Source organism: Chelonia mydas, chromosome 1 (assembly GCF_015237465.2).
Source record: "Chelonia mydas isolate rCheMyd1 chromosome 1, rCheMyd1.pri.v2, whole genome shotgun sequence".
Lineage (NCBI taxonomy): Eukaryota > Metazoa > Chordata > Testudines > Cheloniidae > Chelonia > Chelonia mydas.
The window spans coordinates 210,554,050-210,698,228 of NC_057849.1; the positions used below are offsets into that span (position 1 = coordinate 210,554,050).

General features: G+C 45.7%; 3 protein-coding genes across 5 annotated transcripts; 2 read left to right on the forward strand and 1 right to left on the reverse strand.

Moving 5' to 3' along the window:
• Nucleotides 1-12,170: 12,170 nt before the first annotated feature.
• LOC102939477 (late histone H2A.2.2) lies at nt 12,171-12,887 on the forward strand. The gene has a single exon (XM_007071803.4). It carries the CDS (start codon nt 12,435-12,437, stop codon nt 12,885-12,887), a length of 453 nt encoding a protein of 150 aa, XP_007071865.2. The 5' UTR covers nt 12,171-12,434.
• Nucleotides 12,888-17,324: 4,437 nt separating this feature from the next.
• LOC114022387 (late histone H2A.2.2-like) lies at nt 17,325-18,564 on the forward strand. Its single transcript, XM_037912302.2, has one exon. The coding sequence runs from the start codon at nt 18,124-18,126 to the stop codon at nt 18,562-18,564; it is 441 nt and encodes a 146-aa protein (XP_037768230.1). The 5' UTR covers nt 17,325-18,123.
• An 8,164-nt stretch (nt 18,565-26,728) lies between these two features.
• Nucleotides 26,729-82,702, reverse strand: LOC102939253 (ovostatin). 3 transcript variants are annotated; one of them, XM_043551163.1, is made up of 37 exons: nt 82,533-82,702; nt 81,306-81,388; nt 79,962-80,145; nt 79,430-79,586; nt 78,341-78,393; nt 77,359-77,379; nt 74,546-74,714; nt 69,303-69,387; nt 66,224-66,335; nt 64,872-64,986; nt 64,512-64,621; nt 62,604-62,762; nt 61,620-61,847; nt 61,171-61,228; nt 60,404-60,552; nt 58,161-58,310; nt 54,628-54,798; nt 52,867-53,008; nt 49,332-49,428; nt 48,651-48,879; nt 47,037-47,163; nt 46,129-46,250; nt 44,961-45,012; nt 43,597-43,680; nt 41,935-42,111; nt 41,356-41,437; nt 40,788-40,944; nt 40,093-40,167; nt 38,603-38,768; nt 35,451-35,671; nt 33,861-34,076; nt 31,127-31,251; nt 30,652-30,742; nt 30,010-30,078; nt 28,890-28,992; nt 28,458-28,532; nt 26,729-26,960 (listed from the first exon to the last, which is right to left on the reverse strand). In XM_043551163.1, exons 3-36 carry the CDS (start codon nt 80,130-80,132, stop codon nt 28,471-28,473), a joined length of 4,305 nt encoding a protein of 1,434 aa, XP_043407098.1. In that variant the 5' UTR covers nt 80,133-80,145; nt 81,306-81,388; nt 82,533-82,702; the 3' UTR covers nt 26,729-26,960; nt 28,458-28,470. The 3 variants fall into 3 exon arrangements, with proteins under 3 accessions (XP_043407098.1, XP_043407145.1, XP_037750340.1); XM_043551210.1 differs by lacking the exon at nt 82,533-82,702 and having other exon boundaries at nt 81,306-81,393; XM_037894412.2 differs by lacking the exons at nt 81,306-81,388; nt 82,533-82,702 and adding an exon at nt 80,790-81,233.
• Between the last annotated feature and the right edge of the window lie 61,477 nt (nt 82,703-144,179).

Consider the following 144,179-nt stretch of genomic DNA (forward strand, 5'->3'; position numbering starts at 1 on the left):
TGGTCCTCTTCACATTGAGGGAGGAGCAGATGGGATGCTAAACCCATATACTGGTCAGATTTGACCAGGGCAGGACAGTACTGCTCTGGGGTCCTAGGCTGGGAGGCTGGTGGTTAGAGAGCCTGCCTGTGACCGCAGTTGTATCTGTCCCTATGTGTGTGAATGCTGGTGAAAGTGCAAGCCTGGAGGGCTTTGCAACTTGTCACAGCAGCACAGGTGAGAGGGAGCCCAGGCTGGTGGGTCAGAAGGCTCATTGGTACCCCATGTAGTAGGAAGAGGACCTGAAACACAAGACCTTGTATCAGAGGCCTGGTATGAGGCCTGAGGCCTGGGTTAAAGTAATGGTCAAAACTTACTAATACAAAGCAAAGTTAAGTTGTGAGCAAGAGGCAGGCCCGGCTCACAGAATCTGGCAAGAACAGGGCTGATTTTGCAGAAACACACATTCCTAAGTAGTGCTAGGAATAAGAATATATAAGCAAACACATTCCAGAAAGGTGGTACCAGAACACCCTGATACCAAACACATTCTCCAGAGATAACAGGAACACAATGACCCATCCTAAAGATAAGGTCAGGATGACAGCATGATGGATAGAGCTGTTTAGATTGAACCAACATGTACAAGGTGTTGGGTGGCACCTGACTATGGCAGCGGGTACCACCGAGATACGTCAGGGGCAATACCTAACTTGTTTGTATCTGTGTATAAAGATGTATCTCAGCAGAAGTGTCTTTGGCTGGCTGAGGGAAGAAAGGAAAGTCCCGCCATTAACTGAGCTAGTCCATTGCAATGGGCATACATGTGTTAGTGGTCCCATAACCGTGGAGCCAGGACATTAGGACCATGCTTAGTTGATAGTAAACCTGACCAAGTTCCTTTGCTACGAACTGAGTCTGTGGAATTATTGGGCTGTTCAATCAGAGCCTGCTTTACAGGCTATCTGGCCAGAGTGAATACAGCATGCAGAAAGAATACACACACACACACACACACACACACACAGCCAAACATCTGACCACACCCCAGTTCCAGATGGCACCCCAGGGGGAACCCATCACTGATGGACCCAACTGTTCCCCAAATGTACAGGAAACTCCACACAAGCCTGGGACTCAGCAGCAGGCTGTTTATTCTTCTGGATCTCTGTGGGGAGGGGGCTGGTGTGTGGGCTGGGGGGCCCATGGCTGGGCTCTGGGGAGGGGGGAGATGGTGTCTGGGCTGGAGGGGGCACAGCTAGGCTCTGGGGGGAGTGGGTGTGTATTTAGGCTCCCCCCCACAGCTAGGCTCTGGGTGGAGGGGGTTCGGGTGTATTGGCGTGGGAGGCCCAATGGCTGGACTGGGGTCGGGGGGAGGAAGGAGTTGTGAGTGTTTGGCCCCTTGACTGGGCTCTGGAGGGGCAGAAGGGGCATAGAAAGAGGAACTGGGTTGTCATAGGGATTTCTTTAACTCTTTACTCCTAGGGGAATTTTTGTGTGTGTCTGTATTGTTAGACCTACTTGCTGACAGGTATTTTTGAAATAAATTACCAAAATAATTGAAACTGGCAAGATTATATAGTCTTATTTTGACAAATAAAAATGTGCAGAATTTTAAATATAGTGTGCTGAATTTTTGGCACAGAATTTCCCCACAGGTACTAAAACCCCATAGCCAGCCTCTAGCATTACCACAACACACATCATCTAAAGTAAGCAGACAGATCACAAGGATTAAACTGAATTCTTCATTCAAGCAAGCTGTTGTATCTCATGCCAATTACATGTAGCACAAGTGACTAAATGCAATACCCAATAGACCTCACTAGGGTAAGCATAAAAAGGTGCCAGGATGAAAATGGTAGATCCCTGTCTGTACAGTGTGTAGTAGCATGCTGCTGGTCCTGTATAAGCAATACATAACAATAAGAACAAAGCAGGAGGTCTTGGATTTACAACCTGAAATATAACTTATTTCATACACCATAGGGGACAAAATTGGTGACACATAGTCAATCTGTGGAACTCATTGCATGCGACGTTCTGAAGGCCAAAATTATAAATGGATTTTTAAAAGAATTAGATAAGTTCATGGAGGATAGCTTCATCGATGGCTATTAGCCAAGACAACCCCATGATCCAGGTGTCCCTAAATCTCTGACTTCTAGAAGCCTGGACTGGACAACAAGGGATGAATCACTTGAAACATTGCCCTGTTCTGTTCATTCCCTCTGAAGTATCTGGCACTGGCCACTGTTAGAAGACAGGATACTGGGCAAGAAGGACCATTGGTCTGAGCCATTATGAACATTCTTATGTTCTTATATTAACTTTTGAAGTTAAACAAGGCATATGCCCTATCTTTCTTGACTCTTCCTAGGCTCTTTGCTTTCATTATAATTATCCTTTGCATTGGGTTTTTGTTTTCTTTCTATCTTAACAGAAGACACTGTGATCTCCCCTCCCACCCCCATACCCCTCACGTGACTGAGTTACCAAGCATTCTGATGGGAACAATATATTTGGGGCTGCTACCATTACCCCCATCTGCTCCCTGGTTCCCTTCCATAAGAATCCATGAGGCATTCCACAGCACACTGGGGAGGTGGGATGGAAAGGGCTGCAGCAGCTAGAGCTTCCCACAGGAATACTAGCTGACCTGGCCAGAATTCCTCCGAGGACAGGATGTAACCTGGTGGCTAAAGGTTTCCATTTTGTTCTAAATGAAAGCTTAGTACCCGGAGCACAAGAGGCCTTTACTAGAAAAAAAAGACAGCAGCTGAACAACCATGGAGCAGCCCAGTTCTCCCACTGGAGAATATGGAGAACTCCAACCATGCAGGGCTCCTCCCATCAAACTCCTCTACATTTACAGTATTCTGCCCTACTGACCAAAGGGTGATTCCACTGTCCCTCATTGCGACCATCTAACTTACCAGCCATTGAAAATCACACGTGATAGCAATAAATTCTGAGCAGTTTTACTGTGTGAGATATGTCTACAGGGTTTTGTCTGCTGTCTAGCTCTCAGAATGACTTCTACTGTAGGTTTGGGTAACAATGCTGAATTGCCAGACAGCACAGTCTCCAGTTGTGTGTTGAGATAATGTCCCACTCTGAAGCAGTGGGAGAGAATTATAGGTTTGGCCTGGTCTGAAGGGATGTCCCTGTCACATTTCAGGGTGCATTTCAGGTCAGTCAGAGCTTGTGTCACTGCTTGTATTATAACCCTGAGTGCCCCAAAATGCTTCTGATATTTGTGCTCCCTGCCTGGGACACCAACACAGCCCTAGCAGCTAGCATGCACACTGTGTTTTGTATTCTGTACAGTTCTGATTCAACCCCTTTGAATCCAACATCCTGCCAGCAGATATCACATACAGAATCTGGTCTTTACCAGATTGGTTAATGCTAGCAGGTGATCCAAACACATCCCCAGTCCTGAACTTCCCCAAACACATGTGCTCTGCAATGTAGAGCCTTTTCCTGCAACGTTCAGAGGAATAATAAGATCTGTTTATTCCTTTAAAGAGACAAAACCCAACAGTTTATTAACTTAACTGAGCTAAATATGCTCTTCCCTGCAAATATAGCACTGACTTGCTTTGTTGTAAAAATTAAAAAACAACAATAGGACATAAGTAAATGATGCTAAGTAAAAGAAATAAAAGTAGAGATGGTTATAAGCAAATAAAAGTGAAAACACACATCTAAAAGTCTAAAACTTAATCTAGCAAGGTACAGATGTTATTTTCCCCTTATCAACCTTTCTTCTTCCCAGCTATGGCTGACTTTACTTCAGTTAGGACCTTCCGCAGAAGTACAAGATGCTGACTTCCCTTTTCTTCCTAGGTGAAAGATCTTTGCCTAAGCAGGTTTCTCATCTACACTCAGTTCCTAGAGATTTCAACTCCTTCTTGGTTAAAGGACCCATTTTTCCTAACTTGCAAGAGCTGTAAAACATAATATCATATGTACTGTGCATATTAGGCATTCATAAAACACCTCACTCATTATACTTGTTAAAATACAGTAACACTTGATCAATCAGTTGAGTCAGTTGCTTGTCACTTGAGTTTCAGACTGCCTGCCTTTATAGCTCATATATCATTTTTTCTTTCTCTCTCACCTGCCAACTTGATAGCTTTGTTTATCTAATATGTAAATAGACCTTCATTGTCTCTGCCTGAGAGATCAGGCTGGTCAGAGAAGCAAACACATTCCTTTGTCTAGGGCAGACCTGCTTACCAATTCCCCATGACATACCTGGTTTAGACTGATGAATAGCTGTGTCACCCCAGCCCTCTTACCTGGGTGCCCTTTTAAACTTATTTGCTGCTACAGTCTCAGTGCAAACAGCTCACAAGCAGCCTCTAGCATGAAAACAGTGGTGTGGGACTGGGGGCCCAGGGGACCATAGCCCTCCCACCTTTTGAAAGTGGATGGGCCTGTCCCATCCACTTTTCGCTGAAGTAGACCCCACCTCTTCCCCTCCTCTTCCCCCGAGGCCCCACCCCTCAACCAGGCCAGCATGGGCCTACCCGGGGATCCCGGGCACTTGTGGGAGCCGTGCAGACCCTCCACGTGCAAGTCACTCCCATGGTACCAGGAGGAAGAATCTAATGGTGTGCCTGACTGGGGGCTAGCAGACAACCACCTGTGGAAAAGATGAGTCCCATCATTCTGCCTGTAGCCTGAGGTATTATGGATACTAAAGGGTATTCTGGGACTCTGTGGGAATGTGGGAGTGTTCTTTTTTGATGTGTTGTCTTCTGTAATGATGTAACAGGGTTGAGCCTGAGGGCTCAGGTACAAGTCTGCCATACACAGATTCAATCAACCTCACCAGGAAAATTAAGTGCATGTTGAGGGTGACCCTGACACATCTTCCTGCTGGTACCATGGGAGTGACTTGCAGATCCTCTTCTGCTCACGCTGCCTGCGTTTGTCGTGGTTAGCAAGCTTCTGTTGCTGCAGCTCTGCCTCCTTGCTCAGACAACTGGCCTCCAGTTCTATCCAACTTCATACATGAATTGCACCCAGTTTGCTATTTTAACTGAGGCCAAGCACTGCTAAAATAGTTTTAGGTGGTTCTCAAGTGGAAAAGCTGGGATCAGTCAGTCAAAGAAAGGTTACAGTTTTAGTATTTTCTGTTTGTTTATTTCAGGCCAGAGAAATAGAACAAAGGGAAGAGTAAAGATGAGTAAGCAGCAGAAGAAGCAGATGCTGAGCTCACCAAGAAGCACTTAGAAGAGCTGTGTGCACAGTGAGGTCTCTCAGCAGCAGTTCAGAAGAAGTTGTAGCTAGTGACCATGCTGTACTCAAATGCCATGAGGCAGGATGGGGCACCTGTTCCAAACCAGGGGCCAGAGGGTGTCTCTTTTTATTCCACAGGGCATGCAGGAGCCCAAGCAGATGGTTACCCAGATGATCCATCAGAGGCAGCAGCAATGGCAAGAAGTCCAGCGCTGTGGGGGCTGCAGTGGAAAAGGCCGCTGGGGTCAGAGTTGCTGGACCAGAGCTGCAGTTATACAAAGGCACTCAGAGGATGCTTGTTGCTGACTGTGAACGTCCCAGGCAGGGACTTACTCTAGCAAAGCTTTAAAGGAACATAATAGTTACACTGTAAGAAGTGACACAATCCTGCACTGATCTAGATAGCACCCCAAAACACTGGCAGTCTCCAAATGCTGTTTTGAAATTCTACTTGGTGTAGTAGAAACAGCGAACAGAGGAGAGGCAAACAGAGGGAGTTTGTCTGGGAACCGTCCGAGAGGAGGTACGGTGAGTGCTGCATTAGGGGGACTGTGTTGTGAGCTGCTGGGTGAATATCCGAGTGTCTGTCTGCTGTGACCATTTCTTTGACTGGTGCTAGTTGCAGGGACTGTTTGACCGTGTGGTTATTTGTTTGAAAAGTCTGAATTGGGAGTGCTTTGTTCCAGGTGGGCCTTGAGTGGCTGATTGGAGGGAAGGCTTTGAGCAGGAGCAACTGGTTCGAGCCAGCAGCCTTATAAAAAAGCAGCCAGTTTGGAACAGAGGAGAGGCAAACAGAGGGAGTTTGCCTGGGAGTTCGCCTGAGGGGAGTTCCCACAGAGTTTTTTGCCTTTCAGGCTTCTGTGAGCAGTAAATACAACATCTGAAGAGGCTCTTAGAAGGAAGACAATATGGATAGTAGTGAGAGATCAGCTGTTGTGACCTGCACAGGATGTTCCATGTTTCTCTTTCTCCCAGATGATAGAAGTGACTTTGTCTGTACGAAGTGCAAGCTGGTCTCCATATTGGAAGAGAAGGTTCAAGGACTAGAGACCCAATCAACCCTGAATCACATCAGAGAAGATGATGAGTTTCTGGACAGAAGTCAGTGTTTGATACTGCAGGCACAGCATGCTGAAGAATCAGAGAGGGCAGTACAGAATGGGGAAGAAAAGTGGCAGCATGTGACCTCCAGAAGAAGAAAGAGGAGAATCCATGTACCCTCAATGCAAATAGAGGTAAGAAACCGTTTTCAGGCTTTCTCCACAGGTACTACGGCGGCGAATGGTTAGGAAGAGTCATCTGAGGGAAGGGATCAGAAGGAGACCTCATCAGCCGGAAGGCATGGGATGCATTGTCCTAGGGATGGGAGTTCCACAACCACCACTCGCAAGAGGAGGACACGGGTGGTGGTGGTCGGGGACTCCCTTCTAAGGGGGATGGAGCCATCCATCTGCAGTCCAGAGCGGGAAACTCGAGAAGTGTGCTGCTGCCTGGAGCTAGAACTCAGGATGTGACAGAGTGTCTGCTGAGATCAATCAAGCCCTTGGACCACTATCCCTTCCTTCTTCTCCACGTGGGAACCAATGATACTTGCAAGAATGACCTTGAGTGCGTCACTGCAGACTACGTGGCTCTGGGAAGAAAGATAAAGGAGTTTGAGGTGCAAGTCATGTTCTTGTCCATCCTCCTTGTTGAAGGAAAAGGCACAGGTAGGGACCATTGAGTTGTGGACGTAAATGCGTGGTTGCACCAGTGGTGTCAGAGAGGTCTTTGGATTCTTCGACCATGGGATGTAGTTGCAGGAAGAAGGATTGCTAGGAAGAGATGGGATCCACCTAATAAAGAGAGGAAAGAGCATCTTCTCAGGCAGGCTTGCTAACCTAGTGAGGAGGGCTTTAAACTAGGTTTGCTGGGGGGATGGAGACCTAAGCCCTGAGGTAAATGAGGAAGTGGGAAGAAACAAAAGGAGGAGGGTGCAACAGGGGAGGCCTCCTGATTCATACTGAGAAAGTAGGGCAATCGGCTAGTTATCTTAGGTGCCTGTACACAAAAGCAAGAAGCCTGGGAAACAAGCAGGAAGAATTAGAAGTCCTGGCAGAGTCAAGGAATTATGATGTGACTGGAATAACAGAGACTTGGTGGGCTAGCTCACATGACTGGAGCACTGTCATGGATCAGTATAAACTGTTCAGGAAGGACAGGCGGGGGAGAAAAGGTGGAGGAGTTGTACCTTATGTAAGGGAGCAGTATGATTGCTCAGAGTTCCAGTATGAAACTGGAGAAAAGCCTGTTAAGAGTCTTTGGGTTAAGTTTAGAGGCAAGAGCAACAAGGGTGATGTCATGGTGGACGTCTGCTATAGACCACCAGACCAGGGGGATGAGGTGGATGAGGCTTTCTTCGGGAGAACTAACAGAAGTTTCCAGATCACAGGCCCTGGTTCTCATGCGGGACTTCAATCTCCCTGACGTCTTCTGGGAAAGAAGTACAGCAATGCACAGACAATCCAGGAAGTTTTTGGAGAGTGTTGAGGACAACTTCCTTGTGCAAGCGATGGAGGAGCCAATCAGGGGACGTGCTCTTGACCTGCTACTCACAAACAGGGAAGAATTGGTAGGGGAAGTAGAAGTGACTGGTAACTTGGGCAGCAGTGACCATGAGGTGGTCGAGTTCAGGATCCTGACAAAGGGAAGAAAGGAGAGCAGCTGAATACAGACCCTGGACTTCAGAAAAGCAGATTTTGACTCCTCCAAAGAACTGATGGGCAGGATCTCCTGGGAAGCTAATATGAGGGAGAAAGGAGACCACGAGAGTTAGCTGTATTTTAAAGAAGCCTTATTGAGGGTGCAGGAACAAAGCATCCCGATGTGCAGAAAGAATAGCAAATATGGCAGGTGTCCAGCTTGACTTAAAAGAGCAATCTTCAGTGAGCTTAAACACAAAAAGGAAGCTTACAATAAGTGGAAACTTGGACAGATGATAAGGGAGGAGTATAAAAATATTGCTCGAGCATGCAGGGGTGTAATTAGTAAGGCCAAAGCACAATTGGAGTTGCAGCTATCAAGGGATGTAAAGGGTAACAAGAAGGGTTTCTACAGGTATGTTAGCAACAAGAAGAAGGTCAGGGAAAGTGTGGGACCCTTAAAAAATGGGGGTGGCAACATAGTGACAGAAGATGGGAAAAAGCTGAAGTACTCAATCCTTTTTTTGCCTCAGTCTTCCCAGATAAGGTCAGCTCCCAGACTGAGGCACTGGGCAACACAATATGGGGAGGAGGTGAGCAGCCCTCAGTGGTGAAAGAACAGGTTAAGAACTATTTAGAAAAGCTAGACATGCATAAGTCCATGGGTCCAGATCTAATGCATCTGAGGGAGTTGGTTGCTGTGCTTGCAGAGCCATTGGCCATTATCTCTGAAAAATTGTGGTGATTGGGGGAGGTCCCGGATGATTGGAAAAAGGCAAATATAGTGCCCATCTTTAAAAAAGGGAAGAAGGAGAATCTGGGGAACTACAGACTGGTCAGCCTCACCTCAGTCCCTGGAAAAATCATGGAGCAAGTCCTCAAGGAATCCATTTTGAAGCACATGGAGGAGAGGAAGGTGATCAGGAACAGTCAACATGGATTCACCCAGGGCAAGTCATGGGGAACTGGTCTTATTTAGTCTGCAGAAGAGAAGAGTGAGGAGGGATTTGATAGCATCCTTCACCAACCTGAAGGGGGGTTCCAAAGAGGATGGAGCTAGGCTGTTCTCAGTGGTCGCAGATGACAGAACAAGGAGCAATGGTCTCAAGTTGCAGTGCGGGAGGTCTAGGTTGGATATTAGGAGAAACTCTTTCACTAGGAGAGTGGTGAAGCACTGAAATGGGTTACCTAGGGCGGTGGTGGAATCTCCATCCTTAGACGTTCTTAAGGCCCAGCTTGACAAAGCCCTGGCTGGGATGATTTAGTTGGGGATTGGTCCTGCTTTGAGCAGGGGGTTGGACTAGATGACCTCCTGAAGTCTCTTCCAACCCTAATCTTCTGAGATTCTATGATTCTAAGAAAGAGAGGCTGAGACATAAGCCCTTGTATCAGAGGCCTGGTATGAGAACTGAGGTAAAGTAGTGGGCATGTTTTGCTGATATAAAATAAAGTTAACAAATGTCAGGGCTGTGAACAGATATCAGGCTCTGATTACTTGCAAGTTCACAGAAGCTGGCAAGAACAGGGCTGGCATTGCAATCATCCACATTCCTGTGAAGCGCTAGGCAGAGGACACTCACGCAAATACGTTCCAGAAGGGTGGCACCAAAACACCCCAAACCAAGTACGGTACACACACACACACACACCCAAGAGAATGAGAACACACTGAACCCTCCTAAAGAAAAGTTCAGGATGACAAAGTGATTGATGGAGATGTCTTGATCGAACCAACATGTACAAGGCGATGGGTGTTAACGAGCCATGTCAGGGGGCAGCAACTAACCATATTATAGGGGCAGTACGTAATCTGTTTGTATCGGTATTTAAAATGGAGTCTCAAAGGGCGTGTCTTTGGCCAGCCTGGGAGGAATGGAAAGTCCCGCCATTCACTGAGCTGCGTCCATTGTCACAGGCATACATGTATTGAGCGTAATTGTAGCAAGTATAGGGGCACTAATACCTTGCTTCGTCGACAATAAACCTCACCAAGTTCCTTTGTTATTAAGGGGTCTGTAGCTATTGGGCGGTTCGATCTACGTCTGTTGTTCCAACTATCTGCACAGAGCTGGGACAGCACACAGAGAGAATGCATATGCAGTCAACATCTGACAAAACTTGGAAAACCATCCAGTAAGAAAGAGAGAGATGGCAACTGGATAGTAAACAATGACTGTGGCTTAAAGTGAAGGTTTGAGTAATGGCATGTCAAAGGATTCCGCCTGCCATTCTCAAGGCTTTAGACCAGTGGTTCTCAACCTATTTATCCTATGCGGCCCACAATGTATTACCTGGCCTTCAGGTGGAGAACCACAGCACCGCCCCAACTCCCCTGACCCCTATGCCCAGCGCCTTCCGCCCAGAGATTCCTCCACAGAATGGGGCCAGGAGTGGAGCCCTGGCCATGGGGTCAAGCAGCAGGGACCCTGGACCCCACTGGGCAGCAGGGCAGCCAGGCAACAGGACCGGGTGGTAGGGCAGCTGGTCAGCAGCCCCAACCCCACCGTGATGGACCAGATGGCAGGGAAGCCCCAACCCCGAACTCTGCCACACCAAGTGTCCAGGCAGCTAGGACCCTGGACTCCACCATGCAGGCTGGGTGTCCCTTAGCACACAGCTGGGCCACAGCTGTGTGCTAATTGAGCCAAATGCGGCCCCCGGGCCACGGGTTGAAAACCACTGAGTTAGACAGTACAGATCTTCTCTGAGAGAAAGACTGCATCACCAAGTCTAGGGAATAAGAGAAACTGGCCAAAATTTTCAAATATTGGTGTATGAAACTAGGCATCTAAACCCATTTGTAGGCACCTACATAAAAATTTGCCGAGGTATTTGCCGCCTAATTTGCAGAGGTATTCAGTGCCCACACCTGCTATGGGAGTCAATGGGGCCTGAGTTTGAAAGGCATAATTTGTGTAGCCACTCAAAGTGAGGGAGAATGCCCAAAATAGTCACAACATGAATACAGAGCCAGACACTGCTGTCTGTTACAGCAGTGTAAACCCAGAGGAACTCCATGGCAGCCAATGAACTAATTCTGGGTTTATACTGATATTCATTAAAGCTGAATTTGGCCTTATAGTTCTGTTATTGAGCAATATCCTGACTGGCATTCATCTTGGAAGGAACTGTTAATAATTTCTTGGGTTTACAGAATTATGAGGGATTTTAGAATATCTGACAAAAAAGAAACACCTGTACTGCAGGAGACAGCATACATGGAACCAGATCCTCAGCTGGAGTCATTTGTGTGGCTCCACTTAAGTCAAAGGAGCTAACCTATGTTCTATTATTTTTAAAGCAGGAGTATGGAGTCGAAGTTCTGAATGTTTGTGGAGGAAAGTTTTAAGAGGAGAAATCAGCACAGAATGTGCGAGGTCATTCAGAGGTCAGAAGAGCATGGGGCTGGTGTCCAGTTCTGGTGTCCACTATTCAATAACAATGTTGATAAATTGGAGAGGGCTTAGAGAAGAGCCATGAGAACTATTAAAGGATTAGAAAGCATGCCTTATGGTGATAGATTCAAAGAGTTCAATCTATTTAGCTTCACAAAGAGAAGGTTAAAGGGTGGCTTGATTACAGCTTGTAAGGATCTATATGGGGAACAAATATTTAATAGTGGGTTCTTAAATCTAGCAGAGAAAGGTTGACAATGGCTGGAAGCTGAAGATAGACAAATTCAGACTGGAAATACGGTGTAATTTTCAACAGTGAGAGTAACTGGAATAATTTACCAAGGGTAGTGGTAGAGTCTCTATCACTGACAATATTTAAATCAAGATTGGATGTTTTTTTAAAAGATCTGGTCTATTAATTATTTTGGGGAAGTTCTATGGCCTGTGTTATACAGAAGGTCAGACTAAATTATCACAATTGCCCCTTATGGCCTTAGAATCTATAAATCTACTAATCTTTGCTTTTGGGAAGTGAGTTGGTTGTTTGTGAAAATGTGTTTCTCCCACTTTATTTGTGGTTTGTTTAATAATGTCAAAGTCTTAAATGACATTGGTAGTTTGGGAAATTAAAAAATATTTACACTGAACTTGTCTAGGAGTGGGTGTGATTGGTTAAAATTACAGTACAAAGGGAGAGTCAATGACAATGCCATCATAAAGGATGACATGTCTCCACTGGCTTGGATAATAAAGAATGCAGCTTCCCATTGGTTCACACCCAACCAATCAGAAAGTACATTTTCTCCCTCTGCCAAGGTTATAAAAGGTCCCCAGCTCAGACAAGGTCAGTAGACAAGTCTGGCTGCTTTTCAAGAGGTGGCTTAGCCAAGCTACACTTCATCAAGCCAGACCAGGAAGTGAGCAAAGAAGGCGAAACAAGGACAGAAAGATCAGGTGAACACAGACAAGTGAATAAGATTACAAAGCCAAGCAAGGCTAGGCAAGGAAGAAAAGATCCAGACAAACCAATCAAGAAAGGAAAGAAAACCAGGCAAGCCAAACCAAGGAAGGAAAAATTCAGACAAGCTACGCAAGTGTTGCTGGAACAGCAGAAGTCTGCAAAATGTCTGAGACTGAGTCTGAGTCTGAGTCTGAGCACTCTGGTGAGACCTCAAATGCAAAGGAGGCTAAGGCCAAAATCACCCGCTCTTCCCGGGCTGGGCTGCTGTTCTCTGTCAGTCGCATAGACAGACTGCTTCGCAAAGGACAGTTTGCAGACCGTATTGGAGCTGGAGCCCCGGTATATATGGCCGCGGTGCTTCAATACCTGACTCACGAGATTGTGGATATTGCTGGAGAAGTTGCTGCCCGCAGCAAGAAGCGTCGGATTTCCCCACGGCACTTGCAGCTGGCCATTCACAGTGACTCAGAGCTCAAGAAACTACTGGGAGGTGTCACCATCTCTCAGGGCGGGGTCCTGCACTTAAATCAGCCTGTGGTTTTACCTTCCAAGAAGAGGAATGGCAGGAGAGCCATCAAGAGAAGGATTGCCCCTGCTCCTGTCCCTGTTAAGTGAGAACAGAGCAAAGGGGAGACTGCCATCCCAGATTTGGGAAAAATGACATTAACTTGATTGCAAGGCTCTTTTCAAATGCACCAGTATGGTCTAATAAAAGCAGTTAAAATGCCAGGTCTTCTTTTGTGAATTCATTTCCTCTTTTACTATCCTACAGTTATAAGGGATCATTCAGTTGGTCAGGTAGCTGCATTGATAATGTGGTGTAAACACCTAAAAAGATAGAACTCAATCATTTCATTAAGAAATTTACATCAGAAATTGTCTAAATGGTGTAGATTCTGGGAAGTGATTTCTCTGTTTGTTCAGGCATGTCCCCAATAGGCTGAAGATTAGAAACACTTTTTCCCATAGTGAAGCAGATGTGTATTACATGTTTTGTAAAAACACAGAAAAGAACAAACTCATGAAAATTTAATCCATTACATATGCAGGATAAAGCCTATGGGCCTGGTTTTTATTTTTGTTTTGTTCTTTTTTTGTTTTTGTTTAGTTACCCCATTATAAAACTATTGACTTGTTTAGAGTAATATCAGATTTATACAGTATAAGTGATATTAGAATGAAGCTTTCTGAAATTATTAAATGCCTGGGGGGTTCACATAAACTTTGATCACCTTTTTAAAACTGAGACTGTTTGAGTGTCCATTATATGTAATAATTATTTAAAATAATGGAAGTTTATCAGTGAAAATGTAGTTGAATTTTCAGGAAAATACATACATTATAAACGGTAATGGCATAAATGTAACAATAGACAACTGAAAGGGTAACGGAGTTTTGTGAGGAGGTGTGAAAATGATTGATGACAAATCAAGTACTCTTACATCTCCTCTTCTTCTCCTCCCTGCTCCCTCTGCGGTATACACACACCAAAATGAATATAGAATATATAATGTGTAAGGGTTTGCGCTAGCCAGAATCTGGCTCTCATGACGTCTCTGTTGTGCAGCATTAAGTGTGTCAGGCCACTTGTAAAGCCCAGTTCCTCCACCAGCTGTCTCACAAGTTTCCGGATTCTGAGAGGTACTAATCAGCCCACTGCATTTCTACGCTGCATCTGGGAACAAGTCTCTGAGCCTAGGCCAACAGATTTGTGCGAGCGGGTCTCATGTGAGCACACTAAAAACAGCTGTGTAGCTGTTGCAGCTCCCCCAGGCTTGGGAGCCTGAGCTCCCGTCCAAGCTGCAAGGTCTACATAGTGACTCTTAGCACGCTATCATGACTCCCTCTGCCACTGCAGTGTTTCTCAACTGTGGCCACAGTGACTGCATGCGAGCAACAGGGGAGTTTCCTTCAGCCACAACAACCTTCTGGAAAGAGACGGAGGGGGGGGCAAAACAGCAGCAGCCTCTCCCTGCAGAGCCCAGGAGCTCAGGGGGTGGGCTTCAGTCCCCGTCCCCCCTCCACCCCAGCTCCCACTTCAGTCATGGGACTCCTGGGGTCGGGCTTCAATCCCACTCCCCTGGTTCAGCCAGAGGCTCAGGCAGCAGGCTTCACACTCCCCCACCCCAGCGTCAGTCTGGGGCTGCAATGCCAAACTTGAGCCCCTCCCCCCGAGCTTCAGCCACAGGGCTCCGGGGACAGGCTTAACCCCCCATTCCCCTAGGCTCCAGCCATGGGGCTCCAGCTCGGGGCTTCAGCAGTGCCAGCCTTACCCAGTGCCATGGTCAAGAGGCAAGGAGCGGGGTGAGCTTGGGGAACGAGGCTACAGAATGGAGCTCAGGGCAATGGGGGGAAGCTGCAGGGCCCAGTATTGCGGGCCAGAGGCAATGGGTGGGGGGGCAGGAGGAGGCAGTGGGAGTCAGCAGTATCAAAATTCAACTGTACATTATTTTTATTATTGTCTGCAAAAAACCGCGACATAAATAAATTACAATGATTTGGACATGTATATGTGCATATTTATTTGTTTTCCCTAAAGTTAATTAAGTATTTTAGGAAAATTTTGTCACAGCAGCCACCAGCTAAAGCTGGTTGTGAGACTTTTGTTGTGAGAACCTCTGTGCTAGTCTGTGGGCCTGGACTGGAAGGCTTACTATGGGATGCAGTATAGAGATACTGTCTCCTTTTTTGGTCTTCTTTATAAATTGGTTAGTCTCTAAGGTGCCACAAGTACTCCTTTTCTTTTTGTCTCCTTTTCTGCTTAGATTTTACTTCTCAAATCTTCCCAGCAGGTGGCGCTGATAAGCTGTCAAATGATTTTGGGAAAGAATCCAAACTGCAGTGGGCTTGTTCTGGAAGTTAAGTGCCTCTCATTGGGGGAGTCGGTGCTTCAGCTTCATGCAGTGAAACATATTGCTCTCCCAGTTGTTGTCTCTTCGCTGTTTCAATACATGTTCTTCTGTACTGGGGCTGCTCGGAGATTTGGGTAATATGTTTGTTGGTAAATGGATATGTATTGGAAAAAATGTTGTTTAAGCCCCGCTATGAATCTAAAGGGAACAGAAGAGACATCACTACTTTGGTTACATTCCGATCACCTTTAGAAGGTTCTGTTAGCAACCTATCAGAATGACACAACTGCAGATTTGAGAGAAAAATGCCTGGTAACTGATCTATTATAAAGCAGCCCAATTCAAGCCCCGTGGCTGATAGGAGAACTCAACCCATTTAGACATACTCTGCCATAATGACCACCACAGGCCTGCGCATTCTTCTTCACTGATGTGACAGCCTAACTTACCAGCCACCCAAAGTCAGATTTGATAGTGCTAAATGCTACACAGTTTTGTTGTGTTCTCCTTTGTTTATATGATGTCAATATGAATACCTTAGAGTGGTACATTTGTGGCATAAAGCTAGACTGCCAGTTGGTCCAACTGTGTATTGAAATAAAGACTTTTTCTGGAGTGGAGGGAGGGCCAATGGATTTGGCCAGATGTGAGAGGTTATCTCCAGGTGCTGTTTTAAAACCGGTCTCAGAAAATAGCTGAAGAACAAGAGAAGCAGCTAATCATACCTGAGAGTGACAAATGGTGAACACTTGGGTTTCTGGAATGGCAAAGAACCCTTACCATGGGCTTGGCTGCCATGAGGGTTCTCTGAGAGACAGGAAGCATCACCAAGTTAAGGGCCCCAGAGAAACTGGCCAATATTTTCAAACTTTAGGATGCCTGAATTTCAGCACCTAAACCCATTTTTAAGCAGCTAACTAAAAGTGACCTGATTTCCATAGGTGCTGAGCACTCAAAATGCTGAGTGAAATCAACAGGAGCTGTGGGTGCTCAGCTCCTCTTCAAATCAGGCCACTTATAAGTTATTTAGGTGCTTAATTTAAGGTATCTAATTTTCAAAATGTAACCAAAGCCTATTTCATGCCGTTACAGGGTCCATTCCTAAAAGTCCTTACTCATGAATGTAGCCATTATTCTCCCATATAGTCCCATTGGAGGCACAAGTGAGCATTCCTTCCCTGAATAATAACTGTAGAGTCAGGACCCTGTTCAGTACATTCAGACTTTGTTTATGACATTCAACCATGTTGAGGAGATAAAAGCAAATTCTAATTTCACTTTTTCATGGCGCTTAAATATATCAGCTCCCCCAAAGAAGGGACAAAACTTCAGTGAAGTAAGGGTCTGAGGACTTGATTTTGCTATCCCCTAACTTGAGCAGTATCTTACTACACAGTTAGTCCCACTGATGGCAACGGAATTCCTTGCGCAGTGACTCAGTGTCAGCAAGGGTGGCAGAATGGTGCCCATTGTGAATATGGAACTAGATGCTGCTGTCACTTCCAGTTTAAAATCTGTTCCAGCCCATAGAGTTATTCCTAATTAGAGCTGAATGAATAATTGATTTTTTAGTTTGGAGGCCAAAGGGAAAAAATAAAAAGTAAAAAAGAAATTTTGTTTCTGATTAAAGGAAAAGGTTTGTTCCACCCACAATGAAATGTTGTGTTTCATTTTGGGGAGTTTTTTACCCTTTAGGGTTGTGGGTGTGGGTGTTTGTTTTCTAATGGGAAATACATTTCTAAACAAAACATCATTTTGAAAAAAAGTCAGAAATGACTTTTTCAGGATTTTTTCACTCTTCTTTCCCTGTCAAATGTTGTTCAACAAATTTGCCCTGAATTCACAAGCCGCTTTGGTTGGCCCAAAACTGCATTTTTTCAACAAATAAAACTATTTGCTGAAAAAAATTGCCTAGGCTTATTGTTGATTTACACCTGTGCAAGAATATGATCATAGTCTTGCATGGGTGTGTATATATGTATATATATATATTTATATATATATATATATTTATATATATATAAAAACAATACATATATTATAAGACAGTATCTCCACTACCACTTAACTCTGCTACCATTTATCTTGAGAAGGCATTGCTAGGAATTTCTTAGGTCAATATGATTCTGAGAGGCTTGGATATGTTTGATTTTTTTTTTTAAAAAAGCTCCTCTTGTGGATGAGAGAGGAAACATTATTTTTAGGGTAGTAAGAAGGATTTGAATTTGTGGCTGTTCGGAGGAAGGTTATGAGAGGAAAAAATTAGACCAGACTGCTATGCTTTTGGAGTTCAAAATAAATTGGACTGCTGTCCTTGGTATGTCTGCTTAGGAAACTGTGTTAATTGCTGATGGAAATGGGTAGCTGCCTCTTTGCCTGGGGGCCGCTAGATAATTTCAAAGATTAAACAAAAGTTAATAATACAGGAAATTAAAACAGTTTTACACCCTGAGTTTTGCTAATAGCAGATATCACTGACTAAAAATCCAACACAAACGGAGAATCAATGGGAATGATGTCATAAAAGGGTGACATATCCCCTCTGGCTTGGGTAACAAATGAAGTAGCTTTCCATTGGTTTTCAGACAACCAATCAGAAAATAAGTTCTCTGTCTGCACTGGGGTTTTAAAAGGTTGTAGGATCAGACAGGGTCAGTACACAACTGTGATAATTTCAAGAGGTGGCTTAGCCAAGCCACACTTTGTCAGACCAGTCATAATCAGGCCAGACCAGGAATAAATCAAAGAAGGCAAAATAAGAGAGAAAACAAAGTGAACAGAGCCAGGAACAGAAGGAAAGAGAGTCAGGCAAGCCAAGCAAAGAAAGACACAGGCAAGCGAAGCCAAGCAAGGAAACATCCACTGAAGCTAAACAAGTAAAAAAAAAAAAGCTAGGTATACCAACTCCTGCGTAAAGACTTGGGTAAACCAAGCAGAGCAAACAAAAGAAAGCCAAGAAAGTCAAGCCAAGTGTTGTTGGAACAGCAGAAGTCTGCAACATGTCTGAGACTGAGTCTGAGCACTCTGGTGAGACCTCAAATGCAAAGGAGGCTAAGGCCAAAATCACCCGCTCTTCCCGGGCTGGGCTGCTGTTCTCTGTCAGTCGCATAGACAGACTGCTTCGCAAAGGACAGTTTGCAGACCGTGTTGGAGAGGGAGCTCCAGTATATATGGCCGCGGTGCTTCAATACCTAACCCATGAGATTGTGGATATTGCTGGAGAAGTTGCTGCCCGCAGCAAGAAGCGTCGGATTTCCCCATGGCACTTGCAGCTGGCCATTCACAGTGACTCAGAGCTCAAGAAACTACTGGGAGGTGTCACCATCTCTCAGGGCGGGGTCCTGCCCTTAAATCAGCCTGTGGTTTTACCTTCCAAGAAGAGGAATGGCAGGAGAGTGATCAAGAGAAGGATTGCCCCTGCTCCTGTCCCTGTTAAGTGAGAACAGAGCAAAGGGGAGACTGCCATCCCAGATTTGGGAAAAATGACATTAACTTGATTGCAAGGCTCTTTTCAAATGCACCAGTATGGTCTAATAAAAGCAGTTAAAATGCTAGGTCTTCTTTTGTGAATTCATTTCCTTGGTTATATTGCTAACATTTTAAGGGAAAATTAAATTAGTTAGGAAGTGACACAAAGGCTGTGATATAAAAGCCAAAATGTTTAGCACTCATGCATTTCTTTACAATATATAGACACATAAGAAGTTACAAAATATGTCTCTGGGAAATGATTCTCATAGAAGTATGTTTGTGTGGACAGTTGGGAAAGTTGGGCCTGTTCTCGCAGTCAGTAAAGCTGCTTTGGATCTACTGCAGGTTTTGTTGAAGGTCTGGAAGAGAATAAATTTGTCTTGGGAGCACTAAACAGGTACCGAAATAGGGAAATGGGTTTGCCTCTGGTTCTTCTCTCTCTTATTCTGTTGTAAATTCATTGAATTCACTGGAGTTATTCCTTCAGTATGCCACTGTGAGGTCAAAATGAAGCCCAATAAAATTAGCATCTAGGACATTAAAATAAACTTTTCCAATTTTATTGGAAATTTTAGAGAAATCTTTGAGGGAGGAGAGAAACTAAGTGCAATAGTTATTTTTAAAGATGGAACATTAGAAAGACACTAGACATAATCTTAGAAGATTCTGGGAAGTGATACACAAAGATATATTTTGGGGCAAGCATTTGGGAATATTTAGGGCATTCTTCTAATTAAAGAATCTATTTTGGATCTATTGTGGTTCTTGATGAAAACCTTATAGACCCTCTCAGTGGGATGTTGATTAGACAGACCTCTACGTACTGTATGCTGGCTTTGACAGATTGTAAAACCCATGGTGCAGTGATAGGCACCCTCTGCAGCTGGAATGAGCTTCTTGGGGTGGGAGGCTGCTGCAGCAGCACAGACGATGTTGGGCTCCATTTTGGACTAGGAGCTAGAACTGAGACCAGCTGCTCCCTTTGGGGTCTGGGCCAAGGGAAAGCTGTGACGGAGCCCTGTTGTTGAGTTGGTGGGGTTGAAGACACACAATCAGGGTTAAGACTACAGTGCAGCTGACTTCTTGTTAGTGCTGAGCCCTCGCTCATGGATTCTTTCTCCTCAGCTAGGCATTGAGAGTGGAAGCTGGAGACTGTCACTGGTGCAGCAGTTTTGAATTTGGCTCACAGGCAGTTGAGGAACGAGTGATTTACCCCTGGGGCTTTGCTCTCTGATTGAAGATACTGCGTTAAGATTAAGTGTGGCTGTATTAAGTCTAAGAGAAAAAGGGGGATTCATTGTATTATCAGAATCAGGGGCTATTGCTCTTTGACACAACTGTTATTACCAGCTAGTACTGTGCAAACTAAGGTGATCACAACACAAAATCGCCTCACTCCTTTTTGTTTCATCTGGACTGCCTTTGCTGCACTGACAGAGTGCTGGTCTGAACTCCTGCTGCCAGCATGCCAACGAAAGAGAGGGCCCAGAACTATAACCTTAAGGAAGAGTGTACAGTCAGGGATGGGTTAGATCTGTGTATATTGCTAAGAGTGTTGCTTGGGTGTATGTTGCAGTTGAAAGCTGCAGCCATTAGTGGAACTATTGCAGTGCAACCTACTGACCTGGTACACTTTTAACTTAACCTGTATTAATCTGTTGCATTGTATGTTGCTAGGATAACTTTTAAGTAAAATTGTGTTGTTTCTATTTTAGGTGAATATTGCCTGTATAAGATCCATTATTTATATTTTTGTTCCTGAAAGCAACCGAGATACACCCACAGGCATATACAGTGCCAGTCCAGGTGGAGACACCTTCAAACGTAAATATTCAAATGAGCAATAGCACTGGGGTGTCTAGAGGATTCCAACCTAATTTCCCACCTTAGTTAGGACTGCCAGGATCTTCATTATCCTTAATTACTTAAGGCACCCAGACAACAGGTTGCCTCCTCTAGAGTAGCCTGGGAAGGAAAAGGGGGTTACGCCTGGAAGACAGACAGATTGTCATGGGAGCATTAAATCCCTTACTGACACAGGATAAAGCCTGACTATTGTTATATATGTAACCTGTTGTTATGCTATGCTTTGTGGGGCAGCACCTAGCACAGATATCTCTTCTTTATTCCTACACTACTAAATTCAGCCACAAGAGTACGGATTCCCTGCCCCCAAGGAGACACCAATGAGAAATCTAAGTGGTGAGACAGGAATGGAGAGGTAGCACAGAACAAAGGAAAAGAGATAAAATGAATGAAAATAAATATTTATTCTGTAATTTATTGGAATTTTCTTTTTCCTTATGACAGCTTTAGCAAGAACAACATGAAAGTTCCTTAAAATCCACATCATGTATGATAATGGCCCAACTAAAAGATCAAAACAATTGTGTTTAACTGCTGAAGGCTAGTTGAAACTTTTTACAGTGTGTGTGGCCATGTAACTGTGATGACTTTGTCTTCTCTGCACTGCACCTTTAAATTTCTAAGAATTCTAAGCAGAGGCATCAACCATTTTATTCTGAGAGTTGCTGCTGCCTGTTACAGAAAAGACACAAAAAGAAAAGGAGGACTTGTGGCACCTTAGAGACTAACCAATTTATCTGAGCATAAGCTTTCGTGAGCTACAGCTCACTTCATCGGATACATTCAGTGGAAAATACAGTGGGGAGATTTATATACACACAGAACATGAAACAATGGGTGTTACCATACACACTGTAATGAGAGCGATCAGGTAAGGTGAGCTATTACCAGCAGGAGAGCGGGGGTGGTGGTGTGGAGGAACCTTTTGTAGTGATAATCAAGGTGGGCCATTTCCAGCAGTTGACAAGAACGTCTGAGGAACAGTGCGGGGTGGGGGAGGGGGGGAATAAACATGGGGAAATAGTTTTACTTTGTGTAATGACCCATCCACTCCCAGGCTTTATTCAAGCCTAAGTTAATTGTATCCAGTTTGCAAATTAATTCCAATTCAGCAGTCTCTCTTTAGAGTCTGTTTTTGAAGTTTTTTTGTTGAAGAATTGCCACTTTTAGGACTGTAATCGAGTGACCAAAGAGATTGAAGTGTTCTCCGACTGGCTTATGAATGTTATAATTCTTGACATCTGATTTGTGTCCATTTATTCTTTTACATAGAGACTGTGCAGTTTGGCCAATGTACATGGCAGAGGGGCATTGCTGGTACATGATGGCATAGATCACATTGGTAGATGTGCAGGTGAACGAGCCTCTGATAGTATGGTTGATGTGATTAGCCCGTATGATGGTGTCCCCTGAATAGATATGTGGACACAGTTGGCAATGGGCTTTGTTGCAAGGATAGGTTCCTGGGTTAGTGGTTCTGTTGTGTGGTGTGTGGTTGCTGGTGAGTATTTGCTTCAGGTTGGGGGCTGTCTGTAAGCAAGGACTGGCCTGTCTCCCAAGATCTGTGAGAGTGATGGGTCGTCCTTCAGGATAGGTTGTAGATCCTTGATGATGCATTGGAGAGGTTTTAGTTGGGGGCTGAAGGTGATGGCTAGTGGCGTTCTGTTATTTTCTTTGTTGGGCCTGTCCAACTACCATGCTAATAAGCGATGGTCACATAAACACCACCCTATACTGGAAACCTACTGACCGCTATGCCTACCTACATGCCTCCAGCTTTCATCCAGACCACACCACACGATCCATTGTCTACAGCCAAGCTCTATGATACAACTGCATTTGCTCCAACCCCTCAGACAGAGGCAAACACCTACAAGAGCTCTATCAAGCATTCTTACAACTACAATACCCACCTTTGGTTCATTATAAAATATACTCAAGACACCAAATAACCTATGTCATTCAGGTTTATTGCTATAAGTGAATAATAATACAGTATAGGAAGAAGGTTCAATACAAGTCTCTGGGAAGCCGTCTTGTACAGTGATGTTATATTCACCTTACGCAGAAGGTGTGCTCCCAAAGTTATACCTCTACAGCCGTCTTTTTGTACTCAACCTGCTTACAAGTCCAAGGAACAGTGTACATAATCTGAAACTAGATTTCACCCATCAGCTTTCTAGCTTGTTCTTCCGGTACCATGGTTCACCTCTCATCGCTTTGTTCTGAACACATGCATTCCACGTACCCAAGAATGTGAAGGTATCTCCTAGGTTTGTATGTGGGTAGAACAATCATATGTTTTGTCCTTTTCCTTTGGGACATTTGAGTACTGGCCTGTGAGTACAACTCCCTACCTACTGTTACAGTAAAATTTAGCTAATACAAGGTATTATGGGATAGTTAGCATAAGAGAACAGGGTATAGGCCAATTTAGGCTACATAGCTGTTATATTATATCCCAAGTGAGAAACATCTTTAAACCCAGGCACTAATTCAACCCCATGATCACAGGAGAGCTGGGAGACTGGTGCTGCAGACCCTGGGTGTCCCCATCCCAGGGACAGGTCACCCCTCCTGAACCCCCATCACTCCCCCCTAGGTTTGTGATCCAGACTCTCTTAGGGACAGAGAGAATTGAAGTTTTTTATCTCTCTCTGAAGGGCCCCTTATGCTTGCCCGCCATGTCCATCTCCTCAGCAACTGGAGAGAGAGACTCCTTGCTCAGGGACTAGCAGCTGAAGGTGAAATCCTGATGGAGGCAGAGGACAGGCCAGGGATGTACCAGCTGAATGATCTGATGCTGCACCAAAGGTGTAAAGAACCCAGCCAGGCAACAGGACCCTTAGAAATAAGCCCCCTCCTCTGAGACTGACCCCAGCCATACAAGGGGACATCTATGGCAATGACTCCCCGTGGTGTGTTAGCACCTTTTGTTCCCTGTAGTGACCTGGCTCCTAACACTGTCTCCCTGGCTGACACAAAAGCAAGAGAGAGAAGCCCCTGGGTCAGGACACCGCGTAAAACACTCGACAAATCCTTGTTGGATTCCTACTAGAACTCACCTAGAGCCCCTTCCCTTCCCTGGTGCCTGAGAAGGATGAGGCTTTCTTCAGCAGAGGGCTAGCTCCATGTTTGCTCTGGAGAGCTGTGCAGTGAGAACCTTCCCTGCCCCACTAGCTCTCCTAACCCTGCATGTAGGCAGCAATCCCTCGTGGAGCCATGGGATCCAGGAGAGATAACATGGAAGATCATCTCCTGCCTCTCCTGGTGAGAGATGTTCCTAAAGCTCTGCCAGTTTGGCTGGCAATTTCTAGATTAAGTTGGTGGGTAGCTGGTGCCAAGGTAAATTGTGCCTCCTGCAGGCATCCAGACCACCCCTTGATATCTGTTTGTCCCAGTGATATCATAGAGGTGTCACATCACTGCCTTCTCCTTGTTGTGATTCTTAGTAAGGAATGAAATGACATTTTCCAGCCCATTGAATTTTTCACCTTGGTTCAATTTTTATTAGTGTCACAATTTCAAATTCACTAAACACATTTTCATTCCTTTTTCCAAATGATCTTGGTCTCCTTGGACAGAAGTTAATAACTGACAAGCGTCTAGTGAAGAGAAAGGAAGCACACTGAGAATAGCTGTGACATTACTATGGGGGTGACCATCAAAGCATGAGGCTCTGTAGCAGAGCTCCAAGCCCAGGCCCCACTGTGAAGTCAGCTGGGATCCAGGACAGGGATGTGTCTTGCAGCACTTCCTAATCAATCAATGCTACACCCCCAGCCCCACACTGGCCTGCCCCCATCCCAGCAATCAATGATACAGCCCCAGGCTCACATCAACTTTGCACCCCCAGCCCCACATCATTCCATTGACCCTCATTTCACCTAGGAGCCTCCTGCAGCCTCAGGGGTCTTCACCTCCTCTAACCTTTACCAGTGCTGCAGGGAGGAGAAGCAGGGACCAGGCTGACCCATTGTTCACAGTAGAGAGGAGTAGCATAACCCTGAGCTACTCTGTCTGCTCAATGCTGCCCTCTCCCCTTCAATAAGAATGGTGTCAATTGCTTCCTCTCCAACCTTTACCCGAAAACAGCTCTGGCCTCTGATGGGAGGGGTGATGTGATGTTGCACTCTATTTGATTTTATAAAAATATGCTAATGAGTGTAAATATGATGTAACTGGAATATGCTTCATACAAAAGGTCTCTTGTAAGTATCATTACAAAGTTTATAATCTGCTGAGTGTGGTCATCCTATTTGTATAAATGTATTACTCCTGTATCTGAAACTTGAAATATGAAATATAACTCTGAGGTCCTATTGTAGTTATGCAAAGTGTGGGCCATTAATGGTGGTTTGGAACCTTAATGGCTCCCATTAACCAGGACAATTACCTGTAGATGGCTCTGTTTTACTTGTAAGTCTTCCTGTATACCTGTGGGCTGGCAAGTGGGTAATGAAGTGTTACAGTGACATGTGATAATGTCACCTGAACTGGAATCCATCTTTAACCTGGTGCTTTTCCATTGAGAAGAGGGGTGGGAACCCAGAGGGATAAAGGATTCTCGCCTTGTGCAAAAGATATATAAGTGGGTGGAACAGAACAAAGGGGGCAGCCATCATGAGAAATCCCCTCGCTACCACCTGAGCTGGAACAAGGGCTGTACCAGGGGAAAGGATTGTGCCCAGACTAGGAAGGTGTCCAGTCTGTGAAAGAAAGTTATTGAAACATCTCTGTGAGAGTGAGATTTTATCTGTATTCAGTTTTATTACTGTACTAGACTTAGACTTGCATATTTTATTTTATTTTGCTTGGTAATTCACTTTGTTCTGTTTGTTACTACTTGGAACCACTTAAATCCTACTTTCTGTATTTAATAAAATCACTTTTTACTTATTAATTAATCCAGAGTATGTATTAATACCTGGGCGGGGGGGAGGAGACAAACAGCTGTGCATCTCTATCGGTGTTATAGAGGGCGAAAAATTTATGAGTTTACCCTGTATAAGCTTTATACAGGGTAAAACGCATTTATTCGGGGTTTGGACCCCATTGGGAGTTGAGCATCTGAGTGTTAAAAGACAGGAACACTTCTTAAGTTGCTTTCAGTTAAGTCTGCAGCTTTGGGGCATGTGGTTCAGATCCTGGGTCTGTGTTGGAGCAGACGGGCATGTCTGGCTCAACAAGACAGGGTACTGCAGTCCCAAGCTGGCAGCGAAAGCAGGGGCAGAAGTAGTCTTTGCACATCAGTTGGCAGCCCCAAGGGGGTTTCTGTGATCCAGCCCGTCACAGGGGACAACTCTGTCTGACACCTGCAGCAGCCCTGGGTGGCTGCTATTTCCCAGGAGGTGGGCAAGTGGGAAAGGCAGCCAATCAGAGGGATTGCTCCTAGGCAGGGTTTGAAATGCATGAGAGCTGGAAACTTGAGTCATTCCCAGACTAGCTCCAGCTGGGGCCGAAATTGTGTCACTGGCCATGAAATCCCAGGCATTGGGTGCTGTGCTAGGACTCTGCAGTGGTGGAGCAGCAGCCCCTGCTGCAGATCCCAGGATGGCATGACTGAGGGTGGCAGCACCTACAGGAGGAGCAGGAGACATCTCCCTCTAGGACTGGAGTGATGTGGGTCCAAGGGGGGCGGAGGGGTAGCACTATTGCATAGGCTCCAAGGGAGATGGGGCCCAAGCAGGAAAGAAGAGAGAGACAGACCAATAGCTAAACGTGCTGCATGACAATAGCTACCAACGATTATTAGATGTGGCTGCATTTCCCTTTCTGACATGCTGCCATGGGCAGGAAAAGGCTTTTGTAGTAAAATGCTACTGGAACAGAATCTCCTTGCTGTTGGGTGGAGGCTGAGCAGAGGCTCTTGCTGATGTGACCATTCCGGGTGGTCCCTGGAGGCCAGATAGAGCTTGGATGCAATGATCTCTGCTCTCTATGTCTCTGGTTTTCCTACTGGTTTCTTCACTATGTGAACAGTCATTAAAAAAATAATTAAAGTTTCTTGCCCCTTAGCAGTAAAGGAAACCTTCCAAATGTGGCACCTAGCAGTGCTGTCTGTCTGGGTCTGCACAGACAGCTTGAATCAATCACTCTGAGATGGGGTCTCTAGCCGAATAAGGCATTAAATGTGAACCTGGTGACTATAGAAATTTGTCCATAGTTAACAATGGCACCTCTGATCATTGCAGCAGAAACGTCCAGCCCATTGGAGTTGTGGGGAAAGTCCTAATTGTTACCAAATTATAAAGAAAAAGCAAAGTAAAGTAGAGACCAGGTGCACATCTCCAATAATGAGAAGATTTATTGAAGAGAACTAATACATGTTCAGGATATGGACCTGGAGAAAAGCTTCATGGAAGGAAGCATCAGGCCTAAGTTCAGGTAAAAATGATACACATTGTCATGGACGCCTGTGATTAGAAGGGTGAAGTGCAATGAAATGGTCTTTCTGTGACTGAACAGAGGAATCACTTGTTCATCGTTCACCACAGTCCTGGAGAAAAAAGCAAAGCAGAAACATCAGTGAGAACAAGGCAAACACATAATTCATAGGTTCTAGGAGAGGATGGATTCAGTCTTGAATACTGTGTACAGATGTGGTCGCCACATCTCAAAAAAGATATATTGGAATGAGAAAAGGTTCAGAAAAGGGCAACACAAATTCTTAGGGGTATGAAGCGTCTGCCATATGAGGAGAGATTAATAAGACTGGGACTTTTCAGCTTGGAAAAAAAAACAAAACTAAGGGGGGATATCAGAGGTCTATAAAATCATGACTGGTGTGCAGGAAGTAAATAAGGAAGTGTTATTTACTCCTTCTCACAACACAAGAACTAGAGGTCACCAAATGAAATTAATAGGCAGCAGGCTTAAAACACACAAAAAGAAGTATTTTTTCATACAACGCACAGTCAACCTGTGGAACTCCTTGCCAGAGGATGTTGTGAAGGCCAAGACATATAACAGGGTTCAAAAAAGGAATTAGATAAATTCATGGAGGATAGGTCCTTCAATGGCTATTCGCCAGGATGGGCAGGTATGGTGTCCCTAACCTCTGTTTCCCAAAAGCTGGGAATAGGTGACAGGGGATGGATCACTTGTTCTCTTCATTCCCTCTGGGGCACCTGGCATTGGCCACTGTCAGAAGACAGGATACTGGGCTAGATGGACCTTCGGTCTGACCCAGTAGGGCCATTCTTATGTTCTTAATCTCTTGAACTCTGGGTTAGTGGCCCAACTCACTTGTGCTGCACAACTATACTGAGGGCAGAATTGTGAAGCTGTACCAAGGAACCCAGGTGTTGGATACATCTGCAGCCCCAACAGCCCAACCCTGCAGGCAGCAGCCAACCTGGAGTAAGAATGCTCCATTTCCAGGAATTGAACCAGTCCTCACATGTGAGCCGAGATGTCTCCCACTGAACCACCAATACTCCAGCTCCAAGAATGAAGTTAGTATGAGCCAGCTTTCTCTCCAGAAAGCATTTCATTGATTCACTGGCTAGAAATGGAATTTCCAGGAGTCCCAGCTCCCTGTGAAATGGCCAGGTGGGTACCTGGAAAAGGCAGGCTTTGAAGGGCTGATCTCAGTGGAACAGCTAATACGAAAAGCACTGCATTTTGGAAGATGGTAGCGCTTATATAATACTCTTCAGCCATGTTCCATCTATCTGATTGTATGCACTTGGGCTCCAATGCTGCAGAGGGCAGAGCTCTCCCTGGGAACTGCTGAGTGCCCCCAACTCCCATCAATTTTGGGAACTTGACATCCGGCAGGATTGGGCTCTTAAATGAAAACAACCTTGTCTCCCTACTCTTTGACCAGGCTGGTGGAGACTACATACCCTAACCTACAGGAACTTCTATCCACCTGTTTACCCCACCTCCGTTCATCTACTCAATGCAGATCCCCACTTACCTCACCTTTCTTCTTGCTCTCCACTCACCACATTCTCCTTATATCTGCTCAGTGTCTCCAGCTCTCACTTACCTTTCCCAGGCTATTAGACGCTTTCAGGGGCAGGCTCATTGCAGAGTAACTTGTATTCTGCAACAGCATTCTCGTCTGGAAGAGATGGGAACATTCCCATTGCAGTAAGAAGTCACTCCATCTCTGATGCCCATCACACAAACCCTCCCCTCCCTGTGGAGTATCCCTGATCCATAGAAGCTCAAAATGGATCTCCTTGAAATCTTCCCAGTTCTAGTCCATCACCTATTCCAGAGCAGGCTTATCATGCACATTCAGCACCTATGGCCTGAGCCAAAGCTCACTGAAGTAAACAGGTGTCTCTCCACTGACTTGAGTAGGTTTGGCTCAAACCCCTATTGAGTTCCAAGGCCCCATCAGCCTCCCAATTGAAACGGCCCTCCATCAGTTTTAATAAATGCAGTGACACTCCCCCCCACAAAGCCCTCCTACCTGTTTCATAGTAATCGTAGATCAGCACTGAAGCTGGTTTGATGTTGGACACAGGAAGGTCTTGTTCAACTGAGAAAGAGAAACTGATAGTCTTCCGTGAGACCTGGGAACAGGGTGGGGGGCCGAGATGGGCATCAGCTTTTATTCATAGAACACCGACTCCTCTGTAGAGGGTCAACCCCAGGGACTGCTGAGCTGTGGTGGGTTACCAACACACACATCTCCTGTGTGTATGATGCACTCCAGCCCTGGCATCCATTATTTACCTGCCTTAATCAGTCATTTTAGAAACAGTCTTAGAAAGTTTTTAAAAAACGTTCTTGGTTCTAATTTTCCTCTCCTTCCTGTATGGCTGGGATCCTCAGTCATCATGAGTCCCACTACACAGGGCTGAGAGGAAGCAAAACCAACATCTAAAAATGACCTTTCTAAATCCCAGATGGTCATGGCATTGAAATCTAATGCTGTGCAGTCCCTCCAAGTATAGGAGGGAGGGTGTGCATCCCACGGAGAAGCTGGGAATCTCCCCTTTCCAATGGTGTAAACGCTCCCATTACTAGTCCTGCAGGACCTCAAGGGAATCAACTTTAAAGATGCAGCATGTTTTTCTGACTAGAAAAAGCTGCTTCTGGGGCAGGACTGTGTCCTGCTAGCTCCAGTCCTCAGGCAGGTGCAATCTGATTGGAGGGAAGGGGGAAATTCTCTATGTGGCAGGTATGAGGAGGAGGAGGGACATCAAAATTTCCAGACCAGATAAAACTAGTGCTCCAGCTAGTGCAGTATCCTGCCTGTGCTGGTGGCCAGAACCAGCTGCTTTAGGGGAACCCCCCTAGTGGAGCTGTGTGCCCACTGGGGAGGTTGCTCCCTGGCCCCAGCAGTCAGTGGCTGAAAGGAGGAAACATTTTTAGTGTGTTTTATTTGGAATAAAAGAACAGGAGGCTGCTGGAAGCTGCTGAGGGGTTTGGAACGTTAGAATAGTTTCAGGGTAGATGGATTAATGGGCAAAGGTGCATGATCAATGCAGTTTATCACATACGTAGCCACTCCACATATGTGGATCTTCTATGCAAAATTAAAACCTGCTAAACCCAAACCAAAGAATTGATTTTCCAGAACTCACACTCTCCAGATAGAGGAGGACGTGGTTTTGCTTGGTTTCTACCTGCATCACATTCTGATCCTCACGGAGCTTTAGACGAGGAAATGGGGGAAACATTCAAATGTTAATAATCACTGAAAGCAAGACACCCCAGAATCTGCAGTAAATGACTGAACCAAAGTGTTATCTAATGGCTAGCATGGGTCAATCAAAATAATCACTTGATAAAGCCACTGAACACATGGGTCTCTGTCGGGAAATGCACGTATCTAGACAGTTATACAAGAGACAGTCAGTCAGTTTGGAATTCCAGTTGGTTAATCTAATCCAGTGATCCTCAACCTTGTCCATATTAGGACACCTCCGTCCCCTGAATCTCACTCCCATTTAGCCAGGCTCTATCTGGGAGCTCCCTCCAATTTAGCAATATAGGAAACAGGGTAGTTGTGACACCCTGACCCCTGTTCAGGACTCCTGGAGGGTGTGACCCCCCAGACTGAGAATCCATAATCTGTTCGAGTGCTACAGACACATTAAAATCCCTAGGAGAGTAGTTTTTTCAGTGCTAACCAGGCCCCTCTTTTTATCCAGTCCATGTTGTAATATTCTGTAACCCCCCTCCTTTCCCTGAGATGGCTTATTCATGTCACTGCCATTCCTTACCTTCTGCAGGGATGAACTGACAGGTACGAAGCCGGAGAGCATCTTGACGTCAATAATGGCCATGTTGGAGATATTGCGGTTCCCGGCATAACTGAAATGAGAGTGACTGGGTCACTCTGGACCATGAATGTGGAGGAAACACGACACCTTCGGCTCCAGAGCGCACACAGCCTGCAAAGGCCTTTTTGAATTGCATGTAATTGCTAATCATTTATTAACATGGAAGAGGTGCAGAAATGACCAAAGATAGATGTCCAAGAAGGGGACAAGTATCTCCAGGGAGGGACAGTTGTCTAGAAAGAGGGGGTGTCCCTGGGGTTTGAGATAAGTGTTTAGCAAACCAAGGCGATAAATACCCGGGGGCATTTTACACAGACCGTCTAACAGCCCTTTAATATTTGTAATCTGTTCTTTCAAAAGCCATCCCTTCTTAACCAGCCAGTTCTTGTCATCCAGGCAACTGAAAGGAGGTTACCTGGTTGAGAGGACGATGTCAAACTTTGCCTGGAAACTGTCTGCGCAGGAAGCATTTGCTGTCTGCACTGAGAGAGAGAACGCAGAAGTCTTCTTGGGAAGAAGGATGTTGTATCTCAGTGTTGTCTGGAACAGATGAAAAATGGTCATGAAAATTAGAAATCAATTTGAGCTATTGACCCACCTGTTGTGGTGCCTAGCAACCCCTTTTTTGCTCCATGGACTGGAGAAATCCTGACTGAATGCACCAACTCCCCAAGCTCTCCATCAGTAACATTAAAAACCTTCCCTTCCCCACAACTGAACAATGTAAGGAATAAGTGTGCCACCAAGTGGCCAGTCAGAAGTGTGGGGAAAAAACCATGTCAATACCCATTAGCTTTTTTATCTGCCTAGGGACTTATAGGGTTCATCACCAATGTATCTGCATCTTATAAATTCTGGGAAGTAGGGAAATGCTATCACTGTGACCGAGTAGGATATGTCTGGATCAGATTATGAATTCTATTGTACACTATGTGTTGAACACTAGTCTGGACTTGTGCAAGGGTAGCCTGTTGTACTGCATTCCAGACAGCTGTCCCAGCTCCTTGCTGAAGGACCATCGCTGAGAGTCATCTGGGGCTATTGATTCTGAATGACTGAACTATTGGTTCAACCCCATGGAACAATGGTTTCTCTACGCTCGGCGTACAAGTGTAGGGGGCAAGCATGACTGGGAAATCTGGAGCATCTCAGTTCAAGCATATGGCTCAGAGTCATGGCCCTATTTAAGAGAAAGATTCTGCTCTGTGCAGGGGCCCATCCACTGCAACATGTAAGAAGGGCTTGAAAGAAAGGGCAGGAGAGACTCTGCTTAGCTTGAAACGCTGACAATCCAGGGATGAGATCTGACTAGGGACAGTGCATCTCAGGGCTTCTGTTATTTTCAAAGATCTGTAACTCTTGAATGCTTTAAAAGTAAAGCCACGATGGTTAAGTAACATCTTTGCTAAGCCTGCGTTCCTTACTTTCCTGCCAGAGACCTATCAGAAGCCCAGAGAGCCTCAGCCTAGTTGGGACTCTAACGGAGTACAAGTAAGCACCTGGGAGGCGTGAGAGGTTTCAGGATCTAGGACAGCTGGACGGCAGCACCCCTTGTCCCAAAAGATCTGAGCTTCTGAATGTGCTGTGGAGTCTCACAGCTAGAAACGGCGACTAGACTCTACCCAGATCCAATTGGCTTGGCTTGGGCCCACTCACAACAGACTGATGACTATACAGGGTACTGCACCAGGTTGTAATAATACCCATTTTACAGGTGGGAACTGAGGCACATAGAAATTAAGTGACTTGCCCAAAGTCACATAGACAGCTTTGCCAAAGTCAGGAATTCAACCCAAATCCCCCAAGTCCATTAATCACATCATCATCCTTCCTCTCATTGATTGTGTTGTCTGGAGATGGCAAAGTAGGGTTCAAAGTTTGTTCACCTTTAGTCTGACGTTTGTCTAGGAGGATCCTTTCACCATGACTAGCACACTATATGGGTTAAGATTCAAGGTGCAGCCACTCAGGAGGAACAAAAGGGGCAGTACTATTCCAAAATGCTTCTGTTGTTAACCTCTTGGCAGCAGCTATTTTAATGGATGAAATGTTTCTAGAGAGAGGTGCACAGAGTTTTGGCCCCTCAGAGTTAGCCATTATAAACTGTAGCAGCTCTTTGGGTTTTGACCTCATAATGCTTGCGCTCCCAGTTCTGGCTGCATCATATGGCATTTTTCCCACCCATTTAATGCTGCACTGCTTCATTAGAGCTTTTCCTGTGGATGATCCTTGTTGCAGTGATTTACTCAAGGTCACTCTGTGAGTCAGTGGAAGAGACAGGAAGAGGACCCAGCTCTTCTGCCTCCCATTCCTGTGTTGCATTCTGAAGACCACAGCTTAAGGACCGAAATTCTGATGTGTTTTCTGCTGGGGAGATGGGCTCCTCTGGGAGGATGCAAATCAGAAAAGCCCGGAGTGAAGCATGTGAGAGCTGGGGACAAGACATGGTCAGTCAAAGGGAACTGGCTCTGGGATAAACTGCCAGAGGAGATCAGGTGAATCTAGAGCCTGACCATCTTTAGGAAATCCTGAAAAACCTTCCTCTTTAAAAAAGAAAAAAATCTTTCCACTATAGCACCAGTGACACTCTCAACACGGATAGCCCTCATCTACCAAACAAATGCCTACAAAAAAAAAAAATCCCTGAAAACATCTAACACGTTTACCTATCCAACCACTCAAACTAAAATATTCCAGGCAGATTTTTACCCCAGATAGGAAGATTGCTATTGATTTGACATGGAAGCAGTTGGATACTACAAAGACGGGCAGCAGTATAAAGCCCTATGACTGACAGATAAAACCATACTCCTTCAACTGGAACTCAAGTTTTACAAATAAAGAGGAGGATGCTTGTGTCTGACACATCTCCAGTTACTAGTCATCACCCGAGAAAAAACTAATCACGTGTGATACAGAGAAAAAAAGCACCAAGGGCTAATTCTTTCTTTCTTTCTTTCTGAACTGGACTTTAAGAAGTTGATATATTTGTCCAAAAAGAGTCTTAAGAAAAGAAACGACAGGAGAGGTGGGGGAGGGTGGGAAGAGAGAGAGAGAGAGAGACTGGACAGCAGAGAGGGACGCAAAAGAAGAAAGGCTGTATTATGTGCTGAAGAAGCCACACGCTGAAGGGTAGGGTGAGCACTTACCTGCACAAAGACACATCCACTGCCGTTCACTTCCAGGGTATAATTCCCCGGGACATCAGGCAGGGAACTCTGCTGCAACAGTAGCCTGTTCTGGCTAGTCACCTCAAAGACCTTCTCAAAAGGCTTGCTGGAGCTGATTTTAACTGTGTTTTGGCCATTCTCAGAGTAGGTCGCTGCACCGTAATCAGCCAGTGCTTGAAGAGCAATAACTGTGTCCTGAAAAAGTGTAGAATAATTGTGAAGTACAGACACACTGTGTTGGGATACTGCATTGGGTTATTAAACACATGGTTCCAATACAGAACACAGTCATTCACGTCTCAGAAGATTTCAGTGCAGATGACCTCTAGCCAGAGGTGAAAGTAAGCTGGTATGCCCCGGTACGGTGTACCAGCAAGAGCTGGTGCGCTGTACCGGGGTGGATTGGCTTCCCCAGGTGCCATTTAAAAGGCCTGCAGCTCCCAGCAGCGGCTGGAGCCCCTGGCCCTTTAAATTGCTGCCAGAGCCGCGCTGCCAGAGCCCTGGGGTAGTGGCAGCGGGGCTGGGGCGGCGATTTAAAGGGCCTGGGGCGGTGGCTGAGCCCTGGGCCCTTTAAATCATCCCTGGAGCCCTGCCGCTGCTTCCCCAGGGCTCTGGCAGGCTCCGGGGACAATTTAAAGGGCCTGGGGCAGTAGTGGCGGCCGGAGCCCCGTCCCCGGAGCCCTGGGGAAGCGGCACTGGAGCTCTGGGGACGATTTAAAGGGCCCAGGGCTCCAGCTGCCGCTACCGCCCAGGGCCCTTTAAACCGCTGCCAGAGGCCTCGGCTGCCCCTGTTACCCCGGGGAGGGGGAAGGAGGCACTTGCCGGTATAGGGTGGGCCAGGGCTGGCTCTGACCTCCCCCAGCCCCGTCCCTTCCGCCCGAGGCCCCGCCCCTTCCAGGGGCCAGAGCCGGGCCCAGCCCAGCCCCGTACAGGTAAGTCCCAAGACTTACTTTCACCCCTGCCCATCCCAGTTTGTCTTGGAAACTGAGTCCTGTAGAGCATTAGGGCACACCTCCAGAACGCTTCAGTGCACCAGGTGTGTCCGATAGCAAATCATACACACATCAGTAATATGCTGAGAACCAGGGACGAATGGAATTCTCTGAACTCCTACCCATGTGAAGGTCTAACTGTACCTGTTGCTATTCAGTTGCTGCCATGTGACTTTCACCCTTGCACATCTAGAACCAGATCGTCTTCTGGACAGCGGAACTCAACTCTGATGTTCTGCTCCCCCCACAGGTGACATTTACTCTCACACACACACACACACACTCTGCAAAAAGCTTGAGTGCACTGGCACTATGTACGTAGAGCTTGAGGCTAGGGGAACAGATCATCAAACCCCTAACCAGCTGGCAGGGTGTGGGGAAGCCTGCCATCCCTTCATAGCTGCTACTCCAGCTTTTGGACTAGGGGCTGGACTATCTGTGGGAGAAAGTGGCCAATGGATCTCTTTAATCACAGTCCCATTGGCTCTCTCTCAATCTCTAATGCAGCTGGCTTATGTGAGCAGCTGCCTGAGATTTCCTGGGTGTGAGATTAGAGGGCAGAAAGTAGCTGCTGTACCTGAGTGGAAGAGAAGCCCCCATTGGAATTCTGCTGTCTGATGATCCACTTCACAATCTGGGAGGCAAATGTTAGGTCCTTTGGAGCTCGTTTGGGTTTGTGGAGCACTGCCAGCAGCCCATAGCTGGTCATCTCAACCTCAGCAGAGGGGGCACGGGAATAGAAAGAGGGGAACGTTTCTGCAGGAGGCTTTACCTCCCGCTCCCAGTGCACTGAGCCGCCTGAGAACAGAAAGGAGATTGTGAAGAACCAGAACAGCAGCTTAGTAATTAGTAGTCTGTGCTGCCATGCAGAAGATCCAGTCCCAGTCTCTTTGGGTATGTCTTCTTTTGGCGGCATGCAGAGTACATAGATGGCTAGCTCCCCTAGCACAGAGATAAATAGCAGTGCAGGCAGAGAGGCGCTGGTTACGTGAGCAGAGTACAGACACACTTGAAAGCTATGGGTACGTACCTGAGTACTTTCTACTTGCCCAAGCCGTGCCTCCCACAATGCAGTGTTCCACTGCCTCCCTGCTGCTGGAGTGTTTCCCCACTTCAGGGAAAGACACAGGCAGTGGGGAAAGGTTCTGGCAGGGGCGAGGCAGCAAAGAAAGGCTCTTCCAGCTACCTGTTGCTGGTGCTTTTCCTCATCATAAGTGAATGGATCTGGCCGCAGGGAGCAGCGCCCCCTTCCCCCCACTCCCCCAATCCCACCATGAGAGCCTTTCACTGACACATGTAACTACACACTACAGTGTGGATGCAGCCTTCTTTTCACTGTGATATGCAGCTGTACACACACTACACAACACCACCAGTGGTGTATAGTGTAGACCCAGCATTTCTTTCTGCAGAAAGGGCCGTGGAGAACAAACTCAGTGTCGTGCACTCCAGTAGGGGACATAAATGTTTATTTCTCAGTCCTCTGGTCAGATCTGCTTATGTACACTGGTGTAACTCCAGAGAAACTCCACTGAACATAGGAACGTAAGAAAGGCCATACTGGGTCAGACGAATGGTCCATCTAGCCCAGTATCCTGTCTTCTGACACTGTCCAGGGCCAGATGCTTCAGAAGAAATGAACAGAGCAGAACAACTATTGACTGATCCATCATCCCCTGTCATCCAGTCCCAGCTTCTAGCAGTCAGAGGTTTAGGGACACTCAGAGTATAGGGTTGGGTCCTTGCCCATCTTGGCTAATAGCCATCAATGAACCTCTCCTCCTCCTTTTTCGTACCCAGTTATACTTTTGGCCTCCACAACATCCCCTGGTAACACATTCCACAGGTTGACTGTGTTTTGTCTATAAATACTTCCTTCTGTTTTTTTAAACCTGCTGCCTATTAATTTCTTTGGGTGACCCTTGGTTCTTGTGTTATGTGAAGGAGTAAACAACAAACAACAACAACAACAACACTTCCTTATTCACTTTCTCCACACCAGTCATGATTTTATAGTTCTCTATCATAGCTCCCCTCAGTGGTCTCTTCTCCAAGCTGAACAGTCCCAATCTTTAATCTTTCCTCACATGGAAGTTATTCCATACCCCTCATCATTTTTGTTGCCTTTTTCTGTCCCTTTGCCAGTTCCAATAAATCCAGTTACTCCTGATTTACAGATGTAAAGGAGGGCAAAATTTGATTCCTGCTCCCTGGCTCTCTCTAGGACTGGGAGAACTGCAAAGGCTAGGTCTGGTGGACCAGATGCTAAATCCTGATCACAGCATCGTCCTTCCCTGAGGTGAGCAGGGAGTCAAAGGAGGCTGAATTTGGGAATCTGAGGGAGATTGCTCTGTGCAGTCAAACCTCAACTATTCATTATCTGATAGTTGGTTAAGTCTCCTGATGTTTCACTGAAGCTCTGGTCATGGAGAACAGAGGAACTGCTATGCCATACCCACCCAGTGGTCCATCTCGTCCAGTACCCTGTCCCTGACCGTGACCAAAGCCAGCCACCTTCAGAGGAAGGTACAAGAAATTGCACATTGGGCAGTTATGGAATAACCTACCCATGAAGAAGTTTTTTCCTAACCCTCCTTGGGTATGGGTAGTCTTACACCGTGAAATATAACAATTTAATCCCTTTCAAATGTTGGGGACTTTTTTAATTCTACCTAATGTAACTGTGGATATTCTCATTGTCCATATATGCTTCTGATTTTTTATGAATCCTGATAAGTCCTAGGCCTCAGTGGGCTCTAGTAGCAGTGAGTTCCATGTACTAATTATGTGTTCTATTAATAAGAATTTCCTTTTATCAGTTTTAAATTTTCTGCCTTTCAATGTCATTGAATGTTCCCTTAGTCAGGTATTATGAAAAAGTCAGAACAGAAGCACACAATCTACCTTCTCCATATCATTCTTTTATTTCTTCTCTTTCTGTCTCTGCTTTAAATACTCTGTTTTTTTCAATCTGCCTTCTAATGGAAATCATTCCATTCCTCTGATCAGTTTTGTCTTTTATCTCTGAGCCCCCTGTATTTCTGCTAGATCCTTTTTGAGACAGGGAGGACCAGAACTGAACACAATATTCCAGCAGACTACTCTGCAGGAGCAGTTACTCATCCATCTGGCCTTAGGGATATTGGGATTAGACTGCAATTATATTTGTGTGCCACAAGCTGTCACTCTTTCTACAGGATAGTCACATAAAAAGATAAGACAGATAGATTGAGAGGAAAGGCTAGAACTAAAGCAAGAGAGAGACACTGGTCCCAGTTCTCTCCTTCCAGCTACCTTTGATTTGCATCAGTGAAAGGGAGGTCCGAATCAGGCCCAGTAAATTCTCATCATTGATAACCAAAAAGTTTGGTGTCAAAGTATTACATAATATTGGACATCTCCTGTGCAAACAGGTGCATGCAGGAGGGGAGCTTGGGAAGCCTGGTTGAGGTAGGGAGGTGGACATGACAGTCAAGGGCTCCTTCAGTATGAAGAGAGGAGGGTCAATCTGGGTTGTGTGTTAAAAACAAAACCACACATCCTCACAGCAACCCCATTTCAACTGGCCTACCTATGGGCCTGCCAATCTCCCTATGTATTTCTAATGAGTCAAACTCCATGACAGATAGTTACCATTTAGATTTGAACACAATTAAAGGTGGCAGTATCATCTAGGTAGGCCCATCTGCCATCAGTGCTAATGTCCCAGAAAAACTAGGTGACACTCACCAACTTTCTTAGCTGATTTGTCCAGCTCCTTCAAGAAGAAGTCACATTTCCCCTCATTGCCGACCAGGCAGAAGATATAGGCCAGGAGTGCCTGGATGTAAACTTTGCTGATTTCCTCTCCAGATGCAGCCTCCAAGCAAAACAGGCCATTTCGGACCACGGGGTGCTATAAAGAAATAAATTAGATCTGTGTGTTTGTGTGGGACGTACATCTTCACCCAGCCAAACATTTCTGTTCCAGAACATTCTAGGCTCACTTTATCTGGCCACCATCACTGCAGCGAACATGGAACCTTCTAGGTCCAAAAGGACTGCAGGAGGGGCAGCATGAAATCTCTGAAACAGGGATTTTCAGACTAGGGAAGCATCATAAAACAGTCAAGTATCAGGGGGTAGCCGTGTTAGTCTGTATCTACAAAAACAACAAGGAGTCTGGTGGCATCTTAAAGACTAACAGATTTATGCCCAGATTTAGCTTATGCGCAAATAAATCTGTTAGTCTTTAAGGTGCCACCAGACTCCTTGTTGTTATCATAAAACAGGAGTGCCTTTGGTTTCATTATTGACATTAAAATTTGAGTATAAATGAGAGCTCATTCTGTTCCCCTTCCAGCCCACTGCTTCTTCTTAGCTCTACAATAAGTTATTAAACTTCCATTGGTAATATCACATTCTATTGCGTAATGGACAAACTCAACATTATGGGTCAGATTCTGGTCTGAGTGCCTTCAGTGTCAATCCATTGACATCTATGGTGTTGTCCTGAATTTACACTGAAGTAAATGAAGTTACCCCAACTTCATGGAGATCACAATTTGACTCCATGTATTCACTGCTGCAGAGTATAGGCCAGGAGGAAGCAAGCTCCTCAGACAGAAACAGAACACCTGCTACGGAAATGTATGGAAAATACAAGTCAGGAAGTCTGACATGTTAGGGTCTAAGGCCCACCATCTGCTCTCCCTTACGCCAACCACTGTAAAGCAAGACACAACGTGTCCCTCACTTTAATGGACTTTTACCTTTTTAACTGGTTGCAGCATGTGTATCATTCATCAGAACTGGAGCTTATTCCACCTCTGCACATATTCAGAGATACATGAGATAACAGGCCCATTTAGATGTTTCATGGGTCTGCCCTGAACTTTCTCCTGGACCTGAGTGACTCGTGCTTGTATTATATCTCAGCCTCAAACATAAGAGCCTGGCGAGTTTGTAGGCACATCTAGCATTTCATTTAATCAGAAGTTACACTGAGCCATATCCTGCCCTAGACCCTATTGAGTGCAGTGGAATTCCTGCTTGAAGACTGGGGACAGTATGCAGCCCCTTTTCCTTTATTAACAGCAGTGAATACATACACATTCCATGCAGACATGTCCCTGTGGGTCATCACTTGCAGTACCCAGGCAATTTGTAACACATTCTGGGGCCAAGCCAATTGACTGAAACAAATTACAGCAGGACAACCATAGCGAAGGAATCCTTACCGAGCTGGGGTGTCCAGCCTCAAGCAAAGCCGTGGTGATGTAGGCTGTGAGTGAAAGCTCGTCGTCAACTCCTCCCTGAATAAAACACACAACAGAACTAGTCATTCCGCGGGGAGGGACCACCTTCTCCTCCTCCTGGACTGTTTCACTGACTTACTACACCAAAGTGGTTCCCATATTGTATTATTATCCTGTTATGCCTGGACAGGGAGTTCAGGATAACAGTTCCCAAACTGATCACCAGTGTTTGCTGGTCACATCAAACTGGCTCTGCTTCTATTGCAGGCCGAGTTCTTCTTTACAATGAAGAGCCTGGCCAGCTATGGAAGCGATTCTTAAGGAAGAAGAATGAGCCTAGCAACCTCTCATAGGGGCAGCTGCTTGCCTTAGAGGATGTGGGAGAGGAGCCCCTATCTGCCAGCAAGCAAAGAACTTCTTCAACTTTGTACATCTGTAGTGGATGGGACAGAGTGTAGGAACTGGGAGATTGGGGAAAGAAAACAGATTTGTGAGACCAGAGATATGCTTTGGAAAATGAAACCCATTAAACTTTGACATTATTACTTGTGTATGTCTGAAGAGTTATCCCAGGGGAAGGGACAGAATTGGGGATTAAGGATGCTATTTGGTAGTGGTAAGAAAGTGCTTTCTCAGTGGCAGGACAGGAAGTTTGGCAGGGAGCAGAAATGTGTCACCTTCAAGGCATTGTTGAAGAGTTTCCCAACACTTTGGAAGCAACCATTTGTCTTCTGTTTGCTTGAGAGCCAGATCAGAGTTTGGGACTGGACACTGTCATCAATAAAGATATAGCGCTTGGCTTGTGCAAAGGACTTGTATACGAATGCGGTGAGCCTGGGAGGAGAACAACACAGATATGAGCAGTCACTTGGAGTCTAAAACGTCAAAACGCAATGCAGGTCCCTTCCCCTCCTACACACAGACCAGGAGGGGAATGAGCGACAGATGATGGGATAGAACATTTTCTTTAATCTGTCTGTAAAATGCTGGCTTTGTGGGCATGTGTATGATCATGTCACCTCAAGTGGGTGAATCTACAGAGAAGAAAAAGGGACTGCTGCCAGTAGCAGCTAAGAGAGTTCTCCTTTAGCATCACTGGTAGAGATGGCTGTTCTTAGAGCTGTAGAACTAAAGTTCTAGTCCATGCTCTTTACGTGTGTGATTGATTTATTTAGTGTGTGTCTTTCATCTGCAGCTCATGGATTCATTACCAGCCTAGGCCTCAGCCAGCTTCCCAGCTCTCACCATGTGTTTCCTTCCTTATCTCTGGTCCCAAAGACACTGTAGGATCCATCCGGGTGTTTGTATGACAGCTGCTTCTGGTACCCTGAAAACACACAAGGAGGAGGAAATGTCCCCTGATTAACACCAACAAAATCCCATTTTAATTTGCCATCAAATAAATCCAGAACCCCAATTAAAGGAATCAAATGGGGATGAGTCTGAGGGACTGAGGGGAGCAGAAGAACGTTGACTTGGCATCAAAGCCTGGGGGAAAGGAGCAAAGGGAGCGTACTAAGGACTGAAAACAAAAAGCAGTCAGGTGGAAGGGGCAGGAAGACAAGACATAAAAGGAGTGAACCTCAAACAAGGTGAAAAGGTGGGTGGGGAGGGGATAGAAGAGGCAGGATGATGCTAGTTACAATTTCAAGCAGAACTACCAATCGTTTTGCAGGAGCAAGCAGGGCAGCAGGGTATTACAAGGCAGCTACATGGTTCAGTGTGCTCAGTTAAACGAAAAACGTAGAGCTACCAGGGTAACTTTGTAGTGCATGTTATCAATGGAGGCGGGAGGGTGTCACAAGTTAAGGAGAGGCCCCTCACCACTGACTAAGTATCCAATGGCCTTGGATTTGGTCTCCTCACTCAGCTGCCCCGTCTTATTCAAATAATCCAGGACATAGATGTTGGGGGCAAATAGGACCATGTTCTGCTCCCCGCAGCCAAAGGGCATCTGGAGGAGCTGCTGCAGGTTCTGCATGGCTGTGCCCAGGATATCACCTGGGAATAGAGACATAGGGAGTGAGTTTCACACAGAGCCAACATCAGAATCTGCAAAGTTAATATGTACTACAGAACAGTAACATCAGTACAATAGTCAGGGCCCCTTAAGACCCTGGCAGAGATTCTACCACTGCTTTTCTCAGTAATCCTTGAGTCCCGAGCACAGGAGGACAGATTTGTTCTGTTCTAAAGTAGAAGACAGCAAAAAACCCCAAACAAGAAACCCCCACACCTCATGCCCTTTTGCCCCCCACACCTGCACTTTGCCAGCTAATCTGCACCAGAAATATCTTGAACACGGCAAATGCCTGCAAAGCTTCAAGCAGCTGGTTTTTATTTAAGAACAAAAAGAACACCCCACCAAGAAAGGTTTCTTCCTTATCCCAAGAAAGTTACAGTTGTCAGTACAGCCTGGGCAAAAGAGCCCTGGGCAGGTTTAAGAACTCCCAACCCAACAGCGCTAGAAATGGGCACTTCAGAGCGCAAGTTTCCAAACTGTGGTCTCCGCAGCCCTTGCTGATTGTCCATAAAGAGCTGGCTGGTCACATGCCACAAGCATTTTCTCTTTATTTCCAGCTGTTAAAATGCATTAAGAGAAAGCTGAAATGCATCAAGTACTTTCCCAGTGTTACCTCGCCATGTGAGAAACTGCTGTAGCTGCCACAGGGAGGGCATGAGCTGGAGAAGCGTATCTCGGCGATCAGGAATCAGGTTAGGGGGAAAAGTGTCCAGGAGGCCGTCTCTGTACTAAAATATTGCCCCCACTATGAAAAACTTTGGGAACCCTGATTCATAACACTTCAGGGGAAGGATTTCTTAGTTCCTCTATGGGACACCCATCAATTGTTTCTGAGGCTTGGTACACCCCAACGTATCAGGCCTTAACTGCAATGCAATTATTTAGTTCCAAATGGTATTTGGGTGAAATATTTAGAGGTTTCTAAAATTGTATTAATTTCAATTTGTTCTCCTTCCGAGGCCTGGATAACTGAACTCACAGAGGGATACAAAAGAATTTTAATAACGCTTTAAAAAAAAAACACCTTTGCTACAACATTGCTAAAATAGTATTTCTAGAAAGTCTGGCACATACAGAGCACATGATGGGGTGCGGTGACGTAATGGGTTTATTGGCATGATTTTGAGAGGACCAGCATAACTCAGTAATGTGTCCCTTGTGAGTCATGTAGCTTGGGATATAGGATGATGGGGCACCAAGGTTTTATTGGCATGAGTTTAGGATGGGTGCATTAGGCATGAGTGGCAAAGAATTGGGTCAACCCAAACAAGTGCCAATAAACACTTTATACCAAAAGAAAGGAGTATCACCACCATTCAGAACCTGGGTTCTGGCAAAGAGGGTGTCTTCTACCACTGCAAAGCTGGATGTTTACTTTCAAAGAGGCAGGAAGAAGCCTTGTTGTTCAGAAGTTTGCCTTTCCTGAGATGCAAGAATCTCAACACAAAACTGAATAGATTTACCAGTGACAGAGCAAAAGGCTCTGGCTGATCCTTCCACCAGGTTTTCAGGCAGTTTCAGAGTCAGCGGTTCCGTGGCTGCAGCATCTGTGGGGACAATATTAGATTAATTTTGATCATAGCAACTAAGCACTTCTGGTAAAAATGAAAATGAATGAACATCAGAAGACACCCACAATGGGGAACAGTATATGGAGACTGCTGCTGTTGCCCCCACGAGCTTAACAATAGGTAGGAGTGAAGGAGACAAAGTAAAATGAATACAGTGAAAGCTAGACAAAACAGGGCAAATCCTCAGCTGATGTAAGTTACCACAGTCCACAGAAGTCAACGTATCTAGGCAAGGCCAGTGCTCACAGGCTGCGATGGCACTTGTCGTGGCCAGGAACACAGGTTGAAGGACCCTCCTTGGCAAGACACTTGATGTGGGGGGTTGGTGTGGGTCAGTGTCCTATTTTCTGCTCCCTCCATTAGCAAGTGGTCTTCCACGGCCTCCACAACAGCTTGGCTACTGACCACGCTTCATGGCAAAATCCAGCCTAAGGCTCCCCTATCTCTCTCCCACTCCTAGCCCTACCTTACATCCTCACTGGGAGAAGGAAACTAAAACATTAAACTCTGAGGGGAAGACATCAAATATGCCTTCAGGGGGGCCAGCACATGCCTGAAATGGCCCAGTGAACTACGTATCTTAGGTAGTTATATGGCCCCCTGCACTATTAGAAAGTGCTGTTATGCCACTAAATGAACTGAGACACAGAGACACTAGGGATATGTCTACATTGAACACTAAACTCGGTTCCATGGGACTGTGCTGGAACATCCACCCTGCATTGTAAGCCTGGGATTACAATTGGCAGACCTGGGTCTCAGCACTGTGCTAACGCATCCATCCTGCACTACTCTGACCTGGGTTTGCAGCTTGACCTGTGCACTGCACATTGCAAATGGACCCAAGTCACAGCAGGACTCAGGCTCTGACCCACCCCTGAGCAGGGTTTTAGGAGCCAGGTCATGAGTGCTTGCTGTACCCAAGTCAGACTGATTTGCATGTGAACAGAAGGGGGGCTTGGGCCCAAACCTGAGTCAGAGCCTGGGCTTAGTATGCAGTGTAGACATACCCTAAGTGACCTGCCCAAGCTCACACAGGAGGTTAGTGGCACAGCAGGAAATTGAACCCTCATTACCCCACTGACAGACTAGCACTCTAACTCCTGGACTATCCTTCCTCACACATCTAGGTACCACCTGTACAGTGCCTCAGTGAAAGGGGGATAGGTCAGGGAATTACAAAATTATTAATTTGCGCTGAGGGAAAGAGCTTTGGTCCCAGTCAACAAGTACAGAATTTGGAGAGATGCCCTTACCCTTTGTGCAGATGAGGGAGCTCTGGGTCACCTCCTTTTCAATGCCTTCAGGCTGGTCGGTGGAGGGGGGAGAGGAGACACATACAGCATGTCAGAATGAACATCACAAAAGAAAATGGTCCAATGACAGTAATGAAAAGCCATCCCAGTATCCATACTGTCAAGTAATCAGGGCATTATACCCAGACTCTAGGGGCCAGACACAGCCATGATGTGGCTGCAACTTCAGGGGAGCTCTAGACAATTGGTTCTGGGTCTGTGGAGTCTTTCCCGTTCTCCCTCCCTGTATTACACAAGGGGGTGGGGGAAACTTACTGTATTTCTCTTCCATCTGCTTCAGTCCTCCCCTCTCTTTACTTCCCCCAACATAACTCAGTAAGGGCTTTGTCACTTGTGAGTAATATAGCTTGATATATAGGGTAGTGGGGTGCAAAGGTTTTATTGGCAGTCCCTGAATGTCTCAGTTTAAGATGACATACAGGATAGTAATATTCCTGCCAGCCAGGGGACAGCTGTCCTAGACGCAGGGCTAGTGATTGAACATGGTGCTGGATGCCCTATAAATACCATTGCTTGCTAGTTAGATAGAGTCAGATGTAGTTTTTGGCTAGGAAATGCTGAGCAGAGCTCTGACAGGCCGGTGAGAGATTCATTTTAACTCTTCTGGTGGATTTGCATTCTGTGGACCACACCTATGCTGGTCAGTCTCAGCTCTGCCATCTCAGCTGCAGTCTCAGCTCTGCCGAAGTGCAGGATGCAAACATAGTGAATGCATGCACAGGGTATTTTGGTAATGGAGAAGGAGTCCTGTCCTACAAAGTGGCTACATCAGCATGGCCAGTCTGACCCCAGGCTGGCTAATGCAGCAGACAGGACAAACTCTCCAGCACTGCAGTTAGAAGTAGGGAGAGGTTTCAGGGTGGGCTGGCTCACACACTCTGACCTCCATCATGTTCAGCAAACACTCACCCTCCCAACAACTTTCTTGATGGCAGTGGCATCATTCATAAACTGAACACCCAGCCCTATCCCAGCTGGCTGACACTGGACCCAAGCCTGGTGCGCTTTAGGGCACCTCAGATACTCTGACTTGCTTTCACGCATACTTGCTGTACTCTTCATGGGAGGGAGGGATGTTCAGACACAGAGCCAGAGCTTTCCACTGTACCTCAACCAACAGGGTTCTGATCAGGGTGTCCTTCCACCCTATCTCTGGCTTCCCAGATGTTCTGTTCCCACACTTCCCACCACTCTTCTTGGTCTCAGCAGTAACACTGAACATCACATCACCTGGAATAACACCCAATAAAGAGAAAAAAGGTACCTCCATTGCCCAGCGTGATGGCTGTTAGCAGATTTCTTCTGGCAATTGACCTCTACATGTGACAAAGCTGCAGTACGGGACTCTGTGGGTCTGCTGGTGTGATGACTGTTTAGTCACCAGTATTTCACCACCCTCCTAGTGAAAACGTTTTTCCTAATATCCAACCTAAACCTCCCCCACTGCAACTTGAGACCATTACTCCTTGTTCTGTCATCAGCTACCACTGAGAACAGTCTAGATCCATCCTCTTTGGAGCCCCCTTTCAGGTAGTTGAAAGCAGATATCAAATCCCCCCTCATTCTTCTCTTCCGCAGACTAAACAATCCAAGTTCCCTCAGCCTCTCCTCATAAGTCATGTGTTCCAGTCCCCTAATCATCTAGGGAGGTGGTGGAATCTCCTTCCTTAGATATTTTTAAGGTCAGGCTTGACAAAGCCCTGGCTGGGATGATTTAGTTGGTGATTGGTCCTGCTTTGAGCAGGGGGTTGGACTAGATGATCTCCTGAAGTCCCTTCCAATCCTGATATTCTGTGATTCTATGATCAGCCATGGGGTGATGGAGCTCTGAGCTCTATACATGGAAAGGGCAAGGCAATGCAGCTTTCTGTAGAGCACCTCCCAGGCAAGCGAAGTTGGGGCAATGTAGGTTCAAGCTCTATGGACTCAGGAGATGGACTGGTTAGGGATGGGCTTTTGGTGACACATGAATAGACCAGCATCAGTCACAGGACAGAAAGTTGTGCAGAAACTTACCGAGTTTTTTGGAGATAATGTTCCAGACATAGGTTTTCCTCTCACTGGCGCACACACATCCATCATCTCTCTTTGGGGACAGGAGCTGAGCCTGGTAATCCTGGGAATTGGCCAGCAAAATACCAACCTGAAAGCAGGAGAGAAATACTGATGTGGCACAGGCTATGTCTGACACAAACAGGGTGAGCATTACAGGAACTCCCTTCTACCTGTCTCCAGTGGGTATCCAATGCCAACACTATGGGGCAGAACCGGGACAGGGGATGCTGTGGTATTGGATGGGCCACTCTTCAGAGGACACCTTAACAGAGCTTCCTTCTGCCTGTCTCTCGTAGCCATCCATAGGGACATGAAATATACCATGGCAGTAAATAACCTAATATACTGACCAGCACCCATGCTCTCACTTGGTACAAAAGGGGCTAATGCCTTCCAGGTGATCTGCATAGGAAACCACTGCCTGGGCTCTTTTTTGCTGCTTTATGGGGTATATTGAAGGCCACCAAGGGTTGTTACTTTTTCTTCCAAACATTTTTCTGATTTCTAGATTTCTATGTTTTGTTGCAGGACTACTAGGAAAACTGAAAAGGGATTATGACATCACAAGAGATGGAAAGGAAAAGGGATTTAAAACTCTGGGGTCTTTTTGTTTGTTAACATCTATTTAACATAGACTCTTAACAATCAGTAAGGAGAAAAGTATTTTTCCGATTATTCAAACACACCCCTTTAATTAAAGTCTAAGAAAGTTCCCACTGTAGTTCTCCAGTTATCCTTTGAGACCTCCACCAAAAAATGAGATAAAATGAGACTTGATGATTTAATATTAAAATCAAGCAGAAAAAAAACAGGGGGGGAAAGTCTAGCTTTTTAGATACAATGCAAAAAAGCAAAAAAGAGGGTACAAATATTTTTCGCAGGTCCCCTTTAAGCTGTGCGTAAGCTATTGAGGAGTGTGGGTGCACCCCACTGTTATTGGATGGGTTCTGCCTGAGGGTGGTGAGGTAGGCAGAATTCCCCTATGGGTAACTGGAAAGAACACGTTCAAACACGGCTCTTACACCTCCTGTCCTGAAGGGCAGAAAGCTCTGCCTCACGCTGCTGACTGGGGCACAAGAAGTGCAGGCTATTTACCCCAGCCGTCAGAAGTTGTACAGAGCCTCTGCCTAGGCAAATACTCCACGGATACAAGCACTGTGATTCTGATGCTCTCTGTACCCTGCACCCCAGACAGGAGTCAGGATCTGACCAGGCTCAACTCCTCACCTGCAACTCCCTTTGTTTGCACTTTGGGAGGCCCAGGTCCTGCCTGGACTTTCAGCCTCTGGAGCCCCACTAAAGTCAGAGCTGTAAAGAACCCTGAAGCATGAATGATGCTACGTACACACCCACATTTCTGGTCTTTTCAACTCCCAGCGGAGGTTTGCTTATATCCCACTCTCAGAACACAATTCAGCAAGCTCTGTCTCTGCTCTGTAGTGGCCCAGAAGGATTGGCACAACCAGGCTGATTTGCCGTAGATAGGTCTTAACAAATTTGCCACATTGCTGCTTGTTTTAGCCACGCAGACAGGTGTCCTGGAAATTTAATCAGAGAGAGAAGAAGAGGACATACCTTGATGCACTTGTCCAGGTAGTTGAAGACGTTGGCTCTAAGGAGGAAGTCTTCCCCCCGGATGATGGAGTAGGGCAGGGTCAGGTCAACAAAGAAAGGCTGGAAGGCTGTCAGAGAGGTGGGTGCAGAGATACCAAATCCAGACTCCCTCTCCAAACAGAAGACGCTGGCTTTCCATTCGGTAATGGTGTCAGGGATGGTGAATACAATGTTGGCCTTGCCAGTGGAACTAGAGGGAATGAGGCAGAGTGTGTATGTGGCACTCAGTAGAGACAACAGAGTGAGCACTGCCCATGTTCTGCTTGGAGAATTCCCCTTGTTGTCTGAGTGCCCAAAATTCATCACTCAAATCCTCTGAAGAGAAGCCCCTAGAAAATTCTCCTGCATGCCACTTGCCTGAGGTAACAGAACAATTGGTGGCAGAGCATGGAACAAGACCCTAAGTTCTTGACTCTACCTTAGCAACAAGACACTCCGTCCTTTCGCTAGCCAAGTCTGACATGCTGGGTGCATTATTTGGGAACATGAACTGACAGCCTTGAACAATATCACCATGCAGGGATGCGGGGCATGGGAGAAGGCAGCTATCTATAGGAAGTGTTTCATGCCCTTGCTGTTGCCTTTCAAGGCAATAGTGGGGCCTTTAAAAGAAGATGAGAAGACAGAATAAGCAGTACTCACTCTACTGAAACGAGATCCCAAATCCATGTCTCAGGGAAGAATTTTCGAACAGTCTCAATCATGACTCTGCCTCGAGAATCATCTGCAGAAACAGTCTCTGTTAAGGGAGAATGGGGAACTTGGTCAAACCCAGCGCATTCAGCAAAGGTGCAATGGCAGAGTGGCCTTTGCATATACACTATGGATCAAACTGATGCCACCGTGTTTATCCCCAAAACTGGCAAAGCAGGGGCAATGGCAAGCAAATCACTGTCCCCATCCCCATACCAATGTTTCTCAAACTTGTTCAGGAGAGAAAACCTCTAGGACTAAGCAAGGGATTCAACCGGTGTTCTCTATTGAGCTACAGTTGTGGTGGGGAGTTTTTGAATGTGGCCACCTATATCCCCCAGAACTGGATTGAGACCCACCAGCTCACTTCATCAGGCCACCAAATGGCGAGCTGGGTTAGAGATGGGTGGGAAACAGTTTTCCCATCCCTCAGATATTTTCAAGAGATCAACTAACTTTTTTTTATTAAAGGTCAAAGTTAGAATCAAATGTTCACCTACTAAATCATATACTACTTATCCCTTATTCACGATCAGGTTAATGTTCAAAGGCCAGGACAAAAGATTCATCTCAAACTGGGATAAAAAGTTGAATTCTCAAAAATATTTGTGGTCCTGAACCAATTATGTTTCCAGTTCAACTGAAACGATTCATTTAAATAATTGCAAAATGTCTCATTTCGGTTTTGACCCTTTTTTCTCCTTTTTCAGTACACCTATCTTAAATTTTGCAAACAGAAAGTAATTTCAAATTGGGAAAAAACAGATTTAAAAAAAAAAACAATTAAATGAAACATTTTGACAATTTCAAAATGTTTCATTTCAACGTTGTTTTCAAGTCAGGAGATCTGTTGAATCTGAACCTGTTTCACAAATGGTTTAATTGAAAAATTACCAACCAGCTTTAGAGATGGGAGTACCTTTGGACAACGTGGTAAGCCTTTGCATTTATGTAGCCCCTTCTATCTGAGGACTACAGATCTCTGCACATACATTAACCAGTCCCTACAACACTTCCATGAAGTATGTATTGCAAACCCAATTTGACAGACACAAAGGAGGCTGTTTGACTTGTCCATGGTCACCCAGGGAATCAATGGAAAAACTGGTTTCAGAGTAACAACCGTGTTAGTCTGTATTCGCAAAAAGAAAAAGGAGTACTTGTGGCACCTTAGAGACTAACCAATTTATTTGAGCATAAGCTTTCGTGAGCTACAGCTCACTTCATCGGATGCATACTGTGGAAAGTGTAGAAGATCTTTTTATATACACACAAAGCATGAAAAAATACCTCCTCCCACCCCACTCTCCTGCTGGTAATAGCTTATCTAAAGTGATCACTCTCCTTACAATGTGTATGATGGAAATGGCCCAACTTGATTATCATACACATTGTAAGGAGAGTGATCACTTTAGATAAGCTATTACCAGCAGGAGAGTGGGGTGGGAGGAGGTATTTTTTCATGCTTTGTGTGTATATTAAAAGATCTTCTACACTTTCCACAGTATGCATCCGATGAAGTGAGCTGTAGCTCACGGAAGCTTATGCTCAAATAAATTGGTTAGTCTCTAAGGTGCCACAAGTGCTCCTTTTCTTAATGGAAAAACTGGAAGTAAAACCCAGGTGGGACCCTAAACGCCCCTGAATTCACACTCTGCAATTCACACTACTGCAATGATGTTTGTTCAAAATATATCTTATAAGGTATCACTTGAAAAGTAATGACAGGTTTCAGAGTAACAGCCGTGTTAGTCTGTATTCGCAAAAAGAAAAGGAGTACTTGTGGCACCTTAGAGACTAACCAATTTATTTGAGCATGAGCTTTCGTGAGCTACAGCTCACTTCATCGGATGCATATCTCCTGCTGGCAATAGCTCATCCCAACTGACCACTCTCCCCACAATGTGCATGACAATCCACATTGTGGGGAGAGTGGTCAGTTTGGATGAGCTATTGCCAGCAGGAGATATGCATCCGATGAAGTGAGCTGTAGCTCACGAAAGCTCATGCTCAAATAAATTGGTTAGTCTCTAAGGTGCCACAAGTCCTCCTTTTCTTTTTGAAAAGTAATAGCACACTGGTCATTTATATCATTGTAAAATGCAGGTGTTAAACTTATTTGTGAAATTATGAATTGAATCTGTATAATGTTACTAGAAGACGTGTAAGAAAACAGCCTAGCCTAGGTAAAGGTGATAAACAGATCTGCCCTAGACCAAGGAATATGTGTTTACCTCAACTTAAATATTAGCCATGAACACAACTATCAAGCAAACCAGCAGGAGCTGTCTTGAGCTTGAATTTGAGAGACGGAGAATTATCATGGCTCCTGCATCCCAGGGAGACACAGGAGACTGAATACACCTTCCTAACTTTGAGAACAGAGACAATTCTTGGAGAATATAAGGGACAGAAAGAGACTTCATATTTATCTTAGACCTAAAAAGACAGGGGAAACCAGCACCTTGTACTTCTATGGAAGGTCCTGACTGAGAGACAATCAACCGAGCTGGACTAAGAGTAGTTGGTGGGTGAAATCATCTTAAACAAAGACCGTGCCTTGTTAGATAAGATTTAGACTTTTAGGTTCATGTTTTCACTATCATTTGCTTGTAGCCATCTCTACGTTTATTTCTTTTACTTGGCATCACTTAACCCACGTCCAGTTGTTAATAAACTTGTTTTAATTTAAGCCAGCCCCATGCCGTGTCTGAACTGAAGTAATTGTTAACTCCAGCTAATGTGGCAAGCTCTTAGTACTGTCTCTTTAAAGGAAGAAACAAACCTTATTATATCTCTGAGTAGTCCAGCAGAGGGCTGGTCACTTCAGAGCACATGTTTTTGAGGAAATTCGGGACTGGGGATGTGCTGTGGTCACTTGGCTAGTAGTAACCAAGGCTGGTGGATACCAGAGTCTGGCTGTAGTATAACAAGTAGGCTGCTGAACCAGGTTTGCTCAACACACAGACACCCAGTGCATGCTTGTCTGCTAGCTGGGAGCATCCAGACAGGGAAACCACGGCAGCAGAGCACTTTTAGGCACCCAGAGGTACAGGGCAGATCAATGTCTCACTAGTGTCGTTTGCACCCCATAACGTGATGCCAGATCTCCTGACTCTCAGCTCTGTGCCCTAATCCCAGTGCCGTGCTGCCTCTCAGTACAAACTGCTCATACTAGAACCAAGAGCCAGCCGGTCCAACACGTCTGTATTACATCCCCCGAAGTGTCTGCTCTCAGGCTGGATTGGAAGCAGTGGCTTAGAGTTGACAGGCTTCCACTGGCATTACCTGAAACCCTGTACGCTTTGGTTCCACACTGGACTGGGATTTCAGGTAGAGCTGTGTGTATCTGTGACTGCTAACATGCACACAGGCTTGTACGTCCACTCCACACAGTGCCCCTTCTCCCCACAAGCGTTCCTAATCTCACAGATCCATGTAGGAAGAAAACAACCTCATCTTTTTTTCTGCCACCCGCTATTACCTGACAATTTGGCAGTAGTCATAGGTGTGGACAAACTTCCACCAAAGCCAGGACGGCCAAGGAAATCAGGGCGTGGTCTGACACTTCCACACACCACGGGCTGCCGCAGCCGAGAGTTGGTAAAAACCTTCATGCCCATCTCCTTCAAAATCAAAATGAAAAGTACATCAACCACCTCTGCTTCCTAGTACAGCTTTATTCCACTCTGCCCTCCTTCCCCATCCACAGCCTTCTAGTTACAAGAGAGTGGATAATACCACAAGTGAACAGTGCCCATCTAAACTCCAGGCTCTTCTTAGTGGCACTATTTCTCCCACTGCCCCATCCTAGGGCCAGCTTCTCTCTCTTCTCCCCTGTGGGTCTCTATGGCATTTTCTGTGCCAATGTCAATGGGAGTTCCACGCACGTTAGAGATGCAGAATATGCCAAAGGAATTCATTCAGAGTGTGCACTACAAACACACAACACTCAGGACAGAGGAATTTGGTGCTGAATCTCTAATGTACGACAGCGACACCTGCTGTACAGTCAGGAACTACATTAATGGAGCTCTGAAAGGGGCCTCACTTCAGCATCCAGAGATGCAAGAGATCTATCACGGCCCATCTAGCCCTTTACCTGAGGGCCAGTGTACGACTCTTCCTTACTGTATATTAGGAAATCCAACTGGGTTTCAATCACTTCCCTTGGGAGACCTGTCCACTGCCTCTCAGATAAAAAAAAAAATCGGAGTCTACAGCTAGAAAATAAATTGAGCCATCTCATCTCACCCCTCTGTTACTGGAGGACATGTTGTGAGGCTCAGCTGCTCCAAGGGGAGGCTGGATATATGACAGCAGGAAATAAGATTGCACCACAGTGCAGGATTGACTCTGGCCCTATCCCCCGCCCCAGACTACAGACTTCATAATAGAGCTGGGGGCAAAACCTTTCAAGGTTTCAAAATTCTTCCCATTCCACAATGGGACAAAACTAACATATTTCAAAGGTTTTTTGTGTGAAAAAAAAAAACGAGAGAAAGAACTCCATTCCAGAATCCCCAACAGCTTAGGGGTTAGCGTCCTCCCCTGGGATGTGGGAAACCTGGGCTTGAGTCAGGGCTCTGAATCAGTGTCAGTCTCTCTCTCTTTCTGGTGCAATGAATATTTAAATCACTTAGACTAAGTGAAACAGCTTCAACAGGAGAAACTCTTCCTATAAATGGCCAACAGCCTCGTGGTCGGAGCACTCAGTGGGTATATGCAGACGTAGGTTCCAGACCCTCCTCTGAATCAGGCAGAACATGGACTTCAAGGTGCATCTTCTACACTTCAGATGGGCGCTGTAACCACTGGACTATTGGCTACTCTGAGGTGGGCCTCTCTTTCTGGTTTTGACCAGAAATTCCATCCTGGACCTGATAAATCTTACTGACAACAGTTTTGTCAAAACCAACCCTTTCCGCTGAAAAGTTTCAGTTTTACAAATTGGCATTTTCTAATGAAAAAGAGTTTCATCGAAAAATTCCTGACCAGCTCTACTTCAGCACTCAAACTGCTTTGCCTACCAATAAGACTAAGTGCAGGAGGACATGTCAGCGGAAGAAGTTATATACCCGACACCAGGTGCCAGCTGCATTTCATGATTTGCAAGGGAGAAAACCAGGGAGGGCACTTACATTTCACCTTCATCACCCCCACCCCCTTCCCTGCTCTCCTCTTCCATTGCTAACCAGGTGACAGTTCATTGTGGGCTAATTTAAAGAAATTCCAGCATGCTTGCCTTGAAATATTGATAGACATCTGGGGCGAAGTCAGAGGACACAGGCATGTAATACAAGCCATTGTGAAAGATGTTGTCAGCCGGGACACATGGCTCTTTGCTGTCATCTTCCAGGTTCAGCCCGTTGAAGTAATAACCATATAACTCTTGCAAGGGAAGTAGGTTGTACACCTGTGAGAGGGGAAACAAACACAGACCCTGTATGTGGGGAGAGATCTGTAGAGGGACATGCACCAGGTAATGGCTGCTGCTAGGGGTGGGATACCAGTCTGGGTCTCTCATCCTTTGCCTCATCCTCTCCTGAACTCTTCAGTCTACCTTGCTCTGTTGTGATGTGTGGTGTCCAGGAAGGAGCACAGGCCCCCAGGCAATATTGGCCTGTATTAGGACTGTCAAACTGCTGGCTCATGATCCTCCATTGCAGCCTCCAGAAAGTTTCTTTGTTAACTCTTAGAGCACTGCCTAATCCTAACACATTACACACCTTCCTACCTGGGTGGTTCCTAAAGTTCAGAAGGGGGTGATTAATAGTTGTTGCGGCAAGAGGGTTCCTGATGGTGGGGAGGCTGAGACTCTTGCCTAGAGCAAGCCTTGATTGGCTCTTACTTTCTCCCTGCTACTGGGAGCCTCGCTCCTGCCCATAGTGCAGTGTTCTTCACTGCAAGGCCCCTGAGCCAGTGGTGGCTCCCATCGACACTAAGTGCGGCCCACTAAATTCCCTCTAAGCTGTGCGGCCACAATGCAGGCTATAAATAGCCATGCAGCAGCTCTAAAGGGCCACACAGCAGGGACATGGAGAGGAGAGAGGTAGGGGGTGGGCAGAAACTGGGGAGGGGAGCAAGTTGAGGCTTGCAGGGCTTCTGTGGGCCTCTCCCCTGGCCCTGGAGCTCATTGCTGCCAGAGGTGAGCGAGAGGCCCCTTCCCCCAGAGCTCCATGCTGCCTGCTGGCACAGGGGAGAGAGGGCCCCTTCCCCCAGAACTCCATGCTGCCTGCTGACAGGGAGAGAGAGGTCCCTTCCCCCAGAGCTAGCTGCTGCCGGCGGGGGGGAGGGCTGAGGGGAGGGGGCCTTTGGCCCCAGCACCGGGGCAACCTGCCTGCACCCCAAACTCCTCAGCCCTGGCCCCACCTGCACCTCCAGCCAAAGCCCTCACCCCCCGCCCCTACATCCCAACACTCTGCCCCAGCCCTGAGCCCCCTCCCACACCCCAAAACCCTCTGCCCCAGCCCCACCCCAGAGCCCGCACCTCCAGCCCAAGAGGTGAAAAGAAAACAGAGGAACAAATTGACCAATGAACATTTGGACTGCCTTACTAGGATTGTGATGACAGATTACAAATACTGCATGAACAAAGTCAAAGAGGAACAGGCATGCTTTCGCTCATTCCATTTTTAAAGTAAGTTTTGCATTATTTTGCTCTTAAAAAGTTTACTCATATAGGTGCCTTTTTAATTCCATATATTTTCCTGCTTATTATTTTATAAAAGGAGTATCGTTTTATTGCACAAGTAGACTTTGTTTCAGTTACACGAGTGGCTCTGTAACATTACATCATTAAGGAGTAGTAAGCAATCTGTTAATTTAGTAGTTGATGTAGCTCTCACACTGAAGGTTTTTTGCCAAAGTGGCCCCCACTTCAACAATAGTGAAGATCACTGCCATAGCGTGATCTGCCTCCACCTTCTGCTGCTCAGGCTGCAGCTTAGCAGGAGGGAGGGGACATGCACTGGGAGGGCAGGTAGAGGCAGAGACAATCTGACGTAGAATTGTAGAATCATAGAAATGTTGGGCTGGAACAGACCTCAGGAGGTCATCTAGTCCATTTCTTGTGCTGGGGCAGGGCCAAGTAAATCTAGACCATCCCTGGCAGGTGTTTGTTCAACTTGTTCTTAAAAACTTCCAGTAATGGGGATTCCACAACCTCCCTTGGAAGCCTGTTCCAGAGCTTAACTCCCCTTATTGTTAGATTTTTTTTTTCTTAATATCTAACCTAAGTCTCCCTTGCTGCATGTTGAGACCATTACTTCTTGGCTTACCTTCACTGGACATGGAGAACAATTGATCCTCATCCTCTTTATAACAGTCCCCTTAACGTATCAGAAGACTGTTGTCAGGTCCCCTCTCAGTCTTCTTTTCTCAACACTAAACATGCCCAGTTTATTTAACCTTTCCTCATCAGTCAGGTTTTCTAAACCTTGTATCATTGTTTTCCCTCTCCAGATTTGGACACAGTATTCCAGCTGAGGACTCACAATTGCTGAGTAGAGCGAGACATTTACCTCCTGTATCTTGCATACAAAACTCCTGTTAATACACCTCAGAATGATATTAGCCTTTTTCGCAGCTACATCACAGTGTTGACTGATACTCAATTTGCGATCAGCGATAACCTCCAGATCCTTTTCAGCAGTACGACCACCTAGCCAGTTGTTCCCCATTTTGTAGTTGTGCATTTGATATTTCCTTCCTAACTGAAGTGCTTTGTACTTGTCTTTATTGAATTTCAGCTTCCTGATTTCAAGCCACTTCTCTAATTTGTCAATATTGTTTTGAATTCTAATCCTGTCCTCCAAAGTGCTTGCAACCTCTCCCAGTTTGGTGTCATCCGCAAATTTTATAAGCTTAAAAACACTCCATTATCCAAGTCATTAATGAAAATATTGACTAATACTTGAGCCAGGGATAACCTCTGTGGGACCCCTCTGCATACCCCCTCCCAGTTTGACAGCAAATCATTGATAACTAATCCTTTAGATGTCTTTCAAACCAGTTGTACACTCACTTTATAGTAATTTCATTTAGATCACATTTCCCTAGTTTGCTTATAAGAATGTCATGTAGGACTTGTCAAAAGTTTTGGTAAAAGTAAGCTATATCACATCTACTGCTTCCCCCCCATCCAGTAGGCCAGGGACCTTGTCAAAGTAGTAAATTAGGTTGATTTGTTCTTAGCAAATCCATGCTGGCTATTCCTTATAAACCTATCATCCTCTAGATGGTTACAAACCGATTGTTTAATAATTTGTTCCAGTATCTTTCCAAGTATCAAAGTATAATTTCCCAGGTCCTCTTTGTTCCCCTTTGTAAAGATAAGTACTATATTTGCCTTTCTCCAGTCCTCTGGGTCCTTCTCTGTCCTCCATGAGTTCTCAAAGATAATTGCTAATGGTTCTAAGATTGTTTCAGTTAGTTTCTTCAATACCCTAGGATGAATTTCATCAGGTCCTGCCATCTTGAATATAACTTACTTAAATATTCTTTAATATGTTTCCCAGAGTGGCCGGTGGAGGAGGGAGGGAGCAGGAGGCTCTGCCCACGAGGGGATGGTGTGGTCTTTTGCCTCTTATAGAGTGTTTTTACAGGGGAGAGAAATAAGGGATCAAACCACAGAACTAGGAAAGACCAGGCATGGGGATGAAGGCAGCAGAGCTGCAGGGGATGGGAGAAGAGTGAGGAGAGATAGGAGCCAAGTGAATTTGAAAGGAAGCAGCACATTAGCCTGGACAGTGCTGGGTAGAGGACTTGAGGACTTACAGTCTCAGCAGACAGCTCTCGCTCAGGCCTCAGGAGGAGCACGCTCTCATCCACAGCCCGGAGGGCGCAGTGGGAGTTGGCTGAAGCTTCAAGGTGGAGGCTGACATTAGAGGCTGGGAGCCCCTGCTTCTTGGAGAACTGCAGCCGGACCTGGAATTGAGCAGAGGTGTCAGATGGGTTAAATTCTGCCCCTCAAGGGACTGCTGTGTGTGAGTATAGGTCCTGTGGCAAGATGGATGGGCCTCTACCCATTGCCACAACCTCATTCTTCTCCCTGCAGGATGAAGGCCTCCTCATCAGACAGAATCTCCTAGGAGTCCCTGTCCCAGGGCCAGATGTGACCATGAAGGCCCTGCAAAGGCTCCTGTGTGTTCTTCTCTACATCTCTGGCAATCCACACAGTGCCTGCCATCCAGCGTATCCCAACTCGTACCTCTTGCCACTTTCTTTTTTAAAAAAAACGTCTTCAGGACAAGAGCCCTGGAAAGCCAGAGTAGTTAGAGGAATAATGTAAACACACCTTTGCCTCCCCTAATGTAAGCACTTACTGTTCTATATTCGCAAAAAGAAAAGGAGTACTTGTGGCACCTTAGAGACTAATAAATTTATTTGAGCATAAGCTTTTGTGAGCTACAGATCACTTCATTGGATGCATTCAGTGGAAAATACAGAGGGACATATACATACAGAACATGAAACAATGGGTGTTATCATACACACTGTAACGAGAGTGATCACTTAAGGTGAGATATTACCAGCAGTTACAGTGCTGTATGGTAACACCCATTGTTTCATGTTCTCTATGTATATAAATGTCCCCACTGTATTTTCCACTGCATGCATCCGATGAAGTGAGCTGTAGCTCACGAAAGCTTATGCTCAAATAAATTGGTTAGTCTCTAAGGTGCCACAAGTCCTCCTTTTCTTTTTGCGAATACAGACTAACACGGCTGCTACTCTGAAACCTGTTCTATATTGTATTCCCATGGGATTTATTTATGTATCTGCAATAAACACCTTGTGTCTGCTGCAAACAAACCACGGCTTTATTTTTTTCCTCCAAGAATAGACATACCCAGCTTCAGTTTATGGACTTTAGGTAATGTAGTCCAGCAGGAAATTTCCTGTATTAAAAATCACACTATAATTAGAATTGCAAACAAAATCTTATTAGCCAAATTGTTCTCTCATTTATACTGGGATGAATTAAGTGTAACTCACATCAGAAGCAATGTAAGATAAAACACAATTTGGCCCTAATGTGTAAATATCACTGCACTACACTTTCCTTTAAACTGAAATTCTGAAAAAAAAAAAAAAAAAAAAAACAAACAAAAAAACCACAGATGAGCTGTGAAAGTTTATAACATCCAAACTGATCTATAATTAGAATTATCACAGCCATTTTAAAACTCTACTCCCCAATAAATTCCCAGGTGAAGTAAATCTCTCTCTCTCTCTCTCTCTCAGCTGAGGGAATCACTGATTTTTTTGGTTTGGTGGCTGAACCGAACAATGAAAAAAATTAATTAGTTTTCAACAAAAACAGATTTGTTTTTTCCCCTCACTGAAACAAACAAACAAACAAAAAAAAACAAACAATCTGAGGGAGTCAAATGAAATGTTTTGAATGTCAACTCAAAACATTTCCGAATGAATCTAATTAAAAACATACGTACCATTTTGATGCTTCCGAAATTTTTGTTTCTAGTCAAAAAACTATTCACCAAATTCAACCTGAATTCACAAATAACGTCAGTGCTCTGAAAAATGCATTTTTTTTTTGGCAAATGTACTATTTGCTGAAAAATATTCACCCAGCTATAACTACATAGAAATATATCATGGCATTAAAATATACTGAGTACCTTGGGATTTATCCAACAGAGTAACACATGTTCCCTACCTTGAAGAATTGACTATTGGATAAACAAGAGTTGAGGACAGAGAAATGCCGATCTGTTTAGGAAGGATTCCTTGAAGAAGTGGATTTTAAGAAGGAATGGCCACTTGGGGGGGGGGCAGGAAATGAGAGCCAGGTGTAAGCAGGGTGGGGCAGTATAGCAAAGGTATGAGGCTGAGAGGAAAAGGAGATGAATGGCACAGTAAGAGAAGACCAGAAACAGCATAGGGAATGAGAGGGTAAGACTGGAGCAGAGATTTGGGGGGGGGGGGGGAGAAATAAAGGTCTCCTGTAGGAGAAAAAAAATATACAGTCATAGAAACATCTTACGTTCACTCACCTTGTTCTTGAAGCACTTCTCAATCTGGAATCTGGTACTGTCGGCCACTAGCTCCCTGGCAGGGTGCACGGTGTAGACCAGCATCCGAGCAGCAGGAGCCAGCTTCTCACTGACAGTGAGTGGGATGGAGAAAGTACCTTTTAGAGATGCTGGGAGAAAGGGACAAGTCAAAAGAAAAATCACAGAGAACTGTTCTAGAAGCCGCCATCCTAGCTGGCATGTATGTAAAATGGTAAGGGGGTTAAGATGGTATAGCGAGGAAATACTGTGGAGATGGACTGATGTGGTGGTGGGTTTGGATTCAGATCCAGATTCCACCAAAGTTAAAATTAGAGTTTGAAAGCATATCCAAAATCCAGTCAGATTCCAGATCAGAATTCAGATCCAACATCCCAATGGCAGACATCTCACAAGATATGTGCTATTTCCTTATTCCCTTAGCCACACTCTGCATCTCTTTGGGAAATCCATTTGCTCCAGTTTTCTTCTGGGAGGACCTCCACAGGCCATTACCTCCCCAGGGCTGACATAGGCTGCTTTCTCCTACTGCCTCTGTGGAGAGTTTGATGGGTTGGGCAGCCATCCTTAATTCAACAGGGTTCTTCTAGGTGGTGATTACCAGCCTGACTGCACCGCACACACACACACACACACACACACACACACGTGGGGAGAGGTGCTGTGCTAGTCCTGCCTGCTGCACAGATCCCAGAAGCTCTGCTGCGTTCCCTAATTCTCATTATCTTTGCATCAAAAACCATACTTACCTCCACTGGTGTTGACTTGCTGTTTGCCACTGAGGACAATCTTGCCCTTCACCATCACCTGTGCACAGAAAGACACCATGAGATGGGAGACAGGAGGGAAGGGGGGCGGGGGGACAACCCAGTCAGATAACAGAACGTTTGCAATTAGGATTGTTTTAACTCTTTGGCTCAATATGAAGTCAGGTATAGCATGTCCAAGGGTAGATAGGTCAGATTCCCCCACACACAGACACCGTCCTGCCAAACCACCCCAGTCCTGTCCCTACTTTTGTAGTCCTGTTTGCCAGTTTGTGCAGCAATGTGAATCAAGGAAGAGTTCAGCCTAGAAAGCATCTCTGCTATCCATAACCAAGTAGATCAATCACTTGAGATATCGGTACTTGGGGTTTTGCTGGGCCAATCCCAGACTGAGTACTTTTACGGGCGCAGAGAGGCCACCTGACACTTACCACATAGTAGAATTTCACACTAGTGATCTTCCCATACCCGTTTTTGTTCAGGACATAGTACACTGTGATTGACCTCTGCTGGCCACAGCTCAGCTCCCCCGGCTCCAACTTGATTTTCACAAAGCTGTTAGTCCGGGAGTAGAAGCGCTGGACAGAGTAATAGGCCTCAGGATAGTAGGGTACCAACCAACCAACAGCGTTGCAGTTGTCGTTGGTTTTATATATTGCCTGACAAGAAAAGGGGAAGGGGAGAAAAGAACAAACGGATGTTTCACTGGGGAGGCAGTGGAAACAGCAAGTCACGGCCACAAATAAGAGACTGAAATTCACAAGCCATTGATAAGGCATTTTATCTAAAGCTAACTGCCCAGGTAGTGTGAGTGACAGCAGACCATCTCTAGCAACCTGGAGAGAGGTGACAGAAAAAGCAGAGATGTGCCAAAAGGAAAACAAACCTGTGAAAGTCACAATCATTTTGTAGACAAGATACAAAGAAAAAGAAAAAAAGAAAAGGTAAAAAAGTCTAAATCAAATCAATCAATTCCCTTTTTTCTTCCCATCCCAACAGTTTGCCTCACGGCTCCTGGTCACCATGTCCTCTCTTACCAAAGTCAGCTAATGCTTGAGATATTGCAGAGCACACAAAAGCTGCTGTATTTACTTTTAAATATCTCAGTTATTGCAATGATAATAACTCACTGCTTTAGAAGGTGCTTTGTGATCATTGGGGCATGAAAGGAGCCAGAGAAAGCACAGTCCATCACCAGAATACAATCTTCATCCCATCCCAACTGTTGGGGATTGGTCCTGCTTTTAACAGGGGGTTGGACTAGATGACCTCCTGAGGTCCCTTCCTACCTGATATTCTATGATCCTCTTTGGACACGGGTTCTAGCCAACAGGTGAAGAGTAGCACGCCCTCTCCCCAACACAGTGCCTCTCATGGGAATACAACCCTTCCCCACTAGCTCTTCAGGTACTTACCCTCAGGCTAAACTGAGGATTGAACATTTCAGAAGTGTCAATTGAAAGCTGAACAGTGCCATTCCCATCCGTGGTGTAGTTGCCCACATTCTTTTCATTGAGGAACAGCTGGACAACCTCATTTGCGATGGGTAAGTCATCCTCATTTACCAGTTTGACCTAAAGGAAAATGGAATGTCATGGTCTCAGAGAGGTAGAAGACCAATGTTCAGTTCCTAATCCATTTGAATATGGACATGTATGTTTTGCCTGTGTTTGTTTTCCATCCCATACAACCCTACCCCCAGAAACAAATATCCAAGTGCACCCTCCACCTGAATGTTCTTCTGTGCCCCCCTAAGGCAGTGCACCCCATAGTTTGGGAACCACTGTCCTAGGCTATAATAAAAACCACCCAGGGAGCCTGGGCAGCTGTGGGGAGCCCCTGACCCTCTACCTGCCCTGGGTGGGGGACCACAGGACCCAAGAACAGCCCCTGTCCCAGGCTCCCCACTGCAGTGCAGGCTCTGTGGGCAGCCCTTACCATGGCCTGGCCTATGGCAGGCCAGGGGGTGGAGCCTTGGGAGAAGGGGAGGAGCGGGGCCCCATGGCACGGGGATATGTGGGGGGTCCCCCAAATGTTCTTTTTGCCCAGGGCCCCCAATATATCTTAATCCGGCTCTGGCTATGGGGAGACTTTGGGGCTGTCTACCACTCACCACCCTCACAGTACATTCTGCCCAGTACACACAGCTCCAGGGGGGCCTAGGAGCAAGGGCCAGAGAGCAAAGTGAGGACCAAATGCTGCCCTGCAAGGATGGGGAGTGGCAGGGTTCACAGCTCAGGAAGAGATGACCCCCAACATCCCGGCAGCTGGAAGCTGCCTCCCGCCGTCAGTTCTGCTCCCTGCTTGGGGCAAGCTCTGCAAGCAGCGAGGAGGAACCGGAGCAGGAAGGGGGAGCACACTCGGACAGGTAGTAATAGCACTTCCAGCAGCCACGCTGGCTGCCTGCAGTGCTGCTCCTCTGCTGCCTGGAACTCTGGGATACATCTGGAGGACTTCCAGAATCTGAGTCAAGCAGGGGCTGCATGCCCCCAGGAAAGCAATAGGGCTCAGACCTGAGGTCCCAGCTTAACATGGGCTCGGACCGTCCAGTCCTGCAGGTTCCTGTGACCATGGGTCTGAGCCCTAGGTTGGGCAAAAGTTGCTCTGTGGTCATATACTGACCCTGTGCCAGTGAAAAAAAAATTAAAAAAAGAGCAAATAATTATTTTTCCCCAATAGTATCTTACTTTATTCCCCGCTTCCTTCTTCTAGTTGAAGAAAACAGAATTGTAAAGATGGGGCATTTTCCCCACCAGAACAAAATGAACAATTGAGATGAAAAATTGCTAAGTGAAGTTTTTTTTGTCCAAAATAAATAAATAAATGCATTTTTTGGTGAATTAAAACAAAACCTGTTGTTTTCCAACATTAAAAAAATAAAAATAAAAAAGCTTCAATTAGCTCCAGTTAACTGGCCATAGCCAAACCTGTGGGGTGGGGGTGGGGACTTAAATCACATTGATCATGCAGTTAAAATCATGGTTAGTTACCCTTTTTTTAAACACAAAACATTTCCCCTCAACATAGACAAGACGTCAGAACAAAGGCAGTAAACTCATGGGTAATCAGAGGTCCCTATTGACTAGCTGAAGAACTGAGTTGTAGCCAAGGATGGACAAATGTTGTTTAAGAAAATAATTCTTTTGTTCTAAACTGTGCAGTCTAAATAGAAAGAGTGAAGCTTTGCGGAAGAAAACCTCCTTTGGTGAAAGACTTTTGGTCACATTGCTGGACCCCAATACGCAACTCCCCTACCTCACAGACCCCTTCTATCACCCAGGATACAGTAGTTTGTCCTAGAGGGTCCCTAGCTACTGGCCTACCTGTCCAAAGTAAGGAATTCCCCTTTTGTAGGATTGGTCCATGTTCTCAAACCGCACACTGCCCAGCACCTGGGTTATGGAAATGTAGGCAGAGCCTGTAAGCTGCACACCTGCAAGACAGGGCCAGGGTGAAGATGAGACATTAATTACTCTTGAATTTAACATGGTTTAAATAGAGACAAATGAACCAATTAAATGTTTGCCTTGGAGATAGTTTGCCACTGTATTTATAAAATGGATTTTCTCTGGGAATTGAACCTTGTGCTGGGCAGCCAAAGCTTTGACTCACAGAGCAGTCTCTCTCTCCAACACCCTTTTCCATCACTGTACCCCAGTCTCTGACTGATTGGAAGGTGTTACCTGTTCCTTTCTCTGTCACGACTGCTTTCACATCAAGGTTCATCTGGTACCCCGAACGATTAAGCTCAAAGATCTTGGAGCTGAAGACCTGGGAGACGCAGCCATCCTTTCCCAACTGAGAAGGGAAGGAAACAGTCAGTGAGCAGGGAAAGAGCCCAGTTCTGTGCAGGGTCAGGAGAACTGGAGATCCTCTTGCCAAAGGGGGCAAAGAGGGTGCTGGCTTACTCCCTTGAGCAAAGATAACAGTAGAGTATTCATACAAAAGACCATTATGACATACTTGTGCCTGGCTTAGCTGGTAGGTCTCTTGGTCAGCGGAAGCTGGGAACAGATTCCTCACTAAGACTTGGTCACATATCCATTGCTGACTCTCTGGGGCTATGCCCAATGCCGGGAAACACTGCACTGTTGGAGTCTGCCCACTAGACTTTAAACAAACTCCCTGCCATTCTGCCCTGTATTGAGGAAGGCACTGCGTGTTAACACTGCAGGACAGCAATGCAGGGTGGCAGACCGTGCTGTGTTAAAGGTCCTGTCTTTTCAGGGAGAGGTTGAGAGCAGCTCTCAGTCTTCCTGAAGGGAAGGAATCTTATGGTCTTTTCCAAGAGCTGGAGAGAACCCAGTGTCTTGGTCAACATCCCTTCTCCTCATGAGACGGATTCTAATACTGCATGGAAGCTATTATTCAATGTTTAACTGGTGCACACAACCATCCCCAATATTATTTCGATGAAGGATATTTCCTCTCTGATTCTGGAAGTACTTTTATCTAGGTTATGGCTAGTTCCTATGGTGCCTGGAGCCCTATAGATATTGGCACTTTAGATTAGATAGATATTTAGCCAGGAACTTCCATGTACCAAGGACCCCCATCAGCCCCAAATATATTGGGGAAATGCTCTGTGATTCTACCCCAAAGCTATCTGCCCACCCAAAGGACCCACACCCCTCTCACAATATAGGGGAAAAGGGTCAAAACTAGTTAAAATACAATTTATGTTCAAAGATAAAGAGGGGATTGGGGAGAGGAGGCAAAGATAATAATATAAAGATCATCTCTGGCGCTTTTTTCCATAGATCTCAAAGCAGCTTACAAAGGAGACCAGTATCATTATCCCCACCTTATGGATGGGGAAACTGAGGCATAGAGATGTGAAGTGACTTGCCCAAGGTCACCCAGCCAGCCAGTGGCAGAGCAGGGATGAGAACCCAGGTCTCCTGAGTCTCAGTCCTGTGCGCCCTGCATTAGAAGGGAGGAATGAAGGGGAGAAAGGAGAGAAGAAAAGGAGAGGGAGGCATGAAGGAAGACAGAAGGATGGGAATCTTTTCTAAATAGCTGTTGTGCATCATACGTCTTTGGTAACAGACTGACAAAGTGGGTCTCTCTTGCAGTTCCCATACAAACTGAAATCCCTGCACACACTGAGTTGGACTCTCCCCTCGACAGGTTGGCCATAGGTGTACCTAGTGGAGGAGAAAACACAACAGTGAATTGGGGCTTAAGAGGCTGACCTGAGCGAACGGACAGCTACAGACCCTGGACCCACACCAGGCCTGAGAACCCGGCGATGGGAGTAATGTTGTGTGCTTTCTGTCTAGATTACTGACTACTCCAGAAAGGTTAATTACTTGTGAGCAGCAATGATATGCATTTTCATGCCAACCTCTGTACCCTGGTGACACCTCTCATTGTCTGAGGACATTGCAGCTGAGTTTCTTCCTCAGTATCTCCATTGCCCCATACTCATTTGTCCTAATGAAACACCCTGTCATTTCCTTAAACAGGGCAATCTGTGCCCCATGAAGGGGCCTCCGAGTTGCTCTTAGAGCAGCGATTCCCAACCTTTCCATGATGCAGCCCTTCCCCTCCATGTCCCCAGGCATCTGCCATCTTCATTCCTCTGTTCTGCCTGTTCTCTGTCTCATTTCTCCTTTTCATCTTGCCTTTTTTCCTTTTCACTGTATTTAACATATTCTTCGCTTTCACTGTTTATTGCCAGCTCCCCTCTTTTCTCTGCAGTCCCCCAGCAGCTCCTTCCCTTCCTCACTAGATGCCTCAACTTGATGCCACCTGAGGTTGAGCCGCGTGCCACACCAGCAAAGAAGAGATGTTAGAGCTGCTGCATTAGCCTGTTGCCACATTCATGTGAGTGGAGCTGGGTGAATAAGGGATTTTTGGGTTTGCTGGTCATTCCAAAAGAAAGGGGCGGGGGGGGCAGAAATCTGCATTTGGTAGAACGGACAATGAAAATTTTCACTTTTTTTCTGGCAATTAAAAAGTCAACAAAAAAATTGTTTCAATTTCAAGAATTTACTAACATTTTAAAAAAATAAAAGGAAATTTCTAAACAAAACATTGTTTTGAATAAAAAAATAGAAATGTTTCATTTCCAAAGTGTCAAAAAAAGTTTTAATTTTTTCATATCTTTGAGTGAAGTGGCGGGGGGGGGGGGGGGAGTTTGGGTCCATTTGAAACAATTCTGCAAAACTGACATGAATTCACAAAATGTTTTGGTGTCTTTGAATTGGCATGTTTTACTAGGAAAAAGTTCAGACGGAGATATTTTGCCAGGCTCTACCCAGCCAGGACCACAACCAGAGCAGGAAAGGAAAATGGCTGGCTGTCAAAGAGCTACTTGCCATTTGACTTGCAGACTCAGCAGCATGTTGCAGAGTGTGGGGGACATGGACTGGGGGTTCAGGATCTTTCTCTGGCCATGCTGATCCAGACCTCTGCCCTATGGGTCCCCCCTAAACTAGTTTAGCATCCCCCACATTAGTAAACATTGTTTTACAGCCGGGGGGGGGAAACTTTTTGGCCCAAGGGCCACATTGGGGTTGTGAAATGGTATGGAGGGCCAGATAGGGAAGGCTGTGCCTCCTCAAACAGCCTGGCCTCTGCCCCCTATCCGCCCCCTCCCACTTCCTGCCCCCTGAATGCCCCCCTCAGAACCTCCGACTCATCCAACCCGCCCTGTTCCTTGTCCCCTGACTGACCCCTCCCGGGACCCCACCCCCTATCGAACCCACCCTGTTCCTTGTTCCCTGACTGCCCTGACCCCATCCACACCCCCTGACAGGCCCCCCCAGGACCCCCAACCCATCCAACCTCACCCCCACTCCTTGTCCCCTGACCGCCTCCTCCCAGGACCCCCTGTCCCTAACTGCCCCCGCCAGGACCCCACCCCTTATCCAACCACACTGCTCCCTATCCCCACCCCCGCTCCCTGTCTCCTGACTGCCCCTCCCCCAAACCTCCGCCCCATCCAACTGCCCCCTGTCCCCTGACTGCCCCCTGGGATCTCCTGCCCCTTATTCAACACTCCCCCTACCCCCTTACCATGCCGCTTAGAGTGGCAGGACAGGCTTATTGGAAAGCCTTCGAGATGGCCGGGCACAAGCCGCGCTTCCGGCGTGGCTACGGGGGAGGGGCCGGGGGCTAGCCTCCCTGACCAGGAGCTCAGGGGCTGGGCAGGACAGGCTCGCAGGCCGGATGTGGCCCGCTGGCCATAGTTTGCCCATCTCTGTTTTACAGACACTTGATTCTCTTCTACAGTGCAGTGCAATTTCCCACAGACCAACTCTAAAGCTCCCCATGCTCTAATCTATTCCCTAAAACTACAGAAGATGGGTATACTGTTGTCCAGGCCTTTGGGCCATCCACTCTAAATGCTTTGGTGACAGTTACATCTGTTTTGCCATGGAGACAGGTCTGAGCCAAACCCAGGATCTGAGCAACTCCCTGAGCTTTGGGGAAGTTTAAATGTGATCTTAACCCTACCCCTACTTTTTAAGCTTCATATTTTAAAGTCATTGCTACCAACATTTGGGGCCCCAATTTCTCCCTGGGGTAAGTCCACTGATGTCTTGGGATGAAACTGACCCTCTGAGGCAGAGGAAGGCAAATCAACTCCCTTTGATGACGGTCGGGCCAGGATTTCACCTTTAGATTTGACATAATAATCTCCTTGTGTAAGAGTTACTTAGCCCCTTTAAAGGACTGAGCCCAACTGTTCTCAGCTACACTGAATAGAATCAGCTCAGGGACCCATGCCCTGCTTGGATACTGAATCCCTTGCTGGGCTTTAACTCCATGCTGCTGGCTGGCTTAGCAGAGCCTACTCCTAAAATAATCTTTGGGCAGGGATGAGCCCATCCCAGGGGGCCCATAAGGAAGCAGATAATGTGTACAACCCACCATACACCTGTGTAAACAATAAAATTCCCATCCACCCACAAGTCAGAGGAACACAAATAAATGGAGGCCGCTATCCCCAAAGTCAATGGCCTGATTGCTTTGTCCTCCTCCACCTCCATCTCTCAACACCCCCCCTCCCCCCCGCATGCTGATGAGTCTGCCTTCTTGTCAGTCTCTCTGGCAAGGTCTCACCCTGCCCCCAGTCTCTCTGCAGCACTGTATCAGATACTTACACACCACAAACTTTCACTGTCAAATCAGGATTCAGGACTGAGACACTTTTTGGTGCATTGACCACAACTTCAAACTTCGGTAGCACTAGTGTGGGAGGAAAAAGGCACATTAGCTCCTAGGCGAGAAATGGACCCTCCCAATTGTTTAGTTACTACTAACACACAGCAGGCAGGAACTAGAGTGCTCTGAATTGGGTTGGTGAAAGAGACCAAGAAAATGATCTAACACTTGGGGATCATGGTGAAAATGTTCCACTAGCTATCAGTAAACCCGACATAGAAAAGTAATGATTTGCTCTGGGGTGCTACTTAATGAAGGACAAGCCATGAAACAAGCAGCGTTTAGACTCCTCACGGTGTGCTGAGAAAGCTAGTGAATGCTGCTAGGATAGAGGTTAGTTCCTGGTGCCAACCTTTAATCTTTGTAACTTAAGTTTCATAACTTGCCTAGGAGAAGTTTTTCCACAGCCTGCACCTAGAGGAGATGTTTAACTTCTGTTCTTTGGCTTTTTACTATTTGTTTCTTCTCTCTAGTTCTCAGATGGCACATTTATTGAAGGCAACTAGTGTCAGAATGTCTCTGGGAACAAAAAGGGGGAGAAACAGAAGACAAGTGGAGTTCAGTGGCTGAAAGATACCTAGAGACATATAGCATACGCTGCAGTCACGTGATGCGATTGCAGCCCGTGTAGATCAAAGCTAGCCGGAGTAGCAATCGCAGTGAAGCCTCAGCAGCGCAGAGGTAGTGGGGGAGTTGCCTGGGTTAGCCACACCCATCCAAGACCCTGGGTCCATACTCTAGCAGCTGCAGCCCCTACTGCCATGGCTTCGCTGCTCCTGTTACACAAGCAGGCTTTGATCTAGCTAGCTCAGATATGTCTACACAGGCTGCAATCACACTTCCTGAGTGCAGAATGAACAGTCCAAAAGAGGGACTCATGCAGGGCTGCAGTCTTGGTCCAAAGAGCTGGCAAACTGGGGTCACTACCTTTGGCAGGTTGAGTATGGTGCATTAAGTGTATCTCTTGTGAGAGACATCCCCGATGCAAAAACCTTAGCTCCTAACAACACAGACTTGGGGTTGTTCAAAATGCAAACCCTGGATCTAGATGGATTTCTGGATTCTGCAAACAGACTTTGTCTTTGGAGTGGGCTGAACCAAAAGCCAGAGCAGAACACCCCGGAATTCGCAGTGTAACTGGACCACAAGTTCTTGTGCAGAAAAGAGTGCGGGCCTGTTCTGTTGAGTCATCCCAGGCTCAGGCATTCAAACCTTGTATGAAAATGCAGGATAATTTCCAGTGGCTCTAGTTTGGTTGAGAATGTCCCTCTGGGCCAGAATGAACTAAGAAGAGGTGGTCCTAGAGACAAAGGCATCTAGATAGTCTTATGTGTAGTGCTGGGGAGGAGCCGGTGGCCGTGGTACAGGTAGGTACCAATGACATAGGGAAGGGTAGGAGAGACGTCCTGGAGGCCAAATTTAGGCTGCTAGGAAAGAGACTGAAATCCAGGAGCTCTATGGGAGCATTCTCAGCAATGCTACCAGTTCCACACGCAGGGCCGGGTAGGCAGGCAGAGCTTCAGAGTCTCAATGTGTGGATGAGTGATGGTGTAGAGAGGAGGGGTTTAGATTTATTAGGAACCGGGAAAACTTTTGGGATGGGGGAGCCTGTACAGGAAGGATGGGCTCCACCTAAACCAAAATGGATCCAGACTGCTGGCACTTGACATTAAAAAGGTTGCAGAGCAGTTTTTAAACTAAGATGGGGGAAAGCCGATTGCTGCAGAGGCGCACGTGGATTGGACAGAGACTTCTCTTAGAGGAGAGTCTATTGATAGAGATTCTCTAGGTTTTAGTCAGGAGGAGGGGATGAAAGAGGATAAAGTATGGGCCAGATCAGATGAGAAACATTCACATAAAGAATCTGACACATCAGAAAAGGACTGACAAATAAACAGTGACAAGTTTTTAAAGTGCTTGTACACAAATGCTAGAAGTCTAAATAATAAGATGGGTGAACTAGAGTGCCTCGTGTTAAAGAAGGATATTGATATAATAAGCATCACAGAAACCTAGTGGAGTGAGGACAAATCAATGGGACACAATCATTCCAGGGTACAAAATATATCGGAAGGACAGAAGAGGGCATAGAGGTGGGGAGGGGGAAGAGGCACTATATGTGAAAGTAAAGGTAGAATCAATTAAATAAAAACCTTAAATGAATCCACATGTTCCACAGAATCTCTATGGATAGTAATTCCATGCTCTAATAAGAATATAACAGTTGGGATCGATTACCGATCACCTGACCAGCACAGTGATAGTGACGATGAAATGCAAAAGGGAGATTAGAGAGGCTATCAAAATAAAAAACTCAATAATAGTGGGGAATTTCAATTATCTCCATATTGACTGGGTACATGTCGCCTCAGGACAAAATTTCTCAATACTTTAAATGACCGTTTCTTGGAGCAGCTGGTACAGGAACCCACAAGGGGAGAGGCAACTCTCGATCTAGTCCTGAGTGGAGCGCAGGATCTGCTCCAAGGAGTAACTATAACAGGACCGCTTGGAAATAATGACCATAATATAAACAACATTCCTGTGGTGGGAAGAACACCTCAACATTTAATTTCAGAAGGGGACCTATGCAAAAATGAGGAGGTTAGTTAAACAGAAATTAAAAGGTACAGTGACTAGAGTGAAATCCCTGTAAGCTGCATAGACACTTTTCAAAGACACCATAATAGAGGCTCAACTTCAATGTATACCCCAAATTAAAAAACACAGTAAAAGAACTAAAAAGAGCCATGGTGGCTTAACAACCATGCAAAAGAAGCAGTGAGAGATAAAAAGGCATCTTTTAAAAAGTGGAAGTCAAATCCTAGTGAGGTAAATAGAAAGGAGCATAAACACTGCCAAATTAAATGTAAAAATGTAATAAGAAAAGCCAAAAAGGAGTTTGAAGAACATTAGCTTTTAAGGTTTTGGCTAGCTAACAACTTTTTTTTTTTTTTAAGTACATCAGAAGCCGGAAGCCTGCTAAACAACCAGTGGATCAAGATACAAGATACAAAAGGAGCACTTAAAGACAATAAAGTCATCGTGGAGAAACTAAACAAATTATTTGCTTCAGTCTTCACGGCTGAGAATGTTAGGGAGATTCCCAAACCTGAGCCGTCTTTTGTAGGTGACAAATCTGAGGAGTTGTCACAAAGTGAACTGTCACTAGAGGAGATTTTGGAATTAATTGAGAAACTTAACAGTAACAAGTCACCGGGACCAGATGGCATTCACCCAAGAGTTCTAAAAGAACTCAAATGTGAAATTGTGGAACTACTAACTATGGTTTGTAATCTGTCCTTTAAATCAGCTACTGTACCCAATGACTGGAAGATAGCTAATGTAACACCAATATTTAAGAAGGGCTCTAGAGGTGATCCTGGCAATTGCAGACCGGTAAGTCTAACGTCAGTACCAGGCAAATTAGTTGAAACAATAGTAAAGAATAAAATTGTCAGACACATAGAAGAACATAAATTGTTGCGCAAAAGTCAACATGGTTTCTGTAACGGGAGATCATGTCTTACTAATCTATTAGAGTTCTTTGAGGGGGTCAACAAACATGTGGACAAGGGGGATCCAGTGGACATAGTGTACTTAGATTTCCAGAAAGCCTTTGACAAGGTCCCTCACCAAAGGCTCTTACATAAATTAAGTTGTCATGGGATAAGAGGGAAGATTCTTTCATGGATTGAGAACTGGTTAAAAGACAGTGAACAAAGGGTAGGAATAAATGGTAAATTTTCAGAATGGAGTGGGGTAACTAGTGGTGTTCCCCAAGGGTCAGTCCTAGGACCAGTCCTATTCAACTCATTCATAAATGATCTGGAGAAAGGGGTAAACAGTGAGGTGGCAAAGTTTACAGATGATACTAAACTGCTCAAGATAGTTAAGACCAAAAGAAGACTGTGAAGAACTTCAAAAAGGTCTCACAAAACTAAAAGATTGGGCAACAAAATGGCAAATGAAATGTAATGTGGATAAATGTAAAGTCATGCACATTGGAAAAAATAACCCTAACTATACATACAAGATGATGGGGGCTAATTTAGCTACAACTAATCAGGAGAAAGATCTTGGAGTCATTGTGGATAGTTCTCTGAAGTCGTCCACACAGCGTGCAGAGGCAGTCAAAAAAGCAAACGGGATGTTAGGAATCATTAAAAAAAAAAGGATAGAGAATAAGATGGAGAATATCTTATTCACCTTATATAAATCCATGGTACGCCCACATCTTGAATACTGCATACAGATATGGTCCCCTCAACTCAAAAAAAAAGATATACTGGCATTAGAAAAGGTTCAGAAAAGGGCAATGGAAATGATTAGGGGTTTGGAATGGGTCCCATATGAGGAGAGATTAAAAAGACTGGGACTTTTCAGCTTGGAAAAGAGGCGACTAAGGGGGGATATGATAGAGGTCTATAAAATCATGAGTGGTGTGGAGAAAGTGAATAAGGAAAAAAGTTATTTACTTGTTCCCATAATAAAAGAACAAGGGGCCATGAAATGAAATTAATGAGTAGCAGGTTTAAAAGAAATAAAAGGAAGTTCTTCTTCACTCAGTGCACAGTCAACCTGTGGAACTCCTTGCCCGAGGAGGTTGTGAAGGCTAGAACTATAACAAGGTTTAAAAGAGAACTAGATAAATTCATGGAGGTTTAGTCCATTAATGGCTATTAGCCAGCATAGATAAGGAACGGTGTCCCTAGCCTCTGTTTGTCAGAGGGTGGAGATGGATGGCAGGAGAGAGATCACTTGATCATTACCTGTTAGGTTCACTCCCTCTGAGGCACCTGGCATTGGCCATTGTAGGTGGACCCAGTATGGCATTCTTATGTTCAAACCTTAGGAAGAGCCATGCTTGAGGATGAAGTTTAGTCTGAAGTTTGGGTCTGCAGGTAACTCAAGAACAAATTTGTCTTATTCTTGAGTTACTTGAAGATCCAAACTGCACAGATGAGGTGAGTCTGGACACCAGCTCAGGTCTCTAGACTCTGCTGAGGACAGGGTAGAGACTTGGTCCATTCACAATGGGGTCAGGAGACCCACACATAACAGTACACACTTTTCAGGGCCTGGGGGGGGGGGTTGCAATTTGGGTCTAACTATGACAAATTGGGCCCTGCTCCAGCTATTTTTTCCCCTAGTACAAATAACAACAACAGCAGGTGTTTACCATATTCCTCCACAGAGAATGAGTGACGAGTGCTAGATCCCGATTTCTTTTCCACAATGATTTGGTAGGTGCCCAGGATTGGCTCTTTGATTAACTGGAACGTGAGCTGGACGATCGCCATCTGAGCTGTCACGTTCAGCCACTGGAAGATCCGGTTGCCCTGAGGATCCTAGGGGACAGAGGGAGCAGGAAGATAGGCACAGACACAGCTAGTTTCTTTTTCTTAAAGAAAACCCGGTGTGTTATTGATCTTCCATCTAGCTGACATCTCCTGCTGACACAGACCTTAATGTTTTGCTACTAGCACATGCAACAGGAATCAAAGACCCAAAGTAAGCTGTTGTCATACCTATGTGGGACACTAATCAATGTTGTATGCTGTCTATAGTAAATATCAGAGGGCAAGTCTACACTACAATGCTACAGCTGCAGTGCTGCAGATGTGCTGCTGTAGCCTGCCTGATGAAGATACTCTATGTCAACAGGAGAGCGCTCTCCCGGCAGCATAATTATTCCACTTCTGCGAGAGGCAGAAGCTATGTCAATGTGAGAGCATCTCCTGCTGACACGGCACCAGTGTGGACAGCGCTTAGCTCAATGTAACCTACGTTGTTCGGGGGGAGGGGTGGGGGGAGTGTCCTTTTTCACACCCCTGAGCGACGTAAATTACATCAACTTAAGCAGTATAGAATCATAGAATATCAGGGTTGGACAGGACCTCAGGAGGTCATCTAGCAGGACCAATCCCCAACTAAATCATCCCAGCCAGGGCTTTGTCAAGCCGGGCCTTAAAAACCTCTAAGGAAGGAGATTCCACCACCTCCCTCGGTAACCCATTCCAGTGCTTCACCACCCTCCTAGTGAAAAAGTTTTTCCTAATATCCAACCTAAACCTCCCCCACTGCAACTTGAGACCATTGCGTTACTTTAGACCAGCCCTGAGTCTTCTAGTTCTTTCCACCTGAAGAATTTGGTGCATGTTGAATTTAGCCTGACTTTTCCCACACTTCCCCCCGTTTCATAGATTTATAGATTCCAAGGCCAGAAGGGACCACTGTGATAATCTAGCCTGACTTCTGTGTAACACAGGCCATAAATTGTCCCCAAAATAATTCCTAGAGCATATTTTTTAGACAAACATCCAAACTTGATTTAACAATTGTCAGTTATGGACAATCCACCACAAGACTTCGTAAATTGTTCCATTGATTAATTACTCTCACCATTATAAATTTACACCTTATTTCTAGTCTGAATTTGTCTAGCTTCAGCTTCCACCTGCTGGATCATGTTATACCTTTCTCTGCTTGACTGAAGGGCCTATTATTAAATATCTATTTCCCATGTAGATACTTATAGACTGTAATGAAGTCACCCCTTAATCTTCTCTTTTTGAAGCTAAATAGATTGAGCTATCTGAGGCTATCCTTTAATCATTCTTGTGGCTCTTCTCTGAACTCTCCCCAATTTATCAACATCCTCCTTGAATTATGAGCACCAGAACTGGACACAGTATTCCAGCAACGGTCTCACCAATGCCAAATACAGAGGTAAAATAACCTCTCTACTCCTACTCAAGATTCCCCTGTTTATACATCCAAGGATCTCATTAGCTCTTCTGGCCACAGCATTGCACTGGGAGGTCATGTTCAGTTGATTATCCAACACAAGTCCCAAATCTTTTTCAGAATCACTGCTTACCAGGATAGAATCCCCTATTGTGTATGTATGGCCTACAGTATTCGTTCCTAGAAGTATGCACTTTCATTAGGTTATATTAAAATGCATACTGTTTGTCTGCATCCTGTTAACCAAGACATCCCTGTGAATTAGGGAAGTATTGCTATCCCGTTTCACTGATAGATAAACCCTACGTTCTCCCACCCTGCCCTATATTCCAGAAGGTTCCAGTTTTCCATGCTGTTATGAAGAAGGGGTGGGAGAGGGAAGAAAGATTCCCCCTTCTTCACCCTATCTCATCACACACACAAACCCTTCCCCCCGACCCTGCCCCTCCATTGTCCTAGTTTTCCCCAACTGGAAGGAGAGGGGAGGAGGGAAGAGACAGGGTCAGGAGGGTACTCTACAACCCTATCCCCCTTATTTGGGCTCCCATAGCCTTTTGTTATATCTCATTTTACATTGGTTAAAAGAAAGACTTTCTAGCAATTGCCTTGTGCTTGTTCGTGAACAATGTCAAACTCTGTAATGTTTAAATTTCACTGTATGCAACAACTAATGGCTGCACTTCACAGTACAAGTGAAATCTTGCAGGCACGCCTGCTTGGAAGGGAACTAAAACTTTCTCACTTATTAACAAAAGCACAACATGCCATATAATTTCTAAAACACTTCATGGTCCAAAGCAGCTAGTAATTGCATCCACTATTTCCAATTGTTCCTTGCTTTTCAACAGGGGCAAGTTATGCAAACTATAAACCAAAGCAATTGGAACTCTTGATAGGAAGGAGGGGAAGTAGAAAGACCGTAGGAACAGGACAATTTTAACTATTATTGGGCTGAACTCTGCTTGTAAAGCTGGACTTGCTCCACTGGATTCCACAGAAATACTGGTATCAGAGGGGTAGCTGTGTTAGTCTGGTTCTGTAAAAGCGGCAACGAGTCCTCTGGTACCTTATAGACTAACAGACGTACTGGAGCATAAGCTTTTGTGGGTGAATACCCACTTCGTCAGATGCATGTGCATTTCTACTAGTGGATCTGAGAGCAGAATGTGGCCAGTTAAGTATATCACACACACACTCAGGATTTCACCTTTATACGTGGCACATTTTAAAAAGCAAGTCTCTTACCTGAATGGTGATCAAGGGATACTGAAAGAGAGACCAGGAAAAGAGATTGTAAGTGTTTGAGGAAACAATAATGGTTGTTTCAGCATTGAATAAATAACAATTTTAAAAACTATTTTAGATATTAAGGGCCCAAATCTACAGTGAGTATTCAAGCAAGATTTTCACTGAGTTCAGTAGGAATTTTACCTGAGTAAGAACCACAAGGTTTGACCCTAAATGCTGAAGATAACATATTTTTAAAAAGAGGAGATGAGGGCATAAGACACCCTGGGACAGATTCTGATCTCACGTGTACTGGTGCAAACCAGGAGCAGTACAGTTACTGTTACAATGCTGTAATCAGGCATCCTGTTGGTCTCATCCATCCATCCTCTCAGATTATCTAGCACCTTTCAACAGGGCAAAGTCCTGCTCTCTCCTGCACAGGTAGGGGGTGAGAATAAGGTGCAGGAAGCCTATTTTCCTCAGCTGAGAAGCCGGCCAGGACCCCTCCATGTGTTGCAGTAAGTATCATATCCCCAAGACAGATAGTCTGTTGTTGGCAGTATCTAGATTCTCTCCCCTTGCAGATGGCGAGTGAGCCTGTAGCCAATGGCGGCACATGCTAAATGGGAACAGTAGGAGTGGGCCAAGTGAAATTGCTTGTTGGAGCAGTAAAGATCACCTCGCTGTGCAAGGCACAGACTCTCCTTGAAGCCCCTTGCCCAGCATAGCAGGAGGGCTCTTGTGCCAGGCACACATCTGCCTACACGCTAGTGCTGCTCTGTGTGGCTGCTGCATGTAAGGGCCGGACTTTGTACATGCAGTGTTAAGGTTCCAGTTCAAACTAATATTTCTTCTTCGGTTTCTGCAGAAATTCAGCTCCAATTCTGTCCCAGACAAGTGCGTATTTAGAGGTTGGACTGGGGCTGATGAGGTGACACCCACCAATTTACCATCCAGGTGGTGCACCTGGATAATTCCGGTCTCTGGTCACACTCACCGTCTCCTGAACAGGCATAAAATGGGTATCGAGAGCGACAACTCGAAACAGCACTGAAAAGACATGGGCAAGAGATCAACGTTAGCTCGCCTCTGTCTTCTGAGCTCCAGTTTGGTCCATAGCCCCACTTCAGCTGGTTTTCCAGCACTCCCCCTTTGAAAAAGGAACAGGTAAATTGCAGATAGGATCTGTACCCACAGCGAAGAGGGTTCCAGCTCCATCCTCTCATGCGAGAGACTTTCCATGGTATACCCTTCCATGGGACTGAATTCCCTGAGCTGGCCTAACAGCAGGAAATGCTTTTCTCTAGAGGTTTGTCTAATCTACTGAAGGAAAGGGAGTGTGGTCCGAAGGAATAGGAACTGGGTTGGGAGCCAGATAACCTGAGTTTTGTTACTGACTCCCTGTGTGGCTTTAGGCAAATCCCCTTTTCATCTCCATTTCTCCACTGTAAAATGTGCCCACCTCCCCCATAGGGGTTTGTCAGCATTAATCTAGTTAATGTCTGCACAGGGCTTTGAGCACATAAAAGTGCAAGTGTTATTAAGAAGCAGCCATTTGGGATTAGAGCAGTTTGCCCGATTCAGAAGTGATTCCCCAGTGTCTGCACAGCAGGTAATTCTGTGTGAGGACCTTCCCTCACGGCCTCTCTTACTGGGTGCTCGCCATGTCCTTGAAGCTGGAAAGCCCAGCCATTGTCACAGATATGGAGCTATAGCTAGAAAGCCATTGGGAAGTGCTCTAACCATCTATTCATGGCTACGAGTGCCTGGGAGCCATAACGAGGCAGCAGCAGTGAGAGCAGGGGACAAAGGCAGTGACTGTGAAAAAGGAGTGAATAAAGACTGGGGAGTGAGTTGGGATTTTGACAGTCACCCACCAGATGCTGTCTTGTGTCTGAGGGTGGCTTCCTCAGCTCTGCTGCAGACATTAGCAATGATTTTACTGAAAGGTGCTGAGCAGTCAGCCCAAATCCACAACATTGTCTGTTCTGACTTGCATTTTGCAGAGCAGTTCGCTCTCTCACTCTAGCTCTGGATATTGGTTCCCAGAGGAAATGACATTAAGTAAAGCAGTATCCACATTCACCTGTCTGTCCTGGCTTGTAGATGGGTTTGTCTGTCTGGACAAAGACGACGCTCTCCACATTCTGAATCGCCACCGACCTCCTCTCTGCCAGCCTGACTGTGGCGCCTTTGGCAGAGAAAGTGATGAAAGCCAAGGGGGAAAAGGTGGCATGAGGAGCCTGGGAGGGATGCAAAATATGAGGGGGAGAATGTTCAGCTTAGACCATTCTCTCCTGGAGCGGTCTACCTGCAGCATGGAGCGTACTATAGATTCACCCCACACCTCTGTTTCACTGCCAGCTCTGTCTCTTTCTCAGATCTTTACTGCTTCTCTCTTCCCATATCCCTCTCTTCTCTCACAGTGCAGCTCTCCCTGCCTCCTTTCCCCCTCTCCATTTCGCATTCCTTCCAGCTCTTATTTCTCCCTTAGTCTCCCTCCTCTGCTTTACCCTTTCCTCTCCCATCACTAACTCTGTAAGATCACTTGTTTGATCATGCACATTTTCCATGATTACTTTTTCTTTCTTTATTAGAATGTAAATTAAAGTCTGTACCATGAATTTGACGCACTGGAAGAAGTAATTTCCTCTCACAGGCTGCTCAAAAATAGTGGTGTTGGAACCACTGTACTCCAGGACGACACTCACAGACACCGACTCTTTGAGGTTGTGGAGCTGCAGGCAGGCCTGATCCGGAGAGCTGCTCTGCAGCACTGACGGCACCATCAGGACATACTGTCTATGGAAATCAAACACCACAAATTAATTCAAGGGACAAGGGAGCAGACAGGAAGGAACGGTTGTTTGGCCGAGGTCAGACAATGGTTATTGAGAAGTAAAGGACTTTTTCATTATAGGTTCAGATATAACATAGGACCCCAGACAGCTCTGCTAATTGCCAGCAATCCCTCACAGCCACTTTGCTATTCCTGGGCTTCCCACACAACTCTGCCGATGCCCCTCAATCCTGCTCTGCAGCCCCCCCGTGTTATGAATTCTGGAAGCCCATACCTATCACACCACACCTGGCTATTACTGTTCCCTCTCCTACGCATATAAGCTCAGACATTTTAAATTTTGTGGTAGTTTAGCAAGGTGTAAAAAGTGTGTTTTGTGCTCACATGTGAAGCACTCAACCCATTTCATAGAATCATAGAATATCAGGGTTGGAAGAGACCTCGGGAGGTCATCTAGTCCCACCCCCTGCTCAAAGCAGGACCAACCCCAACTAAATCATCCCAGCTAAGTTAGAATTCACCCTAGGCTTCCAGATATAAAAGGTGGGGACAGCAGCAGTATTTCTAACTGTGCCTCCAAACCCTTCAATAAATGAAGGATTCCCAGCTAACACATATCGTTAGTAAAGAACATGGTATTTCTTACAGTTCAGGAGCATATGCAGCTGTTAGATGAACAGCGAGGGCACTCAGAAAAAACTTCAGCAGCATCTTTGTCCACAGAAACAAGGGAAATGCAAAGATATAATCACCCAAGGGACAGCACGTTCTCTGAGATTTTAATAGCCCTTGGACATTCCTTGTTCAGAGTTGCACAGTGAAAGAGCCTGTTCCTCCACTCCTCCCTGACTCCCTTTCTCTCACTTCAGTTGCTGATGGCTTTATAAGCCCAGCAAGGGGTGGGGATCCTAGTCCATCCCACACTTTCCAAGACCCTCCCCAGAACCTATCACAACCCACTCCAGCTCCCTGCCCTCCAAGTTGCATCACTTGTTGCAATTTTCTTATCATCCATGCAAAATGTCTTCAGTGACTTGGCTTGCTTCTAACAATGATGCTTGGCACAGGGAAGCAGGAAATGACCCAAAGCAGAATGAGCCTGTTAAACTAGTTTAAGGCTTGGGTTCCCCCCTGCCCCTTGATTCCGGAGGAATTCACCTACCAGGTTGACAAACTGCTTGCAGTGGATTAACTTTACATGCATATTTTGATGCTTGATCTTTGCTGAAATCAGTGTGCACATTCCTGGAGTAGAAAGTGAACAGAGTAGAGCACGTCTCCCTCGCTTCACCACCATCTTGACTTTTGAATATGATGATGATGATGATGAGACTGAAGAACAGGGAAACCAGAGCTAGAAACATATCTAGGTCACTCACACCTAGTCTCTCTCCCTGTTGTAGCCGATGCTGGATGTCTGCTGCAGTCTATTCTCCAAGGCTTTATCTATTACTCAAACAATGTGCTTCCACCAAGTCCCTAGATATCTGCTAGCACTCCTGGATCTCAGTTTTTCCCCAGTCAGGATACAAGTAATGTCAATGGAAGTTACTCAGATCCTGAAAGAGGAAAATAGGGTCCCTGCTCTTTAACTGGAATCCCCTCCTTTTGTCTTGAAAGAGGACACAAAGCCCATCTCTCCCCACCTCACCACACAAAAACAAGAGGCAACACTGGAAAATAGTTGTTTGATGTTTGTGATTCCCCCCTGTACTCCAGAGTTATCTTAACAATTGGATTAAACATCATCCTCTTGGAGCCACATTGGCATGGTTTTATCCCTGACCAGCTCTAGTGCCAATAAATAAAGCTGCAGAAGACCTGCCTGCTCCCTGCAGCCAGTGCAGGATTGTGCTGTTTCAGAAACGGATCAAGCAGCTCATCCTCAACATTTCACTTTACACAAATTTCTTGGCAAAAGGGTTATTTTCATATTAACAAATTACAAAAATACGCACTTTTGTGTTTTTAGTGCAAAGTCTCTTTTGCAGTTGAATGGCCCCATTGTTGCATAAAAGCACACCCCATTTCACTGAAAATATTTATGGAAATATTTGTGGAAATTGCCCCAGTTGGGAGTTTTTGCTGTTATGTAATACAAGGCCAAGAGGCAGCAGCTGATGTTCAGTCCTTTTCCCTGTCAAACTTTGGAAAGGGAATGGCAGCAAGCGTGGAGTTTTTACTGACCCAGAAGCTCAGAATTACTTTGTGGAGTCAGTTTGCAGCAGACACAGAATTTCAACATTCCTAGCAGCAGAGTAACAGGAAGATTCAGTCTAAAGCCTGAGCTCCTTATAGCTTCCTTTTCCATCATACAATGCTGTATTGTTTCTGATTCCTCTGTTTTCTTGACAAGCTTGGTGTTGGTTGTTAATGTTTGAGTGTTTACCTCTTTGTTAACCTTCATGTAACCCTCTGAGGGTGTGTCTTCACGGCAGCATTAACCCAGGTGTGGGTGGTCACACTGCAAATCCCTACAGCCTGCCTGTGTGCTGAGTGGTGCTGCACTCACCCACCTGCATCACTAGGACTCCTAGGGGCACATCCCAGGGCTCTTTGCACTGCAATGAGCTGAACCACTCTATGACTGTTTCCCAGTGAATTGTGGGGGAACTTGTCTGTCCTATCTCGGCACACAGAAGGAAGGCACTGGAGGACTATCAGCACTGGAGTGGTTTAACCTTTGTCCTTACTACAGAACGGGTAGGTTACCAGCCTGAGTAATATTAGCCTATAGCCCCAGATAGGTCAGATAGCCTGGGTTTAAGGCAACAGTGAACTTGGGTGAGAGGGTTTTGTGTGCAGATGGGGTGTGGGGTTAGGGGAAACACCAAATTCAGAGCTCGGGCTAACTCTGCAGTGAAGACATCCCCATAATCACAGAATCATAGGACTGAAAGGGACCTCGAGAAGTCATCTAGTCCAGTCCCCTGCACTCATGGCAGGTCTAAGTATTATCTAGACTATCCCTGACAGATGTTTGTCTAACCTGCTCTTAAAAATCTCCAAGGATGGAGATTGAACAACCTGCCTAGGCAATTTATTCCAGTGCTTAACCACCCTGATAGTTAGGAAGTTATTCCTAATGTCCAACTTAAACCTCCCTTGCTGCAATTCAAGCCCATTGCTTCTTGTCCTATCCTTAGAGGTTGAGGAGAATAATTTTTCTCCCCCCTTCTTGTAACAACTTTTTCTGTACTTGAGAACTGTTATCATGTCTCCCCTCTTCTCTTTTGCAGACTAAACAAACCCATTTTTTTCAGTCTTCCCTCAGGTCATTTTTCTAGACCTTTAATCATGTTTGTTGCTCTTCTCTGGACTTTCTCCAACTTGTCCACATAATTCCTGAAATGTGGTGCCCAGAACTGGACACAATGCTCTAGCTGAGGCCTAATCAGCGCAGAGTAGAACGGAAGAATTACTTCTTGTGTCTTGCTTACAACACTCCTGCTAATGCATCCCAGAATGATAGCTTTTTTTGCAACAGTGTTACACTGTTGACTCATATTTAGCTTGTAATACACTATGACCCCTCAGATCCCTTTCCTCAGTGCTCCTTTCTAGGCAGTCATTTCCCATTTTGTATTTGGTCAATTTTGTATTTGATTATTCCTTCCTAAGTGGAGTACTTTGCACTTGTCCTTATTGAAGTTCCTCCTATTTACTTCAGGCCATTTCTCCAGTTTATCAAGATCATTTTGAATTCTAACCCTGTCCTCCAAAGTACTTGCAACCCCTCCCAGCCTGGGTATCATCCTCAAACTTTAAAAGAGTAGTATATCTCCAAATCATTTATGAAGTCTCTGTTGTGCACCCACCTTATAGTAGATTTGTCTAGGCCAACGGTTCTCAAACTTTGTTGCACTGTGGCCCCTTCTGACAACAAAAGTTACTACATGACCCCAGGAGGGGGGACCGAAGACTGAGCCCGCCTGAGCCCCATTGCCCAAGCTCCGCTGCCCCAGGTGGGAGGGTGGGGGGGAACTGAAGCCCAAGAGCTTCTGCCCTGGGTGCGGGGCATGTAAGCTTAGCCCTGGGCGGTGGGGCTCAGGCTTCAGCTTCAGCTCCGGGAGATGGGGCTCAGGCTCCAGCCCTGGACCCCAGCAAGTGTAACACGTGATCCACTTGGGGGTCCTGACCCACAGTTTGAGAATCCCTGTTCTAGGCTATATTTCTCTAGCTTGTTTATGAGGTTATGTCAGACAGTATCAAAAGCCTTACTAACGTCAAGATATACCACATCTACTGCTTCCCCGCATCCACAAGGTTTCTTACCCTGTCAAAGAAGGATATCAGGTTGGTTTGACATGACTTGTTCTTGACAAATCCATGTTGACTGTTACTTATAACCTTATTTATTTCTAGGAGCTTACAAATTGATTATTTGCACCATTATCTTTCTGGGTACTGAAGTTAAGATGACTGGTCTATAATTCCCTGGGTTGTCCTTATTCCCCACTTTATAATTTGGTACTATATTTACCCTTTTCAGTCCTCTGGGATCTCTTTTCTATGCTTTTGGATAGTTTGCTCTTGTGACTTTAATAATGTCTCTTTAAAAAACTGCCAACTTTCCTGAACTCTTTTTTACCCTTAGACTTTCTTCCCCTGGGATCTTACATACCAATTCTCTCAGTTTGCTAATTGTCACATCTGCCACATACACCACTTACTTTCCTAATTCTCACTTGATCTAAGTCTTTCATAGGAATTCATTGACTATAGGCTAGGCTCTGGAAGCTTTCTGTATCCAGTACAGCGTTTATTACCTGGCTATTCAGTGTAATGGAGCACATTTGGATTCCTTCCCTGGGAGAGCAGATGTCTTCCTGGGATATATTATTACATAACATGTTAGTAAGCTTTGATTTCTTAAAAGGGCAATCCTGGGCTTTGTGGCCAGTCTGACTATAATAATAGCAATTGGTAACTTCCGTTTCTCTCCTGGATTTGCTGTTTGCCTTTAAATGTATTACTCCCTTTACCTTTGGTCTATCCCTGGCCCACAGTCTTGGTTCCCTTATTCAAGAGGAACCTGAACAGACTTCAGTGGTGGTGTTTCTCAGTCGATTTCCAAATAAGTTTCTGCCAACCTTACCACCAGTCTGTATGGGCCTCTGTCTGCACAGAGAATCATAGAATATTAGGGTTGAAAGAGACCTCAGAAGGTCATCTAGTCCAACCCCCTGCTCAAAGCAGGACCAACACCCACTAAATCATCGCAGCCAGGGTTTTGTCAGGTCCCTTTAGTCTGTAGCGGTGCGTGGGATTCTTCCATCCTAAGTGCAGGACTCTGCACTTGTCCTTGTTGAACCTCATCAGTTTTCTTTTGGCCCAATCCTCCAATTGTCTAGGTCACTCTGGACCCTAGCCCTACCCTCCATCATATCTACCTTTCCCCCCAGCTTAGTGTCATCTGCAAACTTGCTGAGGGTGCAATTCATCCCATCATCCAGATCATTAATAAGACCTGCCCCAGCTCATAAGTCATTGGCACAGCCATGAATAGAACCCAGGCTGCCTGATCCCACTAGTCCTGTATTTACAGAGCACAATTGCCCCAGCACCTCAGCACGTAGCCCTGTGCCCCTTCCAAAGAAGCAATAATGTTAGCTGTATATTGAAACATGCTGCTGTAGCCCCTAATTTTTATTATGCACTAAAGAAATTCCATCTCTGACCCACACTAGCCCCGGTGTTATTTTGAGACCACTCTAAGCTGTGGCTGTGCTTATTATAGTGAGCAGGATTTTTTTTTTTATCAGTTCACAATCTTCTTTGCTCACAGAACTCCTAGAGAGCTTTGTCTGGGCCTGCATGCCTTAAGAACAATTAAAGAACCCTTGTAAATTAAAGAACTGGAGACCCTATCAGCCAAACAGGACTTTCCATATTAGTGCCAAGGTTAAGCATTGTTCCGCAGACACCTGGGTCAAAGCAAGCATTTCGACCTGCCCGTTGTCTAAACAAATTGTTACACTCTCTTTATCTGCCTAAACAAGGTTTTATAGGAAGCAGTAGGAGTGAAAGTTTCAGATCACTTCAGTGCATTCCAATTAATTTCCATGCCTCTAATGATGAAGTACTAATCTTCCTTGGAATGCAGCAATGATCACATTTAGCCAAAAGGTGTTAGGCCCAGATTTCTAAAGGTATTTAGGCATTGCTGTGATGCTTAGCATTGCAACACCTAACTGATTTAAGAGTCTAAGTATAATTTTCAAATGGGATTTAGGCACTTAAGATCAAAAATCCATTAACAGCCAATATTGATATACTATACTAGCACAGCGCTTCGAGTCTGGATGCAGCTTATACTGGTAAAGCTGTATTTTTACCAGTATAGCTCGTTCTCTTTCCCCTGAGTGACCAGGAAGAAGAGGTTGATGAGACTTTTTTTAAACAACTTAACAAAATCATCCAAAGCGCAGGACTTGGTGGTGATGGGGAGACTTCTACTACTCAGACATCTGTTCGGAAAATAACACAGCAGGGCACAGATTATCCAGCAAGTTCTTGAATGTATTGAAGACAATATTTTTATTTCAGAAGGTGGAGAAACCTACTAGGGAGAGGCTGCTCTAGATTTGATTTTGACAAATAGGGAGGAACTGGTTGATAATTTGAAAGTGGAAGACAGCGTGGGTGAAAGTGATCAGGAAATGGTAGAGTTCATGATTTTAAGGAATGGTAGGAGGGAGAACAGCAAAATAAAGACAATGGATTTCGAGAAGGGATTGTAGCAAGGCACCTCTTCTGCCTCGCTGGACTTAGCGCTCCCTCGTCTGGCAGGGATACCTGGGGTAAATCCTAAATAGAATATCAGGGTGGAAGAGACCTCAGGAGGTCATCTAGTCCAACCTCCTGCTCAAAGCAGGACCAACACCCGCTAAATCATCCCAGCCAGGGCTTTGTCAAGCCTGACCTTAAAAACCTCCAGGGAAGGAGATTCTACCACCTCCCTAGTTAACCCAATTCCAGTCCTTCACCACCCTCCTAGTGAAAACGTTTTTCCTAATATCCAACTGTGACGGGGCAAGGCCAGATGGCTATGGAAAAGTAGTGGGAGATAGATAGATTAGCTCCAGGCTAAACAAATCCTTGGTACCAGGATAAGTGAAATGGCAGCTGCTCCAGGTCAATTAAGACACCTGGGGCCAATTAAGAACTTTCCAGAAGGCAGGGAGAAGGCTAGGTTGATTGGGACACCTGAAGCCAATCAGGGGCTGGCTGAAACTGGTTAAAAGCCTCCCAGTCAGTCAGGTGGGTGTGCATGTCAGGAGCTGTGGGAGGAAGTTGTGCTGTTGGAGAGGCTGAGTAGTACACACCATATCAGGCACAAGGAAGGAGGCCCTGAGGTAAGGGTGAAGTGGAGCTTGAGGAAGTGAGGGCTGCTGTGGGGGAAGTAGCCCAGGGAATTGTACATGTTATGTTTCTAAAAGGTCAGCTACCATAGCTGATACTATTAGGGTCCCTGGGCTGGAGCCTAGAGTAGAGGGTGGGCCCAGGCTCCCCCCCGCCTGCCACCTTTGCCCCCTGATTAATCACTGAGACTGGGAGACAACAGACTGTGCAAGGAAGGATAACTTCTCCTCACCTCCCTCGCTGGCTTATGAAGAAAATGGCTCAGTAGACTGTAACCCTTGTCTCTAGAGAGAGAAGGGTTATGTGCAGGGTTACAGTGAGCCTCTGAGGCTAGCGAAATCCTCCAGGAAATGCGGGACCCACAGAGGCAAGGACAGAGCTTTGTCACAATTGGTGTCAGCAGTGGGATTTCATTCACAGCGTGGTGGAAGAAAGAGGTTTAAGAAAAAAAAAGTGCACTGGGGTTTTGGATTTTTTTTTGTTTTGGTTTGTTTGTTTGCTTTGTACCACAATGGAGGAGGTGGTAAGAGCTCTGTTACAAGCCACGGCAGCCCAGCAGGAGGCCACCCGGGTTCAGGCAATGGCACAACAGGAGTCTATGTGGCTACAGCAGGAAACCAATCAATTATTGATGAGCCAGGTGACCCAAGATCGTGCCCTCTTGAGAGAGGTGGTGGACCAGCTGAAGATCCTCACCACCCAGGCCCGGGGGTCGGACAGGACGCGAACCCTGAGGGGCACTGGTTGTGTGCCAAAGATGACATCAGGAGATGATGTAGAGGCATATCTCCTCTCATTCGAAAGGACTGCTCAGCGTGAGGCGTGGCCCCAGGCGCAGTGGGCCAGCATTCTCGCCCCTTTTTTGTGTGGAGAGGCCCAGAAGGCCTACTTTGACTTGCCTGCCACAGATGCCACTGACTATACCCATCTGAAGGCAGAGATCCTAGTATGATCAGGGGTAATGGCAGCGGTAAGGGCGCAGAGGTTCCATGAGTGGAAATACCAGGAGAAGAAACCCCCGAGGTCCCAGCTATTTGACCTCATTCACCTCGCGCGGAAGTGGTTACAGTCCGATGTGTGCAGGCCAGAGGAGATTTTGGAGACCCTGGTCATAGACCATTACATGCGGGGACTGCTGCCAGATCTCCGCAAATGGGTAGGCCAGAACGATCCATCCACATACGATGAGATGATCACACTGGTAGAAAGATGGATGACAGCGAGGGAACTGACCCGACTACCCAAGGAAGGCCCCTTTCGAAGCAAGCACCCGACCACAACCCTGGAAGGTTGGGCAGCCAAACCCCCGGGGAGTCCTAGATGGAAGAAGGGGGGAGCCGAAAACCAGAGGGCACCCCAGAAAAAAGGGATTGGCCTGAGTGGGGGGATCCCCGGGACTAAACCCCCTAACCCCCGGGATAGGGGAGTGATTAAAAGCAATTATAGATGTTATGCATATGGGGAATGGGGACACATAGCAGCACAGTGTCCCAGCACCGAGGAGCCTATGCAACTTGGGGGATTGGGAGGTCCTATGCTCCCTTATCCACCTCGCGGGGGTCGCATTAGCCCCGCATAATTACACGAGCAAGTGAGGATATCATCCGACTTGACGCCGATCCAAAAGATCGAGGCAGCCAACATGATTAATCGCAACCGAGATGTGTTCTCTACAAAACCAGGGCGGACGACTGAGACCTATCACCATATCCGCATGATCCCCGGAGCCAAGGTAACATTGAGACCCTACCGAATCCCAGCAGCCAAAAGAGAAGAAATCAAGGCCGAAGTAAAGAAAATGTTAGAATTAGGGGTTATTGAAGAATCTTACAGTCAGAGGTCCAGTCCAATTGTTCTAGTCCCTAAACCTGACGGTACCATGAGATTCTGTAACGACTTTCATCGACTGAATGAAATATCCCAGTTTGATGCATACCCCATACCACGCATCGATGAACTGGTTGACCGACTGGGTAGTGACCAATTCTTGACTACACTGGATCTGACGAAAGGGTACTGGCAGATTCCTCTGACCAAAGAAGCTAAAGAAAAGACAGCGTTCTCCACCCCGGATGGGCTATTCCAGTACACCGTCCTCCCTTTTGGGCTACTGGGGCCCCAGCCACATTCCAGCACCTCATGGATAAGCTGCTGCGCCCCCGTACTAGTTATGCAGCTGCATACCTAGACAATGTCATCATCCATACGCCAGACTGGGGAACCCACCTGGAGAAAGTTGAGGCAGTACTGCCCACCTTAAGGCGGGCTGGCCTCACTGCTAATCCTGCTAAATGCGCCATAGGGCTAGCAGAGGCTAGGTACCTGGGATATATTGTGGGAAGGGGCATAGTGAAGCCCCAAACAAATAAGCTAGAGGCAATTCAAAACTGGCCCCGGCCGACCCGAAAGAAGCAGGTCCGCGCGTTCCTAGGCGTGGTAGGCTACTACCAACGTTTTATTCCCCACTTTACCACTAGGGCAAGTCCCCTAACGGACCTGGTGAAGGTCTGAGGTCCAGACATGGTAAAGTGGACTGATGTAGCAGAGGGGGCATTCACAGACCTTCGGACGGCTCTCTGTAATGACCCCGTACTCATAGTCCCGGACTTTAACAGGGAATTTATTTTACAAACAGACGCTTCCGAGGTGGGGTTGGGGGCAGTTCTGTCGCAAATGGTGGGAGAAGAGGAACACCCGATCCTCTACCTAAGCAGAAAGCTTCTCCTAAGAGAACAGACATACGCAGTAGGCGAGAGAGAATGCCTTGCCGTCAAATGGGCTGTGGAGACACTGCATTATTACCTCTTAGGCTGGCGATTTACTCTTGTGACAGACCATGCACCCCTCCAGTGGATGCAGCGGAATAAGGAAAAGAATGCAAGGGTCACCAGGTGGTTCTTATCCCTCCAACCATTCCAGTTCCGCATACGGCACAGGGCTGGAAGCCACCATGGCAATGCTGATGGTCTGTCACGAGCATACTGCCTGGCGTCACAAGATGCCCAACTCTATGGTGTTGAGCAGGGGGGAGATATGTGAGGGGGCAAGGCCAGATGGCTATGGAAAAGTAGTGGGATCCTCTGTCCCTGGCCCCGGGGTGTCAGTCCTTCCCCTAAATAGGCACTGGGTTTGCGTGTCTTCCCTATGGGGAGAAGCGCAGTCTCTCACACTGGAAAAGCCTATACCCCTGCTGCCATTAACCTTGCAGCAGTTTGTCTCTTCCTCCTCCCCTTCTCTCTCGCCAGGAAAAGCATACTCAGAGAGTAGTTATCAAAGGTTCACAATCAAGCTGGAGGGGCATGTTGAGCAGAGTCCTGCAGGGATCTGTCCTGGGTCCAGTTGTATTCAATATCTTCATAAATGATTTGGAGAGATACTACACTTTTAAAGTTTGAGGATGATACCCAGGCTGGGAGGGGGATGGAAGTACTTTGGAGGAAAGGATTAGAATTCAAAATGATCTTGACAAACTGGAGAAATGGCCTGAAGTAAATAGGAGGAACTTCAGTGAGCACAAGTACAAAGTACTCTACTTAGGAAGGAATATCAATTGACCAAATACAAAATGGGAAATGACTGCCTAGTAAGGAGAACTGCGGAAAGGGATCTTGGGGTCATAGTGAATCACAAACTAAATAAGAGTCTACAATGTAATACTGTTGCCAAAAAAGCAATCATTCTGGGATGTATTAGCAGGAGTGTTGTAAGCAAGACACAAGAAGTGATTCTTCCACTCTATTCAGCAATGATAAGGCCTCAACTGGAGTATTGTGTCCAGTTCTGGGCACTACTCTCTGCGAAAGATGAGAAACTCCAGAGAGCAACAAAAATGATTAAAGGTCTTGGATGACTTATGAGGAAAGATTTGAAAAAAAAGGGCTTTGTTTTGTCTTGAGAAGATTGAGGGAGGATGTGATAGCAATCTTCAAGTACATAAAAGATTGTCATGAAGAAGAGGGTGATAAATTGTTCTCCCTATCGACTTAGGACAGGACAAGACACGATGGGTTTAAATCACAGCAAGGGAGATTTAGGTTAGATGTTAGGAAAAACTTCCTAACAGTAAGAGTAATTAAGCACTGGAAGAAATTTCCTAGGGAGGTAGTGGAATCTGTTGTTGGAGGTTTTTAAGAACAGGTAAGGCAAACACCTGTCAGGAATGGTCTAGTTACTACTTAGTCCTGCCTTAAGTGCATGGGACTGAACTAGATGACCTACTGAGGTCCCTTCCAGCCCTACACTTCTATTATTCTATGAATCGACTAGCCAGAAGGTTTTACTGGCCTGACATGTATCAACAGGTATGTGACTACATCAGAGTGCCTGAGTGCCAGAAAGTAGTTCCCTAAAGGAAAAGTGATCAGACACCCCATATTTCATCACCAAAAATAGACCTATCTTTCTCTCAAATAGCCATGAACATAGTGGGTCTTTTGGAGCAAAGGAATTCAGCATAGAATTGAGTGACTCAATTGAGTGACTCAATATCCAGAAGCATTTCCCCTGAGACGCATAAAGAGCCACCAGCTTGTAGTGGCTTTGGTCCAGTTATTTTTTTTTCGGTTTGGACTGCCAAAGGAGATCATAACTGACCCGGGGACAAATTTTATATCTAAGGTCATGAAACAGTTATATCAGGAACTAGGTATGAAAAGTATAAAAAACATCCTGTACCATCCTCAGATACATAATTGTTTTCTATATAAATTTTGTTAACAGCAGAGGATCAGAATGGGACAAAAGGCTACAACGGCTGTTATTTGCCTTCAGGGAAGTGCCTCAGCCAGCAACAGGCTTTTCAGCGTTTGAACTTCTCTATGGCCAGCAGGTGCAGGAGGAGGAGGGCAAACCACTGTGAGGGAGTGGAAAGCTTCTTTGTCACAAGACTCACAGTAGCATACAGCTTTTAAAATAGATCTGGCTGAGTAATGGTTCACTGGTAATTCCCCCTCATAATAATGATGATGATAATAATACTATTAATAAATGTTGGGTCAAGTGAAATTTGCACTTCGATTTTGAGCAGTATTTTTAAATTTCTGATTGTTTTTTTTAAATACAACTAAAGGAAATGTCAAACTGAAAAATCAAAACAGGAAGCTATTTCCATGAGTGACCAAATATGCTTCTGTAGAAAAGGATTTTCTGGCCATAAAAAGGGAAGTGAAGAGCCTTAAGAACTATCTGGATTGAAGACCCTTTGTCCTAGAAAATGACCGTAAAAGTCTACATGACTGCAGAGTATAAAGGACCATAATTCCAGCAAAGCAAGGTGGTACCATTCAACATAAACCAGGTATAAACATTTACTGGCAGACTACTTGGCTTACCCGAAGACTAACCCTAAAGGAGATGGGGGAGAAAATGTGACAGAGTAGACTGTCACTGGATGAAAAAAAAAACAAAAGACTCACTCTCAGAAAAGCAGCTGTAGATAGTGGATTACCCCAGGAAACTAGAACTAAAGTATGTTCCAGCTAGTGCTAATTTACCACTAATCCCCACAGCGGCTGCTGGGCATGGGTAGGTTCTGGGCTCAGCGTTGCAATGCCAAACTGATTTAGGGATCTAAATCTGATTTTCAAAAGGGATTTAGGCAATTAGGAGCCTAAATTTCATCAACAGTTGATTGAATTTACACTCTTAAGGGCCTAAATCCCTTTTGAAAATCAGATTTGGGCTGCTAAATCAGTTAAGCATTACAACACTGAGGTGGGCAGTACTAAACATCTTTAAAAATCTGGGCCTAAGTTATTAAGGCTATGTTTATACTACAGACTTCTGCCATCGTAGCTGTGTTGATCAGGAGTGTGAAGTGGTGTGATTTTTGTGCTGGCAGAAATCCTTAGTGTAAATGTAATTATACCAACGAAACTGCACTCTTACTGGTGGAGATTGTTTTGCATGGGGGAGGGGGTACGTGGAGTCAGCTATACCAGCAAAAGCGAAGCTTTGCTAGCATAAGCTGTGCCCACACTAGAAAGTGCTTTTCAGGTTTACTCTACTGGTATACTGTGACATTCTATACCATAGGGCAGCGTACTATAACCCCCATATTCCTGATTTTTATATAATCGTGATTTTACATATAAAGCATGCCTTGTAAGGTATCGGGGGAAAGGTTATGATCTGCTGAAAGTAATTTCTCTATCCATATATGTGTATCATTAATGCATATGAAGTTATGAGAATTGTGTTGTATGGTGGCCACTAAAACATGCTGCAAGTTGGGGAATCAGCAAGATATTAGCTCCAGAGGCAACAGCAAGGAAAATAACCAAACCCTTCAACAGCCATTGTCCAGCAAGGGAGCTACAATGTGATGATTCACCTGCATGAGGCTACATCAGGGGAACTGCTCAACCTTGCTTGGAGAGACTCAGCAATGCCCCCCCTCCCCCGACATGCCTGGACTTGTGCTCCCCTAGCACATGGACTGAGAGTATAAAACAAACAGAGTGCTGTGCCCTTCTCCTGCCCGCACCTTCGCTGCAAGCAACTAAGACACTGAGAAGAAGACAAGACTCCATCACAAGAGATTGGCCCCGGTTTAAGGAACAAACCTGTATATTAAGGACTGCAATATCCAGTGGGGTGAGAAAAACTGCTTAATCTAGTTGCTGCCCAGTCTAATAGGGTTGAGAGTTTAGACTGCATGCTTATATTTTCTTTTATTTTGGTAACTAACTCTGACTTTTTGCTGATCACTTAATATCACTTAAAATCTATCTTTATAGTTAATAAATCTGTTTGTTTATTCTACCTGAAGCAGTGCATTTGGTTTGAAGTGTAGCAGAGACTCCCCTTGGGATAACAAGCCTGGTACATATCAATTACTTTGTTAAACTGACAAACTCACATAAGCTTGCAGTGTCCAGCGGGCATAACTGGACACTGCAAAACGGAGATTCCTAGGGTTGTGTCTGGGACTGGAGATATTGGCTAGTGTCATTCGGTTGCACAATCCAAACGAGCAGCTTACATGCCAGAGGCTGTGTATGAACAGCCCCAGAGTGGGGGTTCTCACAGTAGAGCAGGGTAAGGCTGGCTCCCAGAGTCGAGGATTGGAGTGACCTAGCAGATCACCGGTCCAGATAACACCAGTGGAACATCACATATACCTACCGGCAGAATGCTTCCTAGTGCAAATATGGCCTAAGTGTAATAATAGAGAACCAAAGCAGAGTGAATACCAGGGTAAAATGTTTTCAATTTTTCAATCGGGAAGCGTTGCATGACTACATCAGCTGCTTACAGGACAGCTGGAGATGGACCCACAGCTAGAGCTGGGCAGAAAACAGCTTTTCCATCCTGCAAAAAATTTTGAGATATCAAAAAAATATTTCCTGTCTCAACTCAGAACACAAAGTCAAAATTTTTCACAAATCAATCCCCCCAGCCCCGAGAAACTTTGGTTTGGATCAGCTGAAAGATTTTGTTTTGCTTTTGACCTCTTTTTTTCCCTTAACTTTTTTTAGTCTAAGCTTACTAAAATTACAAAATAAAAAGACATTTTGCCGCAACTCCCCCACCCCCACAAAAAATGTCATAATGGGTTATTTTGACAATTTTGAAACTTTTTTCCAGTAATTTTTTGAGTCAGGAGATTTGCTGAAACCAACCCTGTTTCATGAATAGTTTAGTTTTTGACATATTGGGCATTTTTTCAGCGCACACGCGCACACACACACACGCACACACGATTCATCAGAAAACTCCCAGTTCTACCCGTAGTAGGGATCCTAGTGTGGCCACTTCCTGATTGCTAAGTGATGACATTTCCAAACCCAGAGGTCAAAAAATCAGATGATATACTCAACCCATGAGATGTATTTCTAACTCTAATTGCACATCCAGCCACTTCCAGTGCATAGTGTCCCATCCTGGACATGTACATGATATCACCAGGGCTCATGATCAAAGGAGTGGGAAACATATGGAAAAATCTCCCAGAGTAATGAGAAGCATCGATTGCTGTTCTCCATTTGCCAGTTGAAAAGTGCCATTTCAAATGCAGCTATGTCATCCTGCCCCACCCGCCTTTTCCAGTGACTAACTCAAAAGATCTACCATAGAGCTCTCCAGCATGGGAGGTTGGCAAGGGCTGAGAGCCCACTTTAAGCCCCTGAAATCACTGTGCTCTTAGGAAAGGACTTTGCTTTTAAATCTGAAAGTGGAGACTGTGATGTTCATTTTATATTAGTTTTGGGGGAAGCTATATGTAACTGTTACCTTAGGTGTTTGGATTCTACTGGTTCTGTGCCTCCTGGCACTGCATAACTCACCTGGCACATTATTGTTAGGATACAGATATTCAGGCCTGTCTGTAAAGGCCTATACTCTAAGAATTTAGGTGTATTCTTATCACTTGGCTAGTTATAGAGGTATAAAAGAAAGAATCAAAATCACTGTCTGCTGATGTAAGGGCCTTCTCTTACTGTGACAGTCTGAGGCCTTGTGCTTAGGCTGAGGCCTTTGGCTAAGCAGCAGAGGCAGCCATAAGCTGGGAAGCGACCGGTCACATCCTCACATTCCAAACTAGTCACACTGAAAGAAGGTGCTACTGGGCTGTTAGGAATACAATCCTGTCCTGATAGTGCCGATCACCTCCAGAGAAAGGGAAGTGCCTGGAAAATGTAAAAGGAAATTACCTTGATAGCATCCTGTCTGGCAAGAACTCACTTATCAATACTGGGATGTGAAATCCTCACTTCTGAATTGTTTTGTCATTATAGTTCCCACTTTGCTATTGTTTGTCTGTATAATCTCTGTCTGGTTCTGTGATTGTTCCTGTCTGCTGTATAGTTAATTTTGTTGGGTGTAAACTAATTAAGGTGGTGGGATATAATTGGTTACATAATCATGTTACAATATGTTAGGATTGGTTAGTTAAATTTCAGGAAAATGTTTGGTTAAGGTATAGTAAGCAGAACTCAAGTTTTACTATATAGCCTGCAGTCAATCAGGAAGTGAGGGGGTGTGTGTGTGGGTGGGGGAGATGGGAACAGGGGTAAGGAAATTGGAATCATGTTTTGCTAAAGGGGGAGATGGGAACAGGGACACAGGTGTAAGGCTCTGTGGTGTCAAAGCTGGGAAGGAGGATACTAAGGAAAGAAACTGGAATCATGCTTGCTGGAAGTTCACCCCAATAAACATCGAATTGTTTGCACCTTTGGACTTCGGGTATTGTTGCTCTCTGTTCATGCGAGAAGGACCAGGGAAGTAAGTGGGTGAAGGAATAAGCCCCCTAACAATTATGTGCTTTATTGCATTGATTAGGTACTTGCCTGTGTGCCTTGGGCTTGTTTCTACCATGCAATTATGTGTAACAATCTCTCTCGGCTCATCCACCAAATATAAAGGATGTGACTGTTTGCATACCAGTACTAAATTCTGCAGCTGCTTACTCAGCTGTATTAAGCACTGTGCACAATCAACCCAAGCACACCACCTTGATGATCTATTGTTTATCTTTGATATTACAGTAGTGCCCAGAGACCTCAGTCAGGCCCCATATTGGTTGCTTTTGTACAAACACAGTCCCTGCCACAGAGATCTTACCATCTAAAAGAAGGGGAATGTCCTCAGTCTGCCACAAAAGAGACTTAGCCCTGGTCTACACTAGGAGTTTAGGTCGAATTTAGCAGCATTACATTGATGTAAACCTGCACCCGTCCACATGATGAAGCCCTTTTTTTCGACTTAAAGGGCTCTTAAAATCGATTTCCTTACTCCACCCCAACAAGTGGATTAGCGCTTAAATCGGCCTTGTCAGGTCGAATTTGGGGTACTGTGGATGCAATTAGACAGTATTGGCCTCCGGGAGCTATCCCAGGGTGCTCTATTGTGACCGCTCTGGACAGCACTCTCAACTCAGATGCACTGGCCAGGTAGACAGGAAAAGGCCCGCAAACTTTTGAATTTCAATTTCCTGTTTGCATGGTCACCTGCAGCTTGCCACGCTGGCCAGAGCTCATCAGCAGAGGTGACCATACAGAGCTCATCAGCAGAGGTGACCATGATGGAGTCCCAGAATCGCAAAAGAGCTCCAGCATGGACTGAACGGGAGGTACAGGATCTGATCGCTGTATGGGGAGAGGAATCTGTGCTATCAGAACTACGTTCCAGTTTTCGAAATGCCAAAACATTTGTCAAATTCTTCCAGGGCATGAAGGACAGAGGCCGTAACAGGGACCCGAAGCAATGCCGCGTGAAACTTAAGGAGCTGAGGCAAGCCTACCAGAAAACCAGAGAGGCAAATGGCCGCTCCGGGTCAGAGCCCCAAACATGCCGCTTCTATGATGAGCTGCATGTCATTTTAGGGAGTTCAGCCACCACTAACCCAGCCGTGTTATTTGACTCCTTCAATGGAGATGGAGGCAACACAGAAGCAGGTTTTGGGGATGAGGAAGATGATGATGATGAAGTTGTAGGTAGCTCACAGCAAGCAAGCGGAGAAACCGGTTTTCCCGACAGCCAGGAACTGTTTCTCACCCTGGACCTAGAGCCAGTACCCCCGAACCCACCCAAGGCTGCCTCCCAGACCCGCCAGGTGGAGAAGGGACCTCTGGTGAGTGTACCTTTTAAAATACTATAAATGGTTTAAAAGCAAGCATGTTTAATGATTAATTTGCCCTGGCATTTGCGGCTCTCCTGGATGTACTCCCAAAGCCTTTGCAAAAGGTTTCTGGGGAGGGCAGCCTTATTCCGTCCACCATGGTAGGACACTTTACTACACCAGGCCAGTAGCACATACTCGGGAATCATTGTAGAACAAAGCATTGCAGTGTATATTTCCTGGCATTCAAACAACATCCGTTCTGTATCTCTCTGTGTTATCCTCAGGAGAGTGATATCATTCATGGTCACCTGGTTGAAATAGGGTGCTTTTCTTAAGAGGACATTCAGAGGTGCCTGTTCCTGCTGGGCTGTTTGCCTATGGCTGAACAGAAATGTTCCCCGCTGTTAGCAACAGGGAGGGATGAGGGGCTAGCCACGTGGTGGGGGGAGGCAAAATGCGACCTTAGAACGAAAGCACATGTGCTGTGTCTGTAATGTTAACAGCAAGGTATACCATGAAAGAGTGTAGCCACTGTTCTAGAAAATGTGTCTTTTTAAATACCCTGTCTCTTTTTTTTTTTTTTTCCTCCACCAGCTGCATGTGTTTCAAGGATCACAGGATCTTCTCCTTCCCAGAGGCTAGTGAAGATTAGAAGGCGAAAAAAACGCACTCATGATGAAATGTTCTCTGAGCTCATGCTGTCCTCCCACACTGACAGAGCACAGACGAATGCGTGGAGGCAGACAATGTCAGACTGCAGGAAAGCACAAAATGACCGGGAGGAGAGGTGGCGGGCTGAAGAGAGGGCTGAAGCTGAAAGGTGGCAGCAGCGTGATGAGAGGAGGCAGGATTCAATGCTGAGGCTGCTGGAGGATCAAATCAATATGCTCCAGCATATGGTTGAGCTGCAGGAAAGGCAGCAGGAGCACAGACCACCACTACAGCCCCTGTGTAACCAACCACCCTCCTCCCCAAGTTCCACAGCCTCCTCACCCAGACGCCCAAGAACACGGTGGGGGGGCCTCCGGCCACTCCACCCCAGAGGATTGCCCAAGCAACAGAAGGCTGGCATTCAATAAGTTTTAAAGTTTTAAACTTTTAAAGTGCTGTGTGGCCTTGTCCTTCCCTCCTCCACCACCCCTCCTGGTGCTTCTCTCCTCCACCAACCCTCCTGAGCTACCTTGGTAGTTATCCCCCTATTTGTGTGATGATTGAATAAAGAATGCATGAATGTGAAGCAACAATGACTTTATTGCCTCTGCAAGCGGTAATCGAAGGGAGGAGAGGAGGGTGGTTAGCTTACAGGGAAGTAGACTGAACCAAGGGGTGGAGGGTTTCATCAAGGAGAAACAAACAGAACTTTCACACTGTAGCCTGTCCAGTCATGAAACTGGTTTTCAAAGCTTCTCTGATGCTCACGGCGCCCTCCTGTGCTCTTCTAAGCGCCCTGGTGTCTGGCTGTGCGAAACCAGCAGCCAGGCGATTTGCCTCAACCTCCCACCCCACCATAAACGTCTCCCCCTTACTCTCACAGATATCGTGGAGCGCACAGCAAGCAGTAATAACAGTGGGAATATTGGTTTGGCTGAGGTCTAACCAAGTCAGTAAACTGCGCCAGCGCACTTTTAAATGTCCAAATGCACATTCTACCACCGTTCTGCACTTGCTCAGCCTGTAGTTGAGCAGCTCCTGACTACTGTTCAGGCTGCCTGTGTATGGCTTCATGAGCCATGGCATTAAGGGGTAGGCTGGGTCCCCAAGGATAACTATAGGCATTTCAGCATCCCCAATGGTTATTTTCTGGTCTGAGAATAAAGTCCCTTCTTGCAGCTTTTGAAACAGACCAGAGTTCCTGAAGATGCGAGCGTCATGTACTTTTCCCGGCCATCCCACATTGATGTTGGTGAAACGTCCCTTGTGATCCACCAGTGCTTGCAGCACTATTGAAAAGTACCCCTTGCAGTTTATGTACTCGCCGGCTTGGTGCTCCGGTGTAAAATTATAATAGAGGGGCATGACTATTGACTTTCTTAGTGGCTGACTGTGTTCTTTTGCTACTGCCCACAGCTGAGTGTAAATTAATGGCCCAATGGTCCATTGGAAGTGGTCAGGCAGATAGGAGCAGTGGACTATGAGATAAGACTACCCAGTAGAAGGAAAGAAACTAAGATCTATCATGTGAATCCTCTCAAGTCTTGGAAGACTCTGAGATGCCAGGTACAATCCAGACTAATGAGTAGCTGTGTCACTCCTTCCTTGTAACCTAGGTTGCCCTTTACAATGCCTTGCTGCTCACAAAAAGCCACCAGCATGTAAGTCACCCTAGCTATGTCTCTCTGTGTGTGCTGGAGTCTGCCAGCCAGCCACACCTTGGCTCTCACTAGCCTTAAAAATTACCACAGGGCGACCATAACACACTATCAGTCCTGGATTTTCCCCCATAGATGTATGTCCTGTACTGCCCAGCTCTCTCCTGGATAGTGCACATATACTGAGGCCGTTATTCCTTTAAGGGAATAATATGCACACAACTTGTTGTCCCAAATGGGGTTACCCAGACACTTCATCTTGGACACATTACATTAGAGAAAATAATTAAACACATTTATTAACTTACAAAGAGTTAGATTTTAAGTGAGTTTACAAATAATGAGGCATCAAAGTCAGAAAAGGTTACATGAAAAACAATGATAAAACACTTACTAGTGCCTAACTTAACAAACTATATCAGATTCAAGCAAAGTTTCTCACCACATGCTTTCAGCAATCTTACTAACCAAAGGACCCAAGGATTCCTCCACCAGAGTGTACTGCTTCCTTTGTTTCTTCAGGTGCACTGAATGTGATGGGCAGGGGGGAGGGTTTCTTGAGGTGTTTATCCTGCCTTTTTATAGTTTGTCCCCCTTCTTGAAAAACATTTCCAGCTGAGAACCAGGAGCCAAAGTCTATGAGAAGGATATTCCCTGCTGTTTTTTTCACTTGTTTTAACTTTCTTTGTCTTTCCTTCCTGCTTGATTACTCTGTTTACTACTTAAATGCAAATTAAGGACAGCACACATTCCTGTGTTTAGGACAACTTCTGTTTGGGCATGACTGTGGGGTTTGGAACATGTGTTAATAACACCATACAGGGGAATCTTATAACTTCGCATACAATGTTGTCACACATATTTTACCAGGACTATAGTGACCAGCAAATTATGAGTTTTCAAATGATACCTTACAAGACATACTTTGTACAATGATTATAACAATAATGTGTAGCGTGTGAATACAAGGGTGTATTCTGTCTCAAGGATGCAAGAAGCCCTGCTGATAACTCCCTCTTCTACAGAATCTGAATTAGGGCCCCAGGTATCCATTGGCCAAAGCCCAACAATATTACTGGCATTACTGGGGGGTGAGGGGCTCTCCCCTGTACAAAAGAAGCAGCTCCTCCAATTGATCAAGGACTTTAAGACTGTATTCTCCCTCCACCCAGGGAGAATGCAGTTAGTCCAACATCACCTAGCAATTATCCCGGGCCAGCTAGTCAGGGAGAACCCTAGCCCATTGCCCAGGAGGATGTGGGACTGTCCGAGAAGAAGTACGAGCAATGCTGGAGATGGGGGTAATTGTGGAGCCCCAAACTGAATGGAGGATTCCATAGTGCTTGTTCCCAAACTGCACTGTTTGGTTGGGTTTTTATCAACTTCAGAAAGGTTAATTCTATCTCAAAATTTGATGCCAATCCAATACCAAGGATGAACAAGTTACTGGAGTGGCTGGGACCAACAAAGCAGCTGTGCACTACAGACCCAACAAAAGATTATTGGCAGATCCCTTTATCCCCCTCCTCACATGAGAAAACACTTTTCTACACCCCTTTCAGGCACGTCCAGTTCAAAACTATGCCTTTTGGCCTCCACGGAGCTAATGCAACTGTCCAATGGCTTATGAATAGGATCCTCAGCCCCCATCATCAATACGCCACAGCCTCGGCAACATGACCATTTATAGTCCTACCTTGGAAGACCACCTGTAGCACTTAAAGACAGTGTTAAAAGCCCTCCAGGATGAAGGACTAATGGCCAACCCTGCAAAATGTAGATTAGCCATGGGTGAGGTAACCTATCTTGGGTTCTATGCAGGCAGTTGTGAAACCAGTGGCTGACAAGGTACAGGCCCTACCATCATGCCTAATAATCCAGAGAAAGAGGCAAGTGAGGCATTTTCTCAGCCCGGCAGGATATTACTGGAGGTTTATCCCCACTTTCAGCTCATTTGTGGCCCCCCTTAAGGACCTCATAAAGGAAACAACTCCTAAAAGATCCAGTGGGATGAGAAATGCAAGGAAGCTTTTAGTGAACTGAAAGCATGACTATGCTGGGCACTCGTGCTCCACGGCCCTGATTTTCCCCGTAAATTCATACTGCACAATCAGACACCTCAGGCATTGGACTCAACGCCATACTCTCACAAGACTTTGGAAAAGAAGAACACACAGTCCTACACCTGAGTAGGAAGCTATTCCCTAAAGAAAAGGCCTATTCAATTATTGAAAAGGAGGCACTAGCGTTCCAGTGAGCTGTGGATTCCTCCGGTATTAGCTGTTGAGCAGCCCCTTCTCCCTGATCATGGATCACACTCCACTAAAGTGGATCCAGACAAAAAAGACACAAACCCTCATATAATGCAATGGTGCCTTGTGCTACAACCCTATAGTTTCAGAGTACAACACTGGGTGGGAAAAGACCATGATACCACCCATTTCTTTTTGTGAGAAATGGGGATGGAGACAAACAACTCCAGAACAGCCTTTACAATTTGAGGGGTAGGATGTGACGGGGCATGCCCTCACTCTGGTGTAGAGGAGACTAATGAGCTTGTCTGGGATCATTCCAGACTAATGAGGCACACCCATAAGGCTTGCCATGCCTGGAGGCAGGGAGAGTTTAAAAAGGGAACACCTACTATAGGAAGGTGTGGTGAACAAGAAGAGGACTGCTGCACCTCAGAGACTGCTGACCACAGACAGAGATCAGAAGGAGACAGTTGGAGGCCTCACCATCTCTGAAATTATGTAGACCAGCTGTAAAGCCACAGGCCAAAAGGTGGGGCTAGAGGTAGGCCTTAATCAAAAACAATAGACCCTCTCATAAGCCAAGCCCAAAGGGCTGAATTCCAAAAGACTGCCTAAGTTACAGGCCACCTTTGCTTTGCTTTCATTCAGGGTTTTTCCTCCCCCATAAGGGAAAGAGAGAGAAAAAGACCTTTCTTTTGTTTGTTTTGTTTAGAGAACACCACATATGCTATGCTCTGGGGAAGGACATTATACACATTTTGAAGCAGAGTCTAATGGGGACTCAGGGGAACCCCTGATCCCCCGAACAGAGGTCTTTAAGGCTATACCACAGTGCCCCACTGTCTCTTAAACAACTTGTGCCTGGAGAGACCACGCCCTGAAAGGAGAAGAGATTGGCAGAGTGTAAGGGGTGGTTTGTGTCTATCTATGTTAGGGTGACCAGGCAGCAAGTGTGAAAAAGTGGGGTGGGGGGTAATAGGAGCCTATATAAGAAAAAGACCCAAAAATTGGGACTGTCTCTATAAAACTGGGACATCTGGTCACCCTAGTCTGTGTGTAATGTCACCTTCTAGTTCCTAGCTCGCAGATGGGAAAAGGGATTTGCTACTGCTATCAACTATGGGAAAACTCTGGGTCAAAATCATTTTGGGGAAGAACTGTAAAAGAGTTTCTATTAGGAGAGGGCTAGTGGTCTGCTATAGACCCCCAGGGTCAGACTCAGGTATGGAGAGAAATCTCCTTAATATTATTAGAGAGAGAGATTATTGGGAATTGTATCAGAATGGGTGACTTTAACTTCCCTCATATAGATTGGAGAATAAGTGCTACTAATACTGGTAGGACCCACTGATTTCTGGGTGTCAGTTTTCTTCATCAAATTGTCATTGAACTAACAAGAGGTGATGCAATTTTAGACATGTTTTTGAAAAGCAGTGAGGACATCACAGAAGAGTTGGTTGAGGGAAATAACATTGGATTGAGTGATCATGAACTGATTCAATTTAGATTAAATTAAAACCAGGTCATCAACTGTGTGTGTTTATTTATTTATTTCAAAGGGGGCAGACTTTGGGAAATTAAGGGAATTAATTAAAAAAGACAGACTGAAGAGCTCAAGGACTTAAATGAGAAGGAAGCTTGGAATTTCTTCATATCAACTATGCAGAAACTGTCTGATATTTGCATCCCAAGCAAGGGTAAAAAACATGTAGGGACAAGCTCCAGGCCCAGCTGGATGAATAACCACCTTAAAAAGGTTATTAGAAATAAACAGAGAGCCTATTGGGAATGGAAAAAGCTGTAGATCATCAAAGAAAACTACCTCTCAAAGGCTAGAAAATGTAGGAATAAAGTGAGAATTGCTAAAAGTCAAGCTGAATTAACTCTTGCCAAGGAAATTAAAATAAACAATAAGAGGTTTTTTCATTTATAAATGAGAAGAGAATAAGGAAGGATGAGGCAGGGTTGCTATGCAGTGTGGTTAGGAAGGAGATTTGGGGGGACAGATAGCTCAGTGGTTTGAGCATTGGCCTGCTAAACCGAGGGTTGTGAGTTGAATCCTTGAGGGGGCCATCTAGGGATCTGGGGCAAAAATTGGGGATTGGTCCTGCTTTGAGCAGGGGGTTGGACTAGATGACCTCCTGAGGTCCCTTCCAACCCTGATATTCTATGATTAAAGATAATTAGGTGTGGCCCATAGACTAAATGAATACTTTGCCTCGGTTTTCAATGCGGATGATAATATGGAACATGGGTATGAAGGCAGGACATCTGATGGAAATTAGTATCTAAAAATGGAAAATACCTTGTCTGAGTAGAAGGAAAACTCAGCAGCCCTGGGGTTCATGTCTGATTTATAGCTTATGTCCTTAAAACCTCATTCTTCATGGCTTCAGCCAGCCATCTGCAGGGGTTAGGAAGGGATTTTCCCCTACCCCCAGTTGGGAATTCCCTAGTGCTGGTATCCTTCCTCTGAGGCACCAAGATGGCCATAAATGGCAATGGAACTCTGGGTGGAGAGGGCCAGGGATCTGAGGTGGCACTGAGCATTTTCTCTGTCAGGTGCTTGGCTGACTGGTTCTTGCTCATATTCTCAGGGTCTACCTCAGTGGTTCTCAACCTATTTACCATTGTGGGCTGCATATGCAGCTCTCTAGGCACTATATGGGCCACATGCACACAATATATATACTACCTGTATGGCCCTGAGGATGTCACATGAGCTGCAGCTGTGAGCTGATTGGGCCGCAACTGGCCCGTGGGATGCGGGTTGAGAACCAATGGTCTAACTGATCACCATGTGTGGGAGCGGGAAATAATTTTTCCTCAGGTCATATTGGCAGTGACTCTGGGAGTTTTTTGCTTTCCTCTGCAGCCTGTGTATGCGGGTCGCTTGCCAGGATTATCTGGGTATATTTCACTTAGTCATTTCCCTGCCATGGCAAGGGTCTCGGATATTGGTTCACCTTGGTCCCTCCCATTCTCCTTACATCCTGTGGCATGTAATAGTCTAGTCTGCTGAGGGCTGTAATACTATGGTCTAATTTTGGGTTGGGGGTTCAGTGTGTGGGTACTGGTTGGTGTTGGTGGCCAGTGGTGGACAGGAGGTCCGACTAGATGGTGGTCCCTTCTAGCTTATGGTCTGTGACTTTAAATCTCCTTTATTGCAAGTGGTAGAGACCAGTGGTGCGGAAATGTCTGGACAAAGGCTCTAGGCTCTCCTCTCATTGTACATATGGAATGCAACACATGGATCCTTTATGTGAACTGGAAGCAGATGGCTAATTGCTGTCCAGCTTTAGCAGCTCACCACTTCTAGAGCCTTATCCAACTCCCAATGAAGTCAGTGGAAAGACTTGCGTTGACTTCAATTAAATGCAAAGAATGAAAGTCAATGCAAGTTTGTTCAGATCCCTGGCGAGAAACTGGATATAGCAAATACTGAAGCCAATGACAGGTTTCAGAGTAGCAGCCATGTTAGTCTGTATCCGCAGAAAGAAAGAGTACTTGTGGCACCTTAGAGACTAACAAATTTATTTGAGCATAAGCTTTCGTGAGCTACAGCTCACTTCATCAGTCTGATGAAGTGAGCTGTAGCTCACGAAAGCTTATGCTCAAATAAATTTGTTAGTTTCTAAGGTGCCACAAGTACTCCTTTTCTTGAAGCCAACAAGAAATTGTTGAGCAAAGCCATAGAGAGCTGACATACCCTGTGTGACAAGAGTAGTGCTGGAATGAACGCCGCAGGGAATAGCAACTGCAACACAAATCAAATTGGCAAGTTGTGCAACTTGTACACCTCAAGGGCTGTTCTGGAGTTAGGAACAATTCCTAAAGGTTGGTAGGTTAAAGGAGTTTCTCCTGGGTGGTAGGACAGCTTGGACTAAAATTATAGCCAGCAGCTTTGGTTTACCTGAACTTGAGTAAGCCGTCTGATCCACTAGAAGATCTCCTGGTGAGGTTTATAAACTTCAACCTTTGTTAACTCCTTTAACAAGCTCCTTCCAATCCACAAGAGTGATCAAGGCATCAGTTACAACCAGTGTAAGCAGATGACACTTCACAAAATTCAGACAGCTCTACCAATGTCCTGTACCCACCACTCCTCTCCCTGCTATTCCAGTCCTGGGCTCCCCACAGTGCTCTGCCAATCCCTTCAAGCTTCATTTGGAAATGTCACAACAAAGAGAGCCTTATGATTTGTAACATATATTTAAAAGCCATTGATTTAGTCTCTCCACTTGTGCCATTTTACCAAAACTAACTCACTTGAGTTTGCTGTGATCTGTACCGTTCCCATGCCAGAAAGGAAATGACACAACCCTCAAAGGGTTTTCTCTCTAACAAGCACTGTCAAAATGAGGCCATCCATCATTTGTGAGACCTCACCCTCTTGTGAAATGTCAGAAACTACAGCTAAGCAAAATAGGTGTTGCAAAAAGTTATCTGTTTGCCTGTTTTCAGGTTTGCAAACTTCTACAAACTTTGCCCTTGTTCAATTCATTGTTGCTTCTTGTAGGTTTCATTGACTCATAAGATTCTTCACTAGTTAGCCATTTTCTTCTGCTAAAAATCTTGGTGGCTGTTTCGGTTATATCTAGACTGGAGCTGAAACCACATAGTTCAGAGGCCAGCACAGACTTTCTTTAAGTCTCTTGTTCAGTTTTGTGTGGCTCATTTGGACACACTTCTGTGACATGACCTTAGTATTGCTTCCTCTCCTTGGCTGGCAATTACTTTGTTTCTCGTAGTGTATGGCATTAGGATAGTATCTCTTTTCATAGTTTGTGAGGCCTCCTGAGATGCTCATTGTGTTCTGTGATTTAGAAGTTGCCAGACACCAGCCATAGCAGCAGCAGGTATGTGGCTCAGCCTTCCATGTTTGTTCATATGTAATAAAAAGGGTTATTTGGGACCCAGCTGTGCCTGTGTTGCTTGTTCATATTATTTTTATTGTGTAAAGAGCAAATATGCCATATACTCTTACCTTTTCCCTTTAACTAGGTGTCTACACTAATTACTACTTCAGCCTATAGCTATGACTTCGAATCTGTGAATCGCTCTGTTCATCTTTCCTTCATAGGCCATTGGGAGAAAAAGATTGCCAGCATTGCCTTCAGCATGCTCGTAACACTTGCAGTTCTCCATTAAGACAGTAGCCAGCACCAAACCTCATGCTTCAGGGCTTGGATGGTCACTGGCAGCGGTCAGGAAGGATTTTCCAGTTGGTCAGCTGTATTCTGGGAGTGTTTGGGGTAGGGGGTTACTTCTTTGGAAGCATCAGAGATTGGCCACACTGGGAGACAAGACACTAGACAGGGTGCACCAGCACTATAAGGTTGCACATCTTATGCTTATAAGAAGCACACAGGATTTTTTCAGGGGAAAAGGCAATACGACACCTTTATTGAAGATATAACAATTAGCATATGCATTTAATTACATATACACACTGTCCTGCCAACTGATGTTATAGTTACCAGTCTGGATCAATCTAGTGGCCAGCTAGGCTGATCATGAGTAGGTAAGAGCCAGGTTCTGTCAGTCGCGACACGATGCTCCGGGGAAGTCTTGGCAGGATGAACCCAAAGTATCATGGCAAGGCACCCTGTTTATATAGTGATTTTCCTTCATTGGGACCAATGAATTTACACCATTATGCTGTAATTAATTGTTTGACGAGTGCTTGTTTTCTTAAATTGTTCTTTTAACTTTTTTATTTTGTGTTTTGTATTATGTTTTTTAGGGAGTTACCCCATGCTGGTTTTGATTACAGCTGTTTTATTCCCATTGAGAGGTGCTTGTCTCATCTTTAGTGTCATCTATCTGCCCTCCTCTGACATTTCAGTAGGGACATGTTGCAACCTCCTGGCACCCTTGTGTCTGTCTTCGGTTCCTCCCTAAAACATGTGGTCTGGTGATGGCCTTCACACTTATTTTTTAACACACACATTCCTCATTCACACACAACAGAATTGATTTACACAGAACATTTGAACAGGAACATTAAATTGCAATGCAAGAGAAAAAACAACCATTGCATGCTTTTACTTATTTTAAACCTACAACTAAGTGGTGACCCTAAAAGATCTGTCACTGCCTTGAAATCAGCACAGACACAGATTCTGGCTGATTAGGCCATTCCTTTCTGTTTTCAGAAAGGGTGGCTGGCAGGATATGGTCAAACCATACACCAGTACATGCTACATTGTATTTTATATAATTTAGAATAAAGAATAATAAACATAACATCCTACTACTACATACAGAGAATCCTCTTTCTTAGATGCCTGGCTAGTTTGTCTTGCTCACATGCTCAGGGTCATATTAGTTGCCAGATTTGGGATCAGGAAGGAATTTCCCCGTAGCTCAGATTGACAGGGAGATTTGGGGATTTTCGCCGCCTTCTGCAGCATGTGGCATGGATCACCCGATAGTATTATCTGGGCATCTCTAACCTAATCAGTTCCCTGTGATTGCAGTGGCACCTTAATCCCTCCTGTTCTTTGCCTGTGGCACACAACAGCTTAGACTCCTAAATGTCTATATTTTACAGCAGAATTTACAATCCAAACTTACTTAGATGCTTTGAAAACTGTACTCCAAGCATTGATCTTACAATCTCTAACTGCCTCCCCAGTTGACAAAAGCCTGAACTCTCCCTCTGCCAATATCTCCTGTTTCTCCCATGACAGCTTCTACAACACAGGATACGTATTCAACGCTAAATCCAGCAGCATGTTGAAAACTGAAAATATGGGGAAAGCATAAAAAAAATCACACTGGAGCTACTTTACGGTGGGTTTTTACCAGGCAGTTCCTCTGCACCACCCAACCAGGATGGCATTTCCTGAGCGGGAGCAATTCCCCACTGCATGGAAGCAGCAATCAGGAGATACACATTCCCTAATATCTCACAAGCCCTTGCTAGGGAAATATCAGGAACCAGGGAAAATAATGTCATTTCTAACTGACTCAGGGAGGACACAAAAACTGCCGCCTCTCCATGTGAGAAAACTAGTGGAAATGGCTTCCACTGACCCTCCTGAGCACAGGGAGTTGGCAGAGCAAATGAGAGAACTTAAAGACTATGATCTGTTGTAACCATTTGACTTCCAGCAGGCCACCAAGCTCAGCCCAAACTCAGAAAACATCATGAAAAAACTGTGTGGAATTTGTTGCGGATGTCCAGAAATGCTGAGCATTTAATGCCTAACTGATGGGAATTTAGCTATGGCAACACAGGGCATGTTACACTACAAACTTTAGTCAACCTATGTTAGGTCAGCTTACAGCTACCGCAGTAATGACTGCAGTGGTCCAGGTCCACATTATCCTCCTTCTGTGAGGGGTCCTCACCAGGAGTACTTCCATTGACTTAAGAGGGGCAGTCAGCAGTGTGTGTGTGGAGGGCCGGGGAGAAGAGCCTGGCCTCTCAGCTCCACATGTGGCTGCCTCCCGGACCTCCAGCTCCCGACTGGGAGCCCAGCTGCCCCCACCCCCCAGGCTCTTGGCTCCCCCACTGCCCTTCTCGGCTCTCAGCTCCTTGTTGGGAGCTCAGCAATTGCCTGGGTTCACAGTGGGGAGTTCCACGTCTGGAGCCCAGGCAGATGATGGGCTCCCAGAGGGGAGCTGGGAATCTGGGCATGGCTGGACTTGCAGCAGGGAGCCAGGAGCCTCAGCAAAGCCGGGCTCCTACTAGGGAACAGGGAGCCCAGAGCCCAAGGGGCACCCAGGCTCCCTGCAGGGAGAGGGGAGCCTGCAGGGAGAGGGGAGCCTGGGTAGCAGCCTGGCTAGGAGTAGGGAGCCTGGGCAGCAGCCCAGCTGGGAGCAGGGAGCCACGACCCCAGGGCTCTAGCTGGAGCCCCCCCCAACACACACACCCTGGGGTGACAGCCTGAGGTTTGAGCTGTGAGCCAGACTTTCGTGTCAATTTCGCAGCTCCAGCAGAGAGCCATGAAATTGTCAAGAATGACAGCCAACAGCCGACATAAGTAATCTGTGCTGCCCTAATTACACCGACACAAACACTATGCCTCTCACAGAGGTGGAGTTATTATGTTGGTGTAGTAGGGCACTTACATCAGTGGGAGCAAGACTGTAGTGTGGACACTGACTTAATTAGGACACTGCCTTATGTTGACCTAACTCTGTAGTGTAGACCAGGCCATATCTCTTACTGCATGTACCTGGTGGGGTGTATCTATGCTGAGATTCTATTTCTAATTAGTTGATGTGATGCCTCTGAATTTTTCTATCATTTAAGAATTTGGGACACCCCTACTCAGAAATAAAATGAACAAGTAATTTTTATGGGGGAGGTTGTTGAATTTCCTTTGTGCCTTTCTCAGATTTATTGTAGGGAACCGAGGAATACACATTTGGGTATTATGTTGAATCGTTCCAAGGGACAGTCCCTAGAGTATTGTGTTTACACCTGACCATTAGATCTGAACAAACAAAGATATGTAAGCACATAATGCAAGCCTGGGAGCATAATTTCAACTCTTCCAACTAGCAATGGGAATTGAGCAAGCTTCTGGGTTCAAATGTCAGGGAAGTTAAACAATGCGAGCTCAGTAACCAGTCTCAGAACTGGATATACAAGAAGATTGTGCCAGGTATGTGCTGACGTCATTCCAATAACTTCTCCCCAGCCTGGAACATACTGACACATTGGTGTGGTTGGGATTAGTGAGGAAGTAAATATTGCACATTTGAGAGAGGCTCCCATCGCTTGCGATTGAATTTCTGGCCTTTGATTGATGCCAGTTAGGCTTATGTTCAGTAAGTCGGATTTCCTCATGAATGGAGATTATTGCTCTGGTAATGACATAGCCCAAATTAGCCCAGTGCATTAAAAGAGAATTTTTGCAAGGCCCAGAAAAATGGGAGCTTCTCTTTGATATCTGTTGCATTGCAGGGGTCCATAAGGGAATCGGCTATCCTGGATCTGGGGGGATTTATTATTCCTGTTGTGCTAGGCACTGCACAAATATGTAACAGGAAGATGGCACCTGCCCTGAAGAGTTCACGGTCTAAGCATGGCTTGATCTTGCAGCTCTCCCTCATGTGATCAGTACCTCTGGCTTCACTGGAACTATTCCATTGGAGTAAGAGCTGCAGGATTGGGGCTCTCTCTCCCACCGGCCAGACTTAACACACCAGGGACCAAATTCAGTGCAAGTGCTCATATCAGTGGTTCAGATGGAACCTTGGCAGATAATAGTGATTCTGTAAGTAGCATCTTTAGTTTTAGAACAAAATTGTCAGAAAAAAAATTTCTCTGACTCTCAGAAACATACAACACACCACATACATCCAGTTTAGAAAGTTATGTGCCTTCAGGTTTAACCCATTTTTTTTTTTAAAATCCGCTCTCCCCAATCAGTTGTCAGTGTCTTGCAGTGTCTGCTAATGAGAGAGAACAGAAAGTTCATCTTTGCCCTCAACATGCCCATCATACTTGACGCTCTGCATTAAGACAAATTACTATAATCAAATCTCATGCTTCAGCCAGTGGCCAACAATGGTCAGGAAGGATTTTTTCCTCAATGTACAATTGGACAGACTTATCCTGTTATGTATTTTTTTTAGTCTTTCCCCTAAAGCGTCAGGGATTGGCCACACCTGAAACGGGCAACCTGCTGGGGTGGACCAATGCTCTGAGGTGGCACAGTGCATCATCTTTCTTAGATGCTTGGGTGGTGTGCTTTGTTCACATGCTCAGGGTCAACCTGATCACCAGATTTGGGTCAGGAAGAAATTTTCCCTCAAGTCAAATTGGCAGGAACATTGGGGATATTCACCTTTCTCCACAGCATGGCTCGCCTGCTAGGATCACCTGGCCATATCACACCAGTTCCCCGCCACAGGGTTCTCTGGCATTGGTGGCACCCCTCAGCCTCTCCCATTCTCTGCCTGCGGCACACAACAGTTCAGTTTCCTGAGGACTAAAATCCTTTGGTTTAACTCAAGTTATTGGGCTCAGAAAGGGGTATCTGGATGAAACGTACTAGCCTGTGATATACAGCAGACCAGGCTAGATGATCCAATGGTTGCTTCTGGCCCTAAATGCTATGAAACTATGACTCTTTGATCAATGAGTTCCTTGAAACACGCACGAAAGAGATAAACAACAACCCTGAGTTAAAAATCCTGTATTACCCAATATCTAGATAGATGTCAATGTCTTATTTATAGACTGACTAGATAAGACCAGCATACCCCACCTGAGGATAACATTGTTGTAGCAAATTCCTTTGCGTTCGCACTCGACACAAAAAACAATACAATCCCACGCTCTTGTGTGCATGTTCATTTGTGCATAAAAATGCCATAAGAAGTCCCTGTGGGGCCTTGTGCACAGCATTACCACACCAAAGTCCTTTGCGTACACACTTCTGCACAACACTGCACCAACAGAAGCTGCTGCATGCTTGGTATGATGGAAAATCAGGCTACTTAGACATCTAAATAAGGATTTAAGAGCCTAAATTTATACCTCCAGTTTTGAAAATCTTGGCCCAGGTCTCTGTGTATACAAGAAAAGTTTTCTCAGTGGTAACAAATGGAGTCTGAGTAATGTGTCTATTTGTGATTCTCAGGTCAGGCTGCCACATATTGGGAGGCTGCTTCTGTTGTTTACTTTCATTTGAACTTGGGCCAAAATGAAAATCCCACATCTAAACAACTTAAGAAAAGTTTGAACTGCAAATATCAGGCCCGCTCTAGACAAATTATCCTTGTTTCTGGACAGTGCTTGACATACAGAGCTCGATTTTTGGTTACTTTGCACCTTCTGTAGCCAATCACAACTTCACAATGTGCATGTAAAAGGCTAACACCAGGTGAGTGAGTGGAGATGATACAGTAGAGTTTCAATAATTATTGGGAGAGGCAACTCATTCAAGGAGAGAGATTTGATGGATTGACATAAATTTTACATAAAAGAGACAGGTCTCAGGCACAGTTCGGAGCAGCATGTACTTAACATAGAAGAATGGACTTTTTTGCCGCAGCAGATGCTTAGGGGAGATTATGTTTCAGGCTGCAAGATAAGGAATATGTTTTGATGACATATGAGACCTCATTTCTACATCTGATAAGTCTGTATCTGTTAAAACAACTTGGGATTATTTGGAACAGAGGACAAACATTTTATGTGCACACAGTTCTCCTTTCATTTTCTTAGTGATATTTGTATTTCAGACGAAGATAAGAGCGAATTATCTGTAATTGCAATGAGAAGTGATTTTATAACATGCTGTGGCATTAGCTGCATGTTCCCCTTCTGGGTAGTAGGCTTCAAACAAATCAGAGGTTTGCCAGTGATCTGATTAATTATTATAATTACTTATTTATTTGGATCATTGTGTCACTGATGTAGTCATCTCTTTGCCAACAAACCTGATACAATTACATAAAAATTAAAAGAAAGTTAAAGTTGCAATGTCAAGCACTCCAAAGTTAGGAAACACCAGAATTAAAGTTGTCTGTGTAACCTTAATTTGGCCCACTTGTGCATATATATTATGCAACAGTCTTTAATTACATGATCACTGTCACAGTTTAGGGCAACTGCACTTGCATTCTCCCTCAGTGGTCAAGCAAAGGGTGCCCACACTCAGGTTTCCAGCTCTGCAGCTGCTGCCGTTCTGGATGCCTTTCTCTCTTCCGACCCAGGTATTCCCAGGCTGCACAGTTCCCTGCCTTCACCATGTTATCCCCACCACAGGCAGGTTGCCAAACTCATCTGCCTGTTTTCTCTTCAGAGATGGTTAACAGTTCCAGTGTGATGCTGGCCAAGTCATTTAACCTGAATTTTTCACTAGTGGTTCGGGACTATTTAGAAAAGCTGGACGAGCACAAGTCCATGGGGCCAGATGCGCTGCATCCGAGAGTGCTAAAGGAGTTGGCGGATGTGATTGCAGAGCCATTGGCCATTATCTTTGAAAACTCATGGCGATCGGGGGAGGTCCCGGACGACTGGAAAAAGGCTAATGTAGTGCCCATCTTTAAAAAAGGGAAGAAGGAGGATCCTGGGAACTACAGGTCAGTCAGCCTCACCTCAGTCCCTGGAAAAATCATGGAGCAGGTCCTCAAGGAATCAATTCTGAAGCACCTAGAGGAGAGGAAAGTGATCAGGAACAGTCAGCATGGATTCACCAAGGGCAAGTCATGCCTGACTAATCTAATTGCCTTTTATGATGAGATAACTGGCTCTGTGGATGAGGGGAAAGCAGTGGACTTGTTATTCCTTGACTTTAGCAAAGCTTTTGACACGGTCTCCCACAGTATTCTTGCCAGCAAGTTAAAGAAGTATGGGCTGGATGAATGCACTATAAGGTGGACAGAAAGTTGGCTAGATTGTCGGGCTCAACGGGTAGTGATCTATGGCTCCATGTCTAGTTGGCAGCCGATATCAAGTGGAGTGCCCCAAGGGTCGGTCCTGGGGCTGGTTTTGTTCAATATCTTCATTAATGATCTGGAGGATGGTGTGGATTGCACCCTCAGCAAGTTTGCAGATGACAGTAAACTGGGAGGAGAGGTAGATATGTTGGAGGGTAGGGATAGGATACAGAGGTCCCTAGACAAATTAGAGGATTGGGCCAAAAGAAATCTGATAAGGTTCAACAAGGACACCACCTGTGTAGCCATTTGTTGACTTCCACGATTCAACGATCTCTACCCCGGCCTTTTCCGTCCATGGGGAGGATGGACGAGAACACCACTTGCACCTCAAACTCCTTTATCCTTCTTCCCAGAGCCACGTAGTCTGCAGTGATCCGCTCAAGGTCATTCTTGACAGTATCATTGGTGCCCAAGTGGAGAAGCAGGAAGGGGTAGTGATCCAAGGGCTTGATGAGTCTCGGCAGTCTCTCCGTCACATCATGAATCCTCGCTCCTGGCAAGCAGCAGACTTCTCGGTTTTCCTGGCCGGGGCAGCAGATAGATGACTCAGTCCCCTGAGGAGAGAGTCCCCGACCACCACCACCCGCCTCTCTTCTTCTCTCAACAGAAGAATTCTTCCATCAATCTAGCCTCAGGGAGAGCATTAGCTATAGCAGTTGGAGAACCCCTGTCTACATTGAAGCACTACAGCAGTACAACTTTGAAAATCCTTTTCATAGCATTTGATCCTGCAATGTGCTGACCAAGCACTCTGCCCTGATCCAGCAAAGCACTTAAACACATGCTGCATTATGAAGATGTATCAATGCAGAGACAATATCTTCACATTTAGGTCTTCAAAGGGTCAAGAGCATCACTGGCCACCTAAAAGAAATAATCACATGCACCAAACTAAAAGTGCTGCATGACAACAGGTGAAAGACTGTCTGACAGACTTATCTGGAGGTGTGTTGGAAATGGCTATTGCAGTAACGTGCTTTAATAACAGAATCTCCTTCTGGGTTGCCAAGCACAAACTCTTCCCGTTGCTCATGTGGCTGTTCTAGGTTATCACCACTGTGTTGCTACGAGAGTATTTGGGGCCAAAAGGGGTATAAATAAAAACACTTGTTCACTGTTACACCATTAAATGGTTGGGGGGGGGGGGCGTTCATGTCAAGTTAACACTGGTGAGTCCCATTGTAACAATCACCATTAAAAATGTTTTAACCTTTTATTAAAAACTCAAGAAGGAAAAACAGTTAAAGCATCTGAAATGTAAAGCATTAAGTCAAGCTCTCACTTTAGCAATTTCCCTCATTCTCTCCCCATTTCGATATACAGAATCTTTTTATTGGAGAAACCTCTGTTTGACTATCTTTTAGATGGTACTTGTGAAGAATGTGGGAAATCAATATTATTTTTTATGAAAATTGTGTGTGCCTAGATTTCCCACCGCACTTTTGTATTGCAACCCACTTGCTATGAAGGGGGGGATTAATCTCTTTCCAGAGACAGGGGAATTAAACTATGAATTGACTGAGTGTGAGTCATGTAGACATGTCTGGGTTCGTAGGAATAGACTGACAAAACCTGTCAATGTATGAATGCAGGTACCTTGAAGATATAATGGGATTGGACCATTCATATTTAATGAAACAACTGCCAGCCAAGGGGCCCTGTTGACTGTGGATGGACAATGTGTGAACACAGCCCTCCCCTACCTGAACCAACAACGTTAGAGAAGGGGTGTCAATCTCATCCTATTAAAATTAACCAATCCACACATACTGTAATTTGGAGTGTGACATTTATTGAAATGGCCCTATCCAAGCTCAGTCACAGAGGAAAGTAGGGATCAAAATCACATTCACAGCTTTCATTTGTCCTGGTAGGAAAGAAAAAAAGAGAAAGTGATTAAAATCTATAGATTATTTTTTCAAGCAGAAACTAATTTTCTCCCTAAAAAATTATAGTTTTGAGAAGAATTTGTTGCCAGAAATGTGATTTCCAAGAATCCGTTCTTCTAAAAGAAACACCAGCATATAATGTGCCCCTGGGTATCTAGGTGGTAGGGAGTCTCCGGACTAATTGCACAGTATTAACTTTGTTATGATATACCAGCAACTTTGATCTTCAGGGAATGTAGGTAAACTCCAGGTTGTCCCCAACCTTTTTGAAAGGGTTGGCAGAAAGCAGGCTTTCCTGATCCACAGCAGTATGTGTGGATTTATCTCACATCTAGCTCTCTACTTTTCCTTTTCCTTTACACAAACAATCAACTCTCTTATGCTCTTCTTTCCCCACTCATATGGATCAAATATCTGTTGCTCTCAGTTACCCTTTCCGGGCTCTTGGCTGGTTTCAGCCTGAAGCCTGACTGCAGGGCATATTGTATTCAGCAAGAGCATACTCGTCTGAAAAAGAAAAGGAAGAAAACATCCATATTCCAACGACAAATCGCTCCAACCCCAGTGCATGCACATCTGTGGTTAACACATATTCCAGATACACCAGCTGCCAATGGATCTTGTTGTAGCCTCCCCAGGCGTCAAGGGACTTGTTTCCATGACTGATCTAGAATGCATAGTCAGTGCCCAATGTATTGCACTGGGCCCACTGACAACGTTCGGAAGTATTCAGTGTTCAGTGTATTGCACTGGGCCCACTGACAATGTTCTGATGCTCATTATGTTGATCAGATGGTAGTGTGCACAATCACAGGAAGCAGAACATACCTTCAAATCCTCTGTACATCTCTACTGATCTGGGCAAACACCTTGGGACTTTAAGTGTAATGGTAACTATAGCCTTTGGTACTCCATGAAGACTGATACATAGTTACTTAGCTGTTAGGTTCTATGGGAATGATATGGTGGGTGGGTGAGACATGCCCGACTAGACAAGACAGAACCGCTCACCTCAGGTCATTTATTTTTACCATCATGCTAAATCTGTAGCACAATGATTATGCTGCACATTGAACCAGGTAAAGAGTTCTTGAAGTGCCACTGTCCATCTGTCTTTGTGTTCAAATTAAACAAGAATGGGGAGAGAGAATTCCCAATGTCTCTCCTTGGTTGAGGAGCTGTGTAGTAACCAGTAAGAGCTACATACTTACCTTCCACACACTGCTGCTGTGAGGAAAAAAAAAAAAAAAGGGCAAATGCAGAAATGGAAAGAGAAGTCTGCATCCAACCAGCTGGGGAAATGCATCAGATTTCATCACTATTTAGCTCTTTGGCTTCTGCTAAAGCTGGGATCAGTAGTTTGGTTCAGTGGTCTCTTCCCAGGCTCAGCCAGGCCACCTACCTGTTTCATAGCAGTCATAGATGTGTGCACTGCAGCATGTTTCATATCAGACCCAGGAAGGTTTTGCTCAACTGAAAAAGAGAAACTGATTTCCTCCTGAGATGCCTGGAAACAGGACAGAAAACTGCATCAGACTTTGTTTCTCTTAATACTAATAGCTGCTACTCTTAATGGATTTATATAGTGTGACTAGGCCATCTGAACAGCCCACCGCACCAATTATAGGGGATGGCAACAGACACTTTAAGTCTCTCTGTAGAAAACAATAAACACAGGCTAGTCGCTGACCTGCTGATGATGTGGTTTTTTTCATTTATTTGGGAGTCCACGCTCCAAATATAACAAAAAAACAAAAGCACATTCTTCCCCAAGCTTATCTTTTCCAGGTAGAAGAAGACATGGTTGTTCTTGGTTTCCACCTCCATCACTGTGTGATGATCCTGAAGCTTTAAACAAGGAAAATGATATCAACTCTTAACACAGGAGATATCCCTGATCCTACACAAACAGCCATTTGTAGCCAGGGATGGGCAATGGCTATTATATGCCTATGATTCCACAGTGACATCTACTGGCCAGAATAGGTAATAGAAAAACTATTTATTGTAGTTGTCCTAAAAGGAGTATGAAGTAATCATCATCATAAAATATAAAACTTCTCAAAATTCAACGTTTCGCATTTTATTGGATAATACAGCATCACATGGCCCAACCACCTCAGTTACAAACGCATATATGCAACAATAGAGAATAAAACCCAGGACCTTTGCTTCATAAACCCACCTGCTTCTACTGCATTGTCTGTCAGTAGTAGTAGGAATTATATTCTCTGTGGGACAGCCACTAGACGGTAACTTACCTCAATGACAGGGTTGAACATTTGGGGATAGGGATAGTATTTGGCAGTGGTTGGACAGTTCTATCCCAGTGGCAGAACTGGAAGCCTGGGAGAAAGCTGAGATCACTCGCCTCCAAGGCATTGCTTAAATGGTTCCCAACATTTTGGAAATTGACGTCTGGCTTCTGTTTACTCCCAGCCAGATCAGGGTTTGAGATTGAACATGGTTGCAGTATAGATGTAGCATTTGTCTTATGTGAAAAACTTGTATACTAAGGTGGTGAGCCTGCAAGGGAACCACACAAGCATGAGTGAGGAGCAGGGAGTATATCTAAGCTGCCTGGCAATTCTGCTACCACCTTCCACATGGGATACTGGAGGAGACGCATCAAGCAGAATCTAAAGCCCAATCTGGTCTCATGTCAATCTCCACTCCATGATTTTCCCCATGACTATGCCCCAGCAAGCGGTGCTTGCTAAAAAAGTCTGTACAGTAGACACACAGGTGGGACAAAAGGAATTCTGATTATTACAGCCACCATGTTTCAGCGCCTATTTTCCTTACTCTCAGAATTTTCCCCCAGCAGAGCAATTCTTGGAGGAAGGGCAAAGACACCTGTATGTTTCCAAGATCCTTTATTGGGGCAGTTAGAGGCCGTACAGGTGGTTCTCCCACTCCTCATACAAAAAAAGCAGGGTGTCTCCAATCACTCAGCAGCAAAAGCTGCAGGATTGACAGGCAGCTTGGCAGACTAGACTGAAAAACCCTAAAGAGTGAAGTTCTCTATTCATGCCCAGAACAGGTACAATCCACACTGCAGTGGTATAGCCTTCACCAAGCTAGCCTTTCCCCTACCTACACACCCCACAAAAATTGGGGAAAAGGTTGCTTTTAGGGGGCATAGAATATTTGCAGAGGGGGTTCTATCCCTTAAAAAGAGATGACGCATGCCTGTCAGGATGTACCTGAACTGCATAATGTTTCAGAGCTTGAGTTCTTTCTTGGCAACATTAAACTAGTAACTATTGGACAGTTTTTCACAAATGTATCAGAATTCATCATCCCAATGTTAAGGTTGTTAAGAAATTAAGTGAGGCAAAATATTACTATTCAAGTAGCAGAAGGAAAAATGGTTCCAGGATACTGGTGCATTTTACTCCAAAACTTCCCTTTCTGTTAGTATGCAATGTCTCCCTAGTAGGGATGGAAGCTGTTATTCCACAGAGATTGGAGAGAAAAACCCAGAGCATTTACTTACACACCATTGTGAAAGGTAAAGAGGAATTCAAGGAGAGGAAGAGGCACTAGCACTAATTTGGAGTAATTAATTTCATTAATGTTTTAGAAATTCAGAATTCATCACCATTCCCTAGAAAATCTGGGGCTCAAAGACATGCATTGTACTTTAGGCAGCAGCTGTGATGCAAAGATGAGCTTCAATCTCCATTGCACATGAGTACCATGTGAGATACAATGCTTCAGAGGAACATGCTGACACCCTGGTACTGTCCCAATTGTTTCTGATAGCAAGGTGGAGGGGGGAGGGAGGGTTCTGATTTGAAATGATGGGAGCAGTGGGGAATAGAGTTGTCAGAAAGGTACTGGGATCAGGATATCCTGGTATACGTAAAGGAGGTAATAATAATGAATCATATTGTCCTGCTGTTACAGCAGAGGTCCAGAAAAGGCCCCAAGATTGAAGATGATATAAATATGTTTACTGACTTGAAAATGGGTCTGTTTTTATTGGCCTAAAGAAGATATTAGTCTAATTGGTGGACCTAATGATGGCCATGAGGAACAAGCGTCAAACGCCCTTCATGACTGATACCTTTAGACATAACGTAAATGCAAACCTCCCAGAAGACTAAACATGTATAAGTTAATGAATTGCAGGGGAGGAGTCAAAGCTATGTAACTGAAGGGAGAAGCTGTCATCATGTTGTCTGTGTTCTGCACCTTTCGCTGTTGAAGAGCCATCTTGTGTGCTGTGGGAGCAGCTGGAAGGCAAGCTGCCTTCTTCTGTTTCAGTTCAGATGCCGCATGTCACCAGGACAGTCACTGTGTTTGCTCTCTTCCAAGGAGATTTATGTTTGTTGTTTCTCCACTTGCTATTTTCCTATATCTGAAATAAGAAGCACCTCAACTGAGAAATTCATGTGCTGCTTTTTGTTTTTTAGAAACACACTTGCAACATTTGCCTTTATTTCAAGAGAAGCAGAATTTGTCCATTCTTCGTATCTTGTTAGATACACTCCTCCTCCCCCTTTCTTTATCTGAGAGTTCATTATTAGAGCTTGTCAGAAAACGGAACAAAAAATTGCCAAAAATTGTCCAACTAGCTCAGAGGTGGGCAAACTACAGCTCGTGGGCCACATCCGGCCCACGGGACCGTCCTGCCTGGCCCCTGAGCTCCTGGCTGGGGAGACTAGCCCCCAGACCCTCCCCTGCTGTCCCCCTGCCCTGCAGTAACACCGCCGCGTGGGCAGCGTGGCTTGCACCCGCCCACCTCCCAAGTTTTCCAATAAGCCTGTCCTGCCACTCTGAGCAGCATGGTAAGGGGGCGGGGGGAGGGTGGGGTTGGATAAGGGGTAGGAGGTCCTGGGGGGCAGTCAGGGGACAGGGGGCGGTTGGATGGGGTGGAGGTTCAGGGTGGGGGCGGTCAGGAGACAGGGAGCAAGGGGGCTTGGATAGGGGGTGGGGTCCCGGGGGGGACAGGGAGTGGGGGGGGGGGTTGGATAAGGGGTGGGGTCCTGGGGGGCAGTTAGGGATGGGGATCCCAGGAGGGGGTGGTCAGGGGACAAAGGGGGGGGTTGGATGGGTCAGGGGTCCCGGGGGGCATGTCAGGGGGTGGGGCTGTGGATAGGGGGTGGGGCAGTCAGGGGACAGGGAGCAGTGGGGGTTGGATAGGGGGTGGGATCCCGGGGGGCCGGTTAGGGGCTGGGGGTCCCGGGAGGGGGCGGTCAGGGGACAAGGAGTAGGGGGGTTGGATGGTCGGGAGTTCTGAGGGGGGCAGTCAGGGGGCGGGAAGTGGGAGGGGCGGATAGGGGGCGGGGGCCAGGTTGTTTGTGGAGGCACAGCCTTCCCTACCCGGTCCTCAATACCATTACGCAACCCTGATGTGGCCCTCCATCCACCCTGTTCTTCGTTTCAGTGGAGGAGTATTTAGTTCCAGAAAAAACAAGCAGAGCCTCAGTGATGAAACCCTGGAGTCCTGGGGAGAAAAATCATATAATAGATTATCTTGTTCCTTTCCTGTAGAATTTGCATGGCACTCATGGCTGAAAGCACTTTTCAAAACAAGACCTTACCTGAGCTGAGGAGCCCTCTCCATGGCTTATCTATAATATATGGCCAGTAAATCTTTGTTTTAAACAGCATAAAGTCCTGCAATCTCTCCCCTCCTGTTATTCTAGGGCTAGGATCTGAAAGCTCTGCTGATGCTCCTCAGCCTTTACTGGATGCAACAGCACCAAAAGGACAGGATAGAAAGAACTGTTCTTCAACTTTCTGGTGTGTCCTCACTAGGAAACAGGTGTGTTCTTAGCCTTGGTATCGGACCAAAAATCACCCAACTGTTTCTGTACTGGGGTCTTGGAGACCCCCTGGTATGTCAAAATTGGGGGGAAGGGGGGTGGGTGCATTTAAAACTGACTTTACTGTAACCAGTGAACTATAAAACTATGAACAAGTTAAAACTTTTCTAGAGTCAGCAGCACACGACACAGTATTTGTGCTGGGTCTAACTGACCCCATGATCAAAACTCTTTTTTTAAAAAAAAAACTACATAAAATACAGGTGTTGGGGTCTAACTGACCCCAAGTATAGACAATGAAAACAGACAGGAACAGCAACACTATAAAAGGCAGAAACACAACAAAGTGGCAGTAAATGTCTTATTGCTTTGAATAAATGGAGCGAATAGGCAACATGTTCTGAATATACGAAGTTCTTACACTTTGCATATTTTTATTATTTATTTATTTTCTCTGGAGCAGATGTTGCATCTTCCCCATTTCTTAAGCTCTGGATAAGTACCCAGCATACTAGGAGTCTGAGGCAAGGCTGCCATGTTCCTTTCTGCATCATGACAGGTTTCAGAGTAGCAGCCGTGTTAGTCTGTATTCACAAAAAGAAAAGGAGTACTTGTGGCACCTTAGAGACGAACAAATTTTTTTGAGCATAAGCTTTCGTGAGCTACAGCTCACTTCATCGGATGCATCCACTGAATGCATCCGATGAAATGAGCTGTAGCTCATGAAAGCTTATGCTCAAATATATTTGTTCGTTTCCAAGGTGCCACAAGTACTCCTTTTCTTTCTGCATCAGTGATTTCTCACCCACTGAAACTACAATAAAAGCAATGGAGAAAGATTCATATAATCCCATCATAACTGCTGCCTCAAAATAAAAACAATCTGATGCTGGAATACGTCCAAAATTAATTTGGGGTCCAACTGACCCCAATAACATTTGAGTGACTTTTTTCACTACACTAAAACCACAACAGGTATGCAGACAAAACCAGTGCTAACATGTTGGTCTCATCAAAGTTTGTGAATACATAAAAGAAGAGACAGTGGTTTGCCTGTCATGATTTATTTAAATGTTTGTATGTGTTTGGGGTCCAAGAGACCTCCAAAGACTCTTGGATGTGTAGTACTTTCATTTTTGCCACTGACTAAAATTGAGGGATCTAACTGACCTTTTTATTGACTTTGTTTGATACATCAAAACTGCAACCAGCAGCATGATAAAACCAACACGGAAAAAGGGACCTCATCCTACTTTGAGAATAATGTGTGAATAGGCCCAGATTTGACACAAAAAATGTTATTTACATTGTTATGCATAGTGTGGTCAGATAGACCCCAAATCACTAGGAGGGTTAACTCGAGTTAGTAAACATGAAGTAAAATCCTAGTGAAGACAAGGCAATTTGTAGCTGTCACATGAATTAGCAGGTCATGGTAAACCCTAGGCTATGCCACAGTTTTAACTTGACCTACTAACCCATTGGAAACTACAAACTGTTTGTCTTCACTGCCTTTTAACCTCATGTTAGCTAACTCGAGTTAAAAACACTTCCGCCCCCTCCCCCCCGGTGATGATATGCCTTTGAGGGACACAGATTAGATATCTTCCTTGCTTTTAGGAAAAAATAAAGCTCCTTTGCCCTTACCTTGTCCAGCCCTTTTCCTTGCAGACACAATGTATGTTGCTGTATTAATTTCAATGTCATAAATGGACCAAAGAGACAAACATGTTAACATGGTGCTTTCAGTGTCCAACATTAAAGTGTTAAACAAGATTTGGGGTTTGGTATACAGATGCCTCAGCCTGCTTAGTACCATGGAAAATACATAATTATGCATCCTTTTAACCTAATGTGCTGATACATTTTGCAGGGGCAAATAAAGAAAGAATGCTGAATGTGTGGCCCTCTGCAGTGGGGTCATATTTATTGTGAATGACACTCTCTGATGTTGTTCTGGTCACTTACAGGTTGTATTCATGTTTCTCCAGGATGAATAGTCCTGATCACATGTTACTGAGACCAGTCTAACCTTGGTTTTTCTCTGTTATTATATGTGATGGGTTCCCCCGTGTGCCCCCTGACCCATCAGCCTGGGCTCCCTTTACACTGTACTGCTGTGACCAGCCTGCCAAGCCCTCTCCCAGGCTCTAGCCTGCACTTTTACCAGCACACATACAGATAGGGACACACCCATCTGCAGTTACATGCACACAGGTTCTTTAACGAGCCCCTGCATGGGAAGGCACAGCTAGGGCATGTCCCATTTCCTAAGGCACGCACACCACTCTGGAGTGTAACCCCAAAATTATACCATCTTGCGCTGCACATGGAACTGTACACTGTAAGCTCATGAAATTGGCCCCCTCCCTCAATGGGGAGAGGAACATACAACAGCTTTTTGCCCCGAGTTATGACTTCCACACACATTAGTTTTAGACAAAGCAAAAACAAATGTATTAATTACAAAAGATAGATTTTAAGTAATGTGACAGGGCAAGGCCAGATGGCTATAGAAAGGTAGTGGGAGACAGATATATTAGCTCCAGGCTAAACAAATCCCTGGTACCAGGATAAGTGAAATGGCGGCTGCTCCAGATCAATTAAGACACCTGGGGCCAATTAAGAACTTTCCAGAAGGCAGGGAGAACGCTAGGTTGATTGGGACACCTGAAGCCAATCAGGGGCTGGCTGAAACTAGTTAAAAGCCTCCCAGTTAGTCAGGTGGGTGCGCATGTCAGGAGTTGTGGGAGGAAGTTGTGCTGTTGGAGAGACTGAGTAGTACACACCATATCAGGCACAAGGAGGCCCTGAGGTAAGGGTGAAGTGGAGTTTGAGGAAGTGAGGGCTGCTGTGGGGGAAGTAGCCCAGGGAATTGTACATGTCATGTTTCTAAAAGATCAGCTACCATAGCTGATACTATGGGCTGAAGCCCGGAGTAGAGGGTGGGCCCGGGCTCCCCCCCACCCTTTTCCCCCTGATTAATCACTGAGACTGGGAGACAACAGTGACTGTGCAAGGAAGGATAACTTCTCCTCACCTCCCTCGCTGGCTTATGATTAAAATTGCTCAGTAGACTGTGACCCTTGTCTCTAGACAGAGAAGGGTTACGTGGAAGGTCACAGTGAGCTTCTGAGGCTAGCGAAAGCCGCCAGGAAATGTGGGACCCACGGAGGCAAGGACAGAGCTTGTCACAGTAACTATAAGGGATAGCAAACAGATCAAATCAGATTACCTAGCAAATAAACGAAACATGCAAACTAAGCTTAATATACTACATAGACTGGATATGAATAGCAAATTCTCACCCTAAATGATGATGCAAGCAGGCTGCAGGATCTTAATGGGCAAGCTGCACTAACTTATAGCTTGGAAACCCCAGGTGTTCCATTCACAGGCTAAAAATCTCTTTAGCCTGGGTCCAGCACTTCCCCCAGTTCAGTCTTTGTTTCTCAGATGTTTCCAGGACTCTCTTTGGGTGGGGAGTCACTCACCTGCTTTATATAGCTTTTGCATATGGCGGGAACACTTTGTTTCAAAGCTTGGTTCCCACGCCACTCAATGGAAGTACACTGGAATCCCAAGATGGAGACCAGCACCAGGTGACCTTGTCATGTGTGCTTGTAGTGTCATAGCAATCATGAGTCAGAGGCTGTTTGTAGCATCCTCAGGAAGCCCATCCCCTTACCCCCAATGGGAGATAAACTTCTTCTAAGTCCTATTGTTTTCTCTAATGGCCCTTTAACCTGAATGGGCTCATCCCAGCCAGCCATCTAGACTGAGTGCATGCTGCCTAGTGGGCGTTCCCCAGGTGCAAACACATTTGTAATACAAATATATAGACAATATTCTTAACTTCAGATACAAAAATGATATATGCATACAAATAGGATAATCATATTCAGTAAATCATAACCTTTCCATGATAACTCACATGACACATCCTGTATAAGATACATTATGATTATGTCATAATCATATAATAATATCTCTATGAAGAATATGGCATGCAGCATCACATTATATTCCCAAAGAACTTTACCTTGTGTAATAGAACTGTCTAATATAGTAATCTAGCTGGAACATCTTCCTTGGGCTGGTATTACGTATTTCTCACCTGTTAGTTTGCTCAAGTGCACACAGCCTAGGACTTGAAGATATGAGACCTTAGTGCTTTATCTCAGCTGTGCTATTTATTGTGTGGGTGGCCATGGACAAGTCCTTATGGGTGTGTCTACACAGCAACTAGACACCCATGGCTGGCCCTTGCCAACCAACTGGGTCTCATGGGGTTCGGGCTGCAAGGCTATTTCATTGCTGTGTAGATTTCCAGGCTCTGGCTGTGGCCTGGGCTCTGGACCCTGTGAGGTGATAGTGTCCCAAAGCTCTGGCTCCCGCGTGAGCCCAGAAATCTAAACAGCGATGAAACAGCCCCACAGCCTGAGCCTGTAAGTCCGAGTTGGCTGGCATGGGCAAGCTGCGGGTTTTTCTTTGCTTTGTAGACATACCCTTAGAAAACAGCCTTTAGGTCATTGTTTTGTATTGCCATGGAGCAGATTATCTCCTCCCTCATCCCTTCCTCCCATCTCTCCATCATCTGTCAGTCTCCCAGCTCCCTCTGCATCTTTTCTGCCTCTCCTTTTGTAGGGTCTCCAGATCCCTTTCCCCATTCTCCCATCTTCTCCATCTTCCTCTCTTCCTTCCAGGTCTCTCCTCCTCTGGGTAGGATGGGGAGGGAGTTGGCAAACGTGACTGTTACTGAGGTGGAAGTGCCTATGGTCAGGGCTTCTGTGATGGCTGGGACGGGGAAGGAGAGGAGAGGAAAGGATCCACTCTCCTGCCCTAGAGTGTGTGCATGCTATGCAGGTCATGGCCCCACGCAGCAAGTCTGCAGAGCGCTGCCTGGGAGCTGAAGGCTCAGCGCCTTCTAGGCTCAGCTGCTGCTATGGTGAATTATGGGCTTGGTCTCTATCAGTTTACTCATTCCCATGTTCATGCAGCACGATGCAGGTCACTCCTGGATTGTAACTGGCATCTCAGAAAGCACATCTCAGTAAGATGATACCACAGCCCCCTTGACACTACTAGGCCACTCCTGCCTTAACTGGCAGCAGAAAGACCTCTCATGGGATCCTGGCCTTTGATGACCCCTCCGTTTCTCATCTGTAGTTAATATAAATAAGCAGGGTAGAGTGCAGAAAATAGCTGAATATTCACCCCCATGTTTGTTTCTTTCCAATTGTGAATTTAGTGCATGAAAAAGAGGGTCTGAAAAGCTGTTTTACCAGGGATACAACAGATGCTGCAATAATGCGAGATGAGTTATTCTTCCAGGTGCTTCTCCGATTCTTCCCAGAGCAGGTTGAGTCACCTATGCAGATCTATTCTAGCATTCCCATTGGTGGATTACATTTAACAAAGATCTTTTCTTTTAAAGTGCTTGTCAGGTGTTCGATTTAATTGAGTATTAAAAAACAGTTCTAAATTGTGTTTAATTTACACAATAAGTGAAACCTAAGTATTTATCTAGATGACTAGAATAGAATTCATACAAAGTCTTACAGAAAAAAACAGAATAGGCTAGACTTGAATTTCTTATTAAAAAACAAAACAAAAAAACCCTACTCATTTTAAAAACAGCTTTTGGTCTCCTTTAAACAAAGAGAAAGTAGGGTGACCATATGTCCAGTTTTGGCCAGAACAGGCCCTTTTTTAAGCCCTGTTCTGGCCATCCTGACTCTTTTTTTTTCCCAAAAGGAAGCATTTGTGCCATTTTATCTTGCTGACTTGATTATTTGGTAAGAGCAAACAGGACAGATGCTCACTTTTGGAAAATAAAGTGGGGTGCAGTGCAGAGGGCGCAAGTGGAGATACTAGCCCCCCACAGGGGGGAGGCAGGGTTGGGGGGGGGAGCAGCGTTCCAGCATGCAGGGGCCAGCAGGGTTCCAGTGGCCAGGCAACTGTTATCAGATATGCCCGTTACTTTGGGGTATGCTCATTTATTAGGGTTACTCTTTGGTGGGGTGGAGGGTTCTGTAATTCTATTAATGCACTGCTTATGTCACTTGTGTGTTCATACAGAGCTCTACTCCTTCCTTCTGCAAGTCCCCTCCCAGTGGAGCTATCCTGCAGGACCTAGGTTCCCCAGGACTGGGTTCCTCCAGCCCTAGAACTAGATGAAAACACACATACAAACACACACAAATATACTAACAGAGCAAGTCTGAGCGGACCGGGTCAATCAGTGCTCTCAAGCTGATCCCCTTATATGTCCCTGTACTCAATGGGCTGGGTTAAGCAGCATCCTCAAGCTGTCACCCTCATGTGCCCCTGGTCTCAATAGGCTGGGCTGAGCAGCACTTTCAGCTGCCCCCCGCCCCCCTTATGTGCCACAGGTTTAACATGTCCCTATCCCCACCTTCATGTCACAATTGTACCAGTAGTAACCCACTGGATGAGCAAACCCCACAGGATTTTTGGGCGCTACAGGGATCTTTAGCTTAGGTAAAAGAAGCGCTGCTGCAGAGTAAATGGGGGAAGCTAAAACCCAAAAGAGTAAAGTGCAGAGAGAGAGAGAGAGAAGCAACCAGCTTAACCATAAAAGTTATTTATTGAATAATAGTGATAACTACACAAGGAGGGTTAAACCAACAAAACATACATTATTAAAGGTTAGTACCTAAGGTAGAAAGGAAAATAAAGAGAGAGAGAAAGAGGGGGATCTCACCTACTCCAGGAGGCTTGAACTGGTCGGGGTTCCCAGGTGATGGTGGTAGCTCAGGGTCCTGAGTGCTGGAGACAGGCAGAGCCCCCAGCACAATCAGTCAGGAGATGGAGTCCCAGTGGAACTGATGCATAGTTTGGATCTAAGCATCAGAACACTGACTGGAGGGTGAGCAGGGATTTTTGTAGAGAAAATACAATGGTTCAAGGGAGAACACTAGATTTGTTTATAGGTAAACTGATGACTCAAGGGTTTTCTTTAGGCTAGACAATAGGAGCTGATCACTCTTGGCTATGGGTGGTGTTTTCTTCCAGGGAGCTCACAATGCAAATAGGCTGCTTCAGTATTTTGGATATCAATCAAGGATTAATTACTAGAATTGGTTTGATAATTGCTGAGCTGGGTGTGTGCAGGCATAGGTTCATTAACATCTGGAGCAGAGATTCCCATGATGCAGTGCATCCCTGCTTTTCTGGTCCCAGAGTTCAGTGCAGTTCTCTGTTCTTCATTCTTTATGCTAATCCCTGTCCCATCTTTCATGCAGATGAGACTAGGGGAGTTGTCTCTGTTCTTCATTCTGTATGCTAATGGAGATGTCTTACTTTTGTCATTCTTGTCAGGAGGGGTCAGGTGTGTCTCCCAACGCCCTTCACTGCTCTCTGCCAGCCTTTTTTCTGATCGGTTTTTGTTCAAGCAGAGACTGGTGGTGGTGGGGTGTCTTTCATGAGTCAGACAGGCTAGATACTACGCCCTGGTTCTCCCAAAAGACAGAGCTGACTGATATCACAACAACCTCCTGCGGGGGCCAGCAGGGTTCCAAGGACCAGGAAACAGCCTCACGGGGTGGGGGTCATAGGGTTCCAGCAAGCAGGGTTCCAGCCACCGGCAACAGCATTGACAGGGGGGCCTCGGACGAGCAGCTGGGGGTGTCCCATTTTCTCTTTGGGAAATATGGTCACCCTAGAGAAAAGGCACAACCTCTCTTTTCCTTTACATGTAGTCTAAGGGAAAGTTTTCATAGGGAAATCCCGATTTTCCACACCCTCCTAGATATTTTCTTTTTCAATTGTTTTTGGTAATCTCAACACTTAACTAAAAATGTATATATCACCAAAAACATAAAAGGATCCTTGCCCCCAAAATACTTTACAGTTGAAAAGAGCACCCAGTGAAAACTCTGCAGCTCCACTCAACAAGAATGGGCAGGAAGAAACTTTCACAGGTCAGCAAGTTCCATGGAAACAACAAAAATGCTTCAAGAATGCAATGAAAGGAAATCCAGGGAGAGAAAAGCCCCACATTTTCGGTGAGCATAGCATTCTGATAAGCATAACATATGATGAGATAACAGGCTCTGTAAATATGGGGAAAGTGGTGGTTTTCTTGAATATTTTTATTAATGATTTGGATGATGGGATGGATTGCACCCTCAGCAAGTTTGCAGATGACACTAAACTGGGGGGAAAGGTAGATATGATGGAGGGTAGGGATAGGGTCCAGAGTGACCTAGACAAATTGGAGGATTGGGCCAAAAGAAATCTGATGACGTTCAACAAGGACAAGTGCAGAGTTCTGCACTTAGGAAGGAAGAATCCCATGCACCACTACAGGCTGGAGACCGACTGGCTAAGCAGCAGCTCCGCAGAAAAGGACCTTGGGACTACAGTGGATGAGAAACTGGATATGAGTCAGCAGTGCGCCCTTATTGCCAAGAAGGCCAATGGCATATTGGGCTGTATTAGTAGGAGCATTGCCAGCAGATCAAGGGAAGTGATTATTCCCCTCTATTCGGCACTGGTGAGGCCATATCTGGAGTATTGTGTCCAGTTTTGGTTCCCCCACTGCAGAAGGGATGTGGACAAATTGGAGAGAGTCCAGCGAGGGCAACAGAAATGATTAGGGGGCTGGGGCACAGGATTTATGAGGAGAGGCTGAGGGAACTATGATTATTTAGTCTGCAGAAGAGAAGAGTGAGAGGGGATTTGATATCAGCCTTCACTACCTGAATGGGGGTTCCAAAGAGGATGGAGCTAGGCTGTTCTCAGTGATGGCAGATGACAGAACAAGAAGCAATGGTCTCAAGTTGCAGTGTGGGAGGTCTAGGTTAAATATTAGGAAACACTATTTCACTAGGAGAGTGGTGAAGCACGGGAATGGTTACCTAGGGAGGTGGTGAAATCTCCATCCTTAGAGGTTTTTAAGGCCCGGCTTGACAAAACCTTGGCTGGATGATTTAGTTGGTGTTGGTCCTGCTTTGAGCAGGGGATTAGACTAGATGACCTCCTGTGGTCTCTTCCAACCCTAATATTCTATGATTCTTTTGTTGGTGATGGGAAACTATCCTGACAGAAGGACACTATACACATGTAAATAGTTAAACTTGTAGTTCTAAAATTATTTCTTTTCTTTTTGTTTAGGATGGGTTATTGGGTGTCACCATTTTACTGATCAGTAAGATGGACAAAACTCAGTTGGGAGGTGTTATGAGCATGATGAAACCTTGATATGGGTTGATTTAAAACTTCTTTAAACCCACATGTGAATCAGTCACGCATTTGAGTCAATTGTAAAACAGAGTTAATGGGTCACACCTAAAACAAAGAGAGCGTGCCCAGAACTAGCACCAGGTGGGTGGAGGGTTTGACTGAGTAGTGTAAAGAGGCATGGGTGGATTGGGGGGATGGGTGTGGGGTGGAGAACAAACAAAAACTGACTGAGAGGACAGGACAACAGGCTGAAGGAATACCCGATAGCATATGGCTGACCCTAGAAGAAACCTGGGGAGAGGGATTTTTTTGAGTTGGGGTGCAGGCTGAAAAGATTACTCTAGTGCTGTGCGCAAAAATAAGTTGCTTCCATTTCTGTCAGTCCCTCTGCGTTCAGAGACATAGGACTTATTTGTAAATAAACAAAATTGCATTAAAGAAATCCCTATCTCCAATTTCTACTCCCAGCTGGAACACCCATAGAACCCCAGTCTTTGACTAGATGCTAAAGATAAAAAGGGGCAGCACTATATCAGTTAAGTTTGCTGCCTTTCCGTTTCATTTAAGTTCTTGTATTACTGGAAAAAAAAAACATTTTTTTCAGTCTACCTCCTTTGCATCATTATGCATACCTTTATCATATGAACATAAAACCACAAGAACAGCCATACTGGGTCAGATCAATGGTCCCTTTAGCCCACTATCCTGTCTTTCAACAGTGGCCAATGCCCGATGCTTTTGAAGAAATGAACAGAACAGGACAGGTGGTGTTTCTCAAATGCAGGCACTGTGGCCACATGTAGCCATCAGGGGGTTTTTCTGCAGCTACAACAGCCTCCTGGACAGAGATGGGGGGGAGGGGGGGGGGACAAAGCAGCACCAAAGGGCAGGCTTCAGCCAGAGACTCCAGCGGGGAGCTTCAGCCTCACATGCTCCCCCCAACCTTCAGCTGGAGGCTCCAGCGGCAGGCTTAACCCCCCTCCCCTCCTTTGGCTGCATGGGGCTCTTGCAAGCTCCATGCTTCAGCCTCTGTTTCTTCCCCACTCCCATCTTCAGAGCTCCAAGCTCCAGGCTTGAGCCTCCCCCAGCCCGGATCCAGCCGTGGCTCTCCAACTCTGGGTTTCAGCTCAGGGTGGAGGGGCTTCAGCAGGGCTGACCTTATCAGGTGCCATGGTCAAGAAGCAAGGATCAGGGTGAGCCTGGGGTGCGAGGCTGCAGAAGGGAGCTCGGGGCAATGCAGAGGAGGGAAGCAGTGGGGGTCAGAGGTGATGGGCGGGGGACCAGGGAGGCAGCAGAGTCCAAGGATACCAAAATACAACTGTACATTATTTTTATTGTCTTCAAAAAAACCTCTATATAAATAAATTACAATGATATATGCATATTTATTTGTTTTTTTCTAAAGTTAATTACTTTTTAGGAAAATTTGTCAGAGCGGCCACCAGCAAGAGTTGTGCAAAATGTGCAAAGTGTAAAAACTTTGTATATTTAGTATCAGAGGGGTAGCCATTTTAGTCTATATCCAACAAATTTATTTGGGCATAAGCTTTCGTGAGTAAAAAACCACTTCTTCAGATGCATGGAGTGAAAATTACAGATGCAGGCATTATTATACTGACACATGAAGAGAAGAAAAAAGGAGTACTTGTGGCACCTTAGAAACTAACAAATTTATTAGAGCATAAGCTTTCGTGAGCTACAGCTCACTTCATCGGATGCATACAGTGTACGAGTTTTTTCATGAAGTTGATAGATTTCCACTCCATACGGCTAAATTCAGTGCCTTGCATAATGACAGGTTTCAGAATAGCAGCCGTTTTAGTCTGTAGCCATAAAAAGAAAAGGAGCTGTAGCTCATGAAAGCTTATGCTCTAATAAATTTGTTTGTCTCTAAGGTGCCACAAGTACTCCTTTTCTTTTTACAGATACAGACTAACACGGCTGCTACTCTGAAGAGAAGAGAGTTACCTTACAAGTGGAGAACCAGTGTTGACAGGGCCAATTCAATTCAATCAGTGTCACTAAAATAGATATGGGGACAGAGTACTGTACTCTAGTGACACCATCAGAGTACCCAACCACACCAGCATGGACTCATTCACCTGCACATCGACTAATGTGATATACCCCATCATGTGCCAGCAATGCTCCTCTGCCATGTACATTGGCCAAACCTGACAGTCTCTACATAAAAGAATAAATGGACACAAATCAGACATCAGGACTGGTAACATACAAAAGACAGTAGAACACTTCAATCTCCCTGGACCCTCTATAACAGATTTAAAAGTAGCCATACTTCAACAAAAGAACTTCAAAAACAGACTTCAAAGAGAAACTGCAGAACTAAAATTCATTTGCAAATTATAACACCATTAATTTGGGCTTGAATACGGAGTAGGAGTGGCGGGCTCACTACAAAAGCAACTTTCCCTCTCTTGGTATTGACCCCTCCTCCTCAATTATTGGAAGTGGACCTCATTCACCCTGACTGAATTGGCCCAGTCAGCACAGGTTCTCCACTTGTACGGTAACTCCTTTCTCTTCATGTGTCAGTATAATAATGCCTGCCTCTGTAATTTTCACTCCATGCAACTGAAGAAGTGGGTTTTTTACCCACAAAAGCTTATGCCCAAATAAATTTGTTAGTCATTAAGATGGCATGGGACTCCTTGTTGGTTTTGAGTGTTTAGAACATATGTTGCCTATTTACTCCATTTGTTCTTAAGCGGCAGGCCATTTATTGCTACACTGCTGCATCAGTGCCTTTTATACTGTTGCTGTCTATTTTCATTGTCCATACTTAGGGGTCTACTGAATTCATGGCTGTGACAAATCGCCTCATGGACTGTGCAATACAGTCTCCTCCATTAAATGAGGTATCCCCTGTGAACTCTGCTCTCCAGAGGCCCAGCTCTGAAAGCGGTGGTGCCCCGCAGCACAGAAGGGGCCCACACCATACAATGCTTGCGTCAGAGCGGGGCCCCGGCCAGCAGCCAGTGCCCTCTTGCCCCCCCAGCTCCAAGCAGCGCGGCTACCAGCAGCGGCGGCGGAGTAAGGGTGGCAATACTGCGGCCCCTCATCGGCTTGTGATTCGCTTCTGGGGTCCTGGCCCCTCGCTCGAGAAAGGCTGTGGAGAAATTACACATTTCGTGGGCTGGTCATGGCATAAATAGCAAATTTCACAGCCCTGAACTTCGCCCCGGGTGGGGGGGGGGGGGGGCGCCGGCCCTGCCCCGGCAGAAACACGGCGGGGGCCGCCGGGGACGGGCTCACAGCGCACGGGTGACAGCGGAGTCCGGTTTAAATGCCCCCCCCACACACACCCCGCGTGTTTCCCCCTCACCGGGGCACAGCGGGGTCTCCGGGGGCCCCACAGGGAGACAGCGGGGGGGGGTCTGCGCGCCCGCCCCGCGCAGCAGGACCGGGAGCCCCGCCCGCGCGCGCAGGGATCGCGTTACACCCCGGCCGGCAGGTGACGTGACGTGACTCCGGCCCCCAGCGCAGCCCCTGCGCGCGTGACAACGGCTCGGCGACGTCACCTCCTGCGCCCCCGCGACATCGTCTTTACCCCGCCCACTCCGCGCTCGGGCCAGCTCGGTCACGTGCGCTGCGAGCACGCGGCGCGGAGCCGAGGGAGGGAGCGAATCCTGTGACTCCAGGAAAGGGGGCGGGGCTCTGGGCGTCACCGCCTAGGCCGGAGTGGGGAAAAGCCCAGCGCGGCTTGAAAGGCCAGCCCGGGTTGCCCGCGCCGCGCGCGCTGCGGCGCCGGCCCCTCTTTTCTGCCTGGCTGCAAGCGCGCGCACTTCCGCCTCCTTACCTGTCGTGGCCGCCCCCTCCCCGCACAGGAGAGGAGACCCAGCGGGGGGGCGCGGGGTAGCCAGAGGCAGGGCACGGCTTGCGGGCGGGGGCGGCTCCATGGTGCTGCCGAGCAGAGACCTGCCGCAGGCTGAGTGTCTGAGCTGTGAGAGGCTTGTCCTGGGCCGCCCAGCCCAGCCTGTGACTAGTGGGGTTGGGGCCAAGGTAGAGAGACCAGCTGCCCCTATTTTATAGGGACAGCCCTGCCATTGGGGCTTTGTCTTATACAGGCACCTGTCCCAGTTTTTCACACTTGCTAGCTCCTCACCCTCTGGTAAGCACTGAGGTTTCCTGTCTGCTAGTCCCATGGGCAAACTGCCTGGTGAGAGAGTGGTAGCACCACTCCCCCTTGAGCTGTGTTACTGTGTTTATTGGCCCTTTTAAAGGAGGCAAAGCTCTGTGGGAACACAGTAACTGAGAGAAACCAAGGTGAGACTGGAGTTCAGCAACAGGACATCCTGGAGGGCAGGGATAGGGTTCAGAGTGACCTAGACAAATTGGAGGATTGGGTCAAAAGAAATCTGATGAGGTTCAGCAAGGACAAGTGCAGAGTCCTGCATTTAGGATGGAAGAATCTCATGCACCGCTACAGAGTGGGGACCGACTGGCTAAGCGGGAGTTCTGCAGAAAAGGAACTGGGGATTATAGTGGACGAGAAGCTGGATATAAGTCAGCAGTGTGCCCTTGTTGCCAAGAAGGCCAACGGCATATTGGGCTGTATTAGTAGGAACACTGCCAGCAGATCCAGAGAAGTGATTATCCCCCTGTATTCAGCACTGGTGAGGCCACACCTGGAGTATTGTGTCCAGTTGTGGACCCCACCCCACCCCACTACAGAAGGGATGTGGACAAATTGGAGAGAGTCCAGCAGAGGGCAACGGAAATGATTGGGGGCTGGGGCACATGACTTACGAGGAGAGGCTGGGGGAACTGGGGTTATTTAGCCTGCAGAAGAGAAGAGTGAGGGGGGATTTGATAGCAGCCTTCATCTACCTGAAGGGGGGTTCCAAAGAGGATGGAGATAGGCTGTTCTCCATGGTGGCAGATAACACAACAAGAAGCAATGGTCTCAAGTTGCAGTGTGGGAGGTCTAGGTTGGATATTAGGAAACACTTTCACTAGGAGCATAACGAAGCACTGCAATGGGTTACCTTGGAAGGTGGTGGAGGTTTTTAAGGCCTGGCTTGACAAAGCCTTAGCTGGGATGATTTAGTTGGGGATTGCTCCTGCTTTGAGCAGGGAATTGGAGTAGATGACCTCCTGAGGTCTCTTCCAACCCTAATATTCTATAATTCTATGATTCAGGAGGGATAAAAATAGTAATACTGGTAAGTGAGCAGAACAACGTCGGAGAGCATCATCCACAATAAACGTAACCCCACTTGCAAAGGACCAGGCTTTCAGCATGCCTCCTTAATTTGCACCTTTGAAATGTGTCAGCACATCCTTTTTGCAAATGTATAGACACAGCTAAGGTAGCCCTACTGCCTTGTTAAGCAGTTTGTAATTAATTCCAAGTAAACTTACACAGGGCTAAGTGCAGTGGTGATGTAAGCTATAACTGTGGTGTCAATACTGTGTATAGGCCACATAGTGTAACTTGCATTGTTCTGATGCTCAATGGGAGTGTAATTTGTTACATTTTATTGTATCACTGTCTGATATGATTGGCCTTGCTTTGCTCAGTTACCCATCTATACCCCTTTCTAACACATTTAGTTGTTCCCTTCCTCACTCTTCTCTCTTTGTTCAACTCTAATTTAAATTATCAGAATAAATCTAGGAATCCATTTTCAGTAGAGCAATCGTCTCTCATTAAATTTCATTCCAAAGTGGATCAACACCACCACCTTATGATTGGTGGCAAAATAATCCAAGCAAAGGTGGATAAAATGGTGCACGGAGAACAGCAAGAAACTGATCTCTGCAAAGAAGGGGCTTTCTTCTGACTCATTCCAGCAGCAGCTTTCCCTGGCCTGCTTCTCCTCTTTTTTGTCCCCTCATTAGATGACATTCTTCATTACTTGGTGTTCCGGCCTGCAGCCTTTCTGCGTCCCTCTGCGTGATTGATCTCATCTGCATGTCAAACCACCTTTACTGAAGCAATCCCTTTACCTGCTCCAGTCCCACTGTTCGGATTCAGCTCTCCACTCCAAGGCCTACAGGAAAACTCCCTCAAGAGACCACCTAACTACTTCTCCAACTGACTCTCCTGCCACATTCCTCGGAAGGAAGAATAATTCTGTAGTTAAGAAACAGGAATAAGAGTCAGGACAGCTGGGTTCTAATCCAAATTCTGCCACAGATTCCCATTGTGACTGTGTGCAAGTCACTATGCCTCAGCTTCTCCATCTTTTAAGTATAGGACATTCCTCACACTTGGGGGGTGTTTATTAGTGCAGCATTTCACAAATTTTGGAAAGATGTGCTCCTCTTCAGGGTAATGGAAACAAGTACAAACCCCTTCGACACAACCATGTATTGTAAAAGGCCTACCCAAAATGAGCATAGCTGTTAGAGGGCTTATTCCTTCATCTGCTTACTTCCCTGGTCCTTCTCGCATGAACAGAGAGCAACAATACCTGAAGTCCAAAGGTGCAAACAATTTGATGTTATTGAGGTGAACTTCCAGCAAGCAATGATTCCACTTTCCTTCCTTAGTGTCCCCCTTCCCAGCTCTGACACCACGGAGCCTTGCCTGTGTAAGCAGAGTCAGGATGAGCTCCACCCTGACATCTGGTGGTGAGTTGTGGCAAGTTGTGGAAAAGACTTCAGGGGCTGATCTTATTTGCATAGGCAAACCCACCCTGTCTAGCATGAGCCCATAGCTGCCCAAATGGTCACTTTGGCTGCTGTAGGATCCCCAGTTTCTCTGTTATTGGGGCAGGAAGAATAAATTATTATCCTGATTATGTGAATCAAGGACAGTGGAACTGTACTTGGCCTTTTGTTATGATGGAGGGACTCGCCATCACCTAAGTAGCACTCGCTAGGCAAGGGACATGGGTTCCAAAACTCAGTGAATTGAGAGAGGCTGAGAATAGGTATTAATACTGGGTGGTATGGGTCTTATATGCTAATTGCATTGCCTTGCCTCCTCTCTTCATTGAGGAATATCAGAGCTAATTTTGATTCTATTAGGAATCTAGTTACAGGCTGCTGAGCTGAATTCACTTTGGGTTAATGGGGTATCAGAACTGAGGCTCCCCTACTACAAATCACAAAAGAGCTAAATTTACTAAGAGCTGCAATTGCTGAGTGTTGTGCTAAGTAGGGGGGGGGCGTGAAGATATATTGCAGAGCAGTTCATGGGACGGCTGGCAGAGCAGAGCGGCTGGTGGAGTGGAGTAGTTTGTGGGACAGCTGGCAGAGCAGAGCGGCTCGTGGGACAGCTGGCAGAGCAGAGCGGCTGATGGAGCGGAGCAGCTCGTGGGACGGCTTGCAGAGCAGAGCGGCTGGTGGAGTGGAGTAGTTTGTGGGACGGCTGGAGCGGGTCATGGGGGCGGCTGGCAGAGCGGAGCGATTTGTGGGATGGCTGGCGGAGCGGAGCCCCATGGACAGATGGGGCAATCAGCTTTGAACCACATAAGGTGCCCCTTAACCTCCCCATCTCCACCCAGGTTGGGAGGTAAAACTGCAGATAAACTTTTGAACTCTGGTGCTGCACTGATCAGGGACAGAGACTTTTGGGTTGTTGGACTTTTGTGGCTTTGGGTTGCTGGACTCAAGAACCAAAGGGAAAGGACACAGCCCAATTTGCTTGAGGTGGGTTTTTTGCTCATGGGTTGTGTTATGAATCCTGTTGGTGGTGTTTCCCCAACATAATGTCACATTGTTTCTCTCTGTTATTAAAAGGCTTTTGCTACACTCAGACTCTGTGCTTGTGAGAGGGGAAGTATTGCCTCGTGGAGGCGCCCAGCAGGGGTGGTATATATTTGTCCCAGGTCACTGGGTGGGGGCTCAAGCCGTTTTTGCATTGTGTTATTGGAATGGAACCCCTAGATACTGAACCTGGCCCTTGTTGCTGCCAACTCTGATGGGCAGAAGGGTTACACCTGTGTCCCTGTTCACATCCCCCCCCACCCTTAGCAAAACATGATGCCAATTCACCCAACCCATTCCCTGTTCCCATTCCCCCCTTACTTCCTGATTTACTGCAGACTATGTAGTAAAACTTGAGTTCTGCTTAGCTATACCATAACCAATTATTTTACTGAAATTTAACTATCCAATCCTAACATATTGTAACATGATTATCTAACCAATTATATCCCACCACCTTAATTAGTTTACACCCAGCAAAATTAATTATACAGCAGACAAACAATCACAGAACCAGACAGAGATTATACAGACAAACAATAGGGAAATGGGGACTACAGTGATAGAACAAGAAAGAAATGAGGATTTCACATCCCAGCTATTGATAATCAAGTTCTTGCCAGACAGGATGCTATCAAACTAAGTTTTCTTTTACATCTTCTAGGCTCTTCCCTTTCTCTGGAGGTGATAGGAATACAGTCCTGTCCTGATAATGCATAACAACCTAATAGCACCTTATTTCAATGTGACTAGTTTGGAATGTAAAGATGTGACGGGTCGCTTCCCAGCTTATGGCTGCCTCTGCTGCTTAGCCAGAGGCCTTAGCCTAAGAACAGGGCCTCAGACTGTCACAGTAAGAGAAGGCCCTTACATCAGCAGACAGTGATTTTGATTCTTTTTTATACCTCTATAACTAGCTAAGTGATAAGAAGGGTTTCTTCAGGTATGTTGGCAACAAGAAGAAAGCCAAGGAAAGTGTGGGCCCCTTACTGAATGAGGGAGGCAACCTAGTGACAGAGGATGTGGAAAAAGCTAATGTACTCAATGCTTTTTTTGCCTCTGTCTTCACGAACAAGGTCTGCTCCCAGACTGCTGCACTGGGCAGCACAGCATGGGGAGGAGGTGGCCAGCCATCTGTGAAGAAAGAAGTGGTTCGGGACTATTTAGAAAAGCTGGACGTGCACAAGTCCATGGGGCCAGATGCGTTGCATCCGAGAGTGCTAAAGGAATTGGCGGATGTGATTGCAGAGCCATTGCCCATTATCTTTGAAAACTCACGGCGATCAGGGGAAGTCCCGGAAGACTGGAAAAAGGATAATGTAGTGCCAATCTTTAAAAAAGGGAAGAAGGAGGATCCTGGGAACTACAGGCCAGTCAGCCTCACCTCAGTCCCTGGAAAAATCATGGAGCAGGTCCTCAAGGAATCAATTCTGAAGCACTTAGAGGAGAGGAAAGTGATCAGGAACAGTCAGCATGGATTCACCAAGGGAAAGTCATGCCTGACTAATCTAATTGCCTTCTATGATGAGATAACTGGTTCTGTGGATGAAGGGAAAGCAGTGGACTTGTTATTCCTTGACTTTAGCAAAGCTTTTGACATGGTCTCCCACAGTATTCTTGTCAGCAAGTTAAAGAAGTATGGGCTGGATGGATGCACTACAAGGTGGGTAGAAAGTTGGCTAGATTGTCGGGCTCAACGGGTAGTGATCAATGGCTCCATGTCTAGTTGGCAGCCGGTATCTAGCGGAGTGCCCCAAGGGTCGGTCCTGGGGCCAGTTTTGTTCAATATCTTCATTAATGATCTGGAGGATGATGTGGATTGCACCCTCAGCAAGTTTGCGGATGACACTAAACTGGGAGGAGAGGTAGATACGCTGGAGGGTAGGGATAGGATACAGAGGGACCTAGACAAATTGGAGGATTGGGCCAAAAGAAATCTGATGAGGTTCAACAAGGACAAGTGCAGAGTCCTGCACTTAGGACGGATGAATCCAATGCACCGCTACAGACTAGGGACCGAATGGCTAGGCAGCAGTTCTGCAGAGAAGGACCTAGGTGTGACAGTGGACGAGAAGCTGGATATGAGTCAACAGTGTGCCCTTGTTGCCAAGAAGGCCAATGGCATTTTGGGATGTATAAGTAGGGGCATTGCCAGCAGATCGAGGGACGTGATCGTTCCCCTCTATTCGACATTGGTGAGGCCTCATCTGGAGTACTGTGTCCAGTTTTGGGCCCCAGACTACAAGAAGGATGTGGAAAAATTGGAGAGAGTCCAGGGAAGGGCAACAGAAATGATTAGGGGTCTGAAACACATGACTTATGAGGAGAGGCTGAGGGAACTGGGATTGTTTAGTCTACGGAAGAGAAGAATGAGGGGGGATTTGATAGCTGCTTTTAACTACCTGAAAGGTGGATCCAAAGAGGATGGATCTAGACTGTTCTCAGTGGTAGCTGATGACAGGACAAGGAGTAATGGTCTCAAGTTGCAGTGGGGGAGATTTAGGTTGGATATTAGGAAAAACTTTTTCACTAGGAGGGTGGTGAAACACTGGAATGCATTACCTAGGGAGGTGGTGGAATCCCCTTCCTTAGAAGTTTTTAAGGTCAGGCTTGACAAAGCCCTGGCTGGGATGATTTAGTTGGGGATTGGTCCTGCTCTGGGCAGGGGGTTGGACTAGATGACCTCCAGAGGTCCCTTCCAACTCTGATATTCTATGATTCTTTGTACCTACATTCTTAAAGTATAGGCCTTTGCAGACAGACCTGAATATTTATATCCTAACAATAGCTTGCATCATAAATTGTGTAAATCTTCATAATGATACTTCTCCACTCCACCCTGCTTTGATGAGTCATGAAATATTTTTAAATGTCAGCATTTTAAACTACGATCATTGTCATCTGAATACCTCAGAACTATTCTTGCAGAATCTCTGCAAGCTCATGCAGGCACTGCTCTATTAATTACTTTTAGGTTGTCACGTTTTCAAGGTTTTAATTGAAAGTATAACAACTAGGGACTTGCCTTTTAAAAAAAAAAAACAACAAAAAAAAAAAAAATGGGCATCTAGTTCCCAAACTATGGTCTGCTAAACACTTGCTGGTGTTGGAGAGTTGGTTGGACACCTAGTGCTGGCTCTCTTCCTTTCCCTCTGAGAAACAGAGGAGATAAAATGAGGGACAAAATAGTCTGTGTAGTTGACCTTTTTGAAAAAAAAAATTAACACCTTCCCTGTATCAAAGGCAACTGCAAATACATAAATACTTGCCCAAGGATTTTCTGTGAAAGTATTTGCAGTATTTGCCATAGGAATGTATGACACGCTGAAGGTTAAATGCCACGATACCTACACTCTAGAAAACATTATCTGCATTGAGTTCATTCCAGTTGGAAAAGCAGAAGGCTTAACAATGCTGTGCAGATACAAAGAGATGCTTTCTAGCTACCCAGAGGAGGCACACTAGTTAACTTTTGAGATCACCAGACTGATCCACGAAGTGTTCAAAGGTACACAGAACTTTGCAAAAGCACATGTGGGTAACATTACAATGTTTAGCAACCTTTGGGAACTGTAGGGTCAAAACCTAACGAGGACCTTGGACACAGTGCCTTTGCATTAGTCAGTGATTACATTCCTGCACTAAATTAAGGGGAGAGCTGTGACACTCCAACTCAAAGTAGCACCCTGGAACTCCCATACTCACCAGTGTGATGATATGATATGTTTTGTACAAAGTATGCCTTGTGAGGTATCATTTTAAAAGTCTTGATCTGTTGAACATTAATATCTTTTTGAATGGTATGTTCTATAATTATATGTGAAGTTATGAAGTTTTGCTATGTGTGTGATACTGAAATATGTTGTGAGATTGGAAACACCCACAGCCAGCTTTTCAGGTACAGCAATGGAGTAGCCATCATTAGCCAGACAGCATTAATGGCTCATAAACACCCATCAAGGAAAGAATCCACTATCCCAGAGACTTCTCAGAGAGAGCATGTATGAAATGGGGACTGCTTGACCAATGGGGACTGCCTGAGCCCCACATCATAGCTAAGATTTTTCCAGCAAGCTGGAAGACAATATAAAAGCAGGGAAGTGACATCATCACCTGGCCTCACATCTTCCCCTCCCTCTCCCCCTCCCCCGCCAATACCTGGAAGACAAAGACTTTGAACTGGGGAAGGGTGGTCGCAGGCTGGAAAAGAGTCCCACTCCGTGTAGTGAGGAACTGTGACCTCTTTGTACCATCTGTCAGGGTGAGAAAAGGTGTTTGATTAAACTCTTGCTAAAAGTTTAGGATTTAGAATGTATGTTTACTTTTTACTTTCTTAAGGTAACTATCTCTGACCTGCATTTCTATGACTTATAATCACTTAAAATCTATCTTATATTTTACCTAAAATAGTGTGTTTTGGTTGAAGTGCTTGGGAAATCTCAGCTCAGTTTACAAAGGCTAGTTTGTGTCTATTACACACTGAGTAAGTGGCAAACTGGGTAGTGAATGTATGCAGGCTTCTGACCAATGCAAAATGGTACAGTTCTGGGGTGCAAGACTGGGGAGCTCGGGAAAA

Coding starts and splice junctions, on each gene's coding strand:
- LOC102939477 (XM_007071803.4), top strand. CDS start 12,435: ATGTCTGAGACTGAGTCTGAGTCTGAGTCTGAGCACTCTGGTGAGACC.
- LOC114022387 (XM_037912302.2), top strand. CDS start 18,124: ATGTCTGAGACTGAGTCTGAGCACTCTGGTGAGACCTCAAATGCAAAG.
- LOC102939253 (XM_037894412.2), bottom strand. CDS start 80,854: ATGCTGCTGAAGTTTTTTCTGAGTGCCCTCGCTGTTCATCTAACAGCT. Junction 47,164..48,650: donor ACCTGGACAAGTGCATCAAG/GTATGTCCTCTT, acceptor TCCTGCTTTCAG/GTTGGTATTTTGCTGGCCAA. Junction 38,769..40,092: donor AGGCTGGACACCCCAGCTCG/GTAAGGATTCCT, acceptor ATTTCTTTATAG/CACCCCGTGGTCCGAAATGG.